Genomic DNA, 144179 nt, shown 5'->3' with positions numbered 1-144179 from the left:
TCCAGGCCTATCTGGACGACCCAACAGAGGTGTACGTTGATCAAAACCCAGTGCAGTATTGGCATAGGAAAAGGTCTGAATGGCCACAGCTCAGCAGGCTGGCGATAAGCTATCTGGCTTGCCCTGTCGCAAGTGTCTCTTCCGAACGTGTTTTCAGTGCTGCAGGTTCCATTGTAACCTTGAGAAGGACCAGTCTATCTCCCAAAAACGTGGAGAGGTTAACAATGATCAAAATGAATCAGCACTTCATACCACCGAATTACACAATGCATGAATCAACAGAGGAAGATGAGGACAGCGGCTCAGGTGACGGAAGTATTGTGTCAGATGATTACCTACTACTGGAAGATCCCCCAGAGTTTGAGGACGAGCTATACTTCCCTGACAATTAGGCTCGCACTTACTGTCTTCCTCCCTTTTTTCCCCCTTTGTTTGTGTCTGTTGTTCCGGTTATAAACTTGTGAATCGCAACCAATGCATTATCACCGTCTTCTAATCTTCTAATTTAAGATACAAGTTTCAGGTGCCATTTGACACTACAGTCCTCAGAATCCAGCTCCTCCGCTCAATCATACTGCATCTCCTGGTCAATTCCATTTCCCTCATGAATGATGATTGGATGATGGTAACAACAAATTCAAACTTTCCTCGTCCTTCCAAAACAAGTGGACCATGAATCTGATGACTTCTATAGCTATCCTCCTTCAGAGCCGAGAGAGACTGGCCATTAACTGAAAATAAGATGCAACAGGTAATGATTGATGCCATGCATTGTCCGCAGAAAAGCAGACTGAGTGATGTAGATTTTGTTGTGTGTGTGCACTGCCACTAATCAACATTCTACAGAACACACTAATTTTCCTCTTCTGGCAAACAAGAAATGTGTACTTCTCCTGCATCTTGGTGATACATTGCTTTTAATTCAATACAGGAAGGGGACTCACTCAATCTGCGCAATGCAAATGACTGTGACTTAACAGCACCGTCCATCATGATGATGGCGAAAGAGACGGCCTGCAGCGTTAACGAGATGAGATGCAACAGGTAATGATTGATGCCATGCATTGGCCGCAGAATAGCAGACTGAATGATGTAGATTTTGTGGTGTGTTGCGCATGAATTGATGTAATTGTGCACTGCCACTAATCAACTTTCTACAGAACACACTAGTAATTACTAATTTTCCCCTTCTGGCAAACAAGAAATGTGTACTTCTCTCCTGCATCTTGGTGATACATTGCTTTTAATTCAATACAGGAAGGGGACTCACTCAATCTGCGCAATGCAAATGACTGTGACTTAACAGCACCGTCCATCATGATGATGGCGAAAGAGACGGCCTGCAGCGTTAACGAGATGAGATGCAACAGGTAATGATTGATGCCATGCATTGGCCGCAGAATAGCAGACTGAATGATGTAGATTTTGTGGTGTGCTGCGCATGAATTGATGTAATTGTGCACTGCCACTAATCAACTTTCTACAGAACACACTAGTAATTACTAATTTTCCTCTTCTGGCAAACAAGAAATGTGTACTTCTCCTGCATCTTGGTGATACATTGCTTTTAATTCAATACAGGAAGGGGACTCACTCAATCTGCGCAATGCAAATGACTGTGACTTAACAGCACCGTCCATCATGATGATGGCAAAAGAGACGGCCTGCAGCGTTAACGAGATGAGATGCAACAGGTAATGATTGATGCCATGCATTGGCCGCAGAATAGCAGACTGAATGATGTAGATTTTGTGGTGTGTTGCGCATGAATTGATGTAATTGTGCACTGCCACTAATCAACTTTCTACAGAACACACTAGTAATTACTAATTTTCCTCTTCTGGCAAACAAGAAATGTGTACTTCTCCTGCATCTTGGTGATACATTGCTTTTAATTCAATACAGGGAGGGGACTCACTCAATCTGCGCAATGCAAATGACTGTGACTTAACAGCACCGTCCGTCATGATGATGGCGAAAGAGACGGCCCGTTAACTTAAGATGAGAAGGAACAGGTAATAAATGAGGATAATTAATGGCATGCATTGGACACCTGACTCTGAGCTATTGGTCTTTGTGTTTGCGTTGTTTGTTGTGCACAAAGTGATGTCAAAGTGTACTAGTGGTAATCTATCTTTCTGTAAACAATAAAGAATGACTCAAGTCAGTAATATTTATATTTCTACTCTTGTTGTGTTATAAAAATTACACTTGTACTGCAGGCCGATCTTCAGTCAGTAGAAGTATCAGAGCTGATGATGAAGTCAGGATGATGTTTCATGAGTGGCATAAAACGGAAAAGCCTAAAGGTAAACACGTGAACAACAACCACAGCACACCCAAATGTCTGTGTAGAAGTTGAATAGAGTGTAGCGGTGGGATGACTGCAGTGCATTGATTTTACTAACTTTAACTGTAAAATGCTATGTCTGGAATGGAAAATGTGCTTTGCGTTTGTCCAACTCTTTGAGAGAAAAAAAAAAAGGACTCTAAAGTGTTAACGTAGGATGTGCTAATGGTAAGCACTGTGGGCCTGATCTCTCCTGTTACTGTTGAAGGTCTATGCTGGAAACAGACTACAGTAGAGATGATGCATATGCATACATGCCACCTCGGAAAGTGTTCTTGTTGCACTACACCATCACTTGTGCATTTGTTTTCACTTTCTTTCTGAATATCCCCTTTGGTTTTCAATCTAAAATTACAGGCCGGGCCTTGTCCAAAACTTTGTAAAACATTACAATGCATATTAATTACCTTACCAATCAATCACCTTTTTATTCCAGCCGGGCAGTGGCGAGTGGTGAGGCGACACACCCAAGATTGATGGACGAGAGGAGCAAGAGGAATGCCGAGATGCAAAAAACCAGTCCACATTTTTGACCAGGATAAGACAGTAACAGTATCCACTTTTCACTTCTTTTAAATAATTTGATTAATATCTTGTATACATTCTTTACAACAGTGTGTTCTTGGAGTTGTTATTATCAATCATCATTACGTTTGCTCTGTGTTTACGATTCTTCACTACCAATATTTAAAATTTCTATTTGCTATCTGTTAAAGTATTAAGGCCGGAACAGAACAAGAAATAGAAGTGTATGTAATCCGGGTCTCATCATGCATGCATTTCCTTTTTTATACCTTAACATATGGAATGGATATGGTATGGTAGTCTTCAATGATTGTCGTTTGTTTGTCTATGTATGCATACTGTTTTTCTATGTCAAACCTTTCCCAAAATCCCCCTTCCCATCCAATCAACGGACCCTAACCCTCTTCCCCCGGGCTGTGTGACTTATTGTCGAGGTGTAACTAAATTAAATGTACACCAATACTTAATCACACACTTGCTGGGGCGGATGTGGTGAAAGCAACACTACTTCAATTTCAATGCAGAGCGATGATCTTCTTCTGCTTGCCCACCCATGAGTAGGATATTTCACAGGTTATTTTATTTAACAAAGGAACATATACCTCAGCATGAATTGCCGGCATTGATTGGATTTGTTTGTTGTCATTCCTCATATACAGCACTAACTGTTAGACTGTAGGCATAGCCAAGTCGACAAAACTATAGTTTGTAACTCTGTCTAGTAGGCTATCCTCATAATAACCAGCATTCAGTTTTTTTGTCAAATATTTGAGCATATAATTGTTGCTCGGTAAATTCTGTGATGTACTTCATTCAACTACTCCTCTAACAGTCTCTCAAAGGCGATTGACTATCTCCTTTTCTTTTTTTGGAAATGCTGCCACCCTGCCAGTGTATACTACTACTACTATACTACCACCACCACCCCAATCATGGCATGTATGAAAAAGGAAACCATCTTCACCATGCAGCCAGTGCTGTGCCACAGTTGGACATAAACATCAAGCACCGGTAAGAGAGAAGTTTGGGGGAGGCAGAATCAATAATGGACATGTTGTCAATGATGTCAGTTTCAAACACCACTCCAAGGAATGCATAGTAGGACCAGTCAATGAGTGAGGTGTGTCGCATCTATCTGTTTGTGTCCTATACAGTCAGCAAATTATTGAAATCAAACACACGCTATGGGCGGCCATGCACCAGCAAAGAAACAGTGTGATGTAAAACAGTTACCCCACCTACAAAACATTAACAACATTGCATGTAACATAGAAAAATATATTTAATTGACCCTAACAAATAAACTAAACCCACAAAAGCTAACCCACCCACCTCCCTAACCCCAACGACTGTCCATAGAAATAGAGAACGCCCACCGAGAAGAACGAACAGGAATTAAAAAAGGGGCAGTGACAGGGACTAACTGGTGGGGCGGGACTGGAGGAGGACACGAATCTGGTCCTCTAAATGGGCGACGCGGCGTCTAAGGCCGCGGCAGTTGCAGCCACAGTGGGGGGGGGCACCGGAGATGGCACGGTGGCGGCGGGCAGCCGCCCGGCGGTGGCGTCGTACCGCTGGAGGGCGGTGGCTGGGGCCCGGGCCAATGGAGGAGCCTTCAGTAGCTGCAGCAGCCTCCTCCTCCTCCTCGGCTAGGACCACCAGCCGCCGGTATTCCTGCTGGATTGCCTCCAGCTTCCGGCGCCGTGCCTTGGCGGCCAACTCCTTACGGTTGACTTTCTGAGTTGCTGTGTATCAAAAAGAAAAAAACAAGACAATTGTAAAATATAGTCTTAATAAAACAGTAGGACAAGGTAATTATTTATACACATAGTGGCATGGTAGAGTAGCACTATAAAATAAAGCACAGTAGTACATAACATTTTAAATGTCGCCCGTCCTTCTTCCTTCCACCTGTCTTACACTTTTTAGTTGAACAGTGCACCAGGTGCTCTTCTCCATAAAACTTTCAAAGCGGAGTTGAAATCAGATAGATGAGGACATTGGTTACTCAATACTCCGGCTCCTAGTCCTATACCAATTAAAGGGAATTCTAGTCTTCTAGTTCACTCTTCAAACGTCCCCAAGAACTCATACTTACTTACGACATCGGATAGCGGGCGGACTTTGTCCGCCCGCCATCCGACTGCTAAAAAGGGTGGGGGTCCCGTGGGGACAATTAATTAGGATGATGCGCCCGGCACAGTGGCGGGCGCACCCTGTTATTTTAAATTTAAATTCTGGCTGGCTTTGCTGAAAGCAATGCTAAAATGTTGTGCTGCTTTTCCAAGCACAACATGACGGGCCTCTCACGGAGCCTGTCACGTTTTGCTTTGAAAGTCGGGGGGGTACCATAGCATCGGTAGGTACCCTCCATGGGGGCCCCCAAGCATACTCTGCAATGTGTGCATGCCTTTCCGTGGCGGACGGTAATGCCGCCACGCAAAGGCATTCCAAAATGCAGATTATATGGCCGCCGGTGTGGTGAGAGAGACACCACCGCCATATTGAACCCTTTTACGCCTAGACATGTCTGAATATTTTCTACAGGGATGGCGGGAGGTTTGCCCCTGCTGTGACGGCAGTGAGTTCCAGCCAGCCCGGCGGGGGCAATACGCCCACCATCCTAATGGGGCCCTAATTCACAACTGTACAGTATACATATACATACAGTACACCTTTGCAGTGAGTGTGCTGTCAAGTTCAACAATAGTTAAAGATTATGAATCTAACTTACCACCGCCTGCCACTGGTGCTGCCACTCCCCCTCCGTTGCTATCTGCAACTGCCGCATCCTCGCCCTCTGCGTCGCCTTCGCTGGCCCCAGCAATGGTGGTCGGTAGTGCGCCTAGAAAACATTGCACATTTATTAGGCAACATATACACCTCCCCCCTATTGATCAGTAGCAAGGTTGAAAAATGATTTAATACTAACATAAATCACTAGTACAAATCAGGTAGTAGTAGAGTAGACACTAAGTTATATGATCATTGTAGCATTTGCTTGATTAGCCCTAGCCATGCACATGTGACGTTACCTTTACCTTGCAGCTTCTTAAGACACCTTTGAGCCCACATGACCTGCCTCACACTGCTACTGTCTAGTCTACGCGCTGCGTACAGGCGGTCAACTATAAGAACTGGTGTACTACTGTTACTGTTAGTCCATATTGCTTATCCATAGATGCTACACTTTTTGGCACGGCTGAGAAATGCTTGCAAGTTGCAATATACTAACGCACACCATTTCTTTTTTCGCATTACAGACGCAAGATTTGCTTCTACGAACCAGAGCTTCTGAACGATGCACCAACTACCAATACTAGGTTCTTCTGAGGTGAGGGGTCCCTTCACTCACATCTTCATTTATAAATGTATATAAACTAAATTGCTATGGGATGGTGGTGCTGCCTTCCACCACTTCAGTTATCATGATTTAATTCCCAACTGTATAAGTGTAACAATGTATATTGTTTTAATGTTATTGATTTGCCGGTTGGTGCTGCTAAGAAAACAGTGAACAGACCTTCTCAAATTGAAATAAAAATTTTAAACTTACAAGACTTTGTGGTATTTGGTGTGGAGTGGACTAACTTACACGAGTGAGCAAATTAAAGTAAGGGTGTGCATGTGAATTGCTTTCACGACAGAGGTTGGGTGTGTTAATGTTCTGGGTTGTCTACTTGTTGGTTATCTTGGGGGGAGGGTTCCGAGACCTAATAGGTATGACAAGACAGTACTATAGTCAAGCAGTGGAATTGTGGTGGGTGCGGAATTTCTGATTGAGGTGTGCAAGGAAGGTCCAACCTACCATCACCAACATCCTATTTTCTGGTGCAAATGTATGTGCAAGATCCCTACAACAGTTGTATGTCCTATAGGGTATCATATCAAAATATTAAGAAATCTGGTAGGGCTGTTGCTGTGAATTTTCAAAGCCTAAACATCAACAAGAGTAAAAAGTAGTACAAGACAACGACCCAACGGATTGTACGAGCTACTGGTGAATATGAGTTTTATATTACAACCTTTCACAAAGAGTGGCACTGGCCAACTGGGCAAGACTAGCTACTACAGTACAGACAGACAGACTGATAGTATGTAGTAGTACTCAGTCATCATAGCGGAGGCAGGGATAAGCTTTTTGAAACCGTACAGATCGAAGGATAATTGGTGGTAAAAAAATAGCATTTGGAAACACACTATAGTTCGGGAGAAATGGGGCAGTAAAAGTTATGGAATAAGAAATATTATTAAAAACAAGAAGACTTACTGGGGCCAGCAAAGGAGCCCTCAGCGGTGTCCTCCTGGTGGTGTTCCTGTCCCGCCGACTGCCCAGTCCCTGCCCGTCTGCCCCTGGGTGCTGATGAACAGGAAAGATATAAGAAAGAGACAAACATTGATGGATGGTGTCAACTTAAGCAAATACAATATTTTTCAACAACGGTCAAAAAACACATATGTAAACAATTGCAATAACTACATTGACCGATCTCATCTGGTCAACATGTAATATCGGAGGATTCGCAGTTCGACTACTTAAGTTACTATTTATCAACAGTAATCCATTCTTCCATTCTGATTCCAGAAAACTAAGTTACAAGTAAGCCTAAGTATTAGTACAACGTACCACCCAACCTAGCCCACCTATTCCAGGCATGCCAATTGTACATTAAGTATGCATTTCCACTGTATTCCTCAACAATGTGTATGATCCAATCATGGAGGACACATGAACATGACTACATTTTTTGTATACACCAAATTTTGGTTTGATTGATGCTGATCTGCTACTGCTAAGTAACTGCAAAGCCTACCTCCACTCATTGAACAAACTAGAAAGGTTCTAAAGACTGGCGTACTAGCAGCACGTCACGTAACTGAGTGAGGGGGGCATCACGCATACCACTAACCAATTAGAAGCTCATACAAAGTACCTAAACCTATGTATCAATCCGCCCCTATCTATTAGTGACAGGACAAAGTAAGGAGTGGACGTGAGTCACTGTAGCATTACGTAACTTAATTTCTCTAAAATAAACTCGTAAAGAATCACGCTAAGCAAGCGCAAACGCAAAGCTGCAAACAAGTAAGATTAGTAGTAGCGCAGAAGAGCACCTGTGTCATAATCACAGAAGACTTTTAAACGTTATTAACCTGGAATGTATTGCAAGCAGCAACATTCTAGCTGGTTGGAAGGAAAAAAAGATATTCGCAATATATAACATAGAGCAGAAGAACAGACACAAAGTTGTAATATTTAAATAGGTACTCACCAAGCCCCGGGACCTCCACTCCTAGCAGGTCCAGCAGGTCCTGCTCACGGTCCAGGATGTCGGACCACCGGTGTGTCAGCTGTGCCTGGGTGCGCCGGACCCCAGAGATGCGCGACACTGCCCGGCGCACCTTCCCCCACCGCTGCCAACGCTCCCGGAGGCCGTACCCGGACCCAGGCCTGCCACCTGCTGCCAGGGTTGAGGGGAGGTGGCGCTGCACAAAGAAAATTAGTGCAGCCAACTCCGCCTCCCCAAATAAGGCCCGTGCATGCACCCCTTGTGGGCGCCGCCTTCCGCAAGGAAGGCGGTCGCGGCTCTGGCTGCGCCGGCGAACAGCCCTGCCCTTGGACATGGTTCTGGGGACGGGGCGGGAAAGAAAAGGTATAATAAATAAAGGAGTAAAGGAAATAAATAGCGGGCAATACAAAGAGAAAAAGTAGCTAAAAAACAAAAAAAAAGTACACAAAAACCAAAAATATAGAGGCAGGAAAATAGTTAGAGAAATAATAAGTAATAAAGATCCAAAAAAAGTGGCTATAAACAAAGGATTGAAAAGATTTAGGGAGGATTGAAAATCAGGCCCCAGAACCATGCAATAGAGTGGAAAACAAGATGGCCGCGCCCGTTGCGACCACGTGCGCAAGTTCGCGCGATATTTTCTCCCTGAGCAAGCAAAAAGCAACGCGATCAAGTAAAAGCGATCGCGAACAGGAAATATCGACCGCGAACATGCATTGCGCGACCCGGAACAGGAAGTAAACAACGCCAGAGGGCGGGACAAGTGAAAACAAGATGGCCGCGCCCGTGAGCGACCGCATGGGTAAGTTGGCGACCCGCGAACACGCAAAAAATACCGCGAACAGGAGGCAAAAAAACTTCCGCATCTTCGCGATATTTCCAGCGTGTTTATGGAGATTTTCTGCATTCTCGCGATAATTTGCGGAAGTTAATTCCGCAAATTCCGCCCACCCCTAGTTTTGAGCCTGGCAGGCCATGGACAGAACACAGCCTCAGCACATAAATTGCCCATTCCGATTTATTAACTTTTCTTCCTTTTACAAGGCTTATTAAAATAAATATGCCAATATTGGGTTATGGTGCTGATAATCATAACTGCTCTCAGTGCACCTCCCTTATGTTCATAAAGAAGCAGGTAAAGACACCCTAATGTTTTATAAGTACTTACAGTCTCCAGTCCCTTTATTCTGTCTATGCAGCAGAAGTTGGAATTTTGGAGGAGTAAAACAAGTTGCCATGTCATATGGTAGCCACTATCTGTTGCTACCAGGCAGTAGTGGTGGGTGTACTGTGGGGTGATAGGGGGTGTCTAAAAAAAAAAGAAAACATTTTTTAACTTACCTGCTTGCCGTCCTTCTCCTCCGTCCTCTTCTTCTTCCGTTGATGCAGGAGAGCTGAAACAGGAAGCCCCTAGGCTTCCAGACTCCCCTAGCCAATCACAATGTAGCACCATGATTGCTTTGAGCACCATGCTTCGGTGCTCAGATGGACACTGGAAGTCTGGTCATGTTCTCCACTCAGGCTGTATTCCACAGACTGATGGAGAACATGCCAAGTGCATGTAACAGTTTGGCCAGCCCATGACGGCAGGCAAAACCCTCATGGGCACTTAGAGAGTACCCACCAATCCTCCCCCTGCTAACCCCGTCTCTACAGAGGAGTCCAAAAAAACTGAAAGATAATAACAAGCTGTTATTACCATTTTATTTTTCCTGTGGGTCGACGATGCTCCGCCTTAGTGCACAAGCCGAAGCTATTGTGACTGGAAATAGCCCCATGACATCTTAGATGAGGTTTCATGGTGCCTGAGAGGGACTCATTAGTAGCCAATCACCTATATAAAATGCATTGTATATAATGTCAACCTTAGTAAATTGAAATTGCCAGATTCAAAAAGTGAAGGACCAATTGGAAAAACAGTGGTCAAACGCCTTTAGTTGGTCTTGAGTTTATTTTGTGTTAAAGTGGTGAGCTCTGGTAACCTAAATTAACCTGTGCAATTAGGAGGGAAGTTGAAAAAGAGTGGAGAAAGAAGAGAGGGTTCTCCCCCATTGTAAACCGGTGTTAAGACATTGTGCGAACTGAGTAAACATCAAGAAAAAACATTGACAGAAATTTATTGAGAATTGTATGATGTTAATCCAGTATCAAAATATTTCCACTCCATGTACATATCTGAAGCAAGATCGGATGCATTCATTGTGGGTTTCAAGTGTTTATTTGGTAAGACGACATGCCTCTCCTACAGGGGCCCAGAGACAACTGCCCGTCCTGGAATCTCAAGAGTCTTGCATTCCATGACGGCACAGCGCTCTGAGCACGCATCACCACATTTCTCCCCTTTTTACAAAGAAGAACAAACAACAAAAACAGAGGAGAACATAATAACAATGCAATCAAAAGGAACAACGTTTCTTAACGGAAATATGATCAAATGCATCAGCAGGATTAGAATCTTAACAAAGAGATAGAAAAGTACATAAGCAACAGGAAACAGTACCCCTTCTCATCCTTCCAAAATAAAAAAAAAACTAACATTAAAATCAAAAACTCAATCACAGATTACATCTTGCCACTTGCTGGGTGAGAGCTTAGGGTGAATGCTTCTCCTCAAAACTCTATGCATGTCCCCCCTATCAACTTTGTTGGCTGGTTGGTCATAACTGCATCTGTCATCATTGCAAGCACTGGGGTCTAGTGCTATACGAGATGTGTTCCACCAATTCCTGTCAGACAGTTTGGCAAAATTCCTTCTAAGTTCACAAACTTGCATAGGCACTTTAAACTTGGAACAACCTTTCCCAACTAAACAAGGGTTCTTGACATGTACCCAATCACCAACCCTCAGTCTGCTCATACTACTTCCACCAATATTTACCCTCTTGGTGCTGGATGAATGGAATTGCTTTTTGCTACACTCCAAGACTCATTTGCATTTGTGTCTTTTGGAAACAGCTTAGTCATCCAAAAAGGGCACAACTCTGTGACTGCCTTCCCGCCTTGCATAAGTTCAAAAGGGGTCCTTGTTGTGACACTGTGGGGTGTCGTTCTGTAACACCAAATCAACTCTTTGATCGGCCATCGTCACTTAGTAGACATTTTATCTGGGAGAAAATTGAAACGTACTGCTGCCCGTATTGCCAGACTTTCTGCTAGGTTACTGGAGTTTACATTTTCTGTGGAATACATGACTGGTGGGAAAAACACCAGAGCAGACTGCCTCTCTAGACTACCCATTGAAGATTCCAGCGAATACGACTGGGAGTCGGAAATTGAGGCAAATTAACTTTTGCATAAGAGAACTAATGCGAATGCATGAACAACAATAGATGGTAAACATTTCACGCACAGGTCGTAGCACACTAATTGGAAAAGTGCATACACAGAATAGATAGAAAACATTGAATGCAATTTGCACAACATGACAAAACATAATACTTTCAAACAAAACAATAGTAAATAATAATACACTCACCCTCATCTTCTCCCTTTCTAACCAGACAACAACACACACTCTACCACACCGCAAAACCTCAATCCAAACCCTGATACCACAAAACATGCCAGCTGGCCAGGCCAACATAAAAAGCAGTACGAAGAGTACCAACCATAGAGCGCGTTAGGGCACTGTCCAAACAAACTGCAAAAAAAAACAACATGGAAAAGGTGAAACACCTTGGCATACCACTGCCCCTCACCCTAACCCTTAGTAAGGATGGAAGAAAACACCAGTAACACGTAAATCCCACTCTTCGCCAAGTTCATAAAGCAAGATCGGATGCATTCATTGTGAGTTTCAAGTGTTTATTTGGTAAGACATGTCTCTCCTACAGGGGCCCAGAGGCAACTGCCCATCCTGGAATCTCAAGAGAGTCTTGCATTCCATGACGGCACAGCACTCTGAACACGCATTACCACAGTATCAGAAACCATTACAAACAAAAATATCAAACTGACTATAACACGTGGAATATTTTTGATCCTAAGTTTTAGTTTACTTTTAGAGAGCACAGTGTGAGACTGACATGTAGTATCCTCAGCAGTACCATACAGAATATGTTCTCAAAATAAGGGTAGCTGAGTGTGTGGACTTGCATCTCTGCAGTAGAGGCATAGCAAAAAAAACAATACCAGACACACACTGCCACTGGGGAGGAAGAGAACAAGAGAGCGAGAATCCATCCGTAGAAGCACAGCATGCAGCACTGTCAGAGCATCTTTCTCGAGGTGTTCAGAGGAAGCAAGGTTGAAGCTGAAAGCCAAGCTGAGTGAACCATTCTGAGACTAGAAGGCGAGCTGGCCAAGTAGGACATTGTAGCAACCTTTTGATAGATCTCTGACAGGCCTTTCGAAACACCAGGATCACTCATCTGTTGCTATCTCTCCTTTATCTGCTCTCTTCACTTTTATCAAGCTGTGATTTCAAATGCCCTGACGGATCTGTTCCTTTCTAGAGCTGTACCAATTCACTCGTCAGTCATTTCTACCAGTCCATGTATTCAGAGAAATAGCAAAACAATGAAAGAGGGAAGCACCATCACAACGCTGCAGAGGCAAGAATTGGAGCACACTGCACCGGCTGCACGTGGCAGGGCATACATGTGAGGGCAATACATGCTATATGCCAGTCAGGCCTGCTTGCATGTAAACATGACTGCTTTCAATATTAGAGAATCTCTAACTGTTTGGTAAGGGTGGGCTTGATCGCAATGTTAATCTTTATTAATTCCATGCTTTCTGACCCTATTCAAGCCGACAGGACAGAGAAGGAAATATGCTCACTAGGGGGCATATCAACAAGGGCTTTATCTCTGCTTTTTTGGCTTTAAAAGCCAAAAAAGGAGAGATAAAACTAGCGCCCTATCAACAACAGGGTGCTAACATGCAAATTTGCATGTTAGCACCCTTTTACTCTACGCTTCCCCTTGCATCTCTAATGAGATGCAAAGGGGGCGTTCCAGAGTAAAATAATAGGAGAAATGTCGCTAAGCGACATTTCTCCTATTATCAAGAATGTCGCTAACCCTGTTAGAGACAAAAAAAGCAGCGCTAACCGCGGTTAACGCTGCTTTTTTAAGTCTGGTATTTTTCTGACTTAGCCATGATATCCTATGGAAGGAGGATATCATGGCTAAGTTTGCCTGTCCCTATCAACAAGCTAACGTGAGATTATCGCTGGGTTTCCAGCGATAATCTCACGTTAGCCTGTTAGCGTGAGGATTTTTATCGCTATTGAGATAGGCGTTGCTAATAGCACGCTATCTCAGCGATAAAAATTCACGCTAGCCGGCGATAATTATCCTAGCGCTAAGTGCGCTTAGAGATAATTATCGCCGGTTGTTGTTGATATGCCCCTTGTTTCGTGCACGCTTTATAGATGCACAGCAAGGAAAGAGGATCTTGTAAAGATCTGTTTAGAAGGAAGAAGGAAACACTGTCATTGTTTTTTTGTGTGCATGTTTTGTAGCAAAGTAGGAGCTGAGCACAGGTGACTCCCTCCTTGCCCAAAAAGACATCATCGTTGAAAAAGGAGAATATGGCACTGGTTAGTAGTGGGGTTGGACACATATACTTTTTGCTGACGGAAGATTCTGAAAATCAAATTACTTTTGCTGACCCGATGACAGCACAAGGTGTGCAGAGAAACTTTACAAGGCATTTCATTTGAGTTCTAACAAGTTAATACACCCACTTAGACTGGATGACTGACAACGTTTTAGTACTTGAGGATGAGACCAGACTAACAAGCTAGGGATGTGAAATAAAACATTGTTGAGGTCTATTTAACATTCGGCCTGATTTGCATATTACCCGCTAAAAAGTTTGCAATAATGATAGCCGTTCTGACAATCATTATATAAAAGTAAAATAACAAGCATTGTGCTTGTGTACTGAGGTTAGGTACACGGGTGGGGTGCCATTATTATCTGACAGTTTTTTATGACTCCGAAAACTCCTTATCTCAAAGAACATAACTTGCCACAGGAGTGAGAGACACCTGTCACTTCTTTTCTCTGAAGAGGGTGCATTTCCTCACGGAGATAAGGAGTTCTACAGGTTGTGACCCAAATTATATTGATGTGAATGTGACACATGGAACCTGGCCACTGAGGACTTTTGAGGGCACGGTACCCATGAAAATAATTTTCATACACTAACCTGAACATCTGGAGCGATTTTACAACTCCCCTAAGAAAAAGCAACCCCTTTGACCAAATGAAGTTTGAATAGAACTTAACAGATACAAAAGATTCCATGTCATTTGTATCAGTTTGTAAGTCTTTCTGAGTAATAGTAGGAGAAACAGAGGTGGTAAGGTCGATGACAGTAGATGTACCAGAATATTCTTGTTAGACCCAGTCTAAGGGTGGTCTTCTCGCAAACGATTTGCCTCCCCTCCTCCATTTTTGAAGGCCTTATTTTTGTTGGCCTTAGGACTGTACCACTGCTAACCAGTGCTAACGTGTTTGTGCTCTCTCCTTAAAACATGTTGGATTGGCTTATACCCAACGGGCCTTTTAATGTACTTGCAAGTCCCTTGTAAAGTGGCACTACGTGACTCCAAGGCCTTGGTAATTAAATGCTACTAGTGGGCCTGCAGCACTGGTGGTGCCACCCACTTAGGTAGCACCTTAAACATGTCGAGAACCTGCCATTGGAGAGCCTGTGTGTGTAGTTTAAACTGCCAAATCTTCTTTTTTAATGCAAATAGGTGACACCTAAGGTAGACCCTGACCAGCCCAGGGGGCAGGATGCAATGTATTTAAAAGGTTGGGCATTTACTTTTAAGTTTTACGTGTCCTGGTAGTGAAAAACTCGTTTTCGCTGCTGCAAGACCGATCTCTCCCATTTAATAATATTGGGGTTGCCTTATTACATTTTATAAGTGTCATTTCCAAATAGGAAGAGAAGATTAGTTCATGTTTGGTGTCTCTGGAATTGTAATTTAAAATCATAACTTATAGCTCAGTCCAATTTTAAATTATACTGTTTAAAATGCCACTTTTAGTAAGTAGGCATTTTCCTGCCCTTAGCACTTTTGTGCTTGTAGTCTGTCTTGGGTCACATGACTGGGTCTAACTAACAGTTAGATTTTAGGAATTCTTCCCAGACAGTCAAACAACCAAGGGATTAGGTGTGCCTCGATGGGCCATTTGCTGGCAGGATGGGGGGGGCGGTGCTGAGCACAGCCCCACTTACAACTGAATAGCATGTGCTCTGCCTTCACAAAGTACCTAATTACCCTGTACTGTTGCAGCAGCTAGCTTGGAACTAGGGAAGGGGAGTCAGGAAATTCCATAAACTTCAAAGAACCTTTCCAGAAGTGTCTCCACCTTCAAGAAAAAGGGAACCAGGGTATAAAAATAAGACCGACAGACCCACTCTTCTTTTCACTACTGGACCTGGGGAAGGACTCTCAGAGGACTACCTGCCACTGTGAGCTGCTGTGCAGTCTCCTAGACTGTTGCTGTACCTGTAAGGGATGCTTTGCTGCCTGAAGAATGCTTTGATCCCTCAGAGGCTAACCCTACTGTTGAGCCTTGCATCTTCAACTGCACACAGGATTGCCAGAAGTGACTCAAAGGGCTAGTTTGCTGGCCTCCTGTTCAGACCCACAGGGACATGAAAGGCTCCTACCATCTTGTACCAACACCTGTACCCAGCTTAAGTGAATCATTCCCTTCAAGTGTGGTTCCGCCAGTCTTGGACCCTTGGTTTTGGTGCTAAAGATGAACAGATGGCCAATTCCCAAAACGAAGGACTTAGTCAACATTTGGCGAAAAAGTGCTCTGAGAATCACGAGTCGACCGGAACCAACCTGCTTGTCCATCTGCCTGAGGTACATCACCGGTTGGACTGACTTTGCAGCTTCTCCCACTATGTTCATCTCAACAGCAACAAATCAGTTTCAGCAGTCTTTCACCCAAGGAGTATCCAGCCTTGTGGAATTGTCTTTGGCTGTAGCCCTCTGCTTCGTCCCACTGGAGTTTTTTTCGACTACCATTTCAGCGACTAAGTCAGAACGTAGAAATCTTCACTGCTGGTTCCACACAAGGCCATCTGATGACACACCCTCCTCAGACACCTCCTTCAGCCTTTCCACACCAAACTTTACCTTTGCAGACATTTTTCTTCAAGAAGTTTTCTTAGTCCAGAGGTAAGCGCTGACTGGGTCCAATCCACTTCTGGTCCCCAAACTGTGCTCCATCATGGTCGGCCTTAACTTTCGACTTTGACCCAGTTTTGCCAGACTAGATTCCTGCGGTTGGTGCTTTAATCTTTCGAGTGCTAGTTTTTACTTAAAACTTTCAAAAAACATAACTCCAGTTCTTTTGATTGGATTTTTATCATTTTAGGATCAAAGAGTTTATTAAAATGTAATCTAGTCTAAATTGGTTAGGGTTTTTCTTGTGTTGTTTTTTCACTTTATTGCTGATTGTGTGCTGCCTAAATACTTTACACTTTGCCTCTAACTTTAGCCTGACTGCTTTTTGTGCCAAGCTACCCAGGGTTAAGCGCAGGTTAATTTAGTGACTTTTTTATGGTTCACCCTGCAAGAGATTGTGGCTGTTGCTTGACCAGGGCTCACACCCAAGTCAACCAACAACTCAATTTCTCAGAAGGGGTATTCTGTATACCTCAAGGCCCTACTTGACCTCTGACAAAACAACTAGGCCTAGGTGAGCATTACCTTGTCTTTCGACCCAAAGGTCAACTGGAGTTATTTACACTTCACTTTTTGCAATTGTGGCATCTATCCTTGGACATTGACTCACAGACATAAAAAAGATCAGTCCACTGTTTCCTGACATGCTATCGTTCTGGGTTACGAAGAGAATATATTGGCCTTGCCAGGTATAGCCCACAAGATCCTTGGCGTGATAAGGGAGGTTTTCAGCTGTTACAAACTCATCAGGTAATACAGTTAGGTAGAATATTCTTTTAGTGGGATTGCCATGTTCTGTTCTGGTGTAGGTGTACTGGTCTACATCTCTTTACCTTTGATGGAAATCTAAGTTCTCACTAGTTGAAGTTTTCACTCCTCCAAAATAATAATGGCAATTAGGAAAGGTTTTTATGGCAACTTTGACAGCAATACAATGCCTTTGTTGCCAATGTAGCAAAAAGAGCTGGTAGCATTGTTTTACCTCTAGCATATAGACAAATTACATTGTATGACATTGGGGGTGAGCTGCTTCTCATGCAAGCCACTTCTCGATCTTGGTTCAGTTGGGTGGGATTCTTTTTTTATTTTTTATTATTCTGTTTATTGAAAATTGATAGGGTACATTACAGTTTGCACAGTTCTATTTTCTAAATCTGATACATGGTTTACAGTTGTGAGCACAGCACCACTTTTCCTTTTCCTTTTCTGTCTCTATAACATTCAGTCTTGATCTCAGGGGTGTCATCCCATCAGCCCATCCCTTTGCATGATCCCCCTGCCGTGTTCCCATGATAGGTATTCCACCTGCTCCAGACCTGCTCCCACTTCCTAGGGCAGCCCCTGCCTTCATACACTGCTTTTTCCTCTAACATGCACCAATTAAGGTCCTCCATCCAGTCTCGTATTTGTGGTGTATCTGGTGCCCCCCATTTTCTGGCCATATTGCACTTGGCAATAACCAGTCCCATTATTACCCAGATTTTGTCCTTCTCATTGAGATCAGTGGGTTCCCATACATTTAGAAGACACCATCTTGGGGTAGGGGTCAATTCCAACCCTGCAATCTCACTCAGTTTTCGGACTATAGCCACCCAGTACTGCTGTATACGAGGACAGTCCCATAATATGTGGTAGTATGTTCCCTCTTGGCCACAACCGCTCCTACAGGTAGGGTCATCTCCTCTGCCCATTTTAGCCAAATTACAGCAAGAATAATGTACTCTATGGAGTGCTTTCAATTGTATTAAGTGGGGTAGGATTCTTGTTTAGAATTGTTTGTGTTTGGTAAGCTTTATCTCATGCCTGGAGATTGTGCCTTTTAAACTTTTTATGCTTTAAATTGATAAGAGTCTTGCTGGCATTGTTTGGGGATTGGTTACGTCAGTTCCTGCTGACTGGCTAAGGAGCAAGGAGCATTGGTTGTGTGCTCAATTCTTTCTTGAACTGAAATAAATATATATATACAAAAGGACTTAACAGCGTCTTGTGGTGTGATATTACCCCGTGCAACATTTGGCGAGGAGCAATTTTATTCATTTTTGGAGTTTTCTCTGAAGGAGTCCACAATTGTCACTCTCTATTCTTTTTGGATTGCCTTTTAAACCCTTTTTGTCCCACCCGGACTCCTTTTGAATTGCTGTTCTGCTGCTTTTAGAGCCATTACCTGGATTTCACTGATTCAGCGCATTTCCTCTTCGATGGCTCGATTCGCACTTGTGTGACGTAACATGCCTGCTCAAGGCACAGCTTCTTGAGGGTTGTGGGCAATGCTGGGGTACGTCATCACTCATCGACAGAGCAGCTATATTGGTTGCTGGAACTTCAGAAGGCTGATTACATGCAACTTCATTAGTGTATTTTCTCTATGTAAACTGTCAGCCTGCACAGTTCGTGATAGGCACACCTCTTTTCAGCTTCCTTTCAGCAATGCTGCCTGCACAATCAGTGATGGGCACACCTTATCAGCATTTATAGGTCTGTGTGGAGTTTGCAGAGATCTGCCACGCTGATCTCCACTAAGCGCTGAAAAAACTCTGCTGTGCTCCATTGAGTCTCACGTGCGGCAGAGTGCGGTGAGTCACGCTGCCTACACTGATTTTTAGTTCCAGGAGTTTGTCCGGGGTTGTAAAATCAGGGTGAATGGCACCTAGCACAGTACAAGAGGGTGCAAAAGGGAGATGCTTCTTTCTGCCACTCGATTGTTTCAGCTAAATTTGAGGTTTGCAGAAGATTCTGTGTAGGAAAACGTTGGGGGATCCACGTAAGCCATAGCTCCCTGAACTCCCCAGGGTGTCTAGTTTTCAGAAATGTGTGTGTTAGTAGGTTTCCAGCGATAGCCGCCGAGCCCGGGGCCAAAAACCCAGGTGCACCCCTTGCAAAGCCAGGTTGTTTTGTGATAGGTAATTTTGATGTCTCCACTTGCCTGTCGCAGGTACTTGGTCTACTCACACGAGTGAGGTACCATTTTATCGGAAGACCTGGTGAAATGCTGAGTGGTAGAAAATTTGAGTCAGCTTGGTGATCCCACAACTTTCGAACACAGAAATTTGAGAAAGATTAGATTTTTTTCAGCTAAATTTGAGGTTTTGCAGGGGATTCTGGGTAGGAAAGCGTTAGGGGATCCATGCAAGTCATACCTCCCTGGACTCCCCAGGGTTTCTAGTTTTCAGAAATGTTTGAGTTTGGTAGGTTTCCCTAGATGGCCACCAAGTCCGGGGCCAAATACCCTGGTTACCCCCCTTGCAAAACCAGGTCGTTTAATGATTGTTAATTTTGGTGTCTCCACAATAAGTTTTGGGCCCTTCCCTGCCGCGGGCACTTGGCCCACCCACACGAGTGGAGTACCATTTTTATCGGGAGACCTGGTGGAACACTGGGTGGTAGGAAATTTGTCTCAGACCGGTGAGCCCACAACTTTCCCACACAGAAACGAGAAAAAATTGTTTTTTGTCAGCTAAATTTGAAGTTTGCAGGGCATTCTGGGTAGGAAAATGTTGGGGGGGGGGGGGTCCAAGCAAGCCATACCTCACTGGACTCCCCCCAGCTGTCTAGTTTTCAGAAATGTGTGAGTTGTTTAGATTTCTCTAGATGGCCGCCGAGCCCGGGGCCAAATACCCAGGTGACACCCCACCTTGCAAAAGCAGGTTGTTTTATGATAGGTAATTCTCCAGAGTACAATTTGGGCCATTTCCTCTTGCGGCCACTATGCCTACCCACACAGGTGAGGTACCATGTTCATTGGGAGACCTGGGGGCATACCGGGTGGTAGAAAATTTGTGGCGGCCTCGTGATCCCACTACTTTCTCACAAAGAAAAGAGAAGAAAATGTGATTTTTCTTTAGCAAAATGTAAGGTTTACATGGGATTCTGGGTAGGAAATTGTTGGGAGATCCACGCAAGCCACACATCCCTGGACCCCCAGGGGTGTCTGGTTTTCAGAAATGTCTGGGTTTGGTAGGTTTTCCTAGATGGCCACTGAGCCCGGGACCAAAAACGCAGGTGACCCCTTTGAAAAACCATGTTGTTTTGGGATAGTTAGGTGGGCATCTATGTTTTTGGTCCAGGGTTTGCAGATATCTAGGGGAACCTAAAAAACCCAGATATTTCTGAAAACTAGACATCCGTGGGAGTCCAGGGAGTTGTGGCTTGCATTGATCCCACAACATTTTCCTTCCAAGAATCCACTGCAAACCTCAAATTTAGCTAAAAAGTCACATTTTCCTCTTATATCTGTGTGGCAAAGTTGTTGGATCAATGCACAGCACACATTTCCTACCGCTCAACGCTCCCCTCAGTCTCCTGATAAAAATGATACCTTACTTGTGTGGATGGGTCAAGTGCCTGTGATATGGAAGGGACATAAACGTGTAGAGATTGAGGGGGGACCAAAGCGGGTCTAAAGGGCAGTTTGTTTATACATTTTTAGGCTGACACTACTTTGGGCACCCACACAAGTGAGTTATCATTTTTCTCGGGAGACCAAGGGGAATACTGTGTAGTAGGAAATATCTGCCTGCGAGGTGATCATACAACTTACCCACACAGAAATCTGAGGGAAATTTGACTGTAAGTAAATTTGAGGTTTGCGGGGGATCCTGGGTAAGAAAACACTGGGGAATCCATACAAGCCACACAACCAGCCAAGAGTCAGTACACCCACACCACCATCTACGCACACCACCAGCCAAGTGCCATCCATGCACACCACCAGAAAAGTGCCATCCACACACATGGCCAGCCAAGTGCCATCCATGCACATCGCCAGCCATGTGCCATCCACATACACCACCAGCCAAATGGTATCAATGAACACAATCAGCCAAGCAATATCCACGCACACTGCCAGCCAAGCACCACCCACGCACTTTGCCAGCCAAGCGCTATCCCCACACACTGCCAGCCAAGCAGGGCCGGACTGGGAACAGCAACCAACCCTGGCAAATTGCTGCTCCGCCAGCCCTGGGAGGGGGGGCATGCTAGTAAAAAGCACTGCTCTCGCTTTTGTAACTGGGGCCCAGTATTGCACCACTGCTGCAAAACAGGTCCCTAGTGACAAAACCTCCCCCACGGCCAGAAAAACAGCCCCCATCCCTCCGCCCCACTGGGGAAACACCCAGTGCCCATAATGTTCAGTCTGGCCCTGCAGCCAAGCACCATCCATGCACACAGCCAGCCAAGCACCAGTTCATGTACAACGCCAGACAAGCTCTACTCCATGCACACCACCAGGCAAGCGCCAATCTACACACACAGTCATCAAGCACGAGCCCAAACACACCATTAGCCAAGTGCAGGTCAACACACACAGCCAGCAAAATGCCAGCCAAAAGTCAGTACATGCAGATCATCAACCAAACTCTAGTTTACACACACACAAACTCTCCCTGGTTTCTAGTGTTTTTTTGCCCCAGCTCGGGTGCAGATGAGGATAAAACTATCAGAGAAATAGCCAAAATGTGTGCCTAAAAAAAGGGAGCAACCCTTGCATATGGGGCTTCTCAATGGCATGCCCATAAACATATCCCTGGGCCTAGTGGGCTTTCTGCCCCCACTGGGTGGCAGATAAGGGGCTATTGCCCCGATCTGCCTTCCAGGGGGGCGGAAAACCTTTTTTTGGTGGCAGGGGCATTAGCATCCCCATTTTTGGGAGCCAAAGTGGACTTTTTGCCCCCCGGGGGCCCCATCTGCCTCTAGGGGTGGGGCAGAAAGACTGTGGAATTTGTTTTGGGTGGGTGGGGGCATTGGCATGCCCATTTTGGGGAACCTCCACTCATATACACATAAAAAAAATCCTTGCTGCCTAGTGTGCTTTCTGCCCCCCCCGAAGGATGATTGGGGGGGCAGAAAGACTGTGGGATTTTGCAGGATTGGGGGCATTGGCATGCCCATCTTGGGCAGCCCCCACCTCTAAAATAAGAAAAATAATCCCTGGCATCTAGTGGGCTTTCTGCCCCCCACCCCTATGGGGGCAGATCAGAGGCTATTGCCCCCATCTGCCTCCCAGGCGTAGCAGAAATAATTTAATATTGTGGGGTGAGGGCATTGGCATGCCCATCTCGAGCAGTCCCACCCCTAACTTCAATATAAAAAATAATCACTGGCAACTAGTGGGCTTTGTGACCCCCTGGGGGGGCAGATGGGGGGCTATTGCTCTATATGACTCCCAGGGGGGAGAAAGTCTGTGTAATATTGTGGGGGTGGGGGCATTGGCTCCCAGCTGTCCTGTGCATGGAAGAGGCTAGAACATGTAGATGGTATTTGTGTTAAAGACAAAACTGCTCTTCTGAAATCTAACCATTTTTGCTTGAGGTATGGTTCCAGGATGCACTTAAGTAATTTTATTCATTGTCCTACTGTAGAGTAAGCATTGTTCTAAATGTTAAAAACTAGGGCTTTTTCACAGTGTGTGCAAGATGGGTAAGTATGCAATGAAAGTGAACAATGTTGAGTTGTCAGACAGTGAAGGTAGATTGGATATTTCGAATTTGGTGTTGAATCTTAAAGTAAACTCGTTGGTATCTTTCAGGGTTACAGACCCTATTTGCCATGTAATGTTATGGGATGTGCCCAAGATTGTCATAATGTGTAACTCTGGGGCACCCATAACAATTATTTCAGACATGTTTTTCAATGCACACTGGAGAGCATGTGTAGATTTGAAAAAGCCTGACATTCATCCCAAAGCATATGGGAAACAAGACATTGATATGGTGGGTTACTTTGAAGAGTTTGTCAAATGTTTGGGTAGGAAGGTTTTCACTAAGGATTATGTAGGCAATCAAAGGCAGGCACATTGTGGGATGGCAAGATCTGGCCAAGTTAGGCATTATGTTAGTGCCAGGGGCAGATCCACCAGGCAGAATTTCAAATGTACCCATTTCTCTGGGTCAGGTAGTTGATCAGCAGCCTCCGGAAGACATTGTCAAAATTTCTCCTGAAATGTTTAGGGACACTGTTAGATGCATGAAAAACTATTTACATTCCATCAAAAAAATGCTTCTCCAGTTGCTCACAAAGCCGAACAGAATCTGCTTAAAAATGGATGACATTATCAAGAGTGCAGCTTCATCTGAGTCTAATAGTTTTTGCCAGCAAAAAGAATGGGGATATCAATCTCTGTGGAGATTTGTACAGTTCGAACAAATACGTTGCTGTAGAGTGCCCTCACTGCCCAAAATTCACGATTTGTTAGCCAACATTTGTGAGGCAAAGTTATTGTCTCTATTTAATCTGAATTCCGCTTATCATCAGATTCCCTCAGATGATGCTTCGCAAGAACTCATGACCTTTGTTACCCCTTGCTTGTGTGTATACACTGCAAAGTTACCCTTTGGATTAGCTTCTGCGGCCATCGTCTTTCGACGGTTGATGAATGCCATCATGGTGGGTGTTGTAGGTGTGCAGGCTTTCCAAGATGATGTTCTTGTCTTTGCAAAGACGCTGACTGAGCATAACCAGATATTATCCACAGTTTTTGTGATGTTTAAGGAGTTTGGCATTACACTTTGCACTGACAAACATAAGTTACTTGCACAGGCTTTTGAATATTTGGGGCATTCAATTAGTCTAATGAAACTTAACCAAAGTTTTCCCTCATCAAGGCTATTGAGGAAGCTCACCCACCCAGGCACAAAGATACCCATCTGTCTTTCCTAGATTTAAGTGAGTATTATTTGCATTTTGTTAAGGGTTTTGTATTTTTTGTGGAACCTTTAAGAAATCTGCTTAAAAAAGGTGTTAAATATTTTGGACAGATGAATTTCAGGAGGATTTTCAAACGGTTAAGAAAATAAATGATGATCTCTGCTCCTATGCTAGCTCCATTTGTGGCTGGCGGAAAGTGTGTTGGTACTATGGATGCCAGTCAGATTGTTCTAGGAGCTGTGTTTTCCCACTTTGCCAAGGACACGAAATATAATATTGCCTTTATCTCATGTTCTCTCAGTTCTGCTGAATCGCATTATAGTACAATTGAGTGTTAGGCATTGGCTTGCTCCTGAGCTGTTGAGAGGTTTAAATGTTTTATTTGGGGCACACATTTTAATGTGTATATGGACCATAAACCATTGCTGCATTTACTCAATGGTAATGGTTCAGGAAAAGCCTCTGCATGCCTAGTCAGGCTGCTATCTAAGTTGCAAGAGTTTAAATTCACTTTAAAATATATTCATAGACGAAAATTGTGCATGTTTATCTAGATGAAGATGTGTGTGTGGTTGCATCAGATGATGACATTCTGGGAAATTCTGGCACCATTACGCAGAAAATTTCGATAAATGCTGCAAGTAAGGATCCTATATTGGAAACTGTTTGTTCTTACATAAAGAATTATTGACCTAGGGAAAGGAATGTTGTGACCTCTTTCAGGTCTTATATGCAAGTGTCTTAGGATATTTCTTTAGTTGACAGTGTGTTATTGCATGCTGATGTGTGTGTGACAACTGTGTCGCTGAGGAATTTTCTCATTGAGGAGGCTCACAAAGATCATTTGGGTATTAGCAGTAAAAGTAAAGCTCTTAAACTATTTTATTGGTGACCAGCCATGGAGTTCCAGATTGCTAAATTCATTGGGGATTGTACCAAGTGTTTGGTTTCAGACTAGCACTGAAAGTTGCATGAGTCTCCGCTTCACACAGTGCTATATCCTGAAGAAGTATGGCACAAAGTTGCTTTTGACTTGATGGGGCCATTTGAGTTGTTACCAATGTCACTGAGGTACATGAAGGTATTGTAGACTATTTTTCAAAATGGGTTTATTTTGAATTCCCTGCAATTCCAAACAATGATGTTGGGCCCGATTTACAGAACTAATTTACGACAAAATCCTAAACTTACTACCAGTTTGGTATTCACAGAAGGCACTTACTCATTTCGGTACTCACAGAAGTTAGGAGTCCTAACTTTAGGAGTCCTAAATGCCTTCTGTGAATACCGAAAGTCTTAAAATTAGGATTTTCTCACTTTAGGGGTAGTAAAGTTAGGACACAGAAGGCATTTAGGAGTCCTAAAGTTAGGACTCCTAACTTCTGTGAATACCGAAATGAGTAAGTGCCTTCTGTGAATACCAAACTGGTAGTAAGTGCCTTCTGTGAATACCAAAATGGTAGTAAGTTTAGGATTTTGTCTTAAGTTAGTTCTGTAAATCGGGCCCTCTATCATCAAATTTTTGCAGGGAATGTTTTCCATTGAGTGAGCTCTCAAGGAGATTGTTACAGATAATTATCAGTCAATTTACGTCTCATCCCATGAAACATTTTGTTGCTGAATTTCAAATAACCCACATCAAAGTGGCGCTTTACTCTCCCTCCGCAAATAGCCTTGTGAAGCGCATGAACACATTTTTGAAAGAAGGTGTGCCAACCGTTTTGGCAATGGTTCATAATGTGAAAACTTTCCTGAAAAGGAAAGTTTGGTTTTATTTGGTACACCTCATAGCACCACTGGTGTGTGAAAATTTTCACACACCAAAAGAAAATTTCCCAGATGTTCTATTTGTCCTTATTGGATTAGAGAATTGAACAAACGAAAATCAACAAAGTTGTCTAAAGTGCCTGCCAGAGTGGCACCAGTCAAATTCACACTAAGGAACATTTTGAAACAATAAGTCAAAAGTATTGACTTATCTAGAGTTGATTGGGTGTTGGTAAGAGTGCCCACAAGGGTAAAGAAAGGGTAACCCAAATTTTCAGCACCAGTATCGAAAGGTTCTGTTCTGTTGAAAAATAAAGGTTGGTGGGGTAAAAGAATTGTAATCAGAATCACAGATAATCAAGCTTGGAAGTTTCAATCTATGATGAGTTTTAATCAAGAGTACATTATTAATGTTTTGAGTGACATTTAGTTTCTGGTCACCAAGATGTTATTCCTGTGCAATATAACTCTAATCTGGTGCACTGTGTTTCTATTCCGTGTGAGCCTTTTGGTGTTTATTGGAGTAATGGGTGGGAAGCAATTTGTATTTAATTAATAAATATATATTTGTTAATTAATGTTAAATAGTTGATATGTATTTTGGGTAATTGTTCAATTTTTTGTCTGTTTTTACTTTTGAATGGGTAAAAGGTGGGTATTAAATACATTTTAATTACTTCTTTATTATTTGTTAATAGTTATAGTTTTTAATTTATAAATACGTTTTAATTGTGTTTTAATATTTTAGAGTTTAATTTAGGTGTGTGTTGTGGATATCATAGTGTGAAAGTGTGTAGTCAATTCATTTCTAATAGATTTTTATTCATTTTTAAGTTTGAAAAAAGCTTTATTGAATCATTTATTAGTACATAGGGAAATCAGCAAATACAGAAGAAAAATTTGAATATGATATTAAACAATGACTTAGGCTAATATCCAGATAGAAAAAATAAAAGCGTTTTATGGAGTTTAAAGATGAAGGAAGGGGCAGAAGAGAAGAGGAAAGACAGAGGAAGGGATAAAAGGGGAGTAGAGGAAGTATTAACACTGCAAAATTACAAAATACAAAGAATGGCATAAAAACAAAATATTGTGAATAAAGCGTTACACATTGTACGGCATAAAAAATAATAAAACATTAGAATCATGTAAAAAAGAAAAAAAAAATAGAAAAGAAGTCAATATCCTTCAAGGGGGTTTAACATTTTCTGAATTGTTGTGTGGAAATTTCTTTAGGGCCAATCGGTCTAAGTATGTAGTAAGTGGTAACTAGAAGAGATCTCTGTTATGAGCCGGTTTACAGGAGGAAGCAAAAGAAACATCGAGTCTATGAAAGTGACAAAGAGTATTCCACCAACATTGTATGGATATGTTTGTAAGGGATTTCCAATTAAAGGATATGCGCTGGAATGCAAGAGCAAGCATGAGGTCAAGTAGGCTATGGGAATGGGAGGGAAGGTCTAGAGACTCAGAGAGACTACCCATAAAGAGAAGAGGTATAGAATAAGGAATGGAAATTGTAAATATACGAGATATATATAGCCAAATCTTTTCCCAGAATTTGTAGACTGTAGGACAGAGAAAAAAGAGGTGGATAAGATCAGCATCAGGAGAGCCGCAAGTCCAGCAATTAGAATCAGAAGAAACAAAGAAATGTCACAAGGAAATCTGGGAAAGATAAAGTCTGTGATACAGAAAAAACAAAGATTGGGTAAGAGAAGCGGAGCCCGAGATTTTTAAGGATCTGGACCAAAGTTTATCCCAAAGAGCAACAGACCAGACACACCTCAAATCCATTTCCCAGGAAAGTTCCACTTTAGATTTAGCCCAATCTGGATTGGGAGATAACAATAATTTATAGATGAGAGAAGCTTTAGGAAGGGTGAGAAGCAATTTGAGAAGAGGATGTTGGGCATTAGATGAAGACGTGGAAGGGCGGGAGTAATAGGTATCGAGAATTACTGTCATAAGAGTGGTGAATTTACGTAAAAAAGATCGAGGGCAATGAAATAAGAGTTGAAATTGGGGAAAGAAACAAGGGGAAGTTCCATCAAAGAACTGATTGACCTACTTCATACCTCTTAACCTCCAAGTGTTCCAAAAAATGGGTCTATTATTTAGGAGAATAAGCGAATTATGCCAGATGGGAGCATCTAAGAAAGATTCACGGGTAAAAATAGGAGGGTGAAGCAAGGATGACAAGAGGGAGGAGGTATATTTGAATAATGGAAGTGAAGTTTAGGGAGTTTTGGAGGAGAAACGTATAACCTCATTGAAGGAGAAGGGTAACAACAATACTTGTTCAATGGAAAGCCAAAGAGGAGTGAAGGGAGAATGTTCTGAAGTATGCCATCTTGAAGCTTGACGTGATGAAAAAGATTTATGATAGAGACGAAAATCTGGGAAGTTGACTCCACCATTAGGTTTGGACTTTCGAAGAGATGATAAAGCAATTCTAGATTTTTTGTTTTTCCAAAGAAATCTTGAAAGGCATGAATCAATACGCTTGAAGTGAATAGCGGGAATGTGAATGGGAAGCACGGAGAAGATATATATGAGAATAGGGGCTATCATCATCTTGATCGAGTCCAGCCGGCCCCACCAAGAAAGAAAAAGGGGGTTCCAAGTAGAGAATGCTTTTTCAATTCGAGACAGGACTGCAGACATATTTAATTTAATTGAGGAGGCAATAGAGTTAGAAAACCATATACCTAGATATTTAATTTTTGAACTATTCCAAGCAAACCCAGTGGAGAAGGAGTGAGGAAGACAGAATTTAGTGAGAGGAAGAATTTCAGTCTTATCTGAATTAAATTTGTACCCAGAAACCTGCGAAAAAGAGTTAAATGCCAATAACAAGGGGGGTATAGATGTTTCTGGATTAGAAATGAATAGAAGAATATCATCTGCATATGCAGAAAGCTTCAACTGATTGTCACCATAGGGAAAACCAGAGATGGAACTATTATTACGAATAAAGACCAAAAAAGGTTCAAGGGCCAAAACAAAAAGTGGGGATAAGGTACAGCCCTGACGAACGCCTCGTTGAAGAGGAAAAATTACCATTAACTAGGACCGAAGCCTTGGGAGCAGAATACAGTAGGGAGATAAGGGATATGAAATTAGGACCAAATCCATGTCAACGTAGTGAAGCAAATAAAAAAGACCAATCAACTGTGTCAAAAGCTTTCTCTGCATCATAAGAGATAGCAGCTAGAGGAATAGAAAAAGAGAAAGCTTTATTCAAGACATTGAGAAAAAGACGAGAGTTATCAGAGGTAAGCCTACCTTTAACAAAACCACATTGCTCTTTGCCAATAAGATGGGGCAAAAGAGGATCCAGACGTAAAGCAAGCAACTTAGCAAAACTTTTATAATCCACATTAACTAAAGAGATCGGACGATAATTTTTTACAAAATTGGGGATTACGGCCTTCCTTAGGAATGAGGCAGATGGTAGCCTCCTGAAAAGTACCATCTGCCTTATCAGATAAGTAGAATGATTGGAAAAGCGTTAAGAGTTTGGGAAGTAAAAGGTCAGAAAAGTGCAAGTAAAATTCAACTGAAAAACCATCTGGTCCAGGTGATTTTCCTTTAGTAAGGGTGTTCAATGCTTTGGACACTTCGTCAAGTGAAAGGGCTTTTTTAAGATTGGAAAAATTAAGATGAGAAGTAGAGGGACTAGGAAGTTTCTCAAGGAAGGACTGAATGAGAGAAGCAGAGGGAGGAGATTCTGGCGGGTAAAGATTTTGATAAAAAAGTTGAAACTGCTTAAGTATTTCCTGATCTTTATGTAGAAGAGTATTATCAGAAGAAAAAACAGAGTCTAAAAAAGAACGTTCTTTATGCGATTTAAGGTAATTAGCTAAGAGTTTCCCTGATTTGTTGCGACCTCCATAGTAACAAGCACTACTGCAAAGAAGTATTGATGATGCGTTATCAGTAGTAGATTTATTGAATTCAAGTTTCGCTTGTATGAGATCCGGTGAGATGGACTAAGATGAAGAAGTGTAAAATTCATGCTCCAAAAATTTAATATGGACCAAAATATCTTTCAGTTTTTGGAGGAATTGTTTCCTTTTCTTAGAGACAAAATCAATGATGAATCCTCTTGCAGTTGCTTTAAAGGAGTCCCAAAGAAGATGGGGGAAGTGTTGGGATCACAAATGAGCAAAAAGAATTCGTTAGCAAAGGAGCGGAAAGAGGAAGAAAAAAGAGCGTCAGTAAGAAGAGAGTTATTTAAGTGCCAACGAGAAGACTTGGGATGCAGGGAAGTAAATCCAGGTCTGTTACAATTGGGGCATGATCCCAGATGACTATGGGCTCAATTGAGGAAGATAGTTAATTTTGAGATAAAGACTGAGAGAGAAAAAAGTAGTCCAAACGAGAGAAGGATGCATGGGGAGGAGAGAAAAAGGAATAGTCAAGAGTGTCAGGATGAGAAAGCCTCCAAGAATCGATGAGATGTGATTGAAAGATAGTATCAAGGAATTGTTTGTGAGTTTTATGAGGTGTGAAACGAACAGTTTATTTGCGATCAAGAAACGGATCCATAATCTGATTACAATCACCTCCCAAAATAAACATGTCATCTCGATATTGAATACATTTTTTTGTAATTGAAGGCCAAAAAATACAATCAGGATTTGTAGGACCATAGACATTAAAGACAGTTAAAGACACATAATTAATTATTAGCTTGGCTAAAACCCATCTACCATCAGTATCGTTATCTTGTAACATCACTTTACATTTTAATTTTTTGTGACATAAGATGGCAACGTCATTTTTTTTATTGGTAGAAGGTGAGAATAAAACCGTACCCACCCAGCCTCTTTTAGCTTAAGGGATTCGGTGTCTGTAAGAAGCTAGGTGGGAAAGGATTCTCAGTCGTTTAATAGGATTAATAAAACCATTTACATTCCAGAAAATAACTTTGAATTAAAAAACAACAAAAACTTGATAGAAACAAAGACTACAGAGAGAAACAGGGAAAAGAAAAAATGTTGATAAGAAGGAGAAAAGTATGATGAGAGAAAGGGGGTGTTAGAAAAGAAACTAAGAAAGCCCAAAGAAGAAGAGTGTAATACCGCACATGGAAAGAAAAAGAAGATAGGTATAGACAGATGAAATAGGAGTTTAGTGAGTAGATAAGGGGGAAAAAGAAGGAATAGAGGGGAAGGAAAAGAAAAAAGAAATACAAGAAGAGACAGTACATATCCAGAAAGGATGACTGATAGTAACATACCTGATGGGGACACAAAAAAGGACAATGGGGCAATGGTGACACTCAACAAGACGAGCCACCCGAAAAAGGGAGTCCAGACCGCACCAGGATGAAGGGAAGTAGTAGGGGAGACATATGGCTTGAAGGAATAAACACCAACCAATCTATGTGAATAAACAAAGGAGACGGGGAACATCAGGAGAATACATAGGAGAATCTGAAACAAGTCCACAAGTAAAACAAAGAAATACAAAATAAAAAGGTAATTGAGAACCCGTGATGTCTGAGGAAAACAGACATAAAGAGAGGAAGTGAGCATGAAAAAGAACCTTACTGAAACAATCAAGAATCATCAAAAGGCAAAACTGCAAAATAACAAATAGAAATACGGATGAACAATTCACAGGTAGTGTCAAAAACAGAACACTGCATAACAAATATAGAGAAAAACTGTAAGACATCAACAAAAACCTGTAAGGAAAAAAAGAAAGGTTAAATAATCAACCATTAGAAGAGTTAGCAGTGTCCATGCCGCTGATGGTATGAATAAGGATAAAGTTCTTAAGCTCCGCAGGGTCTTGATTTTGGTACGTCACTTTGAAAATACATGGGTGAAATAAACCATATCTGGCACCAAGAGTTCAAAGAGGAGCACGAAGATTGAGGAATTCTTTTCTTCTGGAGGCAGTAGCGTTGGAGACATCTTGAGAAAGGAATACTTTCTGACCCAACCAGGAAATTTTATGTTTAGATCTGGCTGCAGAAAGGACTGAGAGAAGATCTGTAAACTTCAAGAAGAGGGTGATGACACCTCGAGGTTTAGCTGGAGCCGTGGAAGAGGAAAGACGAGGACCCAGTCTGTAAGCCCTTTGGATGCTGAGAGAGGTTGTCGAAGGCATCTCCAGGAGTTTCGCATGGAAAGAGGAGAAAAATGACACAGGATCATCACCTTCCAAAGATTCTGGCAAACCGTAAATACGCAGGTTATTCCTCCTGCTCCAATTTTTCAAATCCACAGTGTGTTGTTGGAGACTGAGAACTGTCTTCTTGAAAGAGGAAATCCGTTGGGAATTAACCTGTATCTCTGATGCTTGTTGTTCCAGTGAAGTCACTCTGTTGTCTATAGTAGACCATTTTGTTTTGAAAATTTGCATTTTATTGTTAGTTTCCTCCACAAACGAGTGCAACGGGCGTATCTCTTCTAAAAGCAATTCCATAGAAACAGGAGAAGGAGTTTTGTCAGGTGATGGAGGATCTTGTTTCAAACGCTTAGTTGAAGAGACAGGTGGAGAGGATTTACTTGGAGCAGATTGCGTCGAAGAGGAGTGGCCAGAGGTTATTCCAGCCATTTGAGTTAGGTTATGATAAGAGTTCGGTGCTAACAATGCGGAGGATGAAGACGTAGCCAAAGAAGCACTCCTTGATGGTACAAAACCAATTTTGGATTGCGCAATCTTCCCATAAGTGACTGACAGCCAGAGCTTAAGATAAATGATGCGTAATTGTGTTGTTGGTATCAGAATGAGAACATCACCAAGAAAAATAATGTTCAATATGACCAATAGAGATCAAATAACAGAAGTAAGTAATGTGAATGACCAGTTACAGGAGATAATAAAAGCTCCAGGTAAAACAACAGTCCGTGACACTTTGGAAAATCACCGTTGGATTGGGTGAAAACAGTCCTAGTCATAGACAGCAGCGAAGTTTCACAGCGATATATTAAGTAGGATGTGAAGATACAGGCATTCAATCAAATGGGACGCAGCAGATAGCCATAAATCTCCTTGATTGATGGATGAGATGCGTACTTGAGAAGAACAAGCTTAGGAAGAAGACACTGTGATAATGGCAATTATATGATGGACATCGCCATTAGTGTACAAGAGGCATGTGATAAAACGCGCATCTAAAATGGCGGGCGCTTTGAAGAATAGACAGAAGCTGTGAGGAAAAATAAAGCGGGACGCTTGTAAGTACCAAAAATTGCCTCACTGAAAAGTGCCTCACGGAAATATTCCATACATGACTGGAGCTAAAAGGGATAGGATTCACTAAGAAAACATCCTAGATCCAGATATAATAAAGTGTTGCACAGTTTACAGAGAAAAATGATCCTCCAAAACATAAGCAGCCATAAGCAGGTTGACCATAATAGCTGAAGCAGGTCAAAACCAGCAGGATAAAACTTGAGGACAATACCAGATTGAAGACTGCATTCTCTTGTGTGGAAAGATGTTTGCTGCAGAAGCGCTCGTTCGTCAGAGCGTGAGGAGCATTAGCGGTAAAGAGCGCGCCTAAAATGGCGGGCGCTGTGAGGAGAAGAGCGCGATGACTGAAATATGGAGAGGCGTATCCTGCTTGAAGTTGAAAAGCGGCTCACCGAAGGGACAGCATAGTGGGCAGTTTCCACCGAGGAGGATGACAGGAAATACATCGGAAAGCTCCTAGCCGGTCCCGATACGGCGGAGCGGAATCCCTAGAGGGCCATATTGTACGGCGCCGTAAACACGCCCCCCCAGTTTTTTACTAATAATATTTTTAAATTGATTAATTATTATGTTAATTTTGGGAAACAATGTAATTAAAAATGTGGGGTGTTATAGGGTAGGAAATACAATAACTACATTAATGTATTAATTAATGTATTTGTTTGTGAATATTTTCTAGTTTAAAAGAATTTTATTTTATAAATGTATTTATTATTTCATTTTATATATTATTTGTAGATTTTTATATGTAATTAATATTATGATATTCTTGCTTTGTCTATATTTAATATATTTGATTTTTCATTTCTAAATATTGTTTATTCAGTTTTATGATTTTTTTAATGTTTTTTATTTTTGTTTTAACTGTGTAAGTGTGAATGATCATTTTTGTCTCTTCACTATCCAACACTTCCCCGCCTGTTGCACTCACTGGAGTGGGAATAGCAATGTTTACCCCTCAGCTATGCAACACTTTCCCTACTGTTGCACTGATTGGAGTGGGAATAGTAATTTATACCCCTCCGCTCCCCAACACTTTCCCTACTCTTGCACTCACTGGAGTGAGGGTAGAAATTTTTACCCCTCCGCAATCAAATACTTTCCCTAATGTTGCACTCACTGGAATTAGAATAGTAATTTTTACCCTCCACTCTCCAACACTTTGCCTATTGTTGCATTTACTGGAAAGGGAAAAAAAGTTACCCCTCCACTATCCAACAGTTATTCTACTGTTGCATTCAGTGGAGTGGGAATAGTAATTTTTACCCCTCCGCTATCCAACACTTTCCCTACTGTTGCACTCACTTGAGTTGGAATAGCAATTTTTACCCCTCTGCTATCCAACATATTCCTTACTGTTGCACTGATTGGAGTGGGGATAGTAATTATTACTCCTCTGCTACCCTATACTTTCCCTACTATTGCATTTACTGGAGATGGAATAGTAATTTTTACACCTCCGTTATCCAACACTTTCACTAATGTTGCACTCACTGGAGTGGGAGTAGTAATTTTTACCCCTTCACTATCCAACACTTTCCCTACTGTTACACTCACTGGAGTGGGAATAGTAATTTTAACCTCTCCGCTATCCAAGTTATTCTACTGTTGAATTCAGTGGAGTGGCAATAGTAATTTGTACCCCTGCGCTATCCAACACTTTCCCTACTGTTGCACTCACTTGAGTTGGAATAGCAATTTTTACACCTCCGGTAACCAAAACTTTGCCTACTGTTGCATTTACTGGAAAGAGAAAAAACTGGTACCCCTCGTCTATCCAACAGTTATTCCACTGTTGCATTCAGTGGAGTGGGAAGAGTAATTTTTACCCCTCTACTATCCAACACTTTCCCGACTGTTGCACTCACTTAAGTTGGAGTAGCAATATTTACGCCTCCGCTACCCAACACTTTCTCTACTGTTGCACTCATTGGAGTGGGAAAAGTAATTTTTACCCCTCCACTATCCAACACTTTCCCTACTGTTGCACTCACCGGAGAGGTAATAGTAATTTTTACCCCTCTGCTACCCAACACTTTCCCTATTGTTACATTTACTGGAGATAGCAAATTAATTTTTACACCTCCGCAATCCAATACTTTCACAATTGTTGCACTCACTGGAGTGGGAGTAGTAATTTTTACCCCTCCACTATCTAACACTTTGCCTACTGTTTCATTTACTGGAAAGGGAAAAAAACGTTACCCCTCCGCTATCCAACAGTTATTCTACTGTTCAATTCAGTGGAGTCTTAATAGTAATTTTTACCCCTGTGCTATCCAACACTTTCCCTACTGTTGCACTCACTTGAGTTGGAATAACAATTTTTACACCTTGGCTATCCAACACTTTTTCTACTGTTGCACTTGCTGGAGTGAGAATAGTAATTTTTACCCCTCCGCTATCCAACACTTGGCCTACTGTTGCACTCACTGGATTTGGAATAGTAATTTTTACCCCTCTGCTATCCAACAGTTATTCTACTGCTGCTTTCACTGGAGTGGGAATAGTAATTTTTACCCCTCTGCTATCCAACGCTTTCCCTACTGTTGCACCCTTTGGACTGGGAATAGTAATTTTTTTCCCGTCCGCTATCCAACGCTTTCCCTACTGCTGCTCTCACTGGAGTGGGAATAGTAATTTTTACCCCTCCACTAACCAACACTTTCCCTACTGTGACACTGTTTGGAGTGGGAATAGTAATTACCCCTCCGCTATCCAACACTTTCACTACTGATGCATTCACTGGAGTGTGAATACATTTTTTTACCTCTCCACTATCCAACAATTGCCCTTGCGTTGCTCTCACTGGAGTGGGAATAGTAATTTTTACCCCTCCACTATCCAACACTTTTCGTACTGTTGCACTCATTAGAGAGAGAATAGTATTTTTCCCCTCCCCTATCCAACACTTTCCCTATCGTTGCACTCTCTGGAGTGGGAATAGTAATTTTACCCCTCCGCTATCCAACACTTGCCCTACTGTTGCACTCACTGGATTTGGAATAGTAATTTTTACCCCTCTGCTATCCAACAGTTATTCTACTGTTGCTTTCGCTGGAGTGGGAATAGTAATTTTTACCCTTGTGCTATCCAACTCTTTCCCTACTGTTGTACCCTTTGGACTGGGAATAGTAATTTTTTCCCGTCTGCTATCCAAAACTTTCCCTACTGCTTCTCTCACCGGAGTGGGAATAGTAATTTTTTCCCCTCCACTATCCTACACTTTCCCTACTGTTGCACTGTTTGGAGTGGGAATAGTAATTTTCACCCCTCCACTATCCAACAATTTCCCTTATGTTGCTCTCACTGGAGTGGAAATAGTAATTTTTACTCCTCCGCTATCCAACACTTTCCCTACTGTTGCACTCATTAGAGAGAGAATAGTATTTTTCCCCTCCCCTATCCAACACTTTCCCTATCGTTGCACTCTCTGGAGTGGGAATAATAATTTTACCCCTCCGCTATCCAACACTTTCCCTACTGTTGCACTCACTTCAGTCGAAAATTAATTTTTACACCTCCGGTATCCAACACTTTCTCTACTGTTGCACTCATTAGAGAGAGAATAGTATTTTTCCCCTCCCCTATCCAACACTTTCCCTATCGTTGCACTCTCTGGAGTGGGAATAATAAGTTTTCCCCTCCGCTATCCAACACTTTCCCTACTGCTGCTCTCACTGGCGTGGGAACAGTCATTTTTCCCCTCCGCTATGCAACACTTTCTCTACTGTTGCACTGATTGGAGTGGGAATAGTAATTTTTACCCCTTAGCTACCCAACACTTTCCCTACTATTGCACTCACTGGAGTGAGAGTAGTAATTGTAACCCCTCCGCAATCAAATACTTTCCCTAATGTTGCACTCACTGACGTTGGAATAGTAATTTTTACCACTCCATTATCCAACACTTTGCCTACTGTTGCATTTACTGGAAAGGGAAAAAAACATTACCCCTCGACTATCCAGCAGTTATTCTACTGTTGCATTCTGTGGAGTGGGAATAGTAATTTTTACCCTTTCCGCTAACCAACACTTTCTTTTGTGTTGCACTCACTGGAGCGGGAATAGTAATTTTTACCCCTCCGCTATCCAACACTTTCCCTACTGTTGCACTGATTGGAGTGAGAATAGTAATTTTTACCCCTCTGCTACCCAACACTTTCCCGACTGTTGCACTCACTGGAGTCAGAATAGTAATTTTAACCTCTCTGCTATCCAACACTTTCCCCACTGTTGCATTCACTGGAGTGGGAATAACATTTTTTACCCCTCTGCTATCCAACAGTTATTCTACTGTTGAATTCAGTGGAGTGCTAATAGTAATTTGTACCCCTGCGCTATCCAACACTTTCCCTACTGTTGCACTCACTTGAGTTGGAATGGCAATTTTTACACCTCCGCTATACAACACTTTCTCTACTGTTGCACTCACTGGAGTGGGAATAGTAATTTTTAACCCTCAGCTATCCAGCACTTTCCCTACTGTTGCACTGATTGGAGAGGGAATAGTAATTTTTACTCCTCCTTTATCCAACACTTTCCCTACTGTTGCATTCACTGGAGTGTGAAAAAAATATATACCACTCTGCTATCTAACACTTAACCTACCGTTGCTCTCACTGGAGTGGGAATAGTCATTCTTACCCCTCCACTATCCAACAATTTCCCTAATGTTGCTGTCACTGGAGTGGGAATAGTAATTGTCACCCCTCCGCTATCCAACACTTTCCATACTGTTGCACTCATTAGAGAGAGAATAGTATTTTCCCCTCCCCTATCCAACACTTTCTCTACTGTTCTGTCCCTGCAGTGGGAATAGTAATTTTTACCCCACCACTATCCAACACTCTCCCTACTGTTGCACGGTTTGGAGTGGGAATAGTCACTTTTACCCCTCCGCTATCCAACACTTTCCTTACTGCTGCACTCTCTCGAGTGTGAATAGAAATTTCACCCCTCCGCTATCCAACACTTTCTCTACTGTTAAACTTTTTGGAGTGGGAATAATATTTTGTACCCTTCCGCTATCCAACACATTCTCTACTGTTGCACTCACTTCAGTTGAATAGCAATTTTTACACTTCTGCTATCCAACACGTTCTCTACTGTTGCACTCACTGGAGTGGGAATAATATGTTTTACCCCTCTGCTATACAACACTTTCCCTACTTTTTCACTCAATGTAGTGGGAATTACATTTTGTACCTCACTGCTTTCCAACAGTTATTCTACTATTGCATTCAGGGGAGAGGGAATAGTAATTATTACCCCTCTGCTATCCAACACTTTCCCTACTGTTGCACTCTTTGGAGTAGGAAAAGTAATTTGTTCCCCTCTGCTATCCAACACCTTCCCTACTGCTGCTCTCACTGGCGTGGGAACAGTCATTTTACCCCTCCACTATCCAACACTTTGCCTACTGTTGCATTCACTGGAGTGGGAATAACATTTCTTACCCCTCTGCTATCCAACAGTTATTCTACTGTTGCTTTCAGTAGAGTAGGAATAGTATTTTTTATCTCTCCACTATCCAACACATTCCCTACTACGGCTCTCACTGTAGTGGGAATAGTAATTTTTACCCCTCCGCTATTCAACACTTTCCCTACTGTTGCACTGATTGGTGTGAGAATAGTAATTATTTACTCCTCCGCAATCCAACACTTTCCCTACTGTTGCATTGAGTGGAGTGGGAATAACATTTCTTACCCCTCTGCTATCCAACATTAATCTACTGTTGCATTCAGTGGAGTGGGAATTGTAATTTTTACCCCTCCGATATCCAACACATTTTCCTACTGTTTCTCTCACTAGAGTGGATAGTAATTTTTACCCTTCCGCTATCCAACACTTCCCTACTGTTGCACTCTTTAGATTGGGAATAGCAATTTTTTACCTTTCACTATCCAACACTTTCCCTACTGTTGCTCTAACTGGAGTGGGAATAGTAATGTTTACCCTTCCGCTATCCAACACTTCCCTACTGTTGCACTCTTTAGATTGGGAATAACAATTTTTTACCTTTCACTATCCAACACTTTCCCTACTGTTGCTCTAACTGGAGTGGGAATAGTAATTTTTACCCCTCCGCTAGCCCACACTTTCCCTACTGTTTCACTATTTGGAGTGTGAATATCAATGTTTACCCCTCCTGTATCCAACACTTTCCCTACTGTTGCACTCTTTGGAATGGAAATAGTAATTTTTACTCCTCCACTATCCACCACTTTCCGACTGTTGCATTCTTTGAAGCGGGAATAGTATTTTGTTCCCCTCTGCTATCCAACACGTTCCTTCCTGTTGCTCTTACTGGAGTGGGAATAATAATTTCTACTCCTCGGCTATCCAACACTTTCCCTACTGTTGCTTTCACTGGAGTTTGAATAGTACATTTTATTATATTTCTTTCCAATACTTTCCCTACTGTTGCACCGATTGTATTGGGAAATGTAAGTTTAAATAGTTTTAAATGGTTTAATGTTTTAAATTATTTTAGAATTTTTTTATATGTTTAATTATTGAGATATATGTATTATTTTTTTTATAATTTTTAAGTTTTAAAATAAATTAAATATAATAGTTTATTAATTATTATAAAGTAACATTATTTATAAATGATTAAGTTTGTTTGTTTTTTAATTAAGATATTCTTTACATCTATATTTTATACATCAATATTTTTGATTCGATATTTTAGAACTTACCTGTGTAGGTATGGGAGACGATATTTTTGTATTCTATATATTTTTTCTTTATATTTTTTTCGCTATTTTTAACAACAATGTTTTTGTCATTGATATTCTATCAGTGAACCGATCAACTACTGACTGCAGGACATACAGAATTTAAGCGATGAAAAGCGTATCATCTGCGAATAACATTGAGGATATTTCGGATGGCCTAATTTAGGTTCATCTTTGGCAGAGAAGTCGAGCTCCTTAACAAGATCATTGATGTTTAGTGTGTAAATAGAGTCAATGCCAACACATAACCCTGGCGGCCATCAGCCCTGAACTGAAAAGGATCAGTTAGCTCGCTCTTATACCCATATCTGACACAGGTAGAGTTAGAAGTGTGCAGTCTGACAAGAACAGATAAGATGTTTGCGGGGATACCCATTTGCTTAACCACATCTCTCCATACTTAATTTACCCCAAAGGAACCTTCTCTGTCACAAACAAATGATCGGTGAAACCTGGAAAATCCCCAGCTTTTGTCTTCTCACTCAGACAGGCACCATACCCAGGTGGGGGCAACGTCTTGTCCCCTGATGTCCTGGGATACCTGACTACTTTTAGGTGGACTTTCCTTACCACTCCTGAAAACCTGGAAATGTTTGAAATACAAGACCTCTGGAGGACGGGAACAAACCACACCAGCCTATGGGACCCAGGCATGACCTCGCTAGGCCAAGTAATCAGGTTTCTCCTGCCCTAAGCTGCTTTTACACAGCAGCAAATCCGATTCAGTGCGCCCTCACTGTGAAAGTAGCAATCTTCCTGGAACTCAACATCACATAGAGCCATTGCCTTGCCCCGCCGAAGGATTTCAATCACCAAACAAGAGACTAAATCTGTAGGTAAAAATCTTGACTAGGCAAACAAGCCAGAAAGAGAACTTCTCTGGGCAAGAAAAGTGAATTTCAGTTGTGCCGCAAAATCCCAAGGCAAAAAAGCAGACCAGGTTGAACCTGATTGCTGTATCTTAGCTGTCCATCAGTCTGGAATCACACTAAAGTTTCGGTCAATCACAACCATTGACTACCATTTGCGCATTGTGCTCTTTGTTGCTAGTCTTCCTTACATCTTTTAATATTCATATTTCTGGTTCCCCCTTTTGGATTTTTGTGATTTTTCAGTCATTTTGTTCATTACATTTTACTCTTTTTTTATTAATGGTGTTTGTTCTACTGTGTTGTGTTTTTTACTTTTTAATTGTTTTGGTACTTCTAAATGCTTTACAAATTTTCTCTATGTTACGCCTGTCCTCCAGGGGTTGAGCTCAGGTTTCAATTACCGAAACCTTTCACTGAACTTAACAAGATAGTGGCTTTATTACTTGGACCTCAATCCACCCCAACAAATAAACCACTTTCTCACAACATCTTTTGCATGCCACTTTCCAAGAGACTTAGGGCCAGATTACGAGTTTGGCGGTCTGACCACCCAAACGCCGTATCTGCATCCTCTAGGAAACCGCAGTGCCGGAGGTACACCGCCTGCCATATTATTAGTGGTGCTGACTGAAACACCGGCTGCGGCCACGGCTCTTCCTGCCGGGACCGCGGCAGTTTACAATGTTGGCGTTGCATCCTCTAACACCATCAGGTCTGCAGTCTATTCGCCAAGCATATTATAATTATACAGTCATAGTGGGGATCTCCCAGCAGCAGTTACCACACAGCGGTACACCAAAGCAGTACCCACACAAAAAAACACCACAGCAGTGATCATTGGATGGATTTAAAAACTACACAGCTGATGTGCTTTGGACAAGAGGACACGTCTGCAAATCACATTATCAAGCACACCTCATCCTTTGGACTATTAAATGTAACCTACCCTCTGGTGTCTAAACTAGTCCACCAGTTAGCTGCTCTGAACCTAAGTTGTATTGAAAGACACTTCGATTGGATGGCTGCCTGGGTCCATCTCTTTATTGGGGTAAGTTCTAGACAAGGTGCACCCCAAAGTTTATCCTCCTCATAGCTAAACTGGGTATCATCAGATCCTAAGGGCTCAAAGGTTGTACTGAAATCCCCTCCCTGAATAAATTGGTATTGGAGATAGCGATCCTCTTGATATTCTTCTAAAACCTGCACTGTTTTGAATGAAAAAACCCTCACTCCCCTCTTAAGTATATATTATAAATGGCAACCCTTGCACTCTTCTTGAATGTTAATAGAATCCACAGTATATCTGGGAAATCTATGTTGAGCCGAGTAACTTTACAAGTATTGGACGCTCTAACTCCGGGAGGTCTAATGGTTAGACCTCCTGAAGCTCTTCCAATTTTGCTTGGTGTGACAGGGATGAAAATTTTCGACCTAAGGTCTGCCACATTTCAAGATAGCAGTTTTGTTTGCGAAGTCCCCGTAGCCCAAGGTCCTAGGCCTGGAGTATTCTCTGCAGCTCTGGGTTCTGTGCTTGGGATGTTCTCTCAAACAAGAAGCAATTCAGATAGAGTAGAAGTAGTATCAATATTTCCTGAGATTTGATAATCATTCAACCAACCCCCATTGGCCTCTAATAAACTTTAAAAAGTTAGCACGATGGGACTAAGGTCAACCGCACTGTGATAATCAGTAGATGGCCATGAACCAGGGGGAGACAAATGGTAGCGCAGATGTATTTGGAGGACACTAGAGTTAGGGTATACAGACAGAGCCTCGATATTAGAATTTGGTGAAGCTAGGAGTTGCTGAGATACCTCAAGTCAATCTACCTCACTCATGATTTCTCCCTAATATGGATAGAAGCTCTTAAATGGTGACCTGACCTATAAAATGTAAACTGGATGCTGGAATCATTTGGGGGGATTAGTTCTCGTATTGAGAGCTACCAAATTGTCACCTATTTGCCTGGTTCTCAAAGATAATTGAACCGTATCATGTGCGGCCAGTGGCATCATTCTAGCCCTCAAGATGTCATCCAGGATGACTGCTCTTCAACCCCTAACATGCATTATCCAGTGTGTCGCTTTGTTTATGAGAGAGTGTTCTGCTTCATGCCTCGCATGTCGAGGTAATTTTGGAACCATAATCATTACGAATTTTTTTGCGTCTCAGTCACGCCCTGGGTTGGATTTTGTCACTGGTTTGAAATGTCCTTGTGTAATGGCTGCATACTGTTTGGGCTATTGCTTGAATAACTCTGCTTGTATGCACTAATTGTCTATTGGCCAATACTGTATTGTGATTAGGAACAGATGTCGGTATAGGCTTCTGCTGGTGGCCACCCAGTTGCCTCTTGGGGACTGGAAGCCTCGGTGTAGCTAGCGAGGGCCAAAGGAGGTCTCTGTTGCTGCTCAGTTATTTTACTTCCTTGTGGCTGTAGATCCATCCGAATATAGGATTCATGGGCACCCCGTCCCTTATAAGTTGTTTTACTTCATTCCTCAGTCGGAAGATAGTAGCCGTAAGCTCCCCTTCCTCAGTCTTTAATTCATTGATCGATGTAGTAGAGCTGGCCGCTATGTTACAGTGCACGGTTATCAGAACAACAGAAGGGGCAGGATTATTATGTGAGGGGGGAACACTGATTCAGGATGCCTGCCAAGTAGTGGGAGGATCCGATTAGTCCATGGTAAAGCTTTTTCTAGGGGTGTGGAACCGGATAGGGGAACCCAGGTGTAATAGGGACACTGCCTGTCTTCTCTGCAGAAGGTGAAGATGGTAGTTGTTTGAGGACTTAACTAACAGGCTGGGGATGCGTTTTTGTTGGTCGTTAGAACTGCTAGTACTATAAGAGCTAGCAGGCTCTAAAAATGGTAACGAGGGGAGCTGAGATCGGAATTTAGAAGCTTCTCACATTCGACCAGAAGGCAGTCAATTCGATCTACAACACAATTACCTCCAGCTGTTTTAAACCTTTTTTTTAGTTTTTTAGTTTTTTGCAAAACTTCCTACCACCTCCGCTACTTTTCTTTTACCCGTATCAATCAAAAGAAACAGCCGGATGTTATCAGAAAGACTTCCAGCAAATATATTGCTCAACCCCTATTACCGTAGATGTACAACAGTTCGTATTTAACAAACCCCCTGGGGCCAGCGTGGTCTAATTTAAGTAAAAAAGTGCGGAACAATCTCAGTTTACAATACCTTTCTGAGCAAACTATGAAGATCGTAGAGGGGGGGGGGCGGCCCAACCTCCTCTGTGCTCCGACATGGACGGACGTGACGTTGGCCCTGGCCTCGTGGGACTGCAGCGCACCCATTATGGTAGAGTCCATTCAGGACAGGTGTGCACCAGCAGGGGATACTGGGACTGAAGTCCCCAGCAGGGCAGCGGTTGTTTCAAGCTGCGACGGCTCTCTCCTCCCGATGGAAAGTTTCTGGTCCAAGTTAGGCAACATGGGTAGAACGGATGGTGAGTTCCTGCCCCATCACACAGACACAGCTTCAGCACAGTGCAGTTCATTACCTGTCATGCAACACAGGGATGATTGAAATGAATCTCTACGAAAATTATCGTTTATGCCATTTTGTTTTAGTAACTAAACTCTGGGCCATAAACTGACTTGGAAAAACTTGAAATGCGGCATTTTGTGTATTTTGTTTTTAGAAGCGATCACCTGTACACTGATTTGGATTTATTTTTGTTTGGGCTGTTTTACGGGTGCATTTCTGTATTTGAAATAAAACGTGACCGGCCGGAACAAGCACATGCAAGCATGAAAAATGCCAATTAGGGAAACAACTCACTGGAAGATTAATTCGTCTTTCTGATTGAATTTCCATTTCACAGGTGCTGTGCCCACACTCTGACATGTTTCACCACAATGCATTGTGGCAGATGCCGCTCACGTTCTGGTTCAGTGCTGGAAGTTTCCTGACATGATTCAAGGATTTTGTCATGCAATATAGCAGAGTATTTGTGAAACAATCACACACCACAAATCACCATGTAGCATAAAAAACACTTTATTCAGACAGGTTCGTGGTTGAATAGAATACTTCACATACAAATGCTACATAGTATCAACCCCACTAATGCATCAAATTCCTGACAAACCCCCCTCCCTTAGTATAATCCCACCAAGGTGTACAACTCATTCCCCAACCAAGTCCTCCTGCCCTAAAACCTCATTCTTCCTTCTTTCATTTACTGCCCCCTTGCATTTCCCAGTCTCTCTCTCTCTCTCTCTGTCTCTCTCTCTCGCTCTAACCCTGCCAAACATCCTCAAGTGAAGCCACCTTGTCCTGCTTCAAAGCTCCAGCCTCGACTTCCCCTTCCCTATGCTCTCCCCTCCCCCGAGGGGTATTTATACCCGCAACTGACTCCCCATCTCCCCAAACTACAGCCTATGAACTATACTACAAACACCTGTCCTTTTGTGACATAACTTGTGACCTTCACTCTTCCCTCCTTACAATGCAGGGTGGGTGGATAGCTCAAAAAAACCTTTCCGTGCCAGCCATGTGGTGATGGAGTCTGCAAGAGGCTGCACTCTTCACCTCACTGGACCTAAGTTCCTTGTCCCTCATCCCCTGCTGCTCCCCTGTCACCTAGCCTATCCCCTGCCTTACAAATGTGGCCCATTCTATGTCACTCCCCCATATGTTCCTTCATCCTTTCATTCAGAGGTTGCTTGAGTGTTGCTAATGTTGCTGATGCATTAAAGTTGTTATCTAGCTGGCACTTAGGGGTCATTTAGAGTTTGGCAGAGTTGGGGCATTGCCCTAAATTGGCAGTGCACCCACCCCATTAAACTCCCAATGTCCCTGCTATATTTAGAGACGGAGTAAGCACGATGGTTTGCTGTCTCTTTCGGCATCAGCCTTTGACTTGAAATCCTGCACCCCTCTGGATCTCTAGGGCATATTGGTATTCACCCCCATCCTCCAGCTAGGGTGGGCGACCGTCACTCATTTGCTAGACAGCCTTGAAATGCAGGGTAGTTCATGATCGGGGTTGTTTGAAACAAACATTCCCTCGTTGGCAGTTTTTTATATTCAGAAAACAAAAAGCTTTTCTGAGCAGTTGCATCAAACCATAAGGCTGAGGGTCATAGCTTCCAGTGGAGGGCCACAGCTCTGGTTCGCTTGACGTCACAGAGGCCCTCGTCACCCTGGAGCGGATTACTAAATGTGGGGCGCTGTCCTCCACCAGGGGAGAGGAGGCCACAGCCTCTGCTGACCTCGAGAGCAGGCGGCCCATCCACCAGGCTCTAAATGCAGTGCCCTCCACCTCATTTTCAATGTTTATGTTCAAATCACATTTTTTTGTTCGCCCACTTCTCTCAAATGATGAAAAAGGGAACAGAGGGCCCTGCTAGTGAGCTGAGCTCACCCTCCTGTTTACATTTTGGTCACGTATTTAAAATGCCGAGGCACAAGATTCAAACTCCCCCTCTACGCACTTCAGCTGGGTATTTAGCTTAAGGTAGAAGCTGCAGTTCATCCACAGTGCCGCCTTTCTGCACAGTTCTTATCTAAACATTCGGTCAAGTTTGTAGAATGTGACAACATGCAGACTACACCGAGGAATTTCCAAACAACTAAATAAACAAAATTCAGTTTTCTGAACTGAAAAGAAAAAAAAGTATTAGCAGCTTGTTTTGAGTGTAATTAATAATCAATATTTGTGGCTATTGCATACATTTAGTTAAGAACTTTTCGGAATCATTATAACTACCAGCGGTGAGAGAATCCTGACTTTAGTAGTTGTGTACTATATTTGAGATAAGCAATCAGAGATAGGGCCCTGGCAGTGTAAATCTAATTCTTGCCTATTGCGCTGCAGGCAGGCACATTAATGCATAACTGCTGTCGTAAACAAGCTGCTTCAGCTGAAATTGGCTGTATTGCTTCTAATTGGTACCCCAAATGAGCTCCGGCCAACACCTCTGACATTCCAGGGGCAGCAGAGAGACCTCAAAGCAAGAACTGTTGACAGTGAGCTCTGAGAAGCATGCATTATTTTGAACTTTTTGAACCTCTGTCATCGTTAAGTGGTCTGCGTTAATTTGAATGTAGCCTCGATTGAACTGCTGGCTAAATTGGCCACATCCAATCTAATCTATTTTTATATAGATTTCCTTTACATTTAAAGACCATTTAAAACGGAGCTGTCCTTCCTATACTTCCACGTCTGTCTTAAACATCAATGCCAGATATCGGCATTCACGATGGACCAATTGGCATGGTGTTTGGTAATATATTGACTTAGAAGACTCACCGGTATTTTTTCCATCTCTGTTAGAGCGTTATATATGTACTGTGAAAGATTCGAGGTAGCTATAGCTACCTTTGCACAAACACAAACCATACATATTAGCTGGACGTTAAATTATAAATCGAAAATGAAAGAAAAATGTGTGCGTGTGTGGGTGTGTGTGGGTGTGAGTGTGTGTGTGTTGGTGTCTGTAAGGTATCCATCTTGCATTTCTTTGGTTTATTGACATATACAGGAAAACTCAACATAAACACTGTTTACAGTGGTTACCCACCAATTAACAATGATCACTTCTTATGTGCAACCTCCAGTCTATCTATTGTGTTCCCAATAGTTAGTCTCTGCCCTTTAGAATGTCAATAGAATTTATATTGATGCCATAAGGATACCAGTCAATAGGTATTTCTTGCTGCCATTACCTCTTCATCCATCTTCCTGTCACAGTCCAAATATATGAGTATCAACTCACCCCAAGACAATCATCTAGCAGGTAAGATTGTTTGGGAAAAGTGAAGCCCTCCCTATTACTAGGACGATGTATGACGTTACAGCGCAGCTAATTACCAAGAATTACTTTGCCAAGCATTTTTTACACCGCGTGTCTTTACCACGCATATGATGCAGGGAAGTGTAAATAAATGATGTAATATATATATATTCACTGAAAAAACAGTAGGTTTCAGGGACGTTATAGTTAGCTGGACATTTCACTCATACAAAACCATAGAAATTCCTCCATTATAGTTAGTTCTGCTAACTATAACTCGCGCGCCCGCAATGCACTGCTGATGATGTCACATATTACATCATTCATGACATGGTCAGTGACATCACTGATGGCATCACTGATGACATCACTGATGACATCTCAAATGACATCACTGATGACATCATCCAGTGAATGTTGTTTTGATTGATATTTAAATATGTATTATATATATATAGCAATCTGCATTGAAGAATGAGTGGATATATAAATGTCTGGATAGAGGATTTAGTAGCTGTGTGATTGACTGTTTTAGTGAGTAATTAAAAGTGTCTCACTAAATACATGGGTTAGTGACAAACTGTGTGAATGTGTCTGTATCACTCTGTTGTGTAATCTGCTGCATCAGTTGGTCACTAGCTACATGAGTGTCTATATTACTTATTGATTAGTTAGCTGAGTATTTGTATGGAAGACTGATTGTATGTCTGGTTGAGTGGGAGATGTGTGACTGTGCATAGATGTATAAGTGGTTCATTGACTAGGTGTATGAGTTTAAGAGTGCATGTGGAAACAGTTGTTTAGGTGAGTGAGTGTGTTTATGGATGTGTTGATGAGTGAATATATGTCTCAGTGGTACATCTGTAATGAAGTACAAAAATAAAAAGCAGTGTATGTGACCGTTGGTGTGTATAAATAACTATTAGTAAGAGTACTTGTTAGAGTGCCTCTATGGATGAGAATATACATGTAATAGTGATTTTATAACATAGTAAGTATGAGTTACTTTTTGTATAAATAAATGAGCTGTTGTGTGTATAACTGTGTATGTGAGTAAATGTAAGTGGGATTGATTCTTTGCATGAGTAAGTAGGATGACTGCATAACTGACTAGGTGTAGGAGTGCATTTGATAGTGTTCTATTGATTAGTGACTGCATGTATGAGTAATTCTGTGGGTGAATGGGTAATTGAATTATTCAGAACATGCTAAGCAGTAGCACAGTTGAGCTCTGATAGATCGCTCGCCACTTAAACGGTAAGGCAGGTGTAAAAAGGGGAGTGGCCTCGGACCACCTCTCTGCTATGCAGCTCCGTGGTGCTTACTGAAGGTACCTGGTGGGTTAGTTGGCCCCCTGGGACCCTCAGGATTCAAGGGGACTTAATCCCCCAATTTACAATGAGCCAGGGGGCGCGTTTGCACACTTGTTTTATCAGGCCCGCCCCTCCCTGCACCACTGTGCAAACGCGCCCCCTTGTGCATTGTAAGTTTGAGGATTAAGTCCCCTTGAATCCTGAGGGTCCTTGACGGCCAACTAGCCCACCAGGTACCTCCGGTAAGCGCCACAGAGCTGCGTAGCAGACAGGTGGTCCGAGGCCATGCCCCTTTTTATACCTGCCTTACAGTTTAAGTGGCGAGCGATCTATCAGAATTCAACCGTGCTATTGCTTAGCATGTTCTGAATAATGTCTACATTTGCACAAACCGCCTGCAGAAATATGCGTGAAAAACCTTTGAAAAATGACTGAGGCACTTTCATAGGTCTGAATGGAGGGCTCAATTATGTGACATCGCTCTAGTGAAATACTTTTTCTCAGTCTAGAGGCACGGAAACAAACTATGCTAAAAGCGAAACCGTGAAACTGCAAACAGGCATCTTTGTAAAGGAGGATATGAAACGAGGCACTGCATAAATTCCTCATCATGTAGGGGGTAGTGCTGGGGTAGTGTTTTAGGGTTTAGGGTAGTGCAGTAGTATTTGGGTAGTGTAGGGGGTAGTGCTGGGGGTAGTGTTTTAGGGTTTAGGGTAGCACAGTGGCGTTTGTGTAGAGTAGGGGTCATGCTGTGGGTAGTGTTTTAGGGTTTAAGGCAGTGCAGTGGTGTTTGTGTAGTGTAGGGGGTTGTGCTGGAGTAGGTTTAGGGTTTAGGGTAGTGCAGTGGTGTTTGTGTAGTGGAGGGGGTCGTGCTGAGGTACTGTTTTAGGATTTAGGGTAGGGCAGTGGTGTTTGGGTAGTGTAGGAGGTCGTGCTAGGGTAAATTTAAGGTTTAGGGTAGTGCAATGGTGTTTGGGTAGTGTAGGGTGTCGTGCCGGGGTAGTGTTTTAGGGTTTAGGGTAGCACAGTGGTGTTTGGGTAGTGTAGGGGGTCGTGCTGGTGTAATGTTTTAGGGTTTAGGGTAGTGCAGTGGTGCTTCGGTAGTGTAGGGGGTTGTGCTGGGTGTAGATTTAGGGTTTAGGGGAGTGCAGTGGTGTTTGTGTAGTATAGGGGGTCGTGCTGGGGGTAGATTTAGAGTTTAGGGTAGTGCAGTGGTGTTTGTGTAGTGTAGGGGGTCGTGCTGGGGTAGTGTTTTAGGGTTTAGGGTAGTGTAGTGGTGCTTCGGTAGTGTAGGGGGTTGTGCTGGGGTAGATGTAAGGTTTAGGGTAGTGCAATGGTGTTTGGGTAGTGTAGGGGGTCGTGCTGGGGTAGTGTTTTAGGGTTTAGGGTAATGCAGTGGTGTTTGGGGAGTGTAGGGGTTGTTCTGGGGTAGTGTTTTAGGGTTTAGGGTAGTGCAGTGGTGTTTGTGTAGTGTATGTGGTCGTGCTGAGGTAGATTTAGGGTTTAGGGTAGTGCAGTGGTGTTTGTGTAGAGTAGGGGGTTGTGCTGGGGTAGATGTAAACGTTAGGGTAGCGCAATGGTGTTTGGGTAGTGTAGGGGGTCGTGCTGGGGTAGTGTTTTAGGGTTTAGGGTAGCGCAGTGGTGTTAGGGTAGTGTAGGGGGTCGTGCCGGGGTAGTGTTTTAGGGATTAGGGTAGCACAGTGGTGTTTGGGTAGTGTAGGGGGTCGTGCCGGGGTAGTGTTTTAGGGTTTAGGGTAGCACAGTGGTGTTTGGGTAGTGTAGGGGGTCGTGCTGGGGTAACGATTTATGGTTTAGGGTAGTGCAGTAGTGTTTGTGAGTTTGTGCAGTGCTGTTTGTGTAGTGTAGGGGGCAGTGTTTTATGGTTTAAGGCAGTGCAGTGGTGTTAATGTAGTGTAGGGGGTCGTGCTGGGGGTTGTGTTTTAGGGTTTAGGGTAGTGCAGTGGTGTTTGGGTAGTGTAGGGGGCCATGCTGGGGAAGTGTTTTAGGGTTTAGGGTAGTTCAGTGGTGTTTGTGTAGTGTAGGGGATCATGCTGGGGGTAGTGTTTTAGGGTTTAGGGTAGTGCAGTGGTGTTTGTGTAGTGTAGAGGGTCGTGCTGGGGGTAGTGTTTTAGGGTGAAGGGTAGTGCAGTGGTGTTCATGTAGTGTAGGGGGTAGTGTTTTAGGGTTTAGTGTAGCACAGTGGTGTTTGTGTAGTGTAGGGGGTCATGCTGGGGGTAGATTTAGAGTTTAGGGTAGTGCAGTGGTGTTTGTGTAGTGTAGGGGGTCATGCTGGGGTAGTGTTTTAGTGTTTAGGGTAGTGCAGTGGTGTTTGGGTAGTGTAGGGGGTCATGCTGGGGTAGATGTAAGGTTTAGGGTAGTGCAGTGGTGTTTGGGTATTGTAGGGGGTCATGCTGGGGGTAGATTTAGGATTTAGGGTAGTGCAGTAGTGTTTGTGTAGTGTTTGTGGGTTCGTGCAGTGGTGTTTGTGTAGTGTAGGAGGTCGTGCTGGGGTAGATTTAAAGTTTAGGGTAGTGCAGTGTTTTTTGTGTTGTGTAGGGGGTCGTGATGCTGGGGACAGTGTTTCAGGGAAGCGCAGTGGTGTTTGAGTACTGTAGGGGGTAGTGTTTTAGGGTTTAGGGTAGTGCAGTGGTGTTTGGGTAGTGTAGGCGTTGGGCTGGTGGTGGATTTAGGGTTTAGGTTTGTGCAGTGGTGTTTGTGTAGTGTTTGTGGGTTTGTGCTGGGGTAGTGTTTTAGGGTTTAGGGTAGTACAGTGGTGTTTGTGTAGTGTAGGGGGTCGTGCTGGGGGTAGATGTAGGATTTAGGGTAGTTCAGTGGTGTTTGGGTAGTGTAGGGGGTCGTGCTGGGGTAGTGTTTTAGTGTTTAGGATAGCGCAGTGGTGTTTGGGTAGTATAGGGGTGATGCTGGGGACAGTGTTTTAGGGAAGCGCAGTGGTGTTTGAGTACTGTAGGGGGTAGTGTTTTAGGGTTTAGGGTAGTGCTGTGGTGTTTGGGTAGTGTAGGGGGTTGTGCTCACCAGGGAGTTAACTGGAAGTCTACTGCTTCAATTGAAGTGATTGTTCAGTCTGCATGTCAGAATATTCTAATTAAATAGAAGAGGATTTGAGATCTCTCTTAAAACGTGCCCTAATTTTTCGTTCTACAGCACTAACCATAATTTCTATGACAAAATGAACCCCCTCATTTTGTTCCTTTTTAAATTAAATGTTTTAAGTGTTACCAGTTTATTCCAATGAAGATGGCTTCAGGTGTGCCATAATTTTGTCATAAGTAAGTCTGTTAGCGCTCTAGTTGTCCTTTAGAACACTCTGGGAAGCTGCAGTAGAACACAAAGGAATCAACTGCCAGGCTGCTGCTGTTGAAATATAACAGGAGGATATTTGAGATCTCACTTAAACATGTCCTAACTTTTCTTTCTACAGCACTAACCATAATTTCTAGGATATAATGAACCGCCTCATTTTATTCCTTTTTAAATTAAATGTTTTAAGTGTTAACAGTATATTCCAATCAAGATGGCTTCAGGTGTGCCATACTTTTGTCATAAGTAAGGCTGTTAGCGCTCTAGTTGTTCTTTAGAACATTCTCGGAAGCTGCAGAAGGACACAAAGGAATCAACTGACAGGTTATGCCCTTTTTGGATGTAAATGTTTTACTGAGAATGTCAGACTTCATTCTCACGACTGAGAAAGATAATGTGAACTTATAGAAAATATGCTCTCATTTTAGCTTCTGGAGCACCTTCCAAACCTCTATGGGACAAGCATGGGAAAATAGTTTTCTCTCAACATGATTCATGATATCCCAGCAGAAGGTTTTTCACAAGGTAAAATCACCTTAGAACACATCACAATTCCTAAAATTAGTATGGTACCATCAACAAATGAATTCTAATGTAACTAAAGTCTGTTATTACCTTTTATAGTTCTCCTTTTGGTGACCCTCAAAACCTTCTATTCACTACAATGCATTTCAGAGGGGTGCTATCTTGTATATTGGTCCCAAGATGGCTGCCAGCAATTCCAGGATGAAGTGCCGACAGCCAATCAGATTTCACGATGGGATGTGTCTTTAGGCTCCGCCCAGATATCGATATTTTTTCTTTTTATAATATCTCATGAATTACTGAACGGATTTACACCATTTAACAAAAAGGCACCTTTCTGAGCCAAGTGCTACCTCTTTGCCAAATTTGGGGTAATTCCGTTCAGCAGTTCGGGTTGTAGCCGCGGCTAAAGTTTCCTATGGAAAATTGCGTGGGGAAAACATGTTTTGGGACCCCCCTTTTTTCTCAGCCCCCGCTTGCCGAATCACCCCGAAACTTTCAGGATAGGAGCGGACCGGAGCGCCCCAGATGTTTTTAAAATTTTGCGAAGATTTGTCTACTGGTGCCAAAGTTATTGGAAATAGAATGTTGCGGATTTCCTATGGAAAATAGGTCCTAACTATAACTACCTACTGGCGACCGCCAGTAGGTAATATATATATATATATATATTCACTGAAAAAAACATAGGTTTCAGGGGCGTTATAGTTAGCTGGACATTTCCCTCATACAAAACCCTAGAAATTCCCCTGTTATAGTTAGTTCAGCTAACTATAACTCGCGACCCCAAAATGCACTGCTGATGACGTCACATATTACATCACTCATGACATGGTCAGTGACATCACTGATGACATCACTGATGACATCTGAAATGACATCACTGATGACATCACTGATGACGTCATCCAGTGAGTGTGTGTTTCTGTAAATTTTAAATATGTTTAATGTATATATTGGGAAAAACCTATGGAAGAATGAGTGGGTGCATAAGTGTGTGAATGGATGATTTAGTAGGTGCGTGACTGACTCTATAAGTGAGTCATTAAACGTATCTTACTGCAGACTAGTGACTAAACTGTGTGAATGTCTGTATCTGTCTGTCTGTTGGTGTATAAGCGGCTGCATGGTTTTGTGAATAGCTATATGAGTGTCTCTATGGGTTATTGATTGGTTGTCTGAGTATCTGTATGGGTGCCCGAGTGTTTGTGTGGGTGGGGTGTGTGTGACTCTGTGCATACATGTGTAAGTGGGTGATTCTATGGGTGCATGGTTTTAAGAGTGCATCTGTGATGGACTGTATGGTTGGGTGAGTGTATGTAGGGGAGTGTTAGTGATTGAATGTATATCTCAGTGGTACATGTTTGAGTAACTACATATGTGAAAGGCAGTATATATGTGTGTAAGAGTATATAAGTGGGTATATGTGAGAGTGTGTGATTGTGAGTGTGGCTGTCAGGAACCCAAGATTACAGATAGGTTTAATTGCGCATCGAAGACTCAAAGTTTGTACACCCCGATTAATGGAAGGTACATGGGTGGAGCTGACTCGGAAATGGCGCCAGAAAAGGCCACCAGAACCGAGTAGCTGTTAGCGTTCGAGTGTTTGGCAGAGAACCCGCTGGAATCCTAGGTGAGGCTCGCGCTGCCTAGGAACTGCGCACTTCACCAAGAATTCTAGAGAGTCAGGTGCGCATTCCAGTGCGCGCTGTCTAAAAGGGTTTTCAGTTCTCACTCGAAGGCTTTTCAGAATCTACCCTGAAGGGCTTTCGGAAGTCAGTAGATACAAGTTCGAAATCCGAGTTTCATGAAGTAAAGTGACTTTTGAGGAGAACAGCAAATCTTAGTTTGTGAAGATTTCGCACCGAGTCGTCAGGGAAAGGAAGCAGCGTCAACAGGAGCATCTGAAGGAAGAACAAGAAAAATGAAGCTAAGTTAACGAGTGTATTTTTGTCACGTCAGAGAACGGAAGTAAATTACTGAAAGCAATAGAGTCATAGAACTTACTGTGAGGAAAGTGGCTTACTGTAATTCCTCACAGAAGTAACGAGTAGTAACGACAAGTCCTGAAAAAATCGAAGAGAGAATTGCAATATAGGTTAGAACTCTTGAGCAACTACAAATAATAGAATAAGATAAAACCATACTTACCACAGAAATAAGTAGTCGAACAGTAGCTAAGTACAGAGAGTAAAATACCACCACGAAAAGAGAAGAAAGCATTAAACACACAGATGAATAATTACCAATAGGAAAAGACCTCAAACTCAGTAAGTAGTATACCAAATTAAAATAGATAACATCTAGTTTAAAAGAAAGCAGAAGTTCTTAACAGATAAATGTAACTATATTACAGGTGTGCAAAAAGAAAAAGAAGCTGTGAATTAAGGCAGATACCAAGGAAGATAAGACATAGGAGAGTAAAAAGAAAAATAGGAAAGTAAGTGAGAAGTTCAGAGAGAAAGATTTATATGAGGCAGATAAACCTTGGGTTCTAGCTATGTCCTTTTTAATTGCAGACGAAGAATATTGTTAAGGAAATAAAAGCACACACAGAAAAAAAAATGGAAGAGAAGCAGAGTTCTGAAATTGGCATGGTAAGGAAATAAGGCAATAGGGGTTAAGAGATAAGAGAGGTTAAGGACTAAAAGTTTATGATAACAATAACTCTTGTCTACAGGTTATCTCTTCAGCAAAAGAAGTCTGCTGGACGGACTCCTGAAAGAAGCCGCAGAACAGTCTCTTCTCTCTTTTGTTATTTTATCCACTTTCACCCTTCCCCCTAGATAGCCACTCTAGAGACTTGTCACATTAAGCTCTGGATTGCTGTCGGGGTGGATTTGGGAACTAGCATCTCTGTTTCTGTGTAAGTTAGAGTACCGTAATTAGAGTCTGACAGAAGTCTGACAGAGTGAAGTGCCCACGTTGCATTTTACACCCGAACAGAGATGGCTGAGGGAATAGACGTACAAGGTTTAGGAACAATATTAGATACCATACAAAAAGAGTTAAGTGCAGTCCGAGAGGAAAACCAGAACTTCAGATTAGAAATAGTAAATTCTAGAAAAGAAACCGCAGAATTGGCGCAAAGACTTAGACAACCTTTTGGTTCAGGGTCGGACGCTCAAGGTTCATTGACAGAAGGGACTAATAGGATGACAACTCAGGTGATTCACTCCCTCTCACCTGTCATTCCATTAGAGGCACCCGAGCGTTTTAGTGGGGATCCGCAGAAGGCTCAAATATTCATTACGCAGTGCTTATTACATTTCATGTGCCGCCCTTCCATTTTTCCAGATGCTCAGTCTCGAGTGGCCTTTGTGTTGTCATACTTAAGTGGGGATGCAGCATCCTGGTCTTTGCCTATGATTTCAAAAGACGATCCCATATTGCGGAATTATGAGAACTTCAAAGAAGAGTTCCTCCGAATATTTGACAGAAGGCGGATATCCCAAGCCGTAGACAACGAACTACTCGACCTGAAACAGGGCAACCGTGATGTGGTCTCTTATTTGGCTCAATTCAATAAACTAGTGGTGGAGACCAACTGGCCTGAGAGTAAGAGAGCAGAGGTGTTTTATCGAGGTTTAAGAGATGAGCTAAAGGATGCATTGGCCGGAATACCCAATAGACCCACAGAAATCTCCGCGTTGGTGGATTTAGTGCTGGAAATCGATTTCCGTCATGGGGAAAGAAAAGGTGAAAAAAGGAAAGATTTCAAGTCAGTGATTCCACGATTTGATCGAGTAAGGTCGGAAGGAGGACGAAGCAATGAAGGTCAGCAGGGCATCGAACCAATGCAGATTGGTACAATACGGGGTCCTCTTTCCAAAGAAGAGAAGGAAAAGAGAAGAACCAACAACCTATGCATGTACTGTGGATCGGGAGGTCATTTTGTACGTGCGTGTCCAAAGAAACCCAAGGGAAGTTTCAAGCCGAAGGAAAACTAAAGGCACCATCTGTTGGAGGAGTTGAACGGGTGGATGCGATTTTCGATCAGACTCCAAAAGAACATAGGGTGGCCAATACTCTACAGTCTGCAGTGCCACATCTAACTTTATCAATGGAAATCAGGTTTCGACACGTGACGCTGAGGGAAGTCTCAGTGATGATCGACTCAGGAGCCACCGGAAACTTTTGCGATCTAAAGTTTGCGAGCAAGGTGGGAATCGAAGCCATCAAAAAGTTAAAAGCAGAGCCCTTTAGGGCAGTGGATGGAACCAACCTGTCCTCTGGTCCAATAATCAGTCACACAGAATTAATTCATCTGATCTCGAATGACGGACATGAGGACAAGATCCAGTTTAACTTAATCGATGCCCCCCAATTCCAGTTGATCCTTGGGCTTCCCTGGCTTACTGAACATAATCCAACAATCAACTGGAGTACCAGAGCCATTAAGATGGAATCAGATTATTGTTTGGTAAATTGTTTCAGGGGCCAGCTGCAGGAGCAAGAGGTGAATCCTGCACATTCGTTGTGTCAGACGGGAGAATCAATTTGTGTAATCCATGTGCAAGACATACCAGAGGAATATCGAGATTTTGAAGACGTATTCAATGAAGTGGAGGCAGAACAATTACCACCCCACAGACCTTATGATTGTAAAATTGAGATAGAACCCGGTTCAAATCTACCTTGCAGCCGTGTGTATGCCCTCACGGAAAAAGAACACCATCACCTAAAAGAGTATTTGGATAAGTATCTAGCAAACGGCTTCATTCGTCCCTCGCAGTCCCCAGTCTCCTCGCCCCTATTTTTTGTGCCAAAGAAAGAAGGAGATTTGAGGACTTGCATCGACTACAGAGCCATCAATAAGATTACAAAAAAAAAACGTTATCCATTGCCGCTAATATCTGTTTGGCTAGATCAAGTGAAAGGAGCAACAATTTACACGAAGTTGGATCTGAGGGGAGCGTATCATCTGGTGAGAATGAAGGAGGGCGATGAGTGGAAGACAGCTTTCAGAACGAGGTTCGGCCTATTTGAATATCAGGTTATGCCCTATGGGCTATGTAACGCTTCCGCAGCCTTTCAACACTTCATTAACGATGTATTGAAGGAATTCATCGACCAGTGTGCACTGGTGTACATCGATGACATCCTTATCTACTCTGAGAACAAGGAAGAACATCAGGATCAGGTTAGAAGGGTCTTACAGAAGCTGAGAGAAAACAGACTGTTTGTAAAGCTAGAGAAGTGTGCCTTCAGTGTCTCTCAGGTTGAATTTTTGGGCTTTTTAATTTCACCAACAGGCATTCTTATGGACCGCAAGAAGATCGAAGCGGTGATAAATTGGAAGTCCCCCGAGAGCGTCAAAGAAGTACAAAGCTTTATTGGTTTTGCCAATTTTTACCGGAGATTCATTGGAGAATTTTCGCATAAGATTTTGCCACTCACCCGTCTATTGAAAAAAGGGGTCAAATTTGAATGGACAACTGAAGCTGAAGAAGCCTTCCAATCCCTAAAGAGAAGTTTTACGTCAGCCCCAATCCTACAACATGCAGATCCGACTGAACCATTTTATGTGGAGACCGATGCCTCTGATCAGGCGGTGGGAGGAATTTTGTCCCAACGAAGCAAGCAAACGGGTCAGCTGCATCCAGTCGCCTATAGGTCAAGAAAATTAACTCCGGCAGAAATAAACTATACCATCACAGAGAAGGAGCTATTGGCCATAAAAGACGCATTCAAAGATTGGAGACATCATTTAATAGGGGCACAGCAACAAGTCACAGTATATACTGACCATAGAAATTTAAAATGTCTAAAAACAGCCAGAACCTTAACACCAAGACAATTGCGATGGTCGCTGTACTTTGCTGATTACGATTTCATCATTACTTATCGACCAGGGGCCCAGAACGGAAAAGCAGATGCCTTGTCTAGGATAGACACAGAAAATCAAAAGACACCTCTAGGAAATCAATCCATTATCCCAAGTGAGAAGATTATTGGAGCAATCACTTCAGTTGATCTTGAACAGGGTATCACCGACACAATGGATGAAAAGGCCTTGCAAGAGTGGGCGAAGGAGGAAGGAAGAGAGGTCCGTAATCAGTTGCCCTACTTCCAAGGAGCTCTGTATATTCCCACTAAAGAGTTGCAGCAACAGATAATCAAGGAATGCCATGATGCAAAGTTGGCAGGACATAAGGGAGAGGCAAAGACCAGAGAACTGATCCAGCGACACTACTGGTGGCCTGAAATGTCGAAGAGTATTGAGCAATATGTTAAGACTTGTGAGATCTGTGCTCAGGGAAAATCCGAAAGGCAGGCCCCAAAAGGTTTACTTATGCCCTTACCCACTCCACCTTATCCTTGGCACACTGTTACATTAGACCTCATAACTGACTTACCCCTTAGTCAGGGCTACAATACCATCTTAGTAGTAGTAGATTCCCTTTCTAAAATGGCTCATTTTACAGCTTTAAAGGGAGTGCCAACAGCTAAGCAGTTGGCGACTCATTTTAGTGCTCAAATAGTGAAAATACATGGAATCCCAAAAATAGTAATCACAGATAGGGGTCCACAGTTCATTTCCCACTTATGGAAATCTTTCATGGAAGGGTTGGGTACAGAAGTCGGTTTCTCCACCAGTTACCACCCAGAAACTGACGGTCAAACCGAGAGGGTGAACCAGGAACTTGAACAGTATCTGAGATTGTTTCTTTTGAAACAAGAAGGGAATTGGTCGGATTATTTGTGGGCAGCAGAGTTCGCCCATAATAATGCAAAGAATGTTTCCACTGGGTATTCCCCTTTCTTTATGGATTATGGAAGACATCCCAACTCGACCCTCAGGAAAACCGAGATCTCAGTTCCGGCGGTGGAGGAGATTGTAACACAGTTAGATCAGGTACATAAGAGGGCAATTGAAAATCTTGAACTAGCTAAAGAAAAATATAAGAGTTATGCAGACAGAAAGAGACGAGTAGGCCCCTCATTGGAAATAGGAGACAAGGTTTGGTTAAGTACTAAGAATTTGAGATTGAAAGGTAATCGGAAGTTTCAACCGAGATTTATTGGTCCATATCTGGTAGAGGAGAAAATAAATCCGGTGACTTACCGAGTTCAATTGCCACCAAAGTTGAAAATACATCCAGTTTTCCACATATCCCTGTTCAAGAAGGCTCCAGAAGATCTGCGAAAAAACCTGCCTCCAAGGCCTCTTCAGCTAGAGACTGGTACTGAATTTGAAGTCAAGGAAATTCTAGACTCCAAAATACAAAAAGGGAAGTTATACTATTTGGTGGACTGGAAGGGTTATGGGCCCGAGGAAAGGTCTTGGGAACGAGAGGAAGATGTCCATGCTCCAAGATTAGTTAAGGCCTTTCACCTACGATCACCATCTAAACCCCAGAGGAGAGAACCTACCTTGTTGGAGGGTACTGTCAGGAACCCAAGATTACAGATAGGTTTAATTGCGCATCGAAGACTCAAAGTTTGTACACCCCGATCAATGGAAGGTACATGGGTGGAGCTGACTCGGAAATGGCGCCAGAAAAGGCCACCAGAACCGAGTAGCTGTTAGCGTTCTAGTGTTTGGCAGAGAACGCGCTGGAATCCTAGGTGAGGCTCGCGCTGCCTAGGAACTGCGCACCTCACCAAGAATTCTAGAGAGTCAGGTGCGCATTCCAGTGCGCGCTGTCTAAAAGTGTTTTCAGTTCTCACTCGAAGGCTTTTCAGAATCTACCCTGAAGGGCTTTCAGAAGTCAGTAGATACAAGTTCGAAATCCGAGTTTCATGAAGTAAAGTGACTTTTGAGGAGAACAGCAAATCTTAGTTTGTGAAGATTTCGCACCGAGTCGTCAGGGAGAGGAAGCAGCGTCAACAGGAGCATCTGAAGGAAGAACAAGAAAAATGAAGCTAAGTTAATGAGTGTATTTTTGTCACGTCAGAGAACTGAAGTAAATTACTGAAAGCAAGAGAGTCATAGAGGAAAGTGGCTTACTGTAATTCCTCACAGAAGTAACGAGTAGTAACGACAAGTCCTGAAAAAATCGAAGAGAGAATTGCAATATAGGTTAGACCTCTTGAGCAACTACAAATAATAGAATAAGATAAAACCATACTTACCACAGAAATAAGTCGTCGAACAGTACCTAAGTACAGAGAGTAAAATACCACCACGAAAAGAGAAGAAAGCTGATTTTTTCGGCCGATATTCACGCTGGGTCATTGTGGGACCCCCTGAGCAGACTTAGGGGTTCAGGGTGTTTCTACCCTGCCCCCTTGTCGTGTTTTTCGCGTTTGTTTTTTAGGTTTCTTGTGCCTCGGTTCTACCGAGGCACAAGATGGCTGCCAACACTTCCCGATCTGGAGTGTTGACAGCCAATTAGCATTCAGCATGTGCACGGCAGGGTGCGCGCTGGGTGCAGGGAGGGTCCGCGGATCCTCCTCGGCCATAGATATATATGTACTTTTAACTGTAATTTTCTCAGGAACTACTGAACGGATTTACACCATTTAAGAAAAAGGCACGAGTCTGAACTGAGGACTACCTCTTTGCCAAATTTGGTGTAATTCTGTTCAGCAGTTCGGGCTGTAGCTGCGACAACAGGTCCTATGGGAAATTGCATGGGGATTACGTGTTTTGGGACCCCCCTTTTTTCTCAACCCCCGCTTGACGAATCATCGCGAAACTTTCAGGGTTGGAGAGGAGTGGAGCTGGCCAAAAGTTTGGAAAATATTGTGAAGATTCGTCAATCGGCAACAACGTTATTCCAAATAGAATGTTGCGGATTTCCTATGGAAAATAGGTCCTAACTATAACTACTGGCGACCGCCAGTAGATAATATATATATATTAGGCCTGGGCGGTAAATTCCGTTCCGCTCGCGCAATTTGCGAAATTTGGGTAATTTCGCGTTCCGCGGAGACCGCGAAATTGCCCCAAATTCTGCTTTCCGCGATTTCGCGAAATGTTTTACTTGTTCGCGTTCTCAAAGTGCGTGTTCGCGAGATATTTCTCCCCGAGCACGCAAACAGCAATTGTGAACAGGAAAAAGCATCGCGAACAAGCAATTACGCGTGTTCGCGGAATTTCTGCGTGTTCGCGGAGATTTTTTACCATTTCGCGGAGATTTGCGTAACGCGATTACGCGAGTTCCGCCCACCCCTAATATATATATATATATATATATATATATATATATATATATATATATATATTCATTGAAAAAAAAATAGGTTTCAGGGGCATTATAGTTAGCTGGACTTTTCACTCGTACAAAACCATTGAAATTCCCCCGTTATTGTTAGTTCAGCGAACTATAACTCGCGCGCCCGCAATGCACTGCTGATGACGTCACATATTACATCACTCATGACATGGTCAGTGACATCACTGATGACATCTCAAATGACATCACTCATGACATCACTGATGACATCATCCAGTGAATGTGTGTTTTTCTGAAAATTAAATATGTTTTATATATGTATATCTCAAGGTCGATGGAAGAATAAATGGGTATATAAGTGTCTAAATGGATGATTTGTTTTTCAAAAAATTGATTGTATAACTGACTGATTAAGTGTATCTTAGTGAATACATGGCTTAGTGAGTAATGTTTAAATATGTAAATATATGTATCAGTCTCTCACTTTGTGTATAAGTGGCTGCATGGGTTGGTGAGTAGCTACACGAGTGTCTATAGGTTATTAGTTGTTTTTTTGAGTATCAGTATGAGTGTCTGAGTGTCTGTGTGGTTCGGTGGGGTATTACATAGTGCATAGGTGCATGAATGAGTGACTCACTGTTTGTAAGTGTTGAAGACAGCATGTGTGCAGGACTGTATGGGTGGATGAGTGTGTGCATGGGTATGTTAGTGAGTGAATGACTGTCTCAATAGTGTCTTTATGAGTAACTACATATGTTTTAAACTAGTATATGTGACTATTGGTGTATATAAGTGAGTATATGTTAGAGTGAGAGATTGAAAGAGTTCCTGTATGAATAAGTATGTGTTTCTTTAAGTGATTGTTTAAAAGACTAAGTATGTGTATGTTTCTGTAGAAGTAAGTGTGGTGGTGTGTGTATAACTGTATATGCAAGTAAATGGATGTTTGATTCTTTATTAGCATGAGTGACTATGTGTGTGAGTAACTCTATGGATGAGTGGCGTTGTGTAACAGGATGTATAGGTGTATGAGTACATATGATGAGTGAGTACATATATGAGTGACTGTATAGGACTGTTGGTGAATGAGTGGATGTGTATGTGGATCTTAGAATTACTGAATAGGTTGTTGTAACTGGTATTGGTATGTCCATTGTTTTGAAAATGTTTGTTTCTATTTTTGAATGTGTGTATCAAAGGTTACATTAGGGGGAGAGGAGGTCTGCCACTCTATCACAAGGAAGATGTCATCAGTGATGTCATCAGTGATATCATTTGAGATGTCATCAGTGATGTCATGAGTGATGTTACTGACCATGTCATGAGTGATGTAATATGTGACGTCATCAGCAGTGCATTGCGGGCGCGCGATTTATAGTTAGCTGAACTAACTATAACGGGGGAATTTCAATGGTTTTGTACGAGTGAAAAGTCCAGCTAACTATAACGCCCCTGAAACCTATGGGTTTTTCAGTTAATTTCTAAGGTTTTTCAAATGCTAATTCCTAACTATAACGTGCCTGAAACCTATGGTTTTTTCAGTGAATTTCAAAGGTTTTTTAAATGCTAATTTCTAACTATGCCTACGGAGATAGGACATGTGAAGAAAGAAGAAAAAACGCACAGAAAGAAAAAAAAGAAATGCAGAAAGAAGCAATAGAAGTCCTCAAAGACGAAGAAAAGTGCAGGAAGAAGGATAACGTGCAGAAAGAACAAACAGAAGAGCAGAAAGAAGCCTTGTTGCAAAATCATCCTGTACCCTCAACTTTTTCAGACGGATACTGGTGGTAACTGAGTCTGACAAACCAGTCCTAGAGCCAGTGCTATGTTAAAAGACACTCAGAATACAGTGAGAACACCTACATACACTAGGGAACACTATGCGATGGGGTCCCCCTGTGATTAGCATGATCTCCTCTGTAAGCCCCTAGTATATAATAGGACTGGGGATTAAAACTACCTCTTAAAACGTGCCACAGGGCGTGTTTGCACACGTCACCTCAGGCCCCGTCCCCTCCCTTCCCCACTGTGTAAATACGCCCTGTGGCCATTTTAAGTTGGAAGATTAAGTCCCCTTGAATCCTGAAGGTCCCTAGGGTCCAAATAGACCACTAGGTACCTCCAGTAAGTGCCACAGGGCTGCGTTGCAGAGAGATGTAAAAAGGGGCACGGCCTAGACCACCTCTCTGCAACGCAGTGCAGTGGCGCTTACTGGAAGCACCTGGTGGGCTAGTTGGCCCCCAGGGTCCCTCAGGATTGAAGGGAAATTATTTCCCCCACTTAAAACGCGCCACAGGGCTTGTTTGCACACGTTAGCTCAGGCCCCGTCCCCTCCCCTCACCACTGTGTAAACACACCCTGTGGCCGTTTTTAGTTGGGAGATTAAGTTAATTTGAATCCTGAGGGTCCCTAGGGTCCAACTAGCCCACTAGGTACCTCCAGTAAGCGCCACAGAGCTGCGTTGCAGAGAGGTGTAAAAAGTGGCACGGCCTGGATCACCTCTCTGCAACGCAGCTCAGTGGCGCTTACTGGAAGCACCTGGTGGGTTAGTTAGCCCCCAGTGGCCCTCAGGATTGAAGGGGAATTATTTCCCCAACTTAAAACGTGCCATAGGGCGTGTTTGCACACGTCACCTCAGGCCCCGTCCCCTCCCTTTCCCACTGTGTAAACACGCCCTATGGCCGTTTTTTAAGTTGGGAGATTAAGTCCCCTGAGGGTCCCTAGGGGCAAAATAGCCCACTAGGTGCGTCCAGTAAGCGCCATTGCAGAGAGGTGTAAAAAGGGGCACGGCCTGCACCACCTCTCTGCAACGCAGAGCAGTGGCGCGTACTGGAAGCACCTGGTGGGCTAGTTGGCCCCCAGGGTCCCTCAGGATTGAAAGGGAATTATTTCCCCAACTTAAAATGCGCCACAGGGCGTGTTTGCACACGTCACCTCAGGCCCCGTCCCCTCCCTTCCCCACTGTGTAAACACGCCCTGTGGCCGTTTTAAGTTGGAAGATTAAGTCCCCTTGAATCCTAAGGGTCCCTAGGGTCAAACTAGCCCACTAGGTACCTCCAGTAAGCGCCACAGAGCTGCGTTGCATTAAGGTGTAAAAAGGGGCGTGGCCTCAGAACACCTGTCTGCAACGCAGCTCCCTGGTGCATACTGGAGATACCTGTTGGGCTAGTTGGACCTCAGGGACCTTCAGTATTGAACAGAAATTAATTCCCCAACTTACAACTGGCCAGGGGGCGCATTTGCAGAGTGCTACAAGGAGGGGGCGTGGCCTCCGGCGCGATGCCGGTCTTTTATTTATTTTATTTTTTTAAGAAGGAGGGCTGTGTGGCCCCCCTTCTTTTTCTAATTTATTGGCCCTGGAGACCCCATCCCCCAGGACCTGCACCCTAATTTTTTTTGTTGGAAAAAATTAATTTGGCCCTCCCAAGGCCTTAATCAGCCCCGGGGACCCCAACCCCTGGGTCATGGCCTTTTTTTTTTTCTTTAATTCTGGCCCCGGGGGACCCCATCCCCTGGGGCCAGCCTTTGTTTTTTATTATTTTAAAAATATATATATTTATAGAAACACCTAGGACATGCTGGACAAACCGTATGTACCTATCACCATGACGATTTGCGTGATATTCATTAAAAGGCGACTATGCATACAATGAATCCACGTGGAATGTATTTACACCGCTAGTGAATCTCTGACGTGTCTGACAGCCTACTGTGCCTAATCCCGGCACCCCTGCCGGTGGGAACTCTCCAAGTAGACACCCTTGTCGTTTATTTATACAAACATGGGTAGCTATTGACGAGCACATTTAATACACACGCACACCAAGCCATTCAAAGGGGATTCGACAAAAATTTGACCAAACTATGCAAGAAACCCCCCTCATGGTTAATAAAACACACATCCACCGCCGGATGTGTAATACTTTTTATTTTACTCTCTGGAAAGGAGACAAACCTCACTTGTTAGTCACAGTGTGCTCCTGGCTGAGCCAAATGCTGTGTTACACCCACCAGTGCCCGCCGAGTGCCACACACCTCTGTGTTGTATTCCACCAGCTAGTGCGCATGCTATGACACTCTAGCCCATGTGCACTGTAACACCACCCCGTGAATATGTCATGCCACACTCACCTTCGCACGGGTTATATTGCCCCATCTAATGTTCCTTCCTCGATGCCTATGTTATAACGCACAGCGCTATGCCATACATATTACAATCTGGGATCCATATCTTTGTCACAATGCATAAGCAACGTTACACTCTCAGCACATATTTTATATTACAACTTTAGAGACTAGTTAAATTATACAACACTGCCCTGTGCATATTACACTTCAAGGCGCATATCGCATAGCACGCGCTAGTGCCTGTGCTATCTCGCGCTCTCCAATGAATCTGTCATTGTGCACAATGTATTGCATATTATATTTCACGCCCGGTTCATCTTATATCACACTTTTTGGTGCATAGTTTATACCATATACTATATCTAGTTTTCATTTTCAATCGTGCTCTCGGGACTATGTTCTATATAACACTGCGTCCACCTACCCTTTTCACGGGCATTACATTTTGCGATGAGGGTGGAGGGTCAGGAGGTGTTTCTGCCAAGTGAGCCCGGAGACACAGTCACAAACGTCTTCTTCTTCCTGAATAAAAGTGAGATTATGCTGCATACTTGTTCATATTTTAAGTAGTTCGCACAGACACACATTTTATAAACAATAAAGTTCCTAATACCCACCTTCCCTGAACAGTTAGCTTGCTGCCCCATCCACCTCCTCCCTATCCTCTGTTGTCTGAATCCATGGACTAGCCTCCTCCTTCCTGCCATGCATGGTCTGATGTGCTGCCACTGCCCTCCATTTAGCATGATGTACCAGTCCACTCCTCCTGCCCTCCATTGCCCAATTCTATGGCCCATCATTGACCTCCTGCTTAGCCTCTGTGCTTAGTTTGCTGCCCCTATTCTCCTTCCCCCTGTCCTCCGATGTCTTTGTGCATGCCCCTGCTCCATCCTTTTTGCCCACCATGTTCCATGGACTGGCCACTCCTATCTACTCTGAGTGTTCTGTTGAGCTGCCACTCCCCTCCCACCTGCCTAGCATTGTCAGATGACTGTAACCTGTCCCTGCCACCTCCACCCTGCCTGTCCACATGCCATGCCCCTATCCCCTTCCTCCTGTCCTCCATGGTCCATTTTACTGCCACACCCTTCTGCCCTCCCCGGTCTGTTGTGCTGCAACTGTTCCTCCTGCCTGCCCCGCGCGGTCTGTTGTGAGGCCCCTTCCCCTGAACTCTCTTGTCTGTGCCCAGGTCCTGACCCTCCCTTCTATCCTCCATGGTCCTTTGTGCATGCCCCTGCACCCACCTTCTTGCCCATCATAGCCATTGTGCTGCCACTAACCCTCCCGCTTGCCATGCATGGTCTTCTGTGCTGCCATGGCCCCTTCCACCTTCCCTGTGTGGTCAGCTAGCTGCCCCTGACCCCTTCCAACCTTCCCTCCATGGTCTGTGTGTATGCCATCATAGTCTCATTGTTGCTCTCCATGGTGTGTCTTGTTTCTAGTGCCCATCCTGCCTGACCCCCATGGTCATCTTGCTGCTCCTGCCCTGCCTCCTTGCCCCCAGCCCTCTGTTTCCATGTGCAGACCCCTATTCCCTCCCTCCTGGCTTGTCTGTTCCATTGTAATGCCCCTGATCCATCCCTCCTGCCCTTTATGGTCTGTTATGCTGCAGCTTTCTCTCCTGTCTGTCCATTATTGTCATCTAGCTACCATTGCCTCTTTCCCCTCTGTTCTCTGTTGTCCATGTACATGGTCCTGTCCCCTCCCTATTGCTTTCTATGGATTGTTGTGCTGCACTCCCGTCCCGCATGCCCTGTGTGGTGTATTGTGCTGCTGCAAACCCTGATGCCTGCCCTGTAGGGTCAGTTTGGTGCACCTCTCCATGTCCCTCCTGTCCTCTGTTATCCTAGTCCATGTCCCTACCCCAATTCCTCCTGCCTACCATGATCCAATGTACCATACTTGTGAACATTTTGAACTTGGAAAGAGGGAGATTTTGAAAAAAACTTGGGTATTTATTTTCCCCTTTGAGTTACATTGAAAAAGAGGAGATTGTAGTCAGGAGACAGATCAAATAAAGCCCATTTGAGCTTAAAAACATTAGACGTTTCCTGGCTAAAACGGGTCTGTTGTCATGTATGGTTGTACTACCACTGCCTCTTCCTTCTGCCCACAATGGTCTATTATATTGCCACAGCCTCTCTTGCCAGTCCTGTATTGTTGGTTTGTTGCCCCTGCCCCCCTTTCCACTGCCCTCCATAGTCTGTTGTACTGCCACTGCCCTTCCTGCCTGCCCAGTGTGGTCAAATTGTTGTCTCTGCACTCTCCTACCTGCCTTCAATTTTCAGAGTCCGTGCCCCTGGCCTCTGCCTCTCAACAGTATCCCAATGAACAACTAGATTGCTAACATTCTATATTTATTTCACAAGTGTGGAAAGCCTGACGTCATCTTGATGTAATCAAAACTGTAATACCCAGAGCATTTCCTTTAGAAGTTACATATATGAGAGGGTCTTATTTGCATCAAAATTATGGTTAGTGCTCTAAAATCTAAAATGAGGACATATTTTCTGAGTTTTCAAATAGCGACAAAGAACTTTTAAATTATTTGTAATCTTTATGTTTTTTATACAGTTGACCACTTGATTAAATGTTGCACCTAGGGGAGAGGATGTGGTGTTACTTCCAGAGTTGCAGACTTTGCAACTGGGGAACCAGGTTGGTGTTTCTGCTTCAGCTCAACATTCTGTGATTCTGGTCAAATCACTTAATCTCCCCATGTAAACAACCAAAATGAATTTGATCTTGTGTGATGTAACCAATGCTCATGTAAAGCACTCCAATACCTGACAAGTCTGCACTATATAAAACTGCAAATACACAAAAAATAAGTGTTTTGCACACTTCTGTCATTGGGCTACATGTGGGCTACATCTGGGTGATATTTGTACTGCATTTGGGCTCTTTTGTCTCTGGTGGCCATCTTGGGAGATTTATTTGTTATGAAGTTTCCTAATTTCCTCATATACTGCAGTCTCCTCAGTAGGAAATGCTTTCAGTTTTTTACTTTGATTCCATCAAGAAGGTATTCAGATATGTCACACATTTGCCATAAATTCTGAATGTTAGGACTCTAGTTGCTCATTAGATCACTGTAGTAAAGCTACTGCTCACCACGGAAGTCTGCTGCTGGTATTAAAAGTGCATGTTTCAGTCTGCATATCAGAATTTTTTAATGAAATAGAAGTCACTCAAAATGTGCCCTAATTTTTCTTTCTTCAGCACTAATCATAATTTCTATGGCAAAATGAACCCCCTCATTGTGTTCCTTTTTTAATTAAATGTTTTAAGTGTTACCAGTTTATTCCAATCAAGATGGCTTTAGGTGTGCCATACTTTTGTCATAAGTAAGACAGTAAGCGCTCTATTTGTTCTTAAGAACACCCTGGGACATTCTGTCATTGGGCTATACTTGGGCTACATCTGGGTGAAATGTGGGCTACATTTGGGCTCTTTTGTCTCTGGTGGCCATCTTGGGAGATTTATCTGTTATGAAGTTTCCTAATTTCCTCATTTAATGCAGTCTCCTCAGTAGGAAAAACTTTCAGTTTTTTATTTTGGTTCCATCAAGAAGGCATTCAGATGTGTCACACATGTGCCATGAATTCTGAATGTTAGCATTCTAGTTGCTCATTAGATCCCTGTAGTAAAGCTACTGCTCACCAGGGAAGTCTGCTGCTGGTATTCAAAGTGCATGTTTCAGTCTGCATGTCAGAATTTTTTTATGAACTAGAAGAGGATTTGAGAAGTCAAAATGTGCCCTAATTTTTCTTTCTGCAACACTAATCATAATTTCTATGGCAAAATGAACCCCCTCATTTTGTTCCTTTGTAAATTAAATGTTTTAAGTGTTACCACTTTATTCCAATCAAGATGGCTTCAGGTGTGCCATACTTCTGTCATAAGTAAGACTGTTAGCACTCTAGTTGTTCGTTAGAACACTCTGGGACATTCTGTCATTGGGCTATACTTGGGCTACATCTGGGTGATATTTGGGCTACATTTGGGTTCTTTTGTCTCTGGTGGCCATCTTGGGAGATTTATTTGTCATGAAGTTTCCTAATTTCCTCATTTACTGCAGTCTCCTCAGTAGGAAATACTTTCAGTTTTTTACTTTGGTTCCATCAAGAAGGCATTCAGATGTGTCACACATTTGCCATCAATTCTGAATGTTAGCACTCTAGTTGCTCATTAGATCACTGTAGTAAAGCTATTGCTCACCAGGGAAGTCTGCTGCTGGTATTCAAAGTGCATGTCTCAGTCTACATGTCAGAGTTTTTTTATGAAATATAAGAGGATTTGAGAAGTCAAAATGTGCCCTAATTTATTTTTTTTTTTGTGAACAACTCCAGAGAAAGAAAAGGCAACAAACAATAAGATCATAAGAACAGAAGATAAACATAATGCGAGAGAATACAGCGACCAGATAATATGATAGATCATGCATACAACATATAGACTAGAGTTCTAGAAAACAAATTAAAAAAACTGTAGTGCTCGAGGCTATAAACATAAGGTGAAAACGTAGAAATACATACAGAAACCAAATAATACGGTAGTGCCTATTGCCATACATAAGACATATTGGCAAGGGTTTTAGACATTAGTTTGAGATAGCTGCTTGCCTTTTAGACTTCGGGCCCCTGGTGGCATAAATTGCTATCTCATAATTATAGACACCCAAAAATCTGATTAGCCACATTTGGAAACTTGGAGGATCACAATTTTTCCATAATACAGCAAGAATAATTCTGTATACAGCAGTTCCAATAAAAAGAATGGCTTCCTCGCTAAGGTTCACATTTAGCATACCATCGTATCCAAGCATACAAATAGTGGTCGCGACTTGGGCAATTTACGGCCAAAAATCTCCTCCCAAAATTCCCATATCATTTTTTTTAATAGTGTCAGCTTATCACAATAGTAGAACATATGTAGTAACGTAGCGGGTCCATACTTACACCTAGGGCATTGATCGTTACTTCTCCTACCCCATGAATATAATTTAGCTGGAGTATAATAAAGATTGTAGATAGTTTTATAAAGTTGCGATTTTAGATTAGTGGAAAGCAGTAGTTGTGATGACAGGGCCAAAATCTTATCAATGTCTATATCTGGATTATCAAGCCTATTTATCCATAATATTTCGGTCTGTACTATATCATCCGGTGAATTTTCATGGAGGAAGGTATAAATTGTGCCAATTCTAGAGGAGGGCCTGATGATAGCTTCGATAAGGGGACATCTGATCCAGCTTATGTTAGACAGCTGGGAATTTATACTTGATCTTATTAGATGGTATTTTAAATAGTCAGTCGCAGGTATAGTAAAATTGATTTTGGAGGGTAGTAAAGCTAGCCTTCTTATCTGTACCTAGAAAATCGAAAAGGGAAGTGATTCCCTGTCTCTCCCACCGGGCAGAAATAACATCATTTATGTTTTGTGGTAGCAAAAATGAGTGCCAGAGTGGAGTATAGCGGCTTAGCCTATGGGATTTTCATATATTTTGCAATTCTTCGCCAGACTTTCCATGCCCCAATAACAATTTTAAACTTAACTTTTTTGAAATAGCTGGGCTCAAGTTGTCTTAAAAATAATCCTCTAGTATTGTGGCCAATGGCTAATTTGTATACAGGCGGTATGTCGGACTCTTCCCTATTAAATGCTGGATTAACCATTGGGACGAGTTGTTGCAAAAAGGCTGTCCAAAAATATAAAAGTAGCTGTGGGATTGCGAGCCCCCCTCTGTCAAGTGGAAGGGATAAATATTTAAGCGATCTCCTAATCTTGCCGTTTTGCCAGACAAACTTAGAGAGCTGAGAGTCTAGGATTTTAATTTAGTTATCTTCAACTAGCAAAGGGATTGCACAAAATAAATACAATATCTTAGGAAAGATAGTCATTTTAATATAATTCCCTCTCCCTATGATAGATAAATGCAGGCTAAGATCTTGTTTGATTGAATTGATGAGGGATTCATAATTAACTTTGGTAATATTTTGAACCGTAGCAGATATGCGAACCCCTAAATAAGTTGCCAATTCGGTCCATCTGGCATCCTCAAACTGTATGTTTTCTGTACATAATATGATGGTTTTGTTTTTATTCAGGGAGTATCCTGAATATACACCGAACTGCTGTGTAATTGCCTCAATCTCGATTATGGCCATCTCAGGGTCAGGTGTTACAACTGCGACATCATCTGCGAAGGCTAAGACTTTGGTTTCAAATAATCCTGTCACCACTGGTTTAATTCTGGTGTTATCTAAGATTTTAAGTATCAGAGGATTGATATAGAGGGCAAATAGGATCGGGGAGCACGGGCAGCCCTGCCTTGTTCCTCTTGAGATATTGATAGCGTCCCATAATCTGAAGCTTAGCCTTCGGATCAAAATACATAGCTTTAATTGATTTAATAAAACTATGCCCAAAGTTATATCGCTCTAGAATAGCCCACATGAATTCCCATTACACTCTGTCGAATGCCTTCTCGGACTCTAGGAGAATCATTGACATCTGGCCACCTGTCGTTGCAATGATATCGAATAATGCTATTACTCTGCGAGTATGGTCGGTGGTACCCTTCCCTGGGATGAAACCGTGTTGCCACGGGGTGACCAGATGCGCAATGACCCCCCTTAGCCGATTAGCGAGTATTTTTGCATATAGTTTAGAATCTGAATTAATCAGTGAGATTGGGCGATAACTGAAATAGAAGAGGATTTGAGCAGCGGTGCCCCGCTGCTACAAAACAGCTCCAGCGCTCTGTGAAAATTATAGCGCAGATTGGAACAAACGTGACCGTTTTGGCAGTATTTACGAGCAGGGACCCAAGTGTCCCTTTCTACAGCAACATACTAAAGGAATATAAGAAATAGAAAGACTGGGCTGAATACCACTACGGAGTAATTTTGCCATACTACAATGACCACAATGCAGCCGGGAGGCACGCCCACAGGGCGGGACTATAATTGAACGCTGCAAGTGCGGCGTGAAACAAAAAGCAGCCTTGTACTCTATGGACTCCAGTGTTCAAGGGCTTGGGAGCCAGAAACATGTTTGGAGATCGTTTTGGCTGTTGGAAGCGATGTTGGTTTCCCTGCAAAATTCTGCCATTAAAGAAGGTTTGAACACGGTTTGTGAGTAGCGCCTCAAATGTTGGGTAGATCTTTTAGATATATTTAGCGGCCCCGCCCAGGGTCGCGAGGTGCCCCGCTGCTACAAAACAGCTCCAGCGCTCTGTGAAAATTATAGCGCAGATTGGAACAAACGTGACCGTTTTGGCAGTATGTACGAGCAGGGACCCAAGTGTCCCTTTCTACAGCAACCTACTAAAGGAATATAAGAAATAGAAAGACTGGGCTGAATACCAATACGGAGTAATTTTTCCATACTACAATGACCACAATGCAGCCGGGAGGCACGCCCACAGGGCGGGACTATAATTGAACGCTGCGAGTGTGGCGTGAAACGAAAAGCAGCCTTGTACTCTATGGACTCCAGTGATCAAGGGCTTGGGAGCCAGAAACATGTTTGGAGATCGTTTTGGCTGTTGGAAGCGATGTTGGTTTCCCTGCAAAATTCTGCCATTAAAGAAGGTTTGAACACGGTTTGTGAGTGGCGCCTCAAATGTTGGGTAGTTCTTTTGGATATATATATATATATATATATATATATATATATTATCTACTGGCGGTCGCCAGTAGATAGTTATAGTTAGGACCGAGTTCCCATAGGAAATCTGAAAATTCTATTTTGAAAAACTTTGGCGCCGGTTGACTTATGTTCGTGAAATGTTCAAAACTAATGGGGCGCTCCGCTCAGCTCCTACCCTGAAAGTCTCGGGGTGATTCGTCAAGCGGGGGCTGAGAAAAAAGGGGGTCCCAAAACACGTTTTCCCCATGCATTTTCCCATAGGACCGTTAGTCGAAGGTACAGCCCGAACGGCTGAACAGAATTACTTGAAATTTGGGAAAGAGGTAGTCCTCAGGTCAGGCATGTGCCTTTTGCATATATGGTGTAAATCCCTTCAGTAGTTCCTGAGAAAATCAAAAGTAAAATCACATATATATCTGTTTGGAGCCTAACCACACATCTCATTGTGAGATCTGATTGACTGTCAGCACTTCATCCAAGAAGTGTTGGCAGCCATCTTGGGACCAATATACATGATAGCAACTCATTAAAAAGCATTGCAGTTAATAGAAGGTTTTAAGACTTTAGTTACATTATAAATCATTTGTTGATGGTACCATACTCATTTTAGGAATTGTGGTATGTTCTAAGGTGATTTTACCATGTGAAAAAGCCTTCTGCTGGGATATCATGAATCATGTTTGAGAGAAAACTATTTTCACATGGTTTTCCCACAGAGGTTTGGAAGGTGATCTATAAGCTAAACTGAGAGCATATTTTCTGTAAATTCACATTATCTTTCTCAGTCATGTGAGAATGAAGTCTGACATTCTCAGTAAAACATGTACATCCAACAAGGGCAGAGACTATCAGTTGATTCCTTTGTGCTCTACTGCAGCTTCCCAGAGTGTTCCAAAGAACAACTAGAGCGCTACCACTCCTACTTATGATAAACGTATGGCACACCTGAAGCCATCTTGATTGGAATAAAGTGGTAACTCTTAAAACATTTAATTTAAAAAGGAACAAAATGAGAGGGTTCATTTTGCCATAGAATGTATGATTAGTGCTGCAGAAAGAAAAATTAGGGCACATTTTGAGTGACTTCACAAATCCTCTTCTATTTCATTAAAGAATTCTGACATGCAGACTGAAACATGCACTTTCAATACCAGCAGCAGACTTCCCTGGTGAGCAGTAGCTTTACTACAGTGATCTAATGAGCGACTAGAGGGCTAACATTCTGAATTTATGGCAAATGTGTGACACATCTGAATGCCTTCTTCGTTGAATCCAAGTAAAAAACTGACAGTATGCCTACTGAGGAGACTGTAGTAAATGAGGAAATTAGGAAACTTCATAACAAGTCTCCCAAGATGGCCACCTGATACAAAAGAGCCCAAATGTAGCACAAATATCACCGAGATGTAGCCCAAGTATAGCCCAATGACAGAAATCCCAGAGTGTTTTAAAGAACAACTAGAGCGCTAACAGTCTTACTTATGACAAAAGTATATCACACCTGAAGCCATCTTGATTGGAATAAAGTGGTAAAACTTAAAACATTTAATTTGCAAAGGAACAAAATGAGGGGGTTCATTTTGCCATAGAAATTATGATTAGTAATGCAGAAAGAATAATTAGGGCACATTTTGACTTCTCAAATCCTCTTCTATTTCATTTAAAAGTTCTGACATGCAGACTGAAACATGCACTTTGAATACCAGCAGCAGACTTCCCTGGTGAGCAGTAGCTTTACTACAGTGATCTAATGAGGAACTAGAGTGCTACCATTCAGAATTTATGGCAAATGTGTCACATCTGAATACCTACTTGATGGAACCAAAGTAAACAAGCATTGAAAATGCAATAGGTCTCGCCCTCGTTTAAGTTAAAGCAATTCTGTTTGCAATTAGGTGGCTTTTTAGCTTTGCTTTTATTAGTGTTTTCCAAAATTTCATGTACATAACATGCATATATGTATATGTATGCATGCATTTATATTTGTATTTATATAGATATGCAGATTATATATATGTTTATATATGTATGTATATATATATATATATATACACATACATATATATAAATGCATATATGTGCATATGTGTGCGTGTAGAGAGAGGTAGAGAGGTAGAGGTGTAGAGGTAGAGACGTAGAGGTAGAGAGGTAGAGGTAGAGAGGTAGAGGTAGAGAGAAGTAGAGAGAGAGGTAGAGAAAGGAAGAGAGGTAGAGAGTAGAGGATGAGTAATAGAGAGTAGAGAGTAGAGACAGAGTAGTAGAGAGTAGTAGAGAGAGTAGCAGAGAGTGAGTAGGAGAGAGTAGTAGAGAGTGAGAAGTAGAGAGCAGTAGAGAGTGAGTAGTAGAGGGAGTAGTAGAGAGTAGTAGAGAGTGAGTAGTAGAGAGTAGTAGAGAGTGAGTATTAGAAAGCGAGTAGTAGAGAGTAGTAGAGAGTAAGTAGTGGAGACTGAGTAGCAGAGAGAGAGTAGTAGAGAATGAGTAGTAGAGAATGAGTAGTAGAGTGAGTAGTAGAGAGTAGTAGAGAGAATAGTAGAGAGTGAGTAGTAGAGAGTAGTAGAGAGTGAGTAGTAGAGAGTAGTAGAGAGTAGTAGAGAGTGAGTAGTAGAGAGTGAGTAGTAGAGAGAGAGTAGTAGAGAGTGAGTAGTAGAGAGTATTAGAGAGTGAGTAGTAGAGAGTAGTACAGAGTGAGTAGTAGAGAGTGATTAGTAGAGAGTAGTGGAGTAGTAGAGAGTGAGTAGTAGAGAGTAGTAGAGTGAGTAGTAGAGTGAGTAGTAGGGAGTAGTAGAGAGTGAGTAGTAGAGTGAGTAGTAGAGTGAGTAGTAGAGAGCAAGTAGTAGAGAGTGTGTAGTAGAGAGAGAGTAGTAGAGAGTAGTAGAGAGTGAGTAGTAGAGAGTGAGTAGTAGAGAGAGTAGTAGAGAGAGTAGTAGAGAGTAGTAGAGTAGTAGAGAGTAAGTAGTAGAGAGTGAGTAGTAGAGAGTAGTAGAGAGTGAGTAGCAGAGAGAGTAGTAGAGTGAGTAGTAGAGAGTGAGTAGTAGAGATAGAGAGTAGTAGAGAGTGAGTGGTAGAGAGTAGTAGAGTGAGTAGTAAAGAGTAGTAGAGAGTGAGTAGTAGAGTGAGTAGTTGAGAGTGAGTAGTAGAGAGTGAGTAGTAGAGAGTGAGTAGTAGAGAGTAGTAGAGTGAGTAGTAGAGAGGGAGTAGTAGAGAGAGAGTAGTAGAGAGAGAGTAGTAGAGAGTAGTAGAGAGTGAGTAGTAGAGTAGTAGAGAGTGAGTGGTAGAGAGTAGTAGAGAGTGAGTAGAGAGTGAGTAGTAGAGAGTGAGTAGTAGAGAGTAGTAGTAGAGAGTAGTAGAGTAGTAGAGAGTAGTAGAAAGTGAGTAGTAGAGAGTGAGCAGTAGAAAGTAGTAGCGAGTGAGTAGTAGAGAGTGAGTAGTTTAATTTAAAAGGAACACAATGAGGAGGTTCATTTTGCCATAGAAATTATGATTAGTGAGGAAAAAAGAAAAATTAGGGCACATTTTGAGTGACTTCTCAAATCCTGTTCTATTTCATTAAAAAATTCTGACATGCAGACTGAAACATGCACTTTCAATACCAGAAGCAAACTTCCCTGGTGAGCAGTAGCTTTACTACAGTGATCTAATGAGCAACTAGAGTGTTACCATTCAGAATTTATGGAAAATGTGATACATATCTGAATGCCTTCTTGATGGAATCAAAGTAAACAAGCATTGAAAATGCAATATGTCTCGCCCTCGTTTAAGTTAAAGCAATTCTGTTTGTAATTAGGTGGCTTTTTAGCTTTGCTTGTATTAGAGTTTTTCAAACTTTCATGTACATACCATGCATATGTATGCATATATGTATATGTATGTTTGCATGAATTTATATTTATATAGATATGCAGATTATATTTATATGTTTATATATATATATATATATATATACACATACATATATATAAATGCATATGCATATATATGCATATATATATGTGCATATTTGTGCATGTACAGAGAGGTAGAGAGGTAGAGGTGTATAGGTAGAGGTGTAGAGGTAGAGAGGTAGAGGTAGAGAGTAGTAGAGAGAGAGGTAGAGAGGTACAGAGTAGAGAGCGAGTAATAGAGAGTAGAGAGGGAGTAGTAGAGAGTAGTAGAGAGTAGTAGAGAAAGTTTCAGAGAGTGAGTAGTAGAGAGTAGTAGAGTGAGTAGTAGAGAATGAGTAGTAGAGAGTGAGTATTAGAGAGTGAGTAGTAGAGAGTAGTAGAGAGTGAGTAGTAGAGTGAGTAGTAGAGAGTAGTAGAGAGTGAGTAGTAGAGAGTAGTAGAGAGTGTGTAGTAGAGAGTGAGTAGCAGAGTGAGTAGTAGAGAGTGAGTAGCAGAGTGAGTAGTAGAGAGTAGTAGAGAGAGAGTAGTAGAGAGTGAGTAGTAGAGAGTAGTAGAGAGTGAGTAGTAGAGAGTGGTAGAGCGAGTAGTAGAGAGTGGTAGAGCGAGTAGTAGAGAGTGAGTAGTAGAGAGTAGTAGAGAGTAGTAGAGAGTGAGTAGTAGAGAGAGAGTAGTAGAGAGTAGTAGAGTAGTAGAGCGTGAGTAGTAGAGAGTGAGTAGTAGAGAGAAGTGGAGTAGTAGAGAGTGAGTAGTAGCGAGTAGTAGAGAGTGAGTATTAGAGTGGGTACTAGAGAGTAGTAGAGAGCGAGTAGCAGAGAGCAAGTAGTAGAGAGTGTGTAGTACAGAGTGAGTAGTAGAGAGTGAGTAGTAGAGAGAGTAGTAGAGAGTGAGAAGTAGAGAGAGTAGTAGAGTAGTAGAGAGTGAGTAGTAGAGTGAGTAGTACAGAGTAGTTGAGAGCAATTAATAGAGAATCAGTAGTGGAGAGTGAGCAGTAGAGAGTAGTAGAGAGTGAGTAGTACAGAGTGAGTAGTAGAGAGTAGTACAGAGTGAGTAGTAGAGAGTAGTAGAGTGAGTAGTAGAGAGTGAGTAGTAGAGAGAGAGTAGTAGAGAGTGAGTAGTAGAGTAGTAGAGAGTGAGTGGTAAAGAGTAGGAGAGAGTAGTAGAGTGAGTAGTAGAGAATAGTAGAGAGTGAGTAGAAGAGCGAGTAGTAGAGAGTAGTAGAGTAGTAGAGAGTGAGTAGTAGAGAGTGAGTAGCAGAGAGAGTAGTAGAGAGTAGTAGAGAGTGAGTAGTAGAGAGTGAGTAGTAGAGAGTAGTAGAGAGCGAGTAGTAGAGAGTGAGTAGTGGAGAGTGAGTAGTAGAGAGCGAGTAGTAGAGAGTGAGTAGTAGAGAGTGAATAGTAGAGAGTGAGTAGTAGAGAGAGAGTAGTAGAGAGAGAGTAGTACAGAGTGAGTAGTAGAGAGTAGTAGAGTGAGTAGTAGAGAGTAGTGAAGAGTGAGTAGTAGAGAGTGCGTAGTAGAGAGAGAGTAGTAGATTAGTAGAGAGTGAGTGCTAGAGAGCAGCAGAGAGTAGTAGAGTGAGTAGTAGAGAGTAGTAGAGAGTGAGTAGTAGAGAGTGAATAGTAGAGAGTTGTAGTAGAGAGTAGTAGAGAGAGAGTAGTAGAGAGTGTAGTAGAGAGTGAGTAGTAGGGAGTAGTAGAGAGTGAGTTGTAGAGATTAGTAGAAAGTAGTAGAGTGAGTAGAAGAGAGTGAGTAGTAGAGAGTGGATAGTAGAGAGTAGTAGAGAGTGAGTAGTAGAGAGTGAGTAGTAGAGAGTGGGTAGTAGAAAGTAGTAGAATGTGAGTAGTAGAGAGTGAGTAGTAGTGTAGTAGAGAGTGAGTAGTTGAGAGTGAGTAGTAGAGAGTGAGTAGTAGAGAGTAGTAGAGAGTGAGTAGTAGAGAGAGAGTAGTAGAGAGTAGTAGAGAGTCAGTAGTAGAGTAGTAGAGAGTAGTCAGTCAGTGTCAATCAGTGTCAGTCAGTCAGTGTCAGTCAGTCAGTGTCAGCTAGAGCAGCTCTGCTGACCTGGTTCTCTGGCTCTAAAGCAGCTCTGCTGACCTGGTTCTCTCTCTCTAAAGCAGCTCTGCTGACCTGGTTTCTCTGTCTCTACAGCAGGCCTGCTGACCTGGTTCTCTGGCTCTAGAGCAGCTCTGCTGACCTAGTTCTTATGCTACAGAGCAGCTCTGCTGATCTAGTTCTCTGGCTCTACAACAGCTCTGCTGGCCTGGTTCTCTGGCTCTAAAGCAGCTCTGCTGACCTGGTTCTCTCCCTCTAAAGCAGCTCTACTGACCTGGTTTCTCTGGCTCTGCAGCAGCTCTGCTGACCTGGTTCTCTGGCTCTAGAGCAGCTCTGTTGACCTGGTTCTTAGGCTCTAGAGCAGCTCTACTGACCTGGTTCTCTGGCTCTAAAGCAGCTCTGCTGACCTGGTTCTATGGCTCTAAAGCAGCTCTGCTGATTTGGTTCTCTGGCTCTAGAGTAGCTCTGCTGACCTGGTTCTCTGGCTCTAAAGCAGCTCTGCTAACCTGGTTCTCTGGCTCTAAAGCAGCTCTGCTGGCCTGGTTCTCTGGCTCTAAAGCAGCTCTGTTGATCTGGTTCTCTCCCTCTAAAGCAGCTCTGCTGACCTGGTTTCTCTGGCTCTACAGCAGCTCTGCTGACCTGGTTCTCTGACTCTAGAGCAGCTCTGCTGACCTAGTTCTTGGGCTCTAGATCAGCTCTGCTGACCTGGTTCTCTGGCTCTACAGCAGCTCTGCTAACCTGGTTTTCTGCACTCACGATGCCATACCCGACTTCGCGAAAATATATTTAAAAATAATATAAGTTTCTTATAAGTACAAATATATTATTTTGATGAATATCTTACATAATCTCTTGCCTTAATATGTATATTAAAGACACATACATATCATTTTGGAACATACATTGTTTTTGTGGGAGTCGTGCACCCAGGGCGCCCCAGCACGTATATGATGTCACGCGGGACCCGCAAGCGCGCAAACATCTCGTACCGTAATGCGCATGTGTCGCGAATGCGCGGGAGCAGGAGTCGCAGACTGGTCGCATACCAATCGCGCATATCACGTGATATTAAATGTATATGATGTAACTGAAAAACACGCAGCCGTCGCACACCATACGTGGATCCTTCATGACTTTTCTAAAATGGCGGCTAGAATGCGCGCACCCACCGTGATGTGTACACTTTGAGTGCGCGACTGCGAATTTTTTTTTTTTTTAAAGAAAATGATATAAATATATTAAAATAAAAAATGAAAACAAGAAAATTAATCAATATTTCAGTTTTAATTAAAAAATGTTTTTTTGCAATTTTCTGAAGAATATATAATGTTATTTAATGAATAAAATATTTATAAATAAACCGTTAAAAAACTGTAGAAAATCAGTACAAAAAAATAGATATAACTACTATCACACTTAAAAGTTAGCATTTCATAAACCTTTGAAATTCACTGAAAAAAAACCATAGGTTTCAGAGACATTATAATTAGAAATTAGCATTTAAAAAACCTTAGAAATTCACAGAAAAAACAATAGGTTTCAGGGGTGTTATAGTTAGCTCCCCATTTCACTCGTACAAAACCATCGAAATTCCTCCGTTATAGTTAGTTCTGCTAACTATAACTCACGCGCCCGCAATGCACTGCTGATGATGTCACATATTGCATCATTCATGACATGGTCAGTGACATCACTGATGACATCTCAAATGACATCACTGATGACATCATCCACTTGACAATCCGATACACCACATCATACACTAGTATAACCTTTCATCACTCACTGTAAAATACAGGGTACCATATTTGAAACCATTGACACACCAATACCAGTTACTACATTCCCACTCACTGATTCCTAAGTCTACACACACAACTACCCATTCAACAACAGAATCATCTATACATGCAGTCATTAATTAATAGAACACTGTCAAATGCACTTATACACATATATAGACATTGACACATCAGCAGTCATCTTAGTCGGTTATGCAGTCATCCTACTCACTCATGAAAAAAATGTATCGCACTTAAATTTACTCACTTACACAATTATCCAACGACACCTCATTTATTCAAACACATGGTAACTCATCGTTAATATGTTAAAAAAGCACCATTACAATTATACACTCATTCATATATTTACTCTCACAATCACTGACTCTTACACAAACTTATTTATATACACAAACTCTCACATACAATGCCTTTTATTTTTTTACTTTGTTGAAGATGTACAACTAAACCATATATTCGCTCACCGACACACAAATAAATACACTCAGTCACCCAAACAACTGTTTCCACATGCACTCTTAAACCCATACACCTAGCCAATCAACCATTCACACATCTATGCATAGAGTTACACACACCCCATCCAACCACACACAAACTCAGTGTCCCATACAAATACTCACCCAACTAATCAATAACTAATATACACACTCATGTAGTTAGTGACCAACTGAGGCAGCATGTTATACAACAACAGAGACAGTGCTGCACACATTCACATAGTTTAGTTACTAATCCATGTATTAAGTGAGACACTTTTAATTACTCACTTAAAAAGATAGTCAGACAGCTACTAAATCCTCCATCCAGACAGTTATATATCCACTCAATCTTCAATACAGATTGGTATATATATAATACATATTTAAATTTCAAACTAAACCACATTCAGTGGATGATGTCATCAGTGATGTCCTTTGAGATGTCATCAGTGATGTCATCAGTGATGTCACTGCACATGTCATGAATGATGCAATATGTGACATCATCAGCAGTGCATTGCGGGCACGTGAGTTATAGTTAGCAGAACTAACTATAACGGAGGAATTTCTATGGTTTTGTACGAGTGAAATGGGCAGCTAACTATAACACCCCTGAAACCTATGGTTTTTTCTGTGAATATATATATATTCAGTGAAAAAACCATAGGTTTCACACATGTTATAGTTAGCTGGACATTTTACTCGTACAAAACCAATGAAATTGCCCCGTTATAGTTAGTTCAGCTAACTATAACTCGCGCGCCCGCAATGCACTGCTGATGACGTCACATATTACATCACTCATGACATGGTCAGTGACATCACTCATGACATCACTGATGACATCTCAAATGACATCACTGATGACATCATCCAGTGAATGTGGGTTTTTCTGAAAATTAAATATGTTTTATATATGTGTATCTCAAGGTCGATGGAAGAATAAATGTGTATATAAGTGTCTAAATGGATGATTTGTTTTTGAAAAATTGATTGTGTTACTGACTGATTAAGTGTATCTCTCACTTTGTGTATAAGTGGCTGCATGGGTTGGTGAGTAGCTACATGGGTGTCTATATAGGTTATTAGTTGTTTTTTTGAGTATCAGTCTGAGTGTCTGCATGGTACGGTGGGGGGTATTACGTAGTGCATAGATGCATGAATGAGTGACTCACTGTTTGTATGTGTTGAAGACAGCATGTGTGCAGGACTGTATGTGTGGATGAGTGTGTGTATGGGTGTGTTATTGAGTGAATGACTGTCTCAATAGTGTCTTCAGGAGTAACTACATATGTTTTAAACTAGTATATGTGAGTATTGGTGTATATATGTGAGTATATATGAGAGGGAGAGATTGAAAGAGTTCCTGTATGAATAAGTATGTGTTTCTATAAGTGATTGTTTAAAAGACTAAGTATGTGTAAGTTTCCGTAGAAGTAAGTGTGGTGGTGTGTGTATTACTGTATATGCAAGTAAATGTATGTTTTATTCTTTTTTAGCATGAGTGACTATGTGTGTGAGTAACTCTATGGATGAGTGGCATTGTGTAACAGGATGTATAGATGTATGAGTACATATGATGAGTGAGTACATGTATGAGTGACTGTGTAGGACTGTTGGTGAATGAGTGGATGTGTATGTGGATCTTTGAATTACTGATGAGGTTGTTGTAACTGGTATTGGTATGTCCATTGTTTTGAAATTTTTAGTCTCTATTTTTGAATGTGTGTATCAAAGATTATATTAAGGTGAGAGGAGGTCTGCCACTCTATCACAAGGATGATGTCATCAGTGATGTCATCAGTGATGTCATTTGAGATGTCATCAGTGATGTCATGAGTGATGTCACTGACCATGTCATGAGTGATGTAATATGTGACGTCATCAGCAGTGCATTGCGGGCGCGCGAGTTATAGTTAGCTGAACTAACTATAACGGGGCAATTTCATTGGTTTTTTACGAGTAAAATGTCCAGCTAACTATAACATGTGTGAAACCTATGGTTTTTTCACTGAATTTCTAAGGTTTTTTAAATGCTAATTCCTAACTATAACGTGTGTGAAACCTATGGTTTTTTCACTGAATTTCTAAGGTTTTTTAAATGCTAATTCCTAACTATAACGTGTGTGAAACCTATGGTTTTTTCAGTGAATTTCTAAGGTTTTTTAAATGCTAATTCCTAACTATAACGTGTGTGAAACCCATGGTTTTTTCAGTGAATTTGCAAGGTTTTTTAAATGCTAATTTTTTTTTTTTTTTCTTCATTTTTTTCAAACATATTTTTAATTTAATTTTTTACCTTTTATAAAGACTATGCTTAATTTTTTAAAATCATTAAATATTTATTTTATATACATTTTTTAAAATAAACAAGTAAAATTTATTTCTAGATTATTTTTTTTTTATTTTTTTTTTTTTTATAGTACGCGTACCGTAAGCTCACGGTAAGCGTACGGTTTACGCAACGTCCGTAATCTATCTACGCTGCTTGCGTATAGTTACGTACTTTGCGTAGCGCGCGTACTGCGCGTGGGACGCGTGCGCGCTTACGCAACACGCGCACGTTACGCGGAAGTGCCGGGAAATGACTGTTATGCGCATGCGCGCAAGCGCGTGTCTTTTTTACGCGCACGCGTACTTTTTGCCGTAAGCGCACCGTAAGCGTACCGTAAGCGTACGGTAGGTCATGTGATCATGAAACACAACTTTTGATTGGTTGAAACTACTTTCAGTTCTAGAACTCTCCTACACCACACCCATTCCCCTCATTTCTGCTTGTGATCCCTTGGGAGAAGGAGCTGGTTTGTCTTTGGGATACGATGGCAGAACAGCAGAGCTCTTCTGAGAGTGAGGCTAGCACCAGCAGCACTGTCTTGAGGCAGAGAGCGAGGAAAGTAAAGCCTTCTTATGTTTGGGATTATTTTACTTTTCCAGAAGGCCAGCAAAAGGTGAATGCACCCTTAGTTACTTGCAAGCTGTGTAAGCGTGTACTTTCTAGAGGTAATCCTGACAGGAAGTATTCCTTTGGGAATCACACCATGATGAGGCACCTCAAGGATGTACACAAAAGGACACATGCTCAACTTTTTGGAGGTAACTCTTCAGAAAGACGAGCCAGTACATCCACAGCAGCTCAGCCTGGACCATCACCTGCAGAGCTTACTCCTTCTTCTGCAGCTCAGGTGAGCCCTTCATCTGTGGGGGGAGAATCTCCTTTTGCTGGCCCTCTGGAAATGAACCCTCGATTTCGGAAGGTTGATATTCATTGCACATTTTGTAAAGCTCTAATTTGTTATAGGGAGACCAGTGTTTCCCTAGTGAATAACAAAATAGATCAGCACATTTGTAGCTTTGAATGATTTTCCCATGGTTCCTTTCCTCTGTCCCTGCATGAACACAACGGTTCTTTTAAGAGCCAACCTTATCTTTCATCTTTTTTTTACATTTTTTTTAAAAAACTTTTTTTTTTTTTTTTACCGTACGCGTACGGTAAGCGTACCTTTTTTTTTATTTTTTAAAAAAAACACTAAAAATCATTTTTCACATTACAAGGTCCTTGAGAGACTACAATTATTACTATTGACTTACCATACTCACTGAAAAAAATATTTATTCATTTGTTTTTTTTAAAAATAGTTTTTTAAATGGTTGTAGTTTACGAAAATTTTCTATATCGATCTGAAAAAAAAGAAAAAAGTATTAATATTTTTAAACCATTTTATAATACAGTACACATATTTACATTTTTTACCAAAAAATATTTTTGCCTTATTTTTGCTGTTTTCAGAATATATTGCATTTCACTATAAATTGTGAAAGCAATTGCATTCATCATTTTACAGCGGGCAAAAAAAAATAACAATCTCAAAGATTGTATTAAAAAAGCCCAGAATCTCTTCTCACTTAAACTTATCATTACAGAAATGCATATTATTCTAAAAAAATATCATCTAAAAACAATACTTTTTTCTTTAAAATACCGTCTGATATTTTTGTTTCAGGAGTATAATCACAATATTATATCTCAAATAACTCCAAAATACATCTGATTTTATTTCCTTTAGGCCAAATTGTATTTTTTTTTTTTCCCTGGAATAAATTTCCAAGGGAAAACCATTAAAATTCTAAAGTTTAATCTGTCCAGATCTCACCGATTCTCTGTAACATTTTGGTTCACAAAAATTTTTTGAATAATTTATTTAGTCCACAATAGAATTGGTTACTTTTCCACATGGCCAAATAGTAATTTTTTAAATCATTTTTGTAAAAATTTCCAATGGCAGTCCAATAGCATTCCAAAATTTAAAATGTGCAGAAGTTACCGATTATCTCTAAATTATTGGTTTTTCAAAATTGCATTAAAAATTTAAAAAGTCCACATTACAATTGGTTATCTTTCCTTTAGGCCAAATGATAATTTTAAAAAATATTTTTTCTACAAAATTGCAATGGTAATCCAGTAAAATGGTAAAATTATTTTGTCCAGATCTTGCCAAGTCTCTCTAAAATTTAGGTTTCAGAAAGATTAGATAGGAATTTGCTAAATCAAAAGGCAAACGTTGTTTGAAAATCAATTGGGAATCATTACACAGTGTCCAGCCTTTTTCACATTTAAGATAAACTGTGTAATGTCCAGAAGTAACAGTAGGTCCATCATGGAAAATTATTGCAACAGTTACAAAAGTTTTTCCTGAAATTGATAATTGCTGTCCTGTAAACTTCTTTATTAAAGTATCCAATTTTGAACCATCAGCTCTACATCGTTGCATCATTAAAATTACATACTGTCCGTATTCCCTTAAAATTAATGTTGAAAACATGTCAGAATTACACTCACCACATTTCATGCTATGATTAGCATCTTTAACTAATTTTGCAAAAGTGACTGTTTTACTCTCTGGCAATGTCAAATAAATAAACCTTTCATTATCAACAATAGAGCCACATATATTATAACAATGTTCACAACTATGTTCCCATTTATAAGAGAGACCAAAAAAAATGTCAATGGGAACTCCTTCTTCTTCCACTACCTGAAGAAAAAACAACAAGAATTCCTGTGCGTCTTGCTGTACATTTTGAGAAAACTGTGTTCGTCCTGAACATACATCTAAAAGTTTTCTAATGTCAGTAGCACTTTCTATTTGAGTTTTATCTTTACTCAGCTTTTGAAAAAGGAGACTGAGCTCTGAACAGAATCTTTTTCCCTGATTTACTATTATCTGCTCTTGCAAACTTTCCAGATAAAATACAACATTCAGCACTACATTAGCGTAGCAGTTGACACCAGAGCTATTTTCAAAATGACATCCTACAACCTGTTCTTCATTTTCCTTATTCTTTTTGCTTGCAATTACATCACTCCTCTTTTTTTTCCTCTTCTCTACATCTTCATTACAGATATTCTCATTTCTCCTTTTACGAGAAACTACACGTTTCTCCAACACAGGATACTGACCTAAATGAGGAGCATAGGTTCTTCTTAATCTATTATACTCCTTTACACAGTTTGTATCAGCACTAACTTTTGAATCATCAAAGTCAATCATGAATAAACCTGATAATGTTTTGACTCGTGACAAAGCTACATATGCCATACCTTCTTTGAACACAGTTGAACCAATGTTCACAAATGCACAATCTACAGTCAATCCTTGAGACTTGTGGATAGTTACAGCATATGCTAGTGAAAACGGAAACTGCTTCCTACGTACATATAAGTCTTTCACAAGCATGAAACGAACTGAACAACGACAAATGTCTTTAACTTCCTCTATCTGATCAAATTTTATTTTTAAACATTCAATTCCATCTTTTTTCTGATAATTAATAAAACCCACAACTCTTCCCATCGCTCCATTCACTAAGCCTTTTTCAACATCCAAATTTCTCCTTAAAAACACTCTACAGTTCATGCAAACATATAGATTTTTTTCTAATCCTGCTGTTTTGGAGATATTCTTCTCTAGTGAGTCCAATTTATTTTTCAGTTTGCCTGTTACTGTGACAGTAATTCTTCTATCCTCAATTTTGTCCACTGCTTCCAATTTCATGATGTCTTCATTTTCCAATTTCAAAAGCTCCTCATTAAATATTGAGCATTCACGTAGAGTTGGCATTAAGCAGATGACACTTTTGTTTTCTGCAATATTCTTGTATATTTTCTCTGCAACTATTTCTTCCTTTGGAAATAAGTTATGTAACAGCCGACTCTGTAATGCTTTTTTGCCAACTTCTGTGAGTAGTCCAATTCTGATATCTTTCAGAATACTTCCATATTCTTCATCGTTTGCTTGCCTCATATTAGTTGTAAGTTCCTTGTACTCAAAGAAGGACCAAATATTTGTATTTCCAATGCTTCCCAATGACTTCTTCGTGTCTTCATGTGTCACAGTATTAAACACTGGTTGTCCTTTAACTGGAGTAAGTTGCAAAAGATCCCCAAAAACTATGACGTGTTTTCCACCAAATAACACGTCATAGTCTGTCTTCAAAATTTGCTGCATTCTTAAATGCACAAAGGCAAGCATTAAGTTTGATACCATGCTCACCTCATCAATAATGAGAACTTGCATCTTCTTCAATACTCTTGACACTTCTAAGGATGCTTCTCCAGTTAGCTTGTTGAATTGTATTTTGTTCTCATGCTCCACTGGTAACATTAGCAAACGATGTAAGGTGATTCCTTTTATGTTATATGCTGCTAACCCAGTTGGAGCAGTAACCACACAAGACAAAGTAGAATCCGTTTTTTGCTTTAGGTAGCTTCTGATGACTTTAATTAGGAAACTTTTTCCAGTGCCAGCTTGTCCGCTTACATACATCCTGATTGGATGAAATGATGTGCATGAGCACTCTTTTTTGATATGTAGAAATCCGTGATCAATTTTGTTTTTGATCTCTTCATAAATTTGTTGCTGCTCTTGATTCAGTTGTCTTTCCAAATTTTCTAAGTCTATAAATTCTTCTTGAGCTTGATTCATAGCCGTTTCCACTTCATTCATGGCTATTGATGCTTCATTTTCAACGATTGGTTGTCCTAGGGGATCTTGACTGTATGTTCCTGAACTTTGGCTGTCCTGAGAACTGTCTCTAGCTATTTCTGCTGCAATTGTAGTTTCCTGTTCAATTTCTTCATTTAACATTTGCAGATAAGTTGAGAATGTACTGCATTGTATGCTGTCTTTGCAAGCATTAAAAGAATCTTCATAGCTCTGGAATTCTCCCAGTAGTTCATCCTCTGTACGCCATGGTTTAAACAACTGTAAAAGAGCCAAGTAGTAAAATTCTTTCTTGTCGGTAGTGTCGCAACTCAGCTTCCGGTGATTTATCAAACTTCCTTTGGTTTGCTTCACCAAACATCCTTCTTCACCAACAACTTTATATTTTCCACTGTTGATGTCTTCTGCAGCTTTCCGTGAATAAATGTAGTTCTGCAGCACTTCATAGAGACACATGTTCTCCAGATGATGACTTCTCTTGGGATAATATGTGTCCAACATGTTTGTTTTCAATATGTCTGTACTTTCTGGGTCATTCTCAGCCAAATATTCAATTTCTCCAACAGATTTCAGTACCCGATTTCTCATTGCTGCAAGGCCTAAACTTGCCCAAATTATTCTTCTTGACTTCGAGTAGAGACTTGCAGAAGATAACCTATCTGAACATTCGTAGGATCCAATTTCTCGATGCGATAACATCTTCAAACTGAAACTGTACAGCTTCTTACTGACAGTCTTCTCATGAGAAATCTCTTCCCACATTTCCTTCAATTCTGTTTTTTCTGATTTCGTAATGTAAGACGTTACATATCGAGCAACAGCAATGGAATTGTCAGCAACATACTGTATATCCATGTTAGCGTTCCACATGGATAAAATGACTGGGTTGTAGTCATTTATATTTTTTGATTCTTCTTTTCTTTTAAGGTTGTAGGTATTCTTAGGTGATTTTCTTGTGATAGTATGTCTCACAGCTGACATAAAACTGTTGACTCTTCCATTTGTAAGAACAGGTCTAGGAAATCCAAATCGACATTTAGTGTAGTATTTTTCTTTGCTCTTGTATTTCCGTCGACAGTATTTTCCACACCGATGACTTTGGAAACGTAGAACTTGCTCCTTTAACTTGTTCTCTTCTGTGCTTTTAGGTATAGCACATGTTGCATATTCTTCAATGTAAGATAACACTGCTTCATCAGTATGTGTTCCAAACTTTGGGGCATCCTTGATCCACAGCAGCATATGAATATGAGGAGCACCTCTTGCCTGGTACTCTTTTCTCCAAAAGAAATCCACTACTTCTCCAAGGGGTGGATTTTTTTTATTGCAGATGAAGGACATCATAGCCTCAAATCTATGATTGAAATATCTGCAAACATTAACCGGATCCAATGAGCACAGTTCTCCTGCTGTCTTGTATTCGATGTTTTCAATGTTTGAATTGGCCTCTCGTAGAAAATCCAGTAAATCATCCCAAGCGTACTCGGCGCAGCTTAGGGTAAGGAACCATGTTGGTGTTCCTAAGTTGCGTAACATGCATTTTAGTTCACCATGGCGTCGGTACCAATATTCATTTGTCCCACGCTGACAAGCCATCAGATTGATCAGTTGTGTTTCCAAATGATCATCTCGGTGCTGCACTTTCTCCATAAAATCCTTAGCAGACACATTTTGTAAATGTACTCCACTTTTTAAAATGTGATTTACTGCATAAGACAGTGCAGACAAGTCGCTTTCAAATAAAAGATGGAACAAATAAGGGATACTTTGTCGAAATCTGGGATCTTCAGCATATAGTCTTGTAGTCCGATACTCAGAAGCTGGAATCTGTTCTGGACGTTCATCGTATCGTCCTCCTTTTCCTGTAGGAAACAGCTGGGGAAAACATCGAGCTTCCAAGCTCTCCTCCCATACACTCACGGGATTTCCTTTTGCTTTCTTCATCTGAAAGAGATCAATATTGTCTCCCATAACTTCTTTCGAATGGAGAGGATGTATGCTAAAATGTTCATAAATTTCTTCTTCCTTTGACTTGTCCACTTTTTCAATTTGTCCAGTTGGTGTTTCTGTGTCTCCTTGTAAATCTTCTTCTTCTTCTTCTTCTTCTTCTTCTTGTATATAAATTGATTCATACCATTTGTTATTTTTTTTCAAATACAAATTTGCTCTTTGTACTTTCCGCACATCTACCAGCTCCTGCCAAATCTTCTTATTCTTTGTAGGGACACCATTAACCAGAATAATTAATGGTTCAGTTTCCAAAGTATCTGCATCAATAGTTTCCATTTTTTTTTTCAAATCCAAGGGCAAATACACCACTCTACCTTTTAAACCTCTCAGTAAATCTGAAGGAGGTAATTTACCAGTTTTGGGCTCCATACGTACTATGGTCTGGAACGGATGAACACATTGAATGAGTATAGACTCATATGTATTTAATTCAGAAAGTTCAGCAGGAATAGCATCCAATTCTAAATTATTATGTACAGCTCTGGTCGGCATTCTATTTTCCTCTAACTTGTTGTAGCAGTATTTACAAATACGCTGATCTTCACCCAATTCAAAACAATTTTCAAGAAATATATATGTGGCAAAATCCATCCACTTATAATTATCTTCATTTTCACTCTTTCTGTAGAGATCAACATTCCTAGTTTGTTTTCTATAATGAGTTCTGCGGCAACAAATACAAGTAACATTTGGTCTTTCATTAGAGACTATTGCAAATTTTGTTATGTGATCATTAAATGTGTTACTTACAGAGGGTTCTACATTCTCTTCCACTTCTGCCTCATTTACTGTGTCCTTCTCTGCACTGTTTTCTTCAGGACCAAAGTAACAAAACTGAATTTCATCAACAACCTTCTCTACATCTGATACCGTTCCTCGGAACAGAGCCCTATTCAATTCATTTAACTTTATTGCTGGACTTTTGGCAAAATACAACCGTCTCACAAACTTTCTCATTTCAGTATGATGAACAGCCAGCATCCTAAAATGATGGAAAACACTATTGCACACTTTTCTAGATAGACAAGCAAGAGAATGACCCTGCAAACCAGTATTCTCTCTCACTCTGCATGGATCCAGACTTTGAAGCACCTTAATCTTTTGTTTTACACTTTTTTTACTATATTCTCTTAGAAACTCTCGAAATCTGTCAATAGATTCCTGACGCACAGTGCAAATACTACTACAATTCCAAGTGTACACTGGGGCTTTAGGACGTCTCCCCATTGCCTCATCTGCCATCACTTGTACCTCATCTCTTGGAACCATTATCTCCTTCTCCATTATGCAACCATTTTTTACTTCGTATGAACGACCTCTGGTGTCAACTGCATGCAGCAAACTATTACTTTGAAAATAGCTTTCTTCATTAAAAAAAGGTTCACTACTTGAACTATGCATCCACTTTCCTAAAAACACTTTACAAAAGTTTGTTCTGTTCACTACTCTTTTGCTTTTGCTTTGTGATTTCAGTACATTAACCATTTTATCTAATGTACGCATCCTATTCAAAATTAATATGAATAGTTTCCTTTTTAATTCTAATGCTTTTGCTGCAATGGCTTCAATTTCTTTTTTTCTCTTATAATATTTAGCCTTTTGCTTATATTTCTTTATATCCTTTATCAAATTGGACATAACTCTTCTCTGAAACATTTTTCTACGTATCTCTTTAAATGCTGTTTTTCTGTTTATGTTAAACTTTTCAATTGCAGAAGGTATATTTGCATTAACTAAATCCTCAATTTTTTGCTGTTCTGTAGGTTTTGTTACATTTTTCCGAGAACAGACATTTTGTACATTTTTGTTTGTTTTCAATATTTTGTTTAGGAATTGTTTTTTTTGCTTACCAGAAGATTTTTTCTTTTTCCCAACATCAGCATCTTCTACTAACTTTGGTCCTCCAGTTGTCCTCAAATATAGTTTTTTTTTTAGCGTTTTTTGAACTCGAGATTTTGTAGGCATCTTAAATTTTGTTCACTGTTCTTCAGCAATACCTGAAAAAAACTAAAAAAAAAAATCCTTTATTGTATTTAAATATATTACTACATTTCTTTTCACAACAGTCACAAAACGAAATTTCTTTGCCATTTTGAATGCACACAAACTGCTCTTTTTTTAAAATTTATTTAAATGCACATGTCCAAGCTTTTTTTTTTTTTCAGATCACCACCGTGTGCATTCTCTGTGACTGCCTACACTCCAGCAGGGGCAACCAGCCTTAGTGATGCTGAATATATTTGCATTACAGACTTAAACCTGAAAACCCCACTCGCTTCTAATTACTGTGCATGACTATACATGGCAAGCACATGGGTGTGTGCTAAGCCTCTGCTTCTTCCCCCAAAAATTCGCTCCTCTTTTCCATCTACTGCAACTGTGAAATCACCAGAGCAAGACGCAATAAATTTCTGCCTATAATTCTTCTATGCACACAGAGTCATGTTATCACATTAGTGCCAAAACGAAATTTCTTTGCCAATTTGAAAGCACACTTACTGCTCTTTTTTTTTTGGGCCAAGTGAAAATCTCTTTTTACACTTTGAAATCACTTTTACAGACTGACACATTCTGAAACCTTTTTTTTAAATTTATTTAAATGCACATGTCCAACCTGTTTTTTTTTTTCATTCCACCACCGTGTGTATTCTCTGTGACTGCCTACACTCCAGCAGGGGCAACCAGCCTTAGTGATGCTGAATATATTTGCATTACAGACTTAAACCTGAAAACCCCACTCGCTTCTAATTACTGTGCATGACTATACATGGCAAGCACATGGGTGTGTGCTAAGCCTCTGCTTCTTCCCCCAAAAATTCGCTCCTCTTTTCCATCTACTGCAACTGTGAAATCACCAGAGCAAGACGCAATAAATTTCTGCCTATAATTCTTCTATGGACACAGAGTCATGTTTTCACATTAGTGCCAAAACGAAATTTCTTTGCCAATTTGAAAGCACACTTACTGCTCTTTTTTTTTTGGGCCAAGTGAAAATCTCTTTTTACACTTTGAAATCACTTTTACAGACTGACACATTCTGAAACCTTTTTTTAAAATTTATTTAAATGCACATGTCCAAGCTGTTTTTTTTTCAGACCACCACCGTGTGTATTCTCTGTGACTGCCTACACTCCAGCAGGGGCAACCAGCCTTAGTGATGCTGAATGTATTTGCATTACAGACTTAAACCTGAAAACCCCACTCGCTTCTAATTACTGTGCATGACTATACATGGCAAGCACATGGGTGTGTGCTAAGCCTCTGCTTCTTCCCCCAAAAATTCGCTCCTCTTTTCCATCTACTGCAACTGTGAAATCACCAGAGCAAAACGCAATACATTTCTGCCTATAATTCTTCTATGCACACAGAGTCATGTTTTCACATTAGTGCCAAAACGAAATTTCTTTGCCAATTTGAAAGCACACTTACTGCTCTTTTTTTTTCGGGCCAAGTGAAAATCTCTTTTTACACTTTGAAATCACTTTTACAGACTGACACATTCTGAAACCTTTTTTTTAAATTTATTTAAATGCACATGTCCAAGCTGTTTTTTTTTCAGACCACCACCGTGTGTATTCTCTGTGACTGCCTACACTCCAGCAGGGGCAACCAGCCTTAGTGATGCTGAATGTATTTGCATTACAGACTTAAACCTGAAAACCCCACTCGCTTCTAATTACTGTGCATGACTATACATGGCAAGCACATGGGTGTGTGCTAAGCCTCTGCTTCTTCCCCCAAAAATTCGCTCCTCTTTTCCATCTACTGCAACTGTGAAATCACCAGAGCAAGACGCAATAAATTTCTGCCTATAATTCTTCTATGCACACAGAGTCATGTTTTCACATTAGTGCCAAAACGAAATTTCTTTGCCAATTTGAAAGCACACTTACTGCTCTTTTTTTTTTGGGCCAAGTGAAAATCTCTTTTTACACTTTGAAATCACTTTTACAGACTGACACATTCTGAAACCTTTTTTTTAAATTTATTAAAATGCACATGTCCAAGCTGTTTTTTTTTCAGACCACCACCGTGTGTATTCTCTGTGACTGCCTACACTCCAGCAGGGGCAACCAGCCTTAGTGATGCTGAATGTATTTGCATTACAGACTTAAACCTGAAAACCCCACTCGCTTCTAATTACTGTGCATGACTATACATGGCAAGCACATGGGTGTGTGCTAAGCCTCTGCTTCTTCCCCCAAAAATTCGCTCCTCTTTTCCATCTACTGCAACTGTGAAATCACCAGAGCAAGACGCAATAAATTTCTGCCTATAATTCTTCTATGGACACAGAGTCATGTTTTCACATTAGTGCCAAAACGAAATTTCTTTGCCAATTTGAAAGCACACTTACTGCTCTTTTTTTTTTTGGGCCAAGTGAAAATCTCTTTTTACACTTTGAAATCACTTTTACAGACTGACACATTCTGAAACCTTTTTTTTAAATTTATTTAAATGCACATGTCCAAGCTGTTTTTTTTTCAGACCACCACCGTGTGTATTCTCTGTGACTGCCTACACTCCAGCAGGGGCAACCAGCCTTAGTGATGCTGAATGTATTTGCATTACAGACTTAAACCTGAAAACCCCACTCGCTTCTAATTACTGTGCATGACTATACATGGCAAGCACATGGGTGTGTGCTAAGCCTCTGCTTCTTCCCCCAAAAATTCGCTCCTCTTTTCCATCTACTGCAACTGTGAAATCACCAGAGCAAGACGCAATAAATTTCTGCCTATAATTCTTCTATGGACACAGAGTCATGTTTTCACATTAGTGCCAAAACGAAATTTCTTTGCCAATTTGAAAGCACACTTACTGCTCTTTTTTTTTTGGGCCAAGTGAAAATCTCTTTTTACACTTTGAAATCACTTTTACAGACTGACACATTCTGAAACCTTTTTTTTAAATTTATTTAAATGCACATGTCCAAGCTGACTATGGTATGGGTGCCATTTACCACAACAACTTGCGTTACGACATGCAAGACATTTATAGAGGAGATGGTGTGCACTTCAATGATGAAGGGAACAGAGTCTTCCTCTTGAACCTTAGACTCTGCATCGGTACTTACTTGTAGGTACCACTAAAAAAATGACTCCATAAACACAACAGCTCTTTTTAGAGCTCCCTAATTTCTAAACTCTTAAATCTGATTTTCATTTATTTATTTTTATTTTTTTTACCGTACGCTTACCGTGAGCTTACCGTACGCGTACCCCGTGATTTTTTTTAAAATCAATAAATGTTTTTTTTGTACTTTTCTGTCCTTCTTTGACCCCCTTACAATTGTTAGGGGGTCTGTAACTCTCCTCATTGCCCCCTTTCCTTGTTTTCACTCTTTTTTTTCAGAGTGAAATACACAAAATGGCGGCCGCCGCTTCCTGGTTTCGGCCGATTCGAATGTTTACTAAGATCTAAGAGCCAATCAGAATCGCGCTCGCGCACGCCACCGTACGCTTACCGTAAGCGTACGGTAAGCGTACCGTAAGCTGGCTCAGATATATATATTGATTTAAAGGCTATTTTCTCAAAATCTACTGAACTGATTTACACCAAACCTACAAAAGGCACTTCCTTGACCTACGGACTACCTCTCTGCCAAATTTCTAGTAATTCTGTTCAGCCGTTCGGGCTGTAGGTCGTTCTAAAGGTCCTATGGAAAAATGCATGGGAAAAACGCGTTTTGGGACCCCCCTTTTATCTCAGCCCCCGCTTGACGGATCCCCCCGAGACTTTCAGGGTAGGAGCGGACCGTAGCGCCCCACCTATTTTGAGAAATTCGCGAGGATTCGTCGACCGGCGCCAAAGTTATTCAAAATAGAATGTTGAGGTTTTCCTATGGAAACGTGGTCCTAACTATAACTACCTACTGGCGACCGCCAGTAGGTAATATATATATATATATATATCGGTCAGTTTAATTCTTATCACATGGATAGTATTTAACCCCTTGTGTGCCACGCCCTTTCCCCGCCCTGTGCCGGCCGTTGCATTAGCGGGCGGGGTTCATGACGAGCTGGACTCGTCATGGGCACAGCGCAACCGCGGCCCATGACGAGTCCAGCTCGTCATGGGCACACAAGGGGTTAACCTGTGTGCAAAATGTTATCCTGCAGAGTGACGAAGTCTGCTTTCCAACTGAAAGGCATCCTGTTGCCTTAATATTCGAAAATGTATAAGCATCATGTTCCCAAGGGGGTGTGCCTAGCAAGCCAGGATGTAGGACATACTCTAGCGTGGCTCCGGAATATTTTATCTGCCATGAATCCTGCACTAGCTCAACCATCTGCTGCTCCATATTAACAAATATGAGAACCAATGCTGTTTCCTGCTGTTACATCTTGCTTCGACATTTGCTGAGATTGCAGTGGGGGCAGCCCAGGACCTCCACCCACGAGGAGGAGAATTGGTGGGAGCCCCTGCTGCAGTATTGATTGCCTTTGCGAGACTAGGTGGGGCGACATGTGGGCCCGGCTGTCCTGTGCTGTTTTCCTGCTGGCCTGCAGACCGGTTACCCCTGACAGCTGTATATATCATCACATGTGCCGATGAAGCGGTGGCGCCCCGATCACTGTGCTGGAACTGGTTCTGTGGCGGCCCAACCCGACAGAGGCAGATGTAATACCATATGGGGTCCTCAGTGGAGGCTGTTCAGCGGGGGCGAGGATCTGCAAGGTGAGCTGGGAACAGGGACATCGCTGTGGCCCCTGCTTTTTTTTTTTATTAGCATTTTAATTGTGTACAAACAAATACAACCATAATATTTCAGTCACAGTACAACAGCATCCGTCATCCAATTCTTGCTGTTCCATTCCTGATCAGAGGCCCCCCACGCCCACCGTCCCTTATCGCATGTAATAGCAGCGGTTAGTTCCCTTGATGCAATTGCAAATATTGGGTTAGGTACGTCCAATAGTCTCTTGGCTTCGATCTGGTAGGAAGTTCTTCTTCATAGGTCCTTAGGGTGTCTCTACAGTACGTTAAGTCCGCAAGCCATTCTTTAGGTTTCGGGATCTGCCTGCCATTCCAGCAGAGCGAGACCCTCCTTTTGGCCATTAGCAACGCTATCACACAGAATCTACGCTTTAAGGCCCTAAACCCGGGCAGCAGTCCCAGCAAACAGGTTTTGGCCTCACAGCACACCTCACCGCCCACCATAGCCCCCAGCAGCTGCGTCACTTGTACCCAGTATTCCCCAATTGCCCCGCACGACCACGCCAGATGAATGAAGTCCGCCCCCTCTGCACCACAGCGCCCACATCTAGAATCCTCCCGCAGCCCATATCTGTGTAGCCTGGCAGGTGTGTAATACGTCTGGTGTAGGTACTTGAAATGTAGGATGCGGAGATTGCCATTGGGTGTTAACATGCCAGTTAATGTACAGGCAGTAGCCCATTCATCCTCTGTTAGTGGAGTGTCTAAGCAGCTATTCCACTTCTCCATGGAGGCATTCGTATTTGCCGCTATGTCAGCTTGGATTTTCGTATACAGTGTAGATACCAGGTGCTTGGCCGTGGGTGTGGTGATTAGCCACTGCAGAGCGGTCAATTCCGGAGGTTCCGCCGGATACGTTGGGTACAGCTGCTTCACAGCTTTTTGCAGCCTGTGATAGTTGAATCGGAACAGTACAGTCATATTACTAATGAATGTCAATTGATCTAGCGTTTTAAAAGTCCCATCTTCGTACAGATCCCCCAGCGTGTCGATGCGCACCTGGCGCAGCAATTCCAACCCCACTTCCTCCTGCGTGACTATAATTTCCGGATGCCATTGGAGCCGGAGCGCCGGGGCATACAGCGGTAGTTTATTAGCTTTCCTGCCCATAATATGCCATGCTTTGTGGCATCTATTGTGTTAATGTCTTTCTTGTGTAATGGAGGCCTGCGATGGGTTATAACCGCTTCTAGCGGGATTGGCAGGGCGTCCCCTTCTTCGATTGCAGTATGGGTGAGAAATGGGACTTTGTGGTACCAAAAATGCGCATATTGCGCTTGCGCACAGAGGTAGTAAAGTAAAAAATCGGGAACCCCGAACCCACCCCGGCTGTACGGCAGTGTAAGTGTCCGCTTCTCAACCCAAGCCGTCTTTCCCGCCCAGATGAGCCGGAGGACCATCGAGGTAATACGTCGAAAGACCTCTGCTGGAGGGTGGTTGGGGATGTTATTGAAAAGGTAGAGTAGCTTAGGCAGCACTACCATTTTGACAATGGCAATGCGATCCGCCAGAGACAGTGGTAAGTGGATCCATCTCCCCACTTTCTCTTCCAAGGCATCGATTGCCCTCCCATAGTTAGTCCGGATCACAATTTCCGGATCTCTGTGATACCACACACCCAAATATTTTATCGGGTCAGTCTTCCACTCCAGAGGGTAGTCCATGGGGTGTGGCTGCGTGCTGTCCGTCAAGGGAATGATCATGGACTTGGCCCAATTTATAGTGACACCGGAGTGGCTCGCAAATTTAATATATTCCCTCAATAACGGGTTCAAGTTGTCCCTTGGGTCCCTCACATATAGCAACATATCGTCGGCATACAACGATATGTGCAGCGGCCGTTGCGGAAACTGCAGAGCCGAGTAATGATGCCCCTGCCGTATTTTGCACGCTAGGGGCTCCAACACCAGCGCGAACAGGAGAGGGGACAGGGGGCACCCCTGCCTTGTCCCCCTCCGAATGTCAATGGAGTCTGAGATATAGTTATTCACCCGAACCCGTGCCACTGGCGCGTCATATAATAATTGTATCCATTGGAGGAACATGGGCGGAAAGCCCATCCTTTGCAGCACCGCATTCAGGTAGGTCCACTCCAATGAATCAAAGGCCTTGGCCGCGTCCAAGAAGACCGCCGCCGCCTTTGTCTCGGGTGTTAGATAGTGCGAGAGCGCGAACAGTGTTCGGGTATTGTGCGCAGTGGAGCGCGACGGTATGAACCCAGATTGATCGGGCAGGATCAGGTTGGGCATTAAAGGGTTCAGTCGGGCAGCAAGCAGTTTGGCCAGGATCTTATTATCAACATTTATAAGGGATAAGGGTCTGTACGAGTCACAGAGCTCCGGATCTTTTTGCGGTTTAAGCAGCGCCAATAGTAATGCTTCCCGTAGGGATGGCGGCAGGCGCTGCTTCTCGTGGGCATTGCCATACATCTCCACCAGACGAGGGGCCAGCTGGTCCACAAAGGCCTTATAAAATTCACATGTGAACCCATCTGGGCCCGGAGCCTTACCATTCGGCAGCGACCTAATCACCTCCGTGACCTCTTCTACCGTGATGGGCAGAGATAGGTATTCCCGGTGCATGTCTGACAGCCACGCTATCGCCACAGCATCCAAATATTCCACTATTTCCGCCGAAGTGGCCGTTGGCCTGGAGGCGTACATCGCTCCATATGTGGCCACGAACTCGCCCAGTATTTCCTGTTCTCCATACTTCCTCTCTCCCTGCTGACCTCGAATCATCTGAATGCTCTGCGGGGCACGTCCTTCACATATGTTAGCCGCCAGGTGCCTGCCCGGTCTGCCACCCTCCCCATAGGCCCTCGCTACCTGTCTTTTCGCTGTATACTTAATTTCGTCTTCCGCAAAGCTCTGGAATTCAGAAAGTGTTTTTCTAATATCCCCTAGTATTTGAACGTTTTGTGTGTTCTCATAGTCCCGTTCTAAATTTCGTAGTTTTTCCTCCCTTGTCTGAAGCTGTTGCCGTATGTCTTTAAGGATACCAGCGTTAGTGCTCATACAGACGCCGCGTATTGTGGCCTTGAATGACTCCCAGAGTACGCCCGGGTCGTCTGTAGTAGGCGCATTGTTAGCAAAATAATCCTGCACCGCCTGCCCGATGGTATCGACGTATATGGGATCTAGTAGTGCTTTAGTGTTAAATCTCCAACTGAAGGGAGGTGGCGTATAGTTCGGGAGTTCCAGGGAAAGGAGCACCGGGCTGTGATCCGATAGCGTTCTAGGCAGATGTCGAACCTCCGGTGTCCATAAGGCAATATCCCCAGTCACCAGCCAGTAACTTATGCGGGACCAGCTACCGTGCGCCGCAGCTACATGTGTGGCTTCTCTTCCCTCGGGGTATCTACTTCTCCAAATGTCAGTAAGTCCCCTGTCCACCATTATGTCCTGTAGGACATGCAGTGCGCGTCTGTGAGGTTCCGTTGTCGCTCCAGATCTGTCTACGTCATCACAGAGCGCTAGATTAAAGTCTCCTCCCCAGATCACGTGGGGGATTTGCAGATCTCGCAGCTTACCCCACAGTGAGTGGTAGAACTGCGGGTCATCCACATTAGGGCCATATACATTCACAACAGCCAGTCTTTGTCCCCGCAGGAGACCTGTTAGAATGACAAAGCGCCCCATGTCATCCGCCTCAACCGTGTCTATCACATCTTTCAGTCCCTTTCTAACCAGTACCAGTACCCCCGTGCATATGATGAGTACGAGGAGTGATGCACCGACTCAGCCCACCTCCGTCCCACACTGGCTTGGTGTGTCGGTGCACAGTGAGTCTCCTGTATGAGTGCAATGTCGATGCGCAGCCTGTCTAGGTATGCCAGTGTTTGCCTAATTTTCTTGGGGTTACTGAGCCCCCGCACATTCCACGTGAGCAGTCGGATGCACCCAGCTCCTAACCTTTTCTCAGCCATGTCCCAGTACTGATGTTATTGCACCATTCAACCCCGCAGTTAGTGAGCGCGCCCCAGTGACTATTTAGGCATGGAAGGCCCCCGGTGTTCCTCCCCAATAGTACTTGGATTTCAGCGATGCGTCTCATGCACAGTGACCAACATATCAAATTCCCAACCCCATCCCACCTCCCCCCACCCACTTCAGCACCCCAACCATGCCAAAGACACACCCCACAGTTGAACACGAACATTGAATGAACTGAGTTCGGGGATCACCCGCTTCGGGGGACCGCCTAGAGCACACTTCTCCATCCAACTCAATGGATGTGGACGGGGACAGATTATGATGTGGAGCCCGAAAGGCCCCATGTCTGTGCAGGCATCCTCACGTCCCACACCATGGCCCAGAGTGATCACATTATCAATCCATGCCAACCACCCCGCAGCATCACTTTCACGCTGTTCGATGAACAATAACCAACCCCCAGCCAACTAGTATCTATCCCTCCCAGTTCTGTCACTTGTACCAGGGTCCCAGCCCCAGCAACCAGAGCTCATTTCTCCAGCTACCCATCGATCCAGTTATCTCCCATTCCCATGGGCTGCACATTACCGCAACACAGAGCGTCAATGTTTACCACTAGGTGGGCCCCAGCTTGTTATAGCATTACCTTCTCGGTAGCCCGTAATCAACAGCTACCTTAGTCCCACCAGGGCTGGAGTATCATTAGAGTTACCAGTTATCAGCAGGGCGTGGGCCTGGGCAGTCCTGTTTGTGCCACTCGCACGTGCAGTCTCCGACAGTCCACAGGGGCCACCGCCGTCCATGCCGACCCACAGTGGCCTCCCCATCGGGGCCGCAGAAGCGTCTCATGATGGGCAGCGCCTCCGCCACCCTCCGGGCAGCTCTCTTTTGCAATCTACTAGTCGGTGTCCGCAGCCTGATCAGTTCTCTGCCTCTCTTTGCGCTTGGCTCCGATTTTTTTGACGAGATCTTGTGCCGCCTGAGGTGTGTGACACAGCGTTGCACGGCCCCCGTGCGTTATACGAAGCCTAGCTGGATAGAGCATGGCGTAGTCAACACCAAGGTCGCGCAGTTTCTTTTTAACCGGATTGAACTCCTTCCGTGCCTGCTGGACTGCGACTGTGAAGTCCGAATAGAATTCCAGAGTATTGCCCTGGTGTGTGATCTGCTTTTTTTCCCGCGCTAGTCTGAGGATGGCATCGCGGTCCCTATAATTTAGGACCTTGGCGACTATGGGACGCGGGGACGCCCCAGGTTTCGGCCTCGGGGCCAGTGACCGATGCGCTCTTTCAATCAGGAACATCGAGGAGAGGTGCTCCGTGCCAAGAACGCTGCAAACCAGATCCTCGACATACGTTTCCATCCGGCCAGTGTTGGTGGACTCCGGAACCCCCGTGATTCTCACGTTATTGCGCCGCGATCGCGCCTCCAAGTCCTCCGTCTTGTTTTTCAGCGCCTCCAGCAGTCTCTCGGTCTCTGCACACTTTTTGGCCGTGGTTTGCGAGACATCTTCCACCGCCCCAATGCGGGTCTCCGCCTCCGTCAGCCGCTCACCGTGCCCATTCAGCTTGGCCGCCATGTTGTCCACACGCAGCGTGATGGTGTCCAGTTTGCCATGGATGTCCTGCAGGCTTTGCTGGATGGCCCTCAGAACTCCTTCCATGCCTGGGGGTGTCGTCTCTCCAGCATCCATGGCAGTGTCCGACATCACCGTAGCGCCCTTGGCCTGACGCTTGGTTTCAAATGGGAGTTTGGTTTGCGTCTTTTCCGGTTTCCCCATCTCGCAGCCTTCCTCCGTCAGTCACCCGGGGACCCGGTTTGCAGATTCACCAGGCGACGGCGGCACTCCCGCAGATGTGATGAGCTCCAGTTCAGCAGGGCACCAGTCTCAGAGCCCCTCTCAGCTCTCCGGGCGATCGCGTCTCCACCTCCGCACCTCACACTGCCCACACCTCTCCGATCCTGCCCAATCTCGATGGCAGCCAGACCATGCGGGGCCTCCCTCGCCTGGTCGGTGAGCAATGGGGGCCGGGCGCACGTGTGCAGCGTGGTCCGCAATGCCTGGGAGCTCAGTCGACCTCCGTGCCTCGCCTGCGGCGCAAGGAGATGGCCAGGAGCAAGCCGCTATATGCAGGCAGGGGCGGCCGTCACCTCACTCGCGCCAGGCCAGCGTGGAACCCTCCAGGTACTTCCGTGTAGTGTTGGCCGATCAAGCCGGCAGGCCCAGGACAGCACTCCCAGCAGTCGCGCTAGACCGCAGTTGCCTCGTCAGCGCCTCAGCGCGAAGCCAGTGTCATCTAATTGTGCAAAGGTCACCGCGGCCACAGGGTCAGCACTCACCCCCATCTCAGGCGGGCGGGCAGCGCGCAGCGGCTTCCCGAGCCGATTTCGCAACATCTTTGGGCTCCATCGTCTTCCCCACCGCGGGGCGTTCTCTCCCGGCCGCAGCCGCCACCACGCGCCACAGCACCCTCCGAGTCGCACACTGCCACGGAACCCCCAGGTCCCCAGCGCGAGTCCAACCTGTGGAGGCAGCAGCCAGTGCAGTTGTCTCAGTTCCCGGTGGCAGCCCGCTTTTGAGGTCACAGCGGCTCACGACACCATTGCGCCTCCGTCCTCCTGGGCGCCGCCATCTTGCCAGCCGTTAGATGCGCCCACGGCGGAGTGCTAAACATTGCATTGCCGGGGCTACCGGTCCGTTCGGGTGGTCTCCGCACTTGCCACGGGTGGAGGCCGATATCCGATCACTGAGGCGTCGATTTCGAGCAGCGGCGTCTCTCGGATCACGCCTGTTGCGCCATTTGTTTCACCCGTCCGGCGGAGCTTTCTCAGGAGGCAGCCATTCTGCTGTGCGCCCTCTAGCGCCCCCCCCCCCCCCGCTGTGGTCCCTGCTTGCGTACCAACCCTCCCCCAAGCTATGATCCCAGCAGGACCCCAAAGGTTGAGTCAGACCAAGGCTCAGTCACAGGGGAGGTGGTGAGGGCGGCTGCACTGCACCATGCACTGGTACTGGCCTTGATCCGGTGCCCCTCCTGGAACTGGTCCTCCACAGATGACATTACCCCTTGCCCTGGCTCACAGCGGTGCTGGTGCAGCAGACAGGCGGATGGGTGGGGGTACAGGGGCAGTATTGGGCCCTGGCCCCCAAACTTGGATGAGACGCGGAGGTGGGTGCGTGATCCTAAACATCCTCTTCCCTTTGGGGACATACATACGACAGAAACACCAAGTGAAACACAAGTGTTCCGGGAGGCAGCAGTTCACTGACCATTTGAGGTGACATTGACAGCTACCATATCAGCGGTGGCACTGTGGGATCCCCGGATTGTACACTGGTGAATGGGGAATGTGAGGTATCTGGTCTTGCCTCTGTCCAGGTGTCACTTCTGTACCCCACCTGGCGATTGATATTGCCACGCCTTAATTGATGTGCTTGGGCAAGCGGACCAGTGCCTGACCTGGCATTCCTACGACACCTGCTTGATGTGCACTGTCTTTGTCATTTGCAATGAGGCCTGCCCTCCTGAACAGTAATGCACAGGTGCACATATTTGGATGCCAATCTGAGCGCGACCACTTCTGCCATATACAACAGTTGATGATCTGTGAACAGGGGACCCACCACTGATTTCAACATTGACTTGCTGGGCGATCCTTTCCCCTTCATAAACACTTGTTTAAGGAACCACACAGCACAAGCCTAATCACGTCAACCCCAGAGACATGAGCGCATTGCTTCGGCGGGCCCTTGTTCATTGGGCAACCTTATCTTGGGGCCTATCTTCTCTGCTGTGCCACCCTTGACAGGGGCGGTGGTGTCTGGGTGGCTGACTGGAGTGCGGTGACCTGATCCTCTGTACAACTGCTGGTCTGTGGAGATGGCACTACATTAGTGGCTGCAATCATGGCAGTTGCTGATAGCCGACAACATTGTGCAGTGATCTTTTGGCCTGCAGGCTGACTGACTGGCAGGAGCTGCAGCCCCAGTCTCGACCAGAATTAATGCTGGGATTGCCTGATGCCTAGCCCCTAACAGATAGTCATGGTTTGTCTATGATCGAATGCCCCACCTGCAATGGTATGACCTACAATGGACCTAGGGCCCCATTCTAAGGAATGCCCTGGGGATGAGCTGTCTTACTAAGACACAAAACTAAGCACCAAACTAGACACTGTTCTGCAGGCAGTGTAAAAAATTTAACCAGCCTCGATCAGACATGCACATCACTCGAAAACTAAATAGTCAAAGTGACTGCAGATTTTGCTCTCCTACATTCAGATCACCGCAAGCTTGCTGACACATTGCACAACAACAAACTTACATTTGCTGAGCTGCAACCGGCAAATCATGAAGACACAACCATACAACAATCTTTGTTTGTTAACACCTTGGAGCACAGATTGCAAGAAGCTGAAGGCCACTCACGCAGAAACAATTTAAGGGAGATTGGTTGGCCGGAGGGAGAGGAGGGCCAAGATGTGGTGGTCTACACTGAAACCTGGATTTGGACAACTTCAGCCTGATGCTCTGTTGTCCGGGACACGCAGACTACTGATGGGTGCTAATCCCAGGCCCTGTTTCGACTAACAAACTACAGAGACTACAGGAAATCAAGGTGAACAATGCCTTAGTTATGCTCTTCCCTGACTATACTGCATCTGTATAAAAACAAAGGAGCTCCTTTCAAGCTGTGAAGCATCGCTTCCGTGAGCTAGACATAATTTACTCTTTGTTATTTAGACACCATTTGCTTCTTTGATTTCCCGGAGGATGCCTGAGACTGGATAGAAGTTGCTAGCCTCGAGACTTCATGCCCTTAACCCCCCAAAACAGGGGAGACACAAAAAGATGTGAGAGACCATTGTTGTGATCGTCCACTGAGGACCATACCAAAACTGGTGGGCAGGTGGCAAGCCTTGCTCATAGCAGCTGCGATGCATGAATACACTGTAAATTCAGATCAAGATTCCAGCTTCACAAAATCCTTGAGTGACGAAGGCTCCTCAAATACTTGGCCGACTGGAGTGGATCCTCTGGCTCCACCAGCTGTAACACCACAGACGGCTAAGGACATTATATAAACTCATAACAGCAGCTGATATTGTCACACCAGCAACCCACTAAAGACCTGTAGTTCCTATGCAATAGCTCCTAATTACATATATTGACCACACTAACTAGACACCCTATTCTGTTCATATAATGGTTGATACCCCACGCAAACAAAATATAGAATTACAATGCAATGCAGAATAAATCCACTTGCTAAGTATAGCTGCTATATTGCACACTACGCAATAGGGGTCTTACAATGCTAGTTGTTGCTACTAATGCTCTCTTTGATTAGCCAACACACTCAGCAGTTGCCAAAGTGAGGCTGAATGGTTTGGGCAGATTCCTGTTGCACATCTGCTCTAATAATGTTGCATGAGTTGGGATTATTCCCTCCCCCACTTTTGTTTTCAGTTCTAATGGGTTGCCCTGAACCATCTGACCCCCTCAATGCCCTCACTCAGTGACACTGATGTACACAGCGGGCTTTCTTGGTGCGCGACCATGGTATAGTCGAGAAAATGACACATCTCTAAAATGACCCACACTAATAGCATCACCTGGAATGTAAGAGGCATGCACACACCTTTGCACCGGTACTCTGTATACTCCTACCTTTAATGCAGATCCACAAACATAGCATTGTTGCAGGAAACACATTTGATGCTCGCCGAAGCTAACCGTCTTCAACGGTGCCGGCACGGCAAGGTGTATGCCACCAACTTTTCTTCCTATACTAGGGGAGTAATAATCTGGGTATATTCGGGTACCTCGTTAGTGGCAGATGAGTTTGTGGTGGACACAGATGGCAGGTATGTGCTTCTAAGTGGTCTCCTAAATGGTTGACAGCTCCTGTTGGGGGCAATAAATGCTCCCAACACATGACCAACTCTTGTTACTCCTCAAATAATGTTGTATACTAGCTAACTTCACTGAGATCCCAAGGCTGCTGGGCAGCGACTTTAACTCTGTCCTCAATACTACATTAGAATACTCACCCTTCCCCGATACCCCACCTGTATTCAAGAGACCCACATAGAGGGTGCCAGAGGCAATATTTTGGAACAGTTAGGCTATCAACTTATGGTTAACACCAAGCAAGGGACCCGAACGAGAGGGGTCGCTATCCTTACCCAGAGAAGGAATATTATAACTAAAAGGAAATTGTCCGATAAGTGGGGTCGCTGGGCGATGGTAGAATGTGTTTGGGGTGGCGAAACATTTACAGTTTGCTCGGTGTATGGATCTAAAGGGGATGATCCTGAGGTGCTTGAATTCTTGGACACAGAGTTAGCAACCTGGCCTACTCCAGTAATAATGTGTGGGGATTTTAATATTAACGGGCTGGGTGGGCTGTGGGGTAATTCTGGTCATAAAAGGAAGGTATTTAAGGCCCTTACAAATTTTGTTAGGAATAATGGACTAACTGACAGCTGGGCCTATTTAAAGCCCGAAGACCCCGGCAGTACCTTTTTTTCGGCCCCTCATAAGGCTCTCTTTAGATTGGATTATTTTTTTACTTCAGAGTGTTTGTTGGCAAGGGCTAGGATAGAGAAATATCCTCGGATATTCTCAGATCGTAACACCTTAGTCCTTTCGGTTGGCCTTACAGGGGGTTGAAAGGGGGTTGTTACAAGAACAAGAATATGTGCTTCATATGAAAGGTTGGATTAAAGAATTCTGGGATTTTATTATGGGTAGCGCTAGTGCCGGGATAATTTGGGACGCATTCAAAGCAGGGGTCAGAGGGGAGACATTGAGCTATAGCCTGCATCGGCAGAAGAAGGAGGCTCAGCGAGAGGAAGCACTATGTAAGACTCTGATTGGGATTGAGGAGGAGCTTGCAACTGCTGTAAATATGGGCGACCCAACAGATGATATACTGCTCCGGCTGGCCTTAGCTAAGGCAGAAATAGGAGATCAAGCAGCCGCTAAGGCTGCTGAAAATTTTTGGCTAAAAAAGCGCACTGTTATGAGATTAGTGAAAGGGTGGGGCACACTCTTGCGCTCAGACTGAGACAAAAGAGCACGGCAGGGGAAATACTCAAAATAACGGATGATAGTGGGAAATTAATTGTGGACCCAGCCGGTATTCGGGAAGTTTTTCTACAGTTTTACCAGCGTTTATATAGTGATGAATCCCTGGTGGAGCAAAATTTAATTCAGGAATATTTAAGCAGAATCCCGTTACAAAGTATGGATTCAGTAGATAGCGAATCCCTCGAGATTGTTCTGACCCAGGATGAGATTTATTGTGCATCGAGAAACCTTCCTTCTGGTAAAGCTGCCGGAACAGATCAGATTCCATTAGAGTTTCATAAAACCTTTGTGGATGTTATTGGATCTGATCTGGTGGATATCATTTGTCGGGCTCAGGAGGGTGATTTGGCACCCGAGTCATGGGACGGAGCAGATATTATAATTTGTTTTTGAAAGGGCACGGGACACAGGGAACCTGGGTCTTATAGGCCAATTACCCTGATGAACAGTGATGTTAAAACATTTTCTAAAGCCATGGCGACTCGTTTAAATCATATTATCGGGAAAACAGTCCACCCCTGTCAGCATGGGTTCATAGCGGGGAGGGGAACAACGCAACACATTTGCCGGGTAATAACTATGTTTGATGAAATGGAGGTCTCAGGGGACCCTATGACGGTGATGCTTTTGGATGCTGAGAAAGCATTTGATAGGGTCTCCTGGGACTACCTCTGGGAGATTCTGAGATGGTTTGGCATTGGAAGGGGATTCATCAAAGCCATCCGGATCTTGTATAGAGCACCAACAGCCCAGCTAAGACTAAATAGAGTATATACCTCACGCCTAATGTGGCACAAGGCAGGGCTGCCCCTGCTCCCCCTTCCTTTTCGCTATATATATATATATATATATATATATATATATTGATCCCCTAATACGATTGTTTGAGGCTAATAATGAAATTGAGCCCATTATCAGCCAAGGGTTGGGCAACAAAAATGTTGGCATATGCGGACGATGTAGCCATCGTTACATCTAATCCCTCAACTGCGCTATCTGCAGTTGAAAAGGTAGCTCATGATTTTGGCAGAGTCGCTGGGTATGCCCTAAACAGGCAAAAGACGCAGATAGTTAAGAACGGTAAGTTCGATCTGGACGATGCTCGGGTGACAGAGTCAGCTGTATATCTGGGTATTGATATTACGTCTAAGCTGGGAAAGCTAGTGGCAATAAACATTGAGACCGTAATCGGGAAGGCTAAATCAGATTTTGATAGATTTTATGACCTACATATGTCTTTGGCGGGCCGCTGAAATTTGGTAAAAATAATGTTTTTGCCCAAAATACTTTATTTGTTTTGGGCAATACCCTTAGAATTCGAAAAACATTGGTTTGTGGCACTTGAGAGCATAGTAAATAGGTTGATTTGGGCACATGGCAAAACTAGGAGGGCTTTTAGGTTTATGTCACTCCCTCTGAGAAAGAGGAGGCTTTGCAGTCCCTGATTTTAAAGCTTATTACTGGGCTGCTGCCTTCCAATATATGAGTAACTTAATTGGCGGGTGCACAATGGATCTACGGGATGAAGTAGGGCTACCAGATGTATATAAGCTATTTCTAGACGAAGATGCGTCTAACTGCTGTATGAAATTTAATGAACCCAGCTATTACAAGAAAACAAGATTCAAGACCTTGATGGCAGCTTTTAAAATCTGGGCAGCATTTAAAAAGGCCTTGGGAGAATAAATTGTTACACCCAGCTTTATAAAAACCCTGTGCTTCCTGGAATTTTCTCAGACACGATTATGGCAGAGTGGGCGAGGCGGGGTGTCCGGACAGTCGGGGATTTAATACGGCCAGACAGAATTTGTCAGTTCAGCAATATTCAGGGTGAGTTTGGAATCAAGAAGACTAATCTACAGCTGCAAAGTTTTCTCAGTGGGAAGGTGGGCGGGCTGAATGGTTTTAGCAAAGTTAAAATCATTGATGTTTTTAGAGTACGGAGGAATTGTACTATAAAGAGATTGTATGCCGAACTTGTGATGCTTAAGCAGGACGATTTGGAAAAACATGGGAAGAAATGGGGAGAGGGACTGGGCATAGAACTGGAAAGATTTCTGGGATCATTAGAACTGGGACAGCCATTGGTGTGCTCTGCTGGGCTTCAAGTTCAGCATTATAAGACAAGCTTTTCACTCTATTATAAGCCGGCTAGGATTGCACAATGGGGGGGGGCAGGTGGGAGTTAGATGCCCTTGGTGTGATTCTTTGGAGGCCGATTTAATCCATATCTTTGCGTCCTGCCCACGGCTTGAGATATTATTAAATTCCATAGAGAAATCTATGGAGCAGACATTAGGTGTGAAAGCTGTGCTAACCCCTGCTTTAATACTCCTTTGGGTAGGCAACAACGGAGGGCAAGATCCATATTATCGATTCCTCTTCCTGGCTATGGCTGTTGTCTGGATATGCATTGCCTTGGCCTGGTTAGACCCAGTAGCCCCAACATTTCAGCAATGGCTCGCCCAGCTGCTTGCCATGTTTAACCTGGAAAGAGATATTTATGAGAGAAGAGGCAGAAGAGGGAGACTGTCTGGCAGGCGTATCTGGGCTCCTATTTTAAGTTGGAAGAAGGCTCAGGCGACTAATGGTCCATGATTTGCCATAGTTTTGGGGTGTAATTAGCTATCCGCTTAGTCTTATTGTTCCTGAAGTTTTATTTTTATTTTTTGATTTGATCTGATGTTATTGCCCGGCATGGTTAAGTTTGATGTGTTTTCTTTTCTTAAACTCTGTGGGATTAATTAGCAAATTATGCCTCTTGTGTTTTCCAGTGCTATGTACATGTATAGCTCAATTTTTCTGTAAATATGAATGAATTCTTTATTATTGGGTAGAACTGAGTATCCCTCATGTCTAAAATATTTGTATAATTGTGTGCTGATATATATAAAAGCATAATAAAAATATTTAAAAAAGAATGCTTACCCCACCCCCGCCGCGCACTATTTTCACGTTCAACGCACAGGTTATTGAGTTATTGGATCCACCACTGGTCTCTTGTAGACATATGGTGCACACGCAATCCTGACATGTGGGTTTATTCTAAGCCTGGGCAAAGCACTACGCTACGCTCGCGCAGTTGCGAAGTTTGCGCCACTTCACACGAATTGCACGTAGCACAGTGCAAACACGCGTAGCGTAGCGTAGTGCAGCGGTCATTTTTTGCTTGCTCGCGGTCCTCAACGTCAAGTTGGCGACCGCGAGCAAGCAAAATGACATCCCGGCGAGACTTTTTCCTCGTTTGCGATCAGCAACATCAAGTTGCCGATTGCGAGCGTGGAAAATAAACCTCCCGGCGAGATTCTCAATGCGGGGAGGTCAGATTTCTTATTGCGAGTGCTCGCGTACGCTCGTGACCGCTCGCAATGAGAAACTACCAGTCCGCGTTGAGAAAGCTGGCACTCGAGTAAAAATCTACTCGAGAGGCAGAAAACTACAGCTCGCACTGTGCAAGATGCCGTTTTCAATGACTGCACAGTATCGGATGCTTGTCTGCACTGTGCAATCATTGAAAACGGCATCTTGCACAGTGCGAACAGGGTACTACGCAGTTCGCGAAGTGCTACGCATAGCTCGCGTAGTGCAAAGTGCACTTTGCGTAGCTAAGCATAGCGCTACTTCGCGAACTACGCCCAGGGTTAGTTTATTCATTTCATTCTATGCCACGTGATTAGCATGTTTGATTCGATCGCATTGTAGGGTCGCCTGTACTCCTTCCCATAATCTAACAGATTGATGATATGGTTCGCAGGCATACAGATCACTATCCTCAAACTTGCATGAGAGGTAGGGCCACCAGCCATACCCATGTGTCGTCTTCAGCCAGCAGCCTTGGAAGACCCATCGTTCTTGGAGTCCCTTGGTGCCACAACAGCAGAATTCTTTGAACTCAACTGTGGCTCAATAAATAACAGATTCCTCGAATGGGATGCCATTAAGGTGACCATTAGGGGGCACAGTCTGGGATTTACTTAGAACATCTGTAAACAGCTGGATGGTGCCATGAACAAACTTGAACGCAAGCTCATGTGTCTCGAGACGCAATCAGTGACAAAGTCAGAAGGTGAACTGCAATTAGAAGAAGTGCTTAGTGAACTCATCGCACTGTTGAAGCGCCTAAGGTGCTTAAATTATGCTGCACACTCCACTTGCACCCATGTGGCATCAGATCGAGTGGGATGCCTGCTAGCATGGCTGATATGCTAGAAACAGCCCCAACACCCTATCCATGCATTACAAGCCCAAACAGGACACCACCTCCATTCCCAGCACAAAATACATACTGAAATAACTCAGCATTATACATCTCTCTATGAGTCTACCACCCAAATCAGACAGATACATCTTGAGAAGTTCTTTTCCCAAATACAATTACCCACTATCACTCATGAGCAGTATGAAGAACTAAATGAACCAATAACAATCTTTCCGACCCACGAAGCAATCATAGCCCTGTTTTCAGATAAAACCCCTGGGTCCGACGGCATACCTGCCGAATATTGCAAGGCTTATGCTCCAATGTTGGCTCCACAATTACATGCCTTATACACTGCTGCCCTTGTGGCTTCCACTCTACCTATGTCTCTGAGTGAGGCTTTACTAATCTCCTTGCCTAAGCCTAGCAGAGATCCTACCACCTTTGGGTTCCTACTCTCCTTTGGCCTTTGGCTTCGCTTTGGCAGACAAGGATACAGTAATAGTCCCAATCCTAATGGGGTTAGGTCAGGATCTGTCAGAACGCCTTTAAGAGGACCAGAGGACATGAAGAGGTTATTGCAGTTACGTGGAGTTTGTGGTCTTTTACTCCTGATGTCACAGGGCCTGACCTACTATGGGCTCTGAGCTTATGCCCCGATGTTGGTTCTAAAATTACATGCCTTATACACTGATGCCCTTGTGGCTTCCACTCTACCTATGTCTCTGAGTGAGGCTTTACTATTCTCCTTGCCTAAACCTGGCAGAGATCCTACCACCTTTGTGTTCCTACTGTCCTTTGGCCTTATTGAACACAGATTATTAAATCCCAGCTGAGATACTTGCCAACCGGCAGGTGCCATTAATTCGTTCTCTGGTTCACCCAGGCCAGAACAGCTTTGTTCATGCCTGCATCACTTCACTAAATCTGAGACATTTTTTCTGGGTCTCCACTTATTCCACACTTCAGTGGCTATACTCCGGGTGTTTGGTACTTGACCTTGAGAAGGCCTTTGGTTCTCTGCAGTGGAAATTCCTTTCTGCCACTTTACCTCTATACGGTATTGGGGGTAGATTCCTTCACATAGTTTTATTGCTCCACATAGCACCAACTGCTAGGGTGAAGAAGGGCTCCTACATCTCCGATCCGATCCTGGTGGGTGGCGGTACCCACCAGGGCTGCCCACTTCTTCCACTACTCTTTTCTCTGGCAATAGAGCACCTTTCAGCTGCTATTCGAATACAAGCGCTCACTGGGGCATTCCCCTTGGACACAGCACACACATAATTTGACTTTACAAAAACAACATTGTGTTATACATTCGGGACGTGAGGTGGACCCCCACAGTATGGGCCCATAATCTTGACGATTTTGCTGACCTCTCTAGTCTGAGGCTTAACTGGACTAAATCGTGTCTCCACCCATTCGCCCCCACATTCCCTGATCCTACTTTTGCACTTAACGATGTCCCCATAACATGGCAGCCTGAAACATTCTGTTATTTGTGGTTAAGAATGTATCACCAACATGCGGATTTTTGGGACGGTAATCTTGGGAAAGTGATCCCAGATGTCGTTCTGGCGCATGCTTCTGCTGTTGGTTATTGGCCGGGTAGCCCTACTTAAAATTGTGGCCCTGCTGAGTTTACTGTTCTGTTTCACTAACTTGCCCTTATATTGTGCCCCTCCTCTTCCGTGCGCTTGAGGGTGTCATGAGAGAATTTGTTTGTAACAACTCCCGTTGTTGTGGGGCACTCACCAAGCTTTACCTGCCTACTGGCCAGGGAGGATTAGCAGTTCCGAATATGGAGCAATATTACCTTGCTTGCCAGCTTCAGTGGGTGGCCAGGTGGATGGTGGAACTCCAGCTATACTTCAGTTGTTTCACCCCTGTGCTAAGGGGAGGCACCAGAGCCCCTATTCTTGGTATTGTGTACCGGTGGTACCATAGGAGCTTTTACATAACTCGTGCCTCAATGCCATATGCACCGGTGTTGCCCCAGCAGGGCACACTTAGGGGCATGCTATCACCATGGCCACAGAACTGTTCATGTGGCAGGAGGCCGGGCTCCACACTTTGGGCAAATTATATTGAGATGGTACCTTGATAACCTACAACAGGCTAGTGGAGGAGGATAACTTACACCCAGGCAATTCTTGCTACACACTTCACTACTGGCTGCCTTGTGAGGCAATGGGGAGAAATGATAAGAGAACATCAAAAACATTTGACCATCCAATATTTACATATGACGGTACGGGGACTACTTCTTACTAAGGGCCTCATGTAGGTAAATAAATTTTACCGGTTCTTAAATACCGAGCCGTACCGAATCGGTAAATTAGAATCGGTAAGTTATATGTAGGTAAAAATTCGGTAACAGTTACCGATTCGGTAACATTCGGTAAATACGAATCGGAATTCACCGAATCGGTAAATACCGAGGTGATAATTACCGAATCGGAAAATACCGAGGTGGTATCTACCGATTCGGAAAAGACCGAGGTGGTATCCACCGAATCGGAAAATACCGAATCGGTATGTACGGATTCGGTAAATAACAGCACATGACTTGACGAAACAGCTAATCCTGTGCAACGACAGCCCACCCAACCAGGAACTGCCCACACCCAGGCAGGTGTACACAATTAGCCGACGTGGCCACACCCAGGCAGGTGTACATAATTAGCCGACCCTGGAGAGGCTTGGAGTGCAGAGGAGAGGCAGGGAGCAGTTGCATGTGCGAGCGGGAAACGAACAGCATGTCCAGCCAGAGAACACAGAAAGACGGAGGGGAAAGGAGGAGGAAGCTCAAATTCAGCCCCAAGGAACTCCAGGTGCTGGTGGAGGAGGTGGTGAAGCAGCACCAGAAGCTGTTTGGGAGGCAATCCCTGCAAGTGCCTGAGGCCGAAAAGCGCAACATATGGCTGGCCATCCAGGCGCAGGTCAATGCTGTGGGAGTGACCCACAGGGACATTGAGGTCCTCAAAAAGCGCTGGTATGACCTGAGGATTGTGACCAAGAGGAAGATGGGCGACATCCAGAAGGAGGCCAGCCAGACCGGAGGTGGAACCAACAGGGCACCTGCCCTCACCGAACTGGAGGAGCTGGTGGCGGCCACAATCGAGCAAGAGAGCGTCGTGGGTCTTGGGGACGCCGACAGCTCTGCCAGAGCCGCAACACACCAAGGTAAGACGAAAGCACAGCAATGTAGCCCCCCCTACCCCTATCCCACATCCCCCATTGTGAAACGAGAATCACACTGCAGTCCACACGTGTCAGTGCAGACAGGCAATGCATTCCGGGAGATGTAGTCAGGGCAACACTAACCATGACGTAAATGTCACAGGGCAACAGGGCATGTCACGCACTCGAGGCACAAGGAGACAGAGGACAGATTGGAATGTGAAATGATTTATTGTGACGCTTGCAATGCAGCCCTTCGGGGACACTGAGCCAATGTTGTTTTTCTGTCCACAGATGTGACATCATGCAGTACAGGGCATGCTGCAGGGGAGACGGCACACCTGCCACAAAAATCACCTCTAGCCAGCACGAGTTCAGACCAGGGAGCAGGCCCACTGGCAGCCGCACCACCAACACAGCCAGCCTCGCCGCACACAGAGCCAGCATCACCTCACCGAGAGCCAGCATCACCACAACCACAGCCAGCCTCGCCGCACACAGAGCCAGCATCACCTCACCGAGAGCCAGCATCACCACAACCACAGCCAGCATCGCCACTCATGTTCGAATCACCGGCCACATCTCCGCTTGCAGGTGTGAGAATGAGGAGGCGTCCAGCAGCCAGGCTACGAGCCTTCGACACCTCGTCAGACGACAGCATGGGCCCAGAAGACCGCACCGGGCACCAGGAAGGGAGCCATCCCACTGTGCCCCACACCTCACAGGCAGCACAGACGGGAGCAAGAGGGCGCCGCAGGTCGCGTGTCCAGAGTCCACCAGCACCCACTGACGGCCATGGTGTCTTCTTGGGGCTCGAGGGCCAAATGTTGAAGCAACAGCGCCTGCAATCAAAGGCAGTTATGTCAGTCCAGAGGCACATGCGGGTGATGAAGACAAGCTTAGTCAACATGGACACAAACATTGGCGGCATGGCTGCGGGCATTCGGGACATGTCCCAGTCAATCCAGCAGTTGTGCAGCAAATTAGATGCTGACATCGAAGCACGGCGCCGGGAACGCCAGAGAAGGGACACTACCAGCAGGGCACTCAACCGTCTGGCAACTGCGACTTCCCTACTTTGCCGGCGCTCTGTGACGATGCAGGAGGGCCTAACACAGTGCTGCAGCGACCTGTCTCGGGGGATGGTGCAGGTGACAAGTGCACTAGGGGTGCTATTGACTAGTCAGGCGTCGACAACTGCTGCAGGGGATGCTGCGGAGCGCATCGACACCAGCAGCAGCATCACACCCCCCGTCCCAGAAGCACGCAGGAGCAGCAGGCGGCTTGGGGTTGGCTCTAGTGAGGATGCACAGGCCGTGCAATCCACCACTGCAGCGCGTATGCGCAAACATTGATGTGGCCCTGCTTAGCCACTTCCCATTGGGTGACGTAACCCTGGACATACTCCTTGTATAGATGGTATATTGCCAGATTGGCCTGTTCATGTGTTCATGGCGTGGTGCCACATTAAACTACGTCATGACTTCTCACAACTCGCTGTGTCCCCTCACTTACTCAGAAATAGTTGCATGTGATCTCTGCCCGTCTCTCTCTCCCATCGATTGCAGTTGGCACTCTAGCTGCGCTGCCCTCTGGCTGGCCTGACTCATCCTCGTTGTCCTCAAAATATGTTAGTTCCACATCTGTACCTTTTTTCGTGGCAAGGTTGTGCAGCATTGCACAAGTGGCAATAATCTTGCAGCAGGTGATGGGTTTGTACTGGCGTGCGCCTCCGCTCTTGTGGAGGCAGCGGAACCTGCTCTTCAGTAGTCCAAACGTGCGCTCCACCACATTGCGTGTTGTTTTGTGGGCCACGTTGTATCGTCTCTCACTCTGGGTTGCTGGGTGTAGGTAGGGAGTGAGGATGAATGAACGGCATGCATATGCACTGTCGCCTGGATGAGTAAGAGGGAACCATCAGTTACATGCCTCTATACACTCTGATTTGCAGGTTTCAAGGGGCGTCACTGTTACTTACCCAGCAGGTATCCCTCTCCGAATTCGCCGGCACTCAGTCGTGTGTAGATCCCACTATTCTGGAAGATGTAAGAGTCGTGGGTGCTCCCAGGAAACTTTGCAACAATATCTGTGATGATGTTCCCTGCATCACAGATCACCTGCACATTGATGGAGTGGGTGGACTTCCTGTTCCTGTAGATGTGCTCTGTATCAGCTGGTGGACAGATTGGGATGTGTGTACCATCAATACAGCCGATGACATGGGGGAACTGTGCCATGTGATAAAAGTCTGTTTTTGTTTTCTGCAGTGCAGCCTGTGTGTTTGGGAAGCTTATGTAGTGGTGCATTCTCTGCATCATGGCATCCAGGAACTTCCTGAAGAAACGGGACAGGCAACTCTGGGATACACCACCCACCGCAGCTATCACCACCTGATAACTGCCGGATGCCAGTAGATGTAGGCTGCAGAGCACCTGCACATGTGGTGGTATGGCGTGCGCCCTTCTTGTTGGCTGGTCCAGGAGTGGGTGCAGGTCCCTTATCAGGTCCATGATGGTTTCGGGGTGTAGCCTGTACCTCTCATGTATCTCTGCATCAGTCAGCTGTAATAGTGTGATGCGCTGTCTGTAGATTTGTTCCTCCCGTCGCCACACCCTCAGTCCTGCTGCCTGTAGACGTAGGCGCCTTGCAATGACGTACATGGCGGCCATGTTGTCCACGCTGTTGCATTTTGGGATTGCTTATGTGCATTGTTGATGGTTACCACCTGCTTTCAATCCGTGTTAATTACCGACTCTTATTTACCGATTTTCCTGGATTTCTTAATTACCGCCTGCTCCTACATGTCATTTTTAATTTTTACCACTTCATATTTACCACTTCATATTTACCGATTCGTTAATTATGTATTCGGTAAACATGAATCGGTATTTTGGAATTCGGTAACTATGAATCGGTATTTACCGCCTCATATTTACCGAAAAGTGGTTTTTGGACTCCTACATCTCACTTGTCTGAATACCGGTCGGTAACGGCATATTTACCGAAAATCGGCCGTTACCGACCGGTATTTCGCTACCTACATGAGGCCCTAAATGATTTACTGCCTCACTATGACATCATGCTGCGGTGCCACTATTGCCCTTAAGACAGCACTGTGAAGAAGACATGACAAAGAATGGCCCACAATACTAGAAAGCCCCAATAATGTCCTCCGCAACACTCATGTCTACCTTATTCAATATTACATTGGAAAGAGAGCATACCTCACCCCAGCTAAAATTAATAGATATTTCCATAGAGCAAATGCTGCCTGCCCAAGATGCTGCCTCACAGATGCTGATCTCCTACACATGCTATTGTCCTGCCCAAATCTTGACACATATTGGCGGTAAGTCATACCCACATTATTCCACTGAACAGGACTCACAGTGCCTCATACAGGTGAAGTATGTTTATTAGTAAATTTGATTGACTCTAGTATCAAGCCCAAAGCAGGGTTTGTATTAACTATGCCTTCTGACCACTGACCACTTAGAGGAGTTTCTGCCTGGCTGGGCGCCACCTCTGCCAAGCCCAGCATCCTTGTATGAGAGTAATCCCAGTTCAGCCCAGTACTGTTAATACGCCTCCCCCTGTCTTTGCGAGAATCAGTATAGCCCTTGGATCCCTTAGAGCCCCTCTGATGTTTTTGTGCAACAGCCTAATGATGATAAGCTGTCCTCCGTTTCGCTACTGCCGGAGTTAGACGCTCCCGAGTGGGAGTACCCAGTAAGTGAAGAAAACGTGTCTGTCCCATCAGATATAAGATTGGCGGCAGATGACCCCTCAAGCCCTAGGGTACATATTGACCCCCAATAACGCCATTAAATGAAGCAGACTGGGAGTTCAATTGAGGGTCAAATGTTGTCCCATGTTCTTTCCCAAGACCTTCATGGATCATCTCTCCAGAGACACCGGCCGTTTCCCCCTGGTAATGTGCCCCTTCTGATACCAAAGTGCCAGTTACAGAAGTCATAGGACCTCTGTTGTCTGACACTTTGATTCCCACCTCGCTCTTCTTCAGATATACTGAGGTGAGTTCAGAGGGTTGTTTCTCAAAATCCGATTTTTTAGGGGTTCTTGGAGGAGTTGACTCCACGACTCCATCCTTAGCTTTGAAGAAATCAGTGGTAGCTGCCTGGGGTGATGCAGGATGTAAGGCTAGATTCTCCTCACCAGGGGTACAAGTCCCTTCTTCCAATGTCTTAGTCACTGCCAGTTTCATAGCCCCTTGTTGTACACAGTCAATTAGATTCTTCCTCCTCCCTGTCCCTAATCTATCCAGACTTTTTTTGTAGTCCGGGACTCGTTGGGCTTACCTGCATTCTCCTCGATGCTGACTGTGGGAGATTCCTGTCTTGGCACCTGTGTATGTACTGCAGTCCCTGAACCAAGCTCTCTAGCTTGCTTCGTCGTTTTAGGAGGCATTCTTCTGGGCTCCGTAGTCACTTTTCCCAGGTGAGAGCCTAAAACTGCTCCTCGCACCCTCTGGCCAATTCCAAGTTTCTCTGCTGCCAGGCCCCCACACCTTCAAGACGTTGTGGAAAGAACAAGCAAGCCTCCAGGTCAGCGCGTTAATCACGCCAAGACTGCTTCTCCGGGAGACAGAACAACACACTCCCGATCCTTCGACCAAAGATTCCGCCGGCAGCCTCCTTTCGATTAGGCCTGGGCGGAAAATTCCGCTCCGCTTGCGGAATTTGCGGAATTTCGGTAATTTCGCGTTCCGCGGAGAACGCGAAATTGCCCAAAATTCTGCTTTCCGCGACTTCGCGAAATTTTTTCTTGTTCGCGTTCTCAAAATGTGTGTTCGCTAGATATTTCTCCCCGAGCACGCAAACAGCAACTGTGAACAGGAAAAAAGCATCGCGAACAAGCAATTCCGCGTGTTCGCGGAATTTCTGCATGTTCGCGGATATTTTTTACCGTTTCGCGGAGATTTGCGTAACGCTATTACGCAAATTCCGCCCACCCCTACTTTCGATCCTGCCGGTGTTCCAGCAGAGCTACGAGTCATCCGCTCATCCGTCGCATGCAGGTAAGCCAGACTACCGGTGTTTTCAGAGGAATGTAGGGTGGGAGCTCTGGCACGGTCATCCTACGTGATCGCCATCTTGCTTCCTTCTACACCCTTCCCCGTCTCTGCTCTAGTTTATGAAAGACCCTGTCTCTTCTTTCTATATAGATTTATTTCTGTTCAGTGTTTAGTTGTCCTTCTAACTGTTCAAGTCAAAACAACTTTATTCGGTGAGATTATATCACCATAAAAGCATGCTAATCAAAGGGGAACACATACAAGCTGCAGTTAATTATCAAAATTGAACAATAAAAAATTAAAAACCGTATTTCATGAACATTCAATATACCACAGCATTGTACACTTTTAAATAATGCATAGAACAAAGTGACCAATGCTTGCCTAAAATGCAAAGAGCTAATATTTCAGATAAATAGTGCAAAGTGCGGAATCATAACAGGATGAGTACAAAATAACCTGTATTATACAAATAAGTAAAGTGCATAGAGCTATTAAAGATACAAGAATAGGGTATGTATCAGGCTACATTTAATCATCAAGGTTTTCATATTGCAGAGCGTCCAAGGATGCATTGGCTTTTCTTCTCCTTATTGCCAATACTATAAACAGGATAACAGCATTAATAACTTTTTCATTGCCCAAGCTACATATAAAGTTAAAAGCATGTTTGTAATGAAAAAGCATATTAGATAAGAACTGAGGTTTTAACATTGATTTTCGTATGTCCTTATAAAAACTACAAAAAAGAATAAAATGCATTGTGGATTGAGGTGTTTTACCATCACATGGGCAATTCGGGAGATTATGGTGCCACTTTTCCCTTTTGGGGAAGGCTGTTAACTTGTGCAGCCTGCCTAATCTAAGTCGTGTTAGATAGAATCTGTGTTGTAAATTTCTAACCTGTATTAAGTACATTTATGGGCCCCTTATAGGTATGGTTTCACAGTAAGAAATAACACTATGCATATGGCTAACTTCAACCTCCCTTACGCATTCCGCAGAATTGATAAATCTTAACTTTAAGTCTCTTTTACTAAAATCCTGGATAGTTACAGGGTTCTTTCTATCAGTATCTATCTTACAAATTCTCAATAAGGGTATAGATATGCTCCAACCAAGGGATTTTCTTGCTGTATTCAAGAGCTAAACCGTCCATAATTAAATCCCTGGTGAATTTGGTCTCTGCACCATATTCCTTGCCAGAAAGTGAGAGCTTGCCTATTTATTAGGTTGCTAAGGAAAGGTACTGATAATTCTCTATGACACTATGTAATTCGCGGTAGAGCTAGGCACTGCCAACAATCTTTTCAGGAATTTATTTTCCTGTATCTGAAGGGAGGCGATGTTAGCTCTAGCCCATAGTGGGCCCCATACCAAACTCCTGTAACACACTTACTTTGATATAAAGCTAAGATTTCTCGTATAGGTTTATTACCTATTTTTGTAGCAAATCTAAAAATTCCCTCAGTAATTCTTGAAAATTTCAAGTTACACAATTCTATATGGGAGTTCCAGGTGCCATTCCTATTAAATAACAAACCCAGATAAGAAAAAGTTGCAACTCTGTTTATAACTACCCCTCCCACGTGATGTTGTCTGTTCTTAGACCTAATACTCCCACAGGTCATAACAAAGGTTTTTTTAAATGTATCTGTAGGTCTTTTTCAGACATATACAGTGCAAAAATGTCGATTAGTTTTTGCAGACCATTTGCTGTCCTTGAAATCAGGACAGCGTCGTTTGCATATAAGAGTACAGGAGTCAGACGCATCCCGACTTTTGGTGGGTTTGCAATTTGATTTTGTTAAAAGGCATCCACGTTATTGATATATAGCGAAAAGAAAAGAGGAGCCAGTACGCATCCTTGTCGGATACCTCGTGTTACTTTAAAATCCAGGGTGCATTCCCCAGATGGGCCAAATCAATCTCTGGAGGTTAAAAGGGTTTACATCTAGTATAAATATACAATTATGTCATTGGGGGGCCCTAGCGCCCTCAAGGTCTGCCATAATTTGGCATGGTTAACAAGATCGAAGGCACTAGTGAGATCGATAAAACAGAGATGTAAGAGCCCTTCCTTTGCTAAAGTATATTTGCCTATCAATAACTCCAGGTTCACACATTGTTCCACTGTCCCAATACCATTTCTGAATCCGTACTGGGCCTCAGTTAAGATGTTATTTTCGTTGGCCCATTTTTCTAACCTTCCCAATATTATTCTCCCCAATAGTGTGGAAGTAGAATCCAGAAGGGATATGGGGCGGTAGCAATTGGCCTTTCCTCTATTGCCTGTTTTTAAAAAATTGGCACAATAACACTTTCTACCCAGGATGCAGGCAATATTCCCCCTAATGTAGCAGTAAAAACTTTTAATAAAATTGGGATCCAAAAATCCATATCCTGTTTAAAAACATCAATTGGGACCCCATCCGGGCCAGCAGCTTTTCCATTAGCGCAATTTTGTAAGACGGATGTGATTTCCTCTAGGGTTATAGGGGACGATTCTACAGGTTCCACTAAAATAATACTGTCATTATTAAGCTTATTTACTTTCACAGTATCAGGATTAAAAATATTCTCAAACTGCGATATCCAGTCCTCCGGAGGGACTACGGTATTGATTTTAAGTGCAGCATGGATAGTTAATTGTTTTCCAGAAGAGGACCGCATCATGTGTATCAGAGGCCTGAGTTAATTTCTTTCAGGCCTCCTCGCGGATCTCCATTTTCCTTTCTTTCATGGCATTTTTATAGGATTTCCGCAAGAAGGTAATCCTTCCGCTATCCCTAGGTCTTACTTTCAAAGCCTTTTTTAGATCCCTATTTAGCCTTGAGCACACTTGAATAAACCATCTAGGGTTGAAATCAGGAACATTCTTTCTCTTCTTAGTAGTTAAATCACCTACTATTTCTGTAGTTATATTACAAAAAGCCATAATAACGGCTGTATTTGTAGAGGAACTATCTGAACATATATCTAATTCCCTCTGTGTTTTCTCCCTAAGATGTTCCATAAAAGAGGTGGGGTTGACCCCTGACCACCTTATGGAAACTCCATTGTTACCCTGAGTCCCAATATTTGCAGCTGCTACCTTCCCTCTTTCTTTAGGTTGCAGACTAAGCCTAAAGTACATTATTAGCGGGTGAAGATCACTATGAAGACTCGCGCGGATGAAAAAAAATTCCACGAGATCTCTACAGTTTGCAGAGACTATAAAATGATCAATATTTGATGATGACCTTGCCCCCTCATACGTATGTAAAGTTGTTACCCCAACAGGTGCAATAGGATCCATAAGTACTAGATTGCATGTATGAATTTCATAATTAATCGCTTCCCCGTGGGGTCATGAGCAAAGTGGGGGATACTGTCACCAAAATGGTCGCAATAACAACATGGCTCTCCTGCTTCGATATTGCATTTGTTGCAATTAAAGTTGCCCACCCAGAACAATACATGGTCCTCCCCTAAACCCTCAAAGAAGTGATCCAGGTCCTCTTCTAATGACCTGATGACCCTACTTCTTGTACTATCAAAAATGTTATTGTAAAAATTAACTACAATAATAGACAATTTCCCCTCTGAAGAGACATGCATGAGTTGATAAAACTGTGACATAGTGTTGGCTTACCTAAGTATTAGCGGCAAAGAAACCACAATTAAGGCCACTAATCCTCCTTTGGCCCTACCCATTCTGGAAGGACTAGCATTAGTACAAACAGCTTGATAACCATTTATATAAAAATATTCGGTAAGCCAGGTTTCCTGTATTAAAATTAGAGCACATCCCTATATTATTTTTATCCATTCCTAATCATTAATTTTGTTTTTAATCCCTGCCACATTCCATGACATAATGCAGAGAGAGTCGTTGGGTTGTGTACAAAGGCCAATTACTGTTTGATTACCAGCCCCTGACTGCTCACCAGGAGGCCCCAACTGTTGAAGAATAGAAGTCTCCCCTAGAACTTCATTGCTACTTGTAACAGTATTTTTGGGCTCTTTTGAATCCATAAATTCCTGATTTAAACTATGCTCATTGATTTCTCTTATCCTGCATTGTGCCACAGGACCCTCTTTAGAGTCAATCTATGTCTACCAGGGATCGGAGGGCATCATATCTATTGTATAAAGGTAGGCTGAACTGTTGTTGGATATTAGTAACAACAGACCTCTGCTGTAAAGGCAGGTGGGGTTAAATCCTGGGGGGTAGAAAAACACTAGAAGCAAAATGTTTATTCCTGTTTGTAGTAGTTGGTCGCTACCTAGTTTGTGTAAGATCTCGCGAACCAATGTTGAAGATTTAAAAGTAAGAACAATACAGTCTCCAGGAAGTATTTTTTCCCTTCTCCCAACCCAGAATACCCTTCTCACCATTTTAAACTCATTAAACAAGGTCTCTATTAGTCTGGTTTTAGACCCAAGCCAGCAGAGAGCCTTGTTTCTCATTTACCTGGGGGGAAAGGAGGGGAACATTAGCCAAAATTATTGTTAATGGGGTGGCTTCTGGTGGCAAACTTTGCCTCTCCTCCTCCCTATCCCTTTCCCTAGTAGCTGAAGGCAAGGTGGATATCAAACCGGTTACACATCGCTCGGCATGAGCGGGGGCTGGATTATAAGCTAAGCCAATGGAGCTGTTAGGTTTTATAGGCACTTTATCTAATACCGAAAGGGATTTAGTCTGGGGAGCTAAGGCTGCTGTACCGCCATTCATTGCCAGGGGGTGTCGGCATAGGGCCAGCGGCACAAGCTCCATATTTATGTTTTAGCAGCTCTTAAATGGCCGTAATCGTAACCAGCACTTGATCTAAGGGGGCTATGGCATGTGTATAAGGAGCTACAGGGGCCAAGCTTTCCCCAGCAACCTGTAGAGGTCCAATTATATTAGTCAATTTATTTAAAGTAGAGTCCAGATGGTCTAGGCGACCCCTAAAGGAAGCAAGGGAATTGTCAATTAGATCTTTCAATTGTGAGCAGGCAAGATCCAGGTTAGCCCCCCTCGCCGGACCCAGTGCCAAATGCCCAGAAATGGTACATGCAGGTGAATCAACATCAGTTTGTGTACTAATTGAACGAGTTTGTGGCGCTTTGGGGGTATTTTGGCAAGTCTGCTTCTGTTGTTTAGTTTTTAGACTATTCGCCCCTCTCTTTCACTTCCCTACGGGTTCTCGTGGCTTATCCTCAATGGTCGCAGAGTCCTTGTTGATAGGATTAATGGTCCGTGACCATGTCGTTATCGTTGATCCTTGTGACAAATCCGGGACAGATATACCAGGTTCCAGAGGAGGCTGTGTCTGACTATTGGCCGTAGAGGGTGACTGGATTAAAACAGCATCATCCATTATGGAAGGTCCCAGAGACAAACACCTTTGCAAAGAAACGGGATCCAATGATAGGCGCTTCTCCGTTAATTCAATTTCATGGGTGAGCATTGATTCTGCCCTGACGATAAAGGCATCCAGCGTGCCTACCACTTCCTTTCGTTTAGACATTTTAAATGACACCTCAAAGCATCTCAAAATAACACCATAGAGCACAGAACAGTGGTGTAATAAGAAATGATAGCTGCGCAAATAGACAGGCAAATAAATGCCAGTCAAGCAGCAATTTGCCAAAATTGAAGGGTGCAATATACTAAGACAGTGGGGGCCAACACAAATGATAAAGATAAAAAACACAAAAAGTAACAAACAGAAAAAAACATCTGCACCTTAAAGCTGCCAACAAGATACAGGGCTGTAAATATTTGGGGGGTGGCCCAGCCCAGCTCTGCCGGGCGATGATGGGCAAGGGCGCGCATGGGAGAAGAGGAGAGGCAGCGCTTTAGGCGCAGTTGGTAACGCCTCCCCTCGTTAGTGGCGGCGGGGAAATGCAGAGGTGCACCCTGGGGCTTGTAGTCCTCCAATGGGTGTTTGTTGCGGGCGGAGATATGGAAATTTGCAGGGGTGAAAGCAGCAACAATGGTTTCCCCTTCTCCTGAGCAATGGTCCCATGCGGAGCTCTGTTTGGTGACACAATAGTATTGGTATTTGGGATTTGCGGCTCCAACAGCTAGCCCCCACGCAGCCACGGCACAGAAGACTGCACTCGGGGCATCACCAAACTCCGCGGTCAGCGGCTCGCTTCACGGCTCCTGCAGCTGAGAGCAACACCTGAAGCAGCTTGCAGGGAGAAAGAAAGGGGTATAACCGCTAGCGAGGATCTTCCTGTAGTGACACCGGCAGACTGCAGACTCATTCACTCAAAATCAAAAGTGTCCTGTCTCACTTGTTTCATTGCAGTGCTATTTCAGTTTCCGCTTCATTCATGGCTATTGCTGCTTCTTTTTGAATAATTGGTTTATTAAAAGGATCTGCATTCAATGGTCCTGAACTTTGGCTTCCTTGCAAACTTTCTCTATCTATTTCAGCTGCAATGGTTTTTTCTTGTTCAGTTTCATCAATTAGCATTGTCAAATAGAAAGGAAAGACTGAACACTAAATGCTATCTTTTATAGCAATGAAATAATTAGGCCTGGTGGTAATTCTGCTCAACTCGTGGAATTTGTGGAATTTTGGCAAATCCGTGTTCCGCGGAGAACGTGGATTTGCCGAAATTCCGCGATGTAGCGGAATTTTTTCCTTGTTTGCGCTTTCAAAATGTGTGTTCGCGTGTGTCAGAGTGACTTTTCGGGATCCCTGCATTCGCCAACGAGTTTTCTTATCCGGTCGCGTGCACCACGAGATCCCACGAGAGTGTGCGATCGGAAACACGTCATTCAGACGCACCATGGGACATCCACGTTCGCAAACAGGAAACAATCATCGCGAGCGGGTGGTACAGGTGAAATAAGATGGCCGCGCCACTTGGAGACCGCATGGGCAAGTTCACGAGATATTTCCCCCTGAGCATGCAAACAACATCCCCGAACAGGTAAAACGCATAGCGAACGGGCAAAAAATGCAATTCCGCGTGCTTGCGGAATTCTGCATAGCTCACGGAGATTTTTTACTGTTTCGCTGAACTTTGCATAACGCGACTACGCAAATTCCGCCCACCACTAGAAATAATCTTCATAGCAGTCATAGTCTCCAAGTAATTCTGTTTCTGCTCGCCAAGGCTTGAAGAGTTGCAGAAGTGCTAAATAGAAAAATTCTCTCTTGTCCGGAGTTAGGCAACTGAGTTTTCTATGGTTAATAAGATTTCCTTAGACTTGTTTGACCAAACAACCCTCACATCCAACTACTACGTACATTCCTACTTGTATGTTTTCTGTTACATTCCTTTTATACCTGCAGTTTTTAAGTGCTTCATAACGGCAAATATTTTCCATATGCTGACTCCTTCTTGTTTAGGATGTATCCCATATATTTGGTTTGACAATATCAGTACTTTCTCGCTAAGACTCTGATAAGTATTGGATTTCTGGGAAAGATTTAAACACTCTGTTCCACATGGTGGCTAGGCCTAGACCTACAATATATCAAAAAAGAGTTTCTCTTGGATCACAATATCAAGAATAATATCAAGGATAATCTACACCTAATCATTCAAGGATCGTTCAAATACCCTCAGTCAGCTATCAAATCAGGCCCAAAAATCAAGTATAAAGATTTTTTTAGTCTTTTACAAAATCACATTGATTTAAAAAGCAATTTAAACATGTAAGACACAATTCATAAATACCATAATATTTCAAAAGTCTAAAAAACCTCACATACACAAAGTTTCAACATAAATAAACATAGAAACGAGAAACAAACACAAGTGACAACTTTAGATCATCATCACCAAGTTAATTCGAATGAATCAATGTTACTGAAGTCTGTAAATTCTTTTGTGGTTACACTGCAAAGTTCCTCAAATTTAAAAATAAAAACAGGGATGTCGACGCGTTTCGGTGGAAAATATATTTTAGAACCACCTTCTTCAGGACTCCTAATTTAGTGTCTCTCTCAATAATACCAGAATAGTATATGCCATAACACTCTTCTGTATTGAAGTAGGGCTATCTGTTTTTAACTCTGCGGTGTGTAGCTCTTCCTTTAAATCTTGGTGCTTGACCACTGTTGATCAATTATGCACCAGCGATCACAATAATGTATTTCAGACCATGATGCTCCAGATAATCACCAGGTCGTCCGGGGGACCGATATTGAATATGACTTCATGGAAATAAGAACACCTCCAGATAAAAAATACTTTAAAAATTGAGTTTTTATCTGGAGGTGTAAATGGATAATGCCTACAAGAGACACATTTCTGCCCTTCTGCTGCTGAGCCAAGCTCGACCAGAGAAAGGTAGCATAATAGGCCTCCTGTCGCAGGGAGGTGTGACACCTCCCAGACAGGATTTAATGTATTGGGGCTGGGTGGGTGCACTCTGAGAGTGCCTGAAAGTCTGTACTTGAGCCACATTTAGTGTCCCTGTGCATAGTCCAACTAAGCAGTTTTGGGAGCCACTGGCCCGTGCTCTGGCGCAAAACTGGACAAAGGACATGGGTGTAGCCACCCCTCTGTCCTACCCCTCCCCTAGGAGGGTCCCCCAAATCTGCCCAATCCTCTCCCGTGGGTATAAAAAGGCCTACGTGGTTGTAAGACTTTAGATTTTTCATGGACAAGATTCAACAAGTAGAAACCACAGACCTTCAACCGTCAGAACACCTTGGACTTCGCTGGACCTCGACTGGGCTCGATTTCATCCCCCTTTCCGTCTGAAGCTTAGTTTGTGCCTTTGCTCCATACAGGTTTCATGCAGGACCTGTGGTGCACTTAAGACAACAGAAGAATTTCCCTTGGAGTGAAGGAGTCACTCCCCTGCTTCGCAGGCACCTAACTGCAACTGATCGGTCTGCTGCTCCTGTGGACTGTGGAAGATTTCAGCAACACAGGAGGTGGGTTTCTAAAGGTCCCCATGGTGGATCAGCCCTCTCACTGAGTTTGAGGCCAGTATGCCTCCTGAGGACGGCATAACCAGAACCCCAGTGTACCGCGTCCATTTGCAGATGCTTGTTGGTGATTCCTGAGCTTGTGCATTGGACTCTGTGTAGTCCTGACCCTAACCAGTATTTGCACTAAAGAACTCCAGCCTCCTCGCACCGTGTGCTTGTGGGCTGTTACTTTGCAATCTTGTCCCTTCGCGACTCCTGGTCATCCGGCCAGTGGGTCCTCTTGAGGGTCATCATGATTTCCCTTGGGCTTTCCTGGTTGCTCCAGACGTTCCCTGACTACCCATTGCTTGGTTGCTTGGTGAGTCCCCTGGACCTTGCTTGTCCACACCATAACCTGCTTGACCTTCCTGCTTGGGTTGCTTTTGCCAATTCTTGTTGGTGCTCCCGCCGGACACTGACCCCTCAGCACTCAACATCCTTTGTGGGACAGCTCACCTCCGGCTCCTGGTCATTCTCGACATCTCTGGTCCTCGTGGCTGCAGAGTCAAGCTTGCATTCTTTGCACCTGAAGCCCCCTGTTAGAAAAGGTAGACGGACCGGGAGGGTCGGCCGGGGTCAGGAGGAGAGGTCTCCGGGGAGAACCGTCTCCAGCGATCGTACAGACAAGTAACTTCCCCCCCACAGACAGATACTACACACGGATAAGGTTCAGTGTTCTTTATAAGCACTTCTTAAGGTACGGTTGAATGGTACAAGGAGGTCTGGACTCAGGGGTCCCCTCGATTCGAGTCTCGCAAGGTAGGAAACGGGGTAGCGGGACAGTCTGTTTACCAGTCAGGTAGTTCGGATGAGATGATGAGCTCACAATCCTCGAGCTTGGTGGTTAGGTGGTACGGGCCGCGGTAGCGCCAGCAGGTCCCGGTGATGATGGTCGTTACAACGGGCCGCGGCAGCGCCAGCAGGTCCCAGGAAGATGGTCGATGTACGGTCCGCGGCAGCGCCAGCAGGTCCCGGTGAAGATGGTTGGTACAACGGGCCGCGGCAGCGCCAGCAGGTCCCAGGAAGATGGTCGATGTACGGTCCGCGGCAGCGCCAGCAGGTCCCGGTGAAGATGGTTGGTACAACGGGCCGCGGCAGCGCCAGCAGGTCCCAGGAAGATGGTCGATGTACGGTCCGCGGCAGCGCCAGCAGGTCCCGGTGAAGATGGTTGGTACAACGGGCCGCGGCAGCGCCAGCAGGTCCCAGGAAGATGGTCGATGTACGGTCCGCGGCAGCGCCAGCAGACCGTCAAGGCTGAGTTCACTCGGTGTCTCTCGACTCCAGGATACAACTGCCTTCCTGCTCCGGAGCTGCCCCAGTTATAGGGCTGGTGCCCTTTGATGTCCGGACCCTCGCACTTGGAGGTCAGAGGGTCCGGGATGAAGGTGTCCAGACACCCAGCAGGGGGTGGAGCCAGTGCCTGGGGGAGCGGGAGGCGATCGGCACCTGGCGGGGGAGAGCCTTTGACACCTCGTCCTCCCATTGACCTGCCAAGTGGTCCGCTCACCTCCTGGGTGGATGGTGGTGCCGGGATGTCGGGGCCGGCCAGGCCCGGGGTTGGGGTCGGGGTGCGGCCACGCGGCCGCGTGGTGCAGGGCCCAAGATGGAGGCTTGACCCGGCCGGGGAAGCCGGAGGGGCTGGACCCCGTGAGGAGTAGTGGTCCGAGGGCAGGAGATCCGTCGGGAGACGGGGTACAGGTGCTTGTCGCGGGGGTATGCCTGGTGGGCCGGAGCTTGGGCCCTGTCGTGCGGGGAGGGAGCAAGCCCCCTGTGTGGCCTGTCCAACATGCGTCCCCCCCAGCTGAAGGCGGGGAGAGTCACCCATCTCCTTGGGGGCTCTCTTCGTCGAGGCGGAAAAAGCGGGACAGGCCATCCGCGTTGGCGTGGTCTTGGCCTGGTCGGTGCTCCACGGTGAAGTCCATTCCCTGCAGGGAAATGGACCAGCGCAAGAGTTTTGGGTTCTCCCCCCGCATCTGCATCAGCCATTGCAGGGGTCGATGGTCGGTTTGTACCCGGAAGTGGGTACCGAAGAGATAGGGTCGGAGCTTTTTGAGGGCCCACACTACTGCAAATGCCTCCCTCTCGATGGTGCTCCAACGCTGTTCTCGGGCCAGGAGACGTCGACTGATGAAGGCCACCGGCTGGTCATGACCTTCGGGGTTCAACTGAGAGAGGACGGCCCCGATGCCGTGGTCGGAGGCGTCGGTCTGCACCACAAATTCCCGACTGTAATCGGGGGCCTGGAGCACAGGGGCGGTGCACAGGGCGGCCTTCAGCTTCTCGAAGGCCGCTTGACAATCAGGAGTCCAGTTAATCCGCTTCGGTTGGTTCTTGGACGTGAGACCCGTGAGGGGCCCCACGATGCTGCCGTAGTCCTTGACGAACCGCCGGTAGTAGCCGGTGAGCCCCAAGAAGGCTCGGACCTCGGTCTGGGTGACGGGAGGCTGCCAGGACTGGATGGCCGCAATCTTAAGTTGTAGGGGGGCCACCAGCCCGCTCCCCACTTGGTGCCCAAGGTAGGTCACAGACCCTTGGCCAATTTGGCACTTGCCGGCCTTAATGGTGAGGCCGGCCCGCTGGAGGGCTTGTAGGACCTCTTGGAGGTGACGGAGGTGGTCGGACCAGTGGCGGCTGTATACAGCGATATCGTCCAGGTAGGCAGCGCTGAACTCTTCGAGCCCCGCCAAGACCTGGTTCACAAGGCGTTGAAACGTGGCGGGGGCATTCTTCATGTCAAAGGGCATGACCTTGAATTGATAGTGGCCATCTGGGGTAGAGAAGGCTGACCGTTCCTGAGCCCTGGGTGTGAGGCCGATCTGCCAGTAGCCCGCTGTTAGGTCGAAGATACTAAGGTAGCGGGCGGCCCCCAGCCGGTCGATCAGCTCGTCTGCTCGGGGGATGGGATGCGCGTCGGTCCGGGTGACAGCGTTCAAGCCCCGGTAGTCGACGCAGAATCTCAGTTCAGGTGCGGTGCCGGGGGCAGCGGCTTTGGGAACCAATACAACCGGACTGGCCCAGGGACTGTCCGAGGGCTCGATGACCCCGATCGTGAGCATCTTGGCCACTTCCTCTTGTATGCAGGCCCGTACCCGATCTGGTACGCGGTAGGCCCGGTGTCGGACAGGGGGACTGTCCCCGGTGTCTACGTCGTGCAAACACCAAGGGGTGACCCCGGGGGTGAGGGAGAACAGGGCAGCGAACTGCAGCAGGAGGTTCCGGCAGTCCTGGCGTTGCTCCGAAGTGAGGGCGTCAGAGAGCCGGACCCCGTCCACGGAGCCGTCATTCTCCTGAGTCTTCAGAAGATCCGGGAGGGGTTCGGAGTCTTCCTCTGCCCCACTGTCCGTAGCCATCAGGAGGCTGAGTTCTGAGCGCACAAAGTGTGGTTTGAGTCGGTTGGTGTGGAGGACCCGAAGGGGGTTCCGGGAGGTCCCCATGTCGATGAGGTAAGTGGCGGGGCTTTTGCGCTCGACCACTTTGAAGGGCCCCGTCCACTTATCTTGCAAGGCACATGGTTCGGTGGGGGACATCACCCATACCTGCTGACCAGGCTCGAATTCAACGGAGGAGGCATTGTGATCATACCACCTCTTCATGTCCTCCTGGCTGGCCTCGAGGTTCGCCTTGGCCATCTCCCTGAAGTGCCGGGTCTGGTTTCGTAGGGCCAGGATGTATTTGAAGACGTCTGGAGGGGTTGTTAGGGGGGCCATCTCCCAACCTTCCTTGACTAGGCTGAGGGGCCCTCGCACAGGGTGCCCGTACAGGAGTTCGAAAGGGCTAAAACCGAGGGACTTCTGGGGAACTTCCCGGTAGGCGAAGAGGAGGCACGGGAGTAGTACATCCCACTGGCGACGGAGGGGCTCTTCCAATCCCCCAATCATCCCCTTGAGAGTGCGGTTAAAACGCTCCACTAGTCCGTTCCCTTGGGGGTGATAGGGGGTCGTGAATCTGTAGGTGACCCCGCATTGTTGCCAGAGGGACTTCATGTATTTGGATATGAAATTTGTGCCTCGGTCGCTGACGACTTCTCGGGGGAAGCCTACCCGGGAGAAGATCCCCATTAGGGCCCGGCCAACCACCGGAGCTGTCACGGTCCGTAGGGGCACCGCCTCGGGGTAGCGGGTGGCATGGTCCACTAGCACTAAGATGAACCTGTGTCCTTGTGCCGTGCGGGGGTCCAGAGGCCCCACAATGTCTATCCCCACCCTCTCGAACGGGGTGGTGACCACAGGGAAGGGTTGCAGAGGGGCTTTCAGCTTCCGACCACTCTTCCCGCTGGCTTGGCATGTGGGGCAAGATCGGCAGTGGTTCAGGACGTCATTCCTCATTTTTGGCCAGAAAAAGTGGGTCACTAGGCGACTGTACGTTTTGTCCTGGCCCAGGTGTCCAGCCAGGGGGACATCGTGGGCTAAGTTGAGCAGAAAGTCTCTGAAGCGGAGAGGTACCACCAGAACTCGACCGGCCCCCAGCTCGGCGATTCTTTGCTCGCTGTAGAGCAGGTCGTTATCCCAGTAGACCCAGTGAGTTCCGGCGGCGTCCCCTGCGTTTTGGGCGCTGGCTTGTTGGCGGAGTCCCTCGAGGGAGGGACAGGTCTTTTGTTCCTGGCGGAACTGTTCTTGGGTGGGCCCCCCTTCTTGACGCCACTGAGCCAGATCCGGAAGGTCCTGGGGTTGCGCGTCCTCTTCGGTCGTCGGGTCCGGGAGGCCGGCCTCGCAGTTGCCCTCTACTGGGGCGACCGGGGGCGGAGGTGCTGGCCATTCGGGTTCTTCTGATCGGGGGGCGGCACGGGCGGCCATGGACCGGGTGGTTATGCAGGCCCAGTCCGGGAGGCCCAGCATCCCCAGGTGCTCTCTTCTCTCGACGGTGGCCCACGGGGAACTCTCGAGATCATTCCCCAGGAGGCAGTCCACGGGGGCATCGTCCCGGACCGTCACTTTCAGCAGGCCGGAGACCCCTCCCCATTCGAATGGGACGCAGGCCATTTTACACATACTCTCAGAGTTATCTGCCGAGCAGACGGGGCAGAGAATGTTCGGCAGGATCTGCTCGGGCTTCACCAGGTGACAGCGGACGGCCGTCACACTGGCGCCGGTGTCACGCAGGGCCTCGGCCCTCTGTCCATTAATGGTCACCCACTGACCGTATTTCCTGGTGTTGGCGGGTAGGGGAGCCCGCGGGACCATGTCTCTTCCCCCTAAGCACGCCAGGACCATGGCGGCCGGTTCCCACCCTTGCCGGGCCGGCTCATACTCTTCGGGTTCCTCCGATAATCGCTCTTCCCCCAGGGCGGCGGCCGCTACCTGGCGGGGCTTGGGTGTTTGGTTTAGCGGGCAGCTCGGGTCATTGGCGTAGTGGCCCAGTCGCTGGCACCGGTGGCACGTGACGTTGGCTCGGAACCCGGGCCGCAACGGGGGGTTGCCCCGGCCGGCCGGAGGCGGGGTGCTGGCCACGGGTGTTGCTGGCAAGGCGTCTCTCCCTCGACCCTGGCCCCCTCCTCCTCCCCGAGGACGGTGCTGGCCTTGGCTGCTTCTGTTCTGGTCGTGTGGCCCCTTCCGGCCCACTCGGGTGCTTTCCCATCGGTCAGCTTCGGCGGCGAGCTGCCGGGGGTCAGTCAGCTTACTGTCGAGGAGGTGCTGCCTGAGCTCGACGAAACAGTTGTTTGACAGGTGCTCCCATACCATAAGGTTGAAGAGTTGTTCGTAGGTGGTGACCTGACTCCCCTTGATCCAACCCTCGAAGGCACGGCTGAAATAGTTCACGTATTCTACCCAAGTTGTACCTGGGATCCGGGTGCAATCTCTGAACCTCTGGCGGTACATCTCGGGTGTGAGGCCGTAGCGGGTGAGGAGGGCAGCCTTCATGTGGTCGTAGGACGACATTTGGTGATCTGGGAGCTGCAGTAGGGCATCGCGACCCTCGTTGATAAACCTCCCCCAAAGTCCGGCTCCCCAATCACTCCGGTCGATCCGGTGGGAGGTCATGGCGATCTCATAGGCTTTAAACCATTGCTGTATGTCGTCTTCTCGGACATACTCGCGGACAACATCCTTGGGGATATGGACTTTTTTCTCAATTGGCCCCGGGGTGTGTGGTCGCTCAGGCACCCCCAGTTCCTTATTCTGTTTTCGCAGTTCTATCTCCGCTAGTCGGCGCTCGTGCTCGAGCGTTATTTTTTTCTCCTCCAGCTCTCTCTGTCTCTGCTTTTCTTCTCGTTCATCTCGGAGCCGCATGTGCTCGAGGTTGAGTTTCTGTTCAGCTAACTTGAGTTCCCCATCCATCTTGAGTCGTGCCATCTCCAACTCGTGTAATCTGATTCTGTCTCTTTCTCGGATCTCCTCTTGTGAGAGGCCCGTTCCCCGCTCCTCGGGAGCCGTGGCGTTCCCCTCTGGTGTGATGCTGTTTCGGTCTGGTGTGACGCTGCTTTGGTCGGAGGGTCCTGCGACCCCAGTTTCTGTCCATGACTCAAGGGCGCGCTTTAGATCATCCTTGGTACTTAGGCCGGTGGTAGCAATGCCAAGTTCTATGCAAAATTGTCTTAGTTCGCGGTGGTTGTATTCTTCTAATTTCTCCATTTGGAATTTCTCGGTGGAGCTGCTATCTTTGGTCGACATCGTGTTTTTGTCGTGGGGTGAGCTACTCTCTGTACGATTACGCGTTGATTCGGATCGCGCCGCTGGCCACCAATGTTAGAAAAGGTAGACGGACCGGGAGGGTCGGCCGGGGTCAGGAGGAGAGGTCTCCGGGGAGAACCGTCTCCAGCGATCGTACAGACAAGTAACTTCCCCCCCACAGACAGATACCACACACGGATAAGGTTCAGTGTTCTTTATAAGCACTTCTTAAGGTACGGTTGAATGGTACAAGGAGGTCTGGACTCAGGGGTCCCCTCGATTTGAGTCTCGCAAGGTAGGAAAGGGGGTAGCGGGACAGTCTGTTTACCAGTCAGGTAGTTCGGATGAGATGATGAGCTCACAATCCTCGAGCTTGGTGGTTAGGTGGTACGGGCCGCGGTAGCGCCAGCAGGTCCCGGTGATGATGGTCGTTACAACGGGCCGCGGCAGCGCCAGCAGGTCCCAGGAAGATGGTCGATGTACGGTCCGCGGCAGCGCCAGCAGGTCCCGGTGAAGATGGTTGGTACAACGGGCCGCGGCAGCGCCAGCAGGTCCCAGGAAGATGGTCGATGTACGGTCCGCGGCAGCGCCAGCAGGTCCCGGTGAAGATGGTTGGTACAACGGGCCGCGGCAGCGCCAGCAGGTCCCAGGAAGATGGTCGATGTACGGTCCGCGGCAGCGCCAGCAGGTGCCGGTGAAGATGGTTGGTACAACGGGCCGCGGCAGCGTCAGCAGGTCCCAGGAAGATGGTCGATGTACGGTCCGCGGCAGCGCCAGCAGACCGTCAAGGCTGAGTTCACTCGGTGTCTCTCGACTCCAGGATACAACTGCCTTCCTGCTCCGGAGCTGCCCCAGTTATAGGGCTGGTGCCCTTTGATGTCCGGACCCTCGCACTTGGAGGTCGGAGGGTCCGGGATGAAGGTGTCCAGACACCCAGCAGGGGGTGGAGCCAGTGCCTGGGGGAGCGGGAGGCGATCGGCACCTGGCGGGGGAGAGCCTTTGACACCTCGTCCTCCCATTGACCTGCCAAGTGGTCCGCTCACCTCCTGGGTGGATGGTGGTGCCGGGATGTCGGGGCCGGCCAGGCCCGGGGTTGGGGTCGGGGTGCGGCCACGCGGCCGCGTGGTGCAGGGCCCAAGATGGAGGCTTGACCCGGCCGGGGAAGCCGGAGGGGCTGGACCCCGTGAGGAGTAGTGGTCCGAGGGCAGGAGATCCGTCGGGAGACGGGGTACAGGTGCTTGTCGCGGGGGTATGCCTGGTGGGCCGGAGCTTGGGCCCTGTCGTGCGGGGAGGGAGCAAGCCCCCTGTGTGGCCTGTCCAACACCCCCGATATCGGTGGGCATTCATCTCCCGAGCCCCCGGTCACTCTGAAGTGACCCAGACTCTGTCCCCTCTGCTTTCAGGTTCCTTCCTCCCAGAATCCAGGCTTGGATTCCACCGGGCCCTTTTCACCTTTACAGCAGAAGTACTTCTTCACAGCCTTCCATTGAGAACAAAAAGAGTTTCCGATGCCACTTCAGACCTATGAACCCGGCTCCTCTGGGATAGGTAACTTGGGTACTACAGTATCCACGGAAGGGGTGGCTCTTCAAACTCTTAAGTTCCAAAGGGTTCGCTCGAAGTCCTCCTCTCGGGTCCCTAAACTTTAAAAGTTTAACCGCGACTTCCCCATAGAATTGTACGGAGTCTGTGATCGTATTCCCAAACTGCACCCGGCCTCCCTAGGGTCCCTGTCTACTAACCTTGGGTGGTTCCTTGAGTTCCCAGCGATTCTACGTGCTCTAGACATTGTCTTGATCTCAATCGTGACTGTAATACCACTATTTTAGTATATTGATTGGTCTCCCCCTGGAGTGTATTGTGCTACTTACAACTGTTCTACTGATTTCGCATTGTGTGCTTTGTGTTCTATCCTCGTGTAGATGATAGTAGAGAGTGTTATATTAATAAATACATATTTTTTATGAAACTACTGTGTGGTTCTCCTTCATTTAGTCATTCAGGAGGTGATATTATTGTACAACAAGCTGCTTTACATGCCTTCAATATTAATCCTGAAGGCTGCTCTCCACAGCTGCCACAAGGATAGTTTTTTAAAGGTTATCTTTGACCTCATACATCATAGGGGTCGTGTGGACTGGTACAAGGTGCCCACTTTAATTAGTGCACAGCATATCCAAGCCACCTTCTCACACCCTGTCTCTTGGAATGTGGGGCCACTCTCTCTTTGTTTATAATAGGCCTAGACTTACCCAAACAATTCCTCTTGGCTTTGAGAACAACCTCGCAGAGCTCAACTGATTCAAGCACTCATTGAACACTTTCTCTCTATGGAAAAGCATCTTCAAGCTATAGCTGTACTATTTATTGCTGGGACGTTTTTCCTCAGAAATCTCCTCCCACATCTCTTTCATCTCTGGCTTCTTTGATTTTGTAATATATGATGCGATGTAACGAGCAACAGCAATCGAGTTGTCTACAACACACTATCCATGTTGCATTCCACATTTTTAGAATACTGGATTATAGACATTAATATACTTTAAGATTTCTTTTCTTCTTAGGTTTTATATGTTTTTGGTGATTTCTGAGTTAGTGTATGTCTTACTGCTAGCAAAAAGCTTTTTACTCTTCTTTGTGAAATGACAGGTCAGAATCCAAAACGACATCTTGTATAAAATTTACCTTTGCATCAGTATTTTTCAATTGGGGTATTTTCCACATCTATGGTTTTGAAACTGTAAAACTTGTTATTTTCACCACCATCTTTTGGGATTGCACATGTGACATACTGTTCAATGAAATACAGGACGACATCATCACTATTTGTCCCAAATTTTGGTGCATCCTTTATCCATAACAGTATGTGCATATGAAGAGCACCTCTTGCTTGGTACTCTTTTCACCAAAAGAAATCAGTTAATTCTCCAAGAGGAGGATTAGCTCCTTTGCGGATAAATGACATCATAGCTTGAAACCTGTGCTTAAAAGATTTGCAAACATCGGCAAGATCAAAGGAACAAAGTTCTACAGCTGTTTTCACTTCAATATTCTTTATGTTTGAATTTGCTTCTCACAAGAATTCAAGCAGATCCTCGCATGCATACTCAGCACAACTGAGTGTTAGAAACCAAGCAGGTGCTCCTATGTTTCTCAACATGCATTTGAGTTCACCATGATGAATATACCAATACTTGTTTGTGCCACCTTGGCCGTCATCAAATTGATTATGCTATATTGCAAGTTCTCATCCCTTCCATGAGCTTTGTCAATGAATTTGGAGAGATTTTGTAGATTAAGTCCTGTCTTCAATATATGGTTAACAGCATATGAAAGTTCAGACAAGTCACTCTCAAATAGAAGGTGAAATGTGAAGAGAATAAACTGTTGAAATCTTGGATCTTCTGAGTTTAATCTGGTTGACCGGTTTTCAGATGCTGGTGTCTGCACAGGATGGCCATCAAATTGTCCACCTTCTACAGTAGGGAACAGTTGTAGAAAACAGTGAGCTTCTAAACTTTTCTCCCATATACTCATGGGAGCTCCTTTTGCTTGCTTCATTTGAAATGGTTCAATGGCATTACCAATCACTTCTTTTGAATGTAGAGGATGGATGCTGTAATGTTCATACATTTCTTCTGACCTGGATCGATCCACTTTTTCAATCTGTCCACTTGACAATAATGTTTCATCCTCTACATATGTTGCATCATCAACAACATCAACATTCTTATAATAAACATTATTTTGTAGCAGGAATAATGTCAAATGTTTAACTTTATCAATATCTACTAACATTTGCCATTTTTTCTTATTCTTTGTAGGTACACTATTCTCTAGAATAACAAGTGGTTCATGATTGCCTCTGTCTGTACCAACAGATATAAATTCTGTTTTAAATCTAAAGGTAAGTACACAACTCTTCCTTTAAGGCTTCCATTAAGGCTTTTCTATAGGTCAGTTGGTGGCAGTTACCCTGTCATAGGCTCCATGCAAACTATGGCCTGGGATGGGTCTACCCATTGTATTAGAATAGACTCATAAACATTTTAATCTGCTAATTCTCAAGGAATAGATACAAATTTGAAGTTATTATGTACTGCTCTAGCTGACATGTTGTTTTCTTCTAACTTATTGTAACAATACTTACATATAACTTGATGAGTGGACTAGTCGAACTGCTCCTCTACAAATAAACAAATAGCAAATTGTTGCCAGATAATTTAGTTCTGTTTTTCACTTTCCAAAAGAAATTAACATTCCAAATTTGATGTTTGTAGAGAATAAGTCAACAACAAATACAAACACACTTTGTTTTTTTCAGAGGAAACTGTGTTAAACTTAATAATCTCTTCTACAAAGTTATCAGTACTAATCCCTGTGTCCTGTTCTACCACACTTGCAGATGGCAAGTACTCACTTTCCCTGCACACCTCTTTCAGGACCAAAGAAACACAACTGAACATCATCCCATCATCACATTTGTTCTACGTTTGCTACTGTACCATGCAAAGGAGCTCTATTAATTTCTCCTAACCATAGTGCAGGAGATTTCATATAGTAAAGTAACCTAACTGAACAGCTAACATTCTGATATGATGAAAGATGCTTTGACACACTTTTTTTTGATAGGCACACCAGTGAATGTCCCTGTAAATTAGTATACTTTCTCACTTTGCTTGGATCAAACCCTTGCAAAATGGCCATTTTCAGTTTCAAACTTCTGCTTGAAAGTCTTATTAATCAATAGATTCCTGAAAAACACTAAAAATACTTTTACAATTCCACTTATGTGCAGGCGCTTGTCTTTGCCTTCCTTGTGCATCTTCAGCTATCACTTTCGCAACATTCCTAGCAACCATTTACTCTTTTGGAATAGGAATACCACCTTTCACCTCATGACATTGACCAGTTGTTTCAACTGCATGCACTGTTTTCTCTTGAAAATAGATTTCTTCATTAAAGAGATGCTCAGTTCTAGATGTATGCTTCAATTCCCCTCTAAAGATTTTACAAAAGTTATTTTTGTTCACAAGTCTTTTTTTCTGACTTTTTCTCTTCATACTCAACAGTGTTTTATCAAGTGTTTTCATTCTGTTTAATATTAATATAAGCAGTTTCCACTTCAAGGCAAAAGCTTTCTCTACTACAGTTTCTTGGTGTTGTTTTTCCCTGTAAGCTTCTGAGCTTCTCTTATACTGTTTTATATTTCTTATCAAATTTTGTATTAGCATATTTCTAACCATTCTTCTTTTCTGTTTGTTTTGTTTTTGCCTTTCTGTTAGATTACCTGTTTTTAGTTTCCACTTTGAACATGAATTACTGCTTTTCACTTCTGAGTTGTTGTTAAAGTTTTCTTTCTGTTAACATAATTTTTCATATTATTCCCTTTTCTAACTACTTCTTACCAGCAGAGTCCTTTCCAAGTAGTATTGTTTCTTTTGTGCTTTTCTCCTCCATTACTTTTTTGTCATCCTAATTCTTCTCTTTGAACCCCAATTAGATTTCTGATAACAAAATAAAGTATACATTTTAGGTTCAATGATTTAAACTTAACAGCTATACTGGGAAAGTATATGTATTACTTCTATGTACAAAGTACCCTCTCCTATAGCTTAGCTACAACATACATTAGTAATACGTTATATGTCCTTGATGCAAAATATTGGATTTACAATTCATTTTAAATGTCAAGTGCCCCTACTGCTAAACCAGGAGACAGAGACTGTGCAGTAACTGACCCATGATAATTTGAAAGAGCATGGCTAACTTGTTAGTGTCAGTTCCTAAAGACATATCTGAATTAGTGTGTCAGTCCCTATTTGACTGTGTCATTGCATAATTAAGGGAGTATGTTGGTATATGAATGGCTGCCTTACTGACTCTATGCATCTCTAAATGTGTATGGAAGGAGCTGAATGCATTGGTTATTGGGTGTGTTACAGACCATTGCAGTATGTACAACTGCGTCCATAAGGCCTACTTACAAAACAGCTATGTTGTCACATGGCCCTTGGGGACATTGTCGTCTTCCCTAAGTTAGCATGAGCACGCTGCATACCATCCACTGGTTTGCACATGTTACTACATGAGCTTATTTTGCAAATGTTTCTTTTGATATTTTCAAATGCGAACCCACTGTTGTGTTCATGCTTTGCTGGTTCCTGGGATTTAGTCTAAAAATTGCGAACAAGGCCGAACAACAATGCCCCTTGTTATTCTGTTCTGGTCAGGCCCTAGCACCTACGCAAAACATACAGATGCAGCTGTTGTTTGGGAATATGTACTTTGGTCTTATTGGAATACACAGATAGGTAGCACACACTTGGAGAGGGACCTTTCCAGGGAACAGAGCATGACAGCACCTATGATGTAGAACTACTATCTATAAACTGAGGTATTGGGTCTGCAGATAATACCCAGAGACCTTCTAATATATAATCATCCTGCGTCTGTGCAAGGGGAGGGAGGTTAGGCTAATCTGTCTCTCAGTATGACAGCTTCTTTTATGAACTATGGATTACTTGCTATGCTGACCGTATTTGTGTTATGTTTTTTCCTGCTTATTGTGGCATGCATACTGCATATGAGAGCATGTAAGTTAAAATATATATTTTAAACTAGTGTGTGTCTCTGTCAGATCTTATTGTGGACAAGCACAAGAGCGTGGGCGAAAGGGTGTGCCTTGTAACCACGATTCCTGAGAGAGTCTTGAGTGTTGTGTTCTGGGATGTCTAATCACTTGTTTCTCTATGAGTGAGTAGGAGATCAAGTAAGAAACTATAGCTAGTCGGTTTTGGTCTCTTGGTTACTAAGGTGGTTACTAAGGGGACCGTTACTTGTGCATAACTTCCTGTGAGAAGGGAAATGCCATGAGCTCCAGTAAGGCGTGAGAACTGTCAATATTAAAAAGTGATGCCAATCAATGAAGCAATTCAAAGGAACAGACGTGCTCCTCATTTCCTGAAGCTACAAGGAGTACCAGGGCAACCTGTGTCAGTCTCGATAAAACTTAGATCCAAGAGGCGCTGTGCACAGGTGCTCGCTTTGGCCATCGTCCCCAGTGAAGGATCTTACACATGCCGCGTACTCACGGAACAGCCCTTCCTATGGGCCCTCAATTGACCCACCAACAGATAATAATCCAGGCCAGCAGGTGACATTGTGGAGAGGCAGACGTCAAGGGCCCATTGAAAAGGGCATCGGATGCAATAGAACACAGGTTACACACAGGTGAAGTAGGCATAACAAAATGTCAGCTAATAGCCGATGTCAAGAGCTCCTGATGGCATCAAGCCAAAAAGCTGTTGCATCCGATCATGGTACAGCTGCACTGTGCCTGACTGGGCAGTACCACAGATTGAGCATCCATTGCGGAACAGCAAAAGAAGTGCCAGCATGCCACAAACCAGGAGGAGCAGCAGGGGAAACCCTCCAAATAAGCTTGAAAAAATAGAATAAATAAAAGCAGGTATTACTCCAAATATAGTCTGAAACGATGTAACAAGGCCTGATCCCACTACTTTAAAAAAGTGTGCGAGGCCTGTTGTATCAGGATGTGTTAAAAATGTGATGAATTAATTCCCCGAAGTGTAGGGAGATTTGTGTATAATAAAAATTGTATTTTACTAGATGTTCTCACCACCTGCAATCCAAAGGTCTAACGAGCGGACGTGAGAGCCACTTCTTGTTAGGACAACAGAGCTTTGAGTCTGTGTAGTTTATTGAAATCTGTTCTCAAAGTTGTAATGGAAGGCCTATCTACACTCCTATGTGTGGGGGGAACATGACTTTGATGCAACAATTAACGCGTTGTGAAACTGTTACTATGTATGGGATGCCTGCCCGTAAACCA

This window comes from Triturus cristatus, chromosome 9 (genome assembly GCF_964204655.1).
Source record: "Triturus cristatus chromosome 9, aTriCri1.1, whole genome shotgun sequence".
NCBI classification, from domain to species: Eukaryota; Metazoa; Chordata; class Amphibia; order Caudata; family Salamandridae; genus Triturus; species Triturus cristatus.
The sequence above is the reverse complement of the archived record's forward strand: the minus strand, read 5'-3'. Positions refer to the sequence as shown.